The sequence below is a fragment of the Coffea arabica genome, chromosome 10e, assembly GCF_036785885.1.
Source record: "Coffea arabica cultivar ET-39 chromosome 10e, Coffea Arabica ET-39 HiFi, whole genome shotgun sequence".
In the NCBI taxonomy this organism is placed as follows: domain Eukaryota; kingdom Viridiplantae; phylum Streptophyta; class Magnoliopsida; order Gentianales; family Rubiaceae; genus Coffea; species Coffea arabica.
This window is the reverse complement of record NC_092328.1, coordinates 4,827,891-4,946,604: the sequence shown is the minus strand read 5'-3', so window position 1 is coordinate 4,946,604 and position 118,714 is coordinate 4,827,891. Positions and strand designations below refer to the sequence as shown.

The window sequence follows — 118,714 nt, the reverse complement described above, 5'->3', positions numbered from 1 at the left end:
TTTCACCTATATTTCTACCAGGGAAAAAAAAAGGCAGAGCCTAACTCAAAAATCAGATTACACATGGAAAATGCCTTGAAAAGCTGGCCCTCCATTACTACCTTCCAGTGATCGCTTCTAAGACGTTTCCCATCTTGTGGTAATCTACGAGCTCGATATGTTAATCTAAACTTTGAGTGATTGACATGACAGTGACAGAATAAGGCAAGCCAATGTCATATTTTTCTTCTTGACTTTGATTGATTAATTGTTCCAATGAACAATCCAGAATGCCGACTGCTAACTTTTGGAAATCTATGATGGTTTCTGCACTACACTTAGCTTATTGGAACATAAAAAGGAATAAACGACAGGGACAACAGGACAAGTATGGATCTATTGCACCTCAAAGTCCAACAATTCTGCAAATCTTGCATGCCTACCCTTATCTGTTTTAACTTCATGGCATCAATCAGTCCACAAACCAATACTGGATGACTTTCTTTGAAACATTAGTGTGAACGTGTTAGTTCCTGAAGTTCAAGCATTTATATTCTACCCCAACTTTTGCTTCAATGTACATTCTAGCCAAATTGTCATTTGAAGGATGGAAATGCACCATTGGTCATAATTTTGATAAAAAAATTTATCAGTTGACTATACATCTGCTTCCAGTTATTAATGGTTATGCTACATTGCTACCCATATTTGTAATTAAGGTAGTAAGGGGTTAGCGTTCTTAACTACTATATGTTAATATTTTTCCTGTTGTATCATATTCTTCCCACCACTTCTGTGGTTTAACTATAGTGTTGATCAAATGTAATTAGTTGAGTTAGCACAAAGCAAAGCATAAGATGTAGGTTTAATTGAAAGTTAGGGATTCAAACCTCTACACATGCAGTAACATTCAAACGGCATGCAGTAATGCACCCCTTTGATCAGAGAAGGATTCATCTCCCTCTTACTCGCCTTGGTCTGATTCTCCCAATAATTGTGAGTTGATTTTAATTCTACACAATTTATTAAGAAAAAAAAATTAGTTAGGGGTTTTTGTCGATCTATCAATAAGGTGCAACAAAGACAGCCTGCCTAACATTAAATTTACTGCTGACTCCCATCCACAGAAACTTAGCACCGTATCCATCAATATTCGTTCTTGGATTCTTTACCAGCTACATCACATAAAAATGTAATGCTTAACTCTTTGTTGCTAAACTATTGTGTGTTTCCACCTAAATTTGCCCGAGTCTAATGTGACCATTGGCCAAATTTCTTCCGTTATGCCAAACTTGTTCAATTTTTATACACACCAAAACCTGAAGATATGTCAAAATGTTTGCAAAAGATTTTTGCAATCCTAATACGAGAAGTCAATTCTTTGGAAGAAAGCAAGCACCAAACAATGCAAGAAAAATGTACGCTGGCATTTGCCTCCACATGTTTGGAGGTGAATTGCTTTCTTAAATCAGGCGGTACAAAAAATATATGGCATTAAGAAGGTGGTATCAATGGTCCCCTAAGAGTTAAGAGTGGAGGAGTGGGGAGGCGTGGTGGTTGTTGATTGAGGTTCATTAGCTTGCTTTTAGGTAATGGTCCTGCACAGAGAAGCAGTAGCTACGCCGGCCTTCTTTCAAATTCCACCCATTATTCCCACTACTGCCGATTCTGGATGAAGGAATGCAGTTATCTTATGACTCCTACCAAATTCCATGATATTGGCCTTGTCCGTCGTATTCATAAGTTGATAAAGAAGTTTTTCCTACATTGAACTACAAGTTTTGATAGTGCCAAATCTACCAGTTGGGCATCGTGTTCACAAGTTGATAAGAACTTTTTTCCTGGATTGACCTACAAGTTGTAATAGTGCCAACCCTACCAGTCGGATCACTTTTTATTTTGAGGGTGCAGAATCTTTTGTTAAGGATTTACTCCGGGGGAAAAGAACCAAAAAAAAAAAAAAAAACGATTGACCGATTTAAATTGTTGTCTAAAGTTTAGATTCTTTCTTACCAAAAAAAAAAAGAGGCTTATTTGCTAATTTACAAAAATCATATGCTAGCTAGCAAACTTCATTAGACAAATCAAATTTGTCCCTTGACTGCTGCTGCATTCAGAGTCCCTCTATCTAATCATACTAATATTACACAAGTATAACTTGAGTATAAATTTCAAGTAAGAAATCCTAAGGGTGAAAGATTTTGTGATCTTTAAGTCCAATTTAAGCTATATACTGCTGTTTCAACATCTTTTACTGTTTTTTTTTTTATTTTGAACTTTCATATTTCTGAAAGTAAAATTGATATAGAACAGGCTTGTGGTAAGTTAGTTTGCGTCATATCGATCATATTAAGCTATAAAAAAAAATTACTATGAAGTATAACCTGAAATTGTTCGATACGATTTTGGTAAAAGAATATGCTTCATTGGCATAACCCTCATAACCAAATCATTAGATATATTGAATGGCAAATAGCTACGATAATTCCGTAAGCAGAATCTTTGAAAAAGGTCTAGATAGACATGTCCATGGTGCCGCAAATTTTGATTTGTTTGGACACTGCGTTATTGATCCTTGCATGATCTTTACCTTTTTTTGGGATGTGGGAATGTCGCTCGGACGAATAAATATATAATGGGTTGGTGGGGTCTTTTTTCCTGCCATATCTTTTCTTACAGGTCTTCAAATTCCGCTCCTGCCAGTAATTTTATACGATAAACAATATATCCACGATCAATATGCTAAAGGGTTTTAATCTGTAGAAAAATGCACCAAACTTTCTTGAAGATGTTCTGTTTGATTCTCTGATTTGAAGGCATCCTCCTATCGGCTATAATGCTTGAGAGGATGCATCTTTTTGAGTGGGCGGCGGACTATTCAGTTTTCATTGAACTAAATCCATATCAAAATGTGGCACTTGTTATTCAGAAGAGTTTGTTTACTCCTATGTCAGGTTTAACCCAAAAGGTTTGAAAATAGAGTGTTAAAGAAGGGATTGACTAACTCGTAGTTGTTGTGGTTGGAGTTGGATCACTGGGCAGTGGAAGTAATCTTGGTGGGTCTTTGTAGCATTTAATTTTCATGATGGAAGTAATCTCCATAGGTTTTTGTAGCATTTAAATTTTCACAACAGAATTAATGGTCTTACTTTTTGGCAACGCCATTTAAGTGTTTCTTAATGTTACTTTAGCGACTACCAAACGAAATTAGAGCATTGGGCCCTGGACAAGGGCTACAAAATGAATCGAGCCGCTCACGAGCAATTCGAGCCCGAAATCGACTTGAGTTCGGATAACATAGAGTTTGACCTGATCAAGTCGAACTCGAATCCGAACTCGAGTTCAAAAATATTCAACTTGTTAGTTCGTGAGCCTGCTCGATTATATATATATATTATTTTAATAGTAAAATTACATATATATATATATCCATAATATTTTATTATTTGTTAAGAATTTTTTTTTTAAATTTTGTTGAGCTCAAGCTCGATCTTTACATTTTGATCTGGTGCTCGAGTTTCATAAAACTAAGTTGAAGTTCGACTCTACTCATTTGCACCCTACCCTGGATCAACGCTTTGAAATGTTGATTTGCTGAAAGGGATAATTTCAAAAAATTTTCCTATAGGTTTTTTTTTGACAATTTCAGCCACTTCTTTAAAAGTTCAAAACATTACACTAACATCTTTTGATGTTACGAAAAGATTATATTAGTTTTTATAAATCTTGAACTACTAACAAAGAGATTTATAGAAGAGTAAAAACAAAAAAAAAAATTATCTCCTAAATACCTTTTTTCAGTCTGTTAAACAACTTTTTTTTAAAAAAAAAAAAAGCAAAAAGCCCTTAATCTCAATCACACACTCATCTTGTTAAATCTAACCAGCCTATTATTCTTTTGTCAAATCTCAAATCTCCAGGCCTGAATTTTATTCTAATAATCTAATCATAAAATCTGTATCAGTTTTTACTCCCTTAAAAAGGAATAATTTTCTTCCTATAAAACATTAAATATACAATTGTTTAAGAAATGAGATGGACTAGACTAGAAGCCTTTTCTAAACTTTGTCCAATTTTCTTTTCTAAATTTTCGCCAATTTTGATACTTTGCCCACTAAAAGTAAATATCTGTTCACAAAAATAGGAATAGCTTATTTGTTTTGGAATACCAAATTTTTTTAAATAATATTTTGTTTACATCATAAACACATCTCACAACTTATTTTTTTATATTTTCAATCACCTTTTTATTTCACATACATCACATCACAAAAAATATTACAATACTTATTTCAAATAATATTTTAAATAACACTCTATCCAAACAAACCTATTAATCTGGACTAAACTAAAGTATACAATCTTCTCATGAAAAATGCCCCTCAATTTTCAAAGGTAATCATTTATCCATCACATGATCAGAATAGTTATTAAAATCGGTCCGGTCCGTGCGGTCGAATCGATCAAACCGGTGAACCGATCATTAGACCAGACCGAGTTTCAAATCAGATCGTTTGAGCAAAGGGACCGTTGACTCATCAACAACCTGACGGTCCAATCGGATTAAACTAGAAACCTGAACGGTTTTGTCTTTGAACCTGGTTTTGTGGAAAAATTTTATTGCCTTTGTTGAAGTTCAAACCTTGGACCTATGCTCAACACTACAACATACTTACCACCCGTCTACTTCGAAATATGTTAATAAACTAGCTTTATTATAATATATAAATATTTTTTCAATTCTATCTTTTTTTTTTCTCTAAAACAAATACATTGGAATCTTTTAATAAAAATTTATTACCCTTCAAACTCTATAAGTTATATAATGGATTTAAAAAATAACATATTACATAATTCATTTTAAAGACAAATATTATTTTTAATAATTTTTTACACTTAAAATTCATAAATAAGTTAGATAATTACACTAAATATAGATAAAATTTTACACTTGAAGTTTGGTGTATTACTAAATAACTTTATATTTGATTGATTCTTATATGAATTAATTATTTTATAGCAAATTAAATTAAATGAATTTTTGCTATGGCATATTGGCATTATTTATTACAATTTATATCATATATCATATATAAAAAAATGTGAAATATAATATTTAAATATATTTAGTGACCTACCGATTCAACTACCCACTCATCGATTGAACCAACAATCCTTTGACCCACCTCCTTCGCCGGGTCCTTTCTGGATTTTTTTTTTTTTGTCAGCAACGATATATTTGTATAACCTACTCTATCCTAATCTAGGAGGAGTGGGAGCCTAAGAAAGCTGTTGTAAGGACTAGTAGGTATACAGACCCAACTAGACCAAGGGAGTGCTATGGCACAATCCTTAGATTTTTTTCGCTGCTGGTGAGGTTTGAACCCTCACTAACAGCCCAAGGCCACTAAGCCATAGCCCAGTGGGTTTAATAACTTTTTATCAGAAGTGTATAAACAAACACTAATAGAGTCAAAAGACACCAGAACCAAATTCTACAAATCAATGGACCCCACCCCGGCATGGAAACGGGATCGAATATTCAAAGTACTTTTTCCCCAGTAGTCCCTCCCTCCTCCGGCGGAGACTTTCCACCTCTAGCTTTAACATGAACCAACCACATTTTCCACCTAATGAACCTAGACGACAAAACGGCTCCATACACTTCTTTATTATTAAACTAAATCGACGAAACAAATACTACTACTATTTATTATTTATGAACGATTGACCACTGTGGGGCCCACATCCAAACAAGGGCCTGTTGACTAAAAGGCCCCAAAAGTGGTGAGATGCCTAACTTTGCTCGGAGACTCGAAGGTCCAGGACGGACGGGGTCGTGTTTCCAATTTCTTCCCTTCCCATTGACTTTACCAACGTCACGTGGAGTTTTCGCTGTCAAATATTTGTCTTCCTCGTATTTCTTTAATGAATTTAGACATCATTTTTTTAATCCTAAAATTCTCGACGAATTCAATCATCTTTAGACGGCACGGTACGATTACAAATGTTCTCCTGGGACACTGCTATGCATGACCTATGTGCACGTAATATTGGACCTTTTTTTTCTCCCTTTTTTCTGAATGTGGTATCTATAGTTCTGTCGGCATTCCTCATTCTCTTTGATGAGAGCTTCAGGATGTTCTCTCTTCCTCGATCTTCACAGATTTTCTTAAGAACCCATTAAAGAGAATCACAAAATTTCGCAACCCTTTTTGGGAAAAACACCTCGAGGCATCAGATTCATTGAACTTGGACGTTTTTTTTATCTTGAAGGGATCATGTATTCTCCCATCTGGAATTGGATTTCTTGGAGTTTCGTTCTCTTTTTTCTGGGTTCAAAATAAGTGCACCGGATACCAGTAGTAGGAGGACCGTCGAGTGTGGGAAGAAAAAGGCACGGTGGTTAAAGTTCCTGCACGTATCTTCAAAAGTTTCTTAATATGTCTTTTTACTTTTTCTGAAGCTTTTACTCTAATCGTTACGAGTTTTTATAGTTTGGCTTTGCAGATTTTGTGACTTTTCAGAAGGTAGGGCCCTTCTCTCGAGCTGCCCCATTGTGATCTCTCCACTATCAGTGGCATCAATAGAAAGTTAGAAACTCCCGAAGAGGTTAGTCAAATGCTTCCATTTTTTTTTTTTTTTAAGTGGTGGCTTTATTCTCTGAACAAACTTTTTACTTGTACCATGAAATTTGGAATAGGTTTCTACCCGTTATTTTTGCATGGCATGGATGGAATATATTCTTTTAAGAGTTACTGTTACTACCATATAGGCATTGCATTTTGGATTTTAGGTACATTTTTGGCGGTGAATTTCGTCCCGATGTGTTTTGTTATCTTGTAGCCAATTGCTAAGGAATGTTGTTTCGTGGAAACTGATGTGAATTTGGTTTTTTTTTTTTTTTTTCTGGGTTTTGCTACTAGAGTTTGGCAATTTTACAGTTTAGTATAGGTAACGCAAGAAATTCAGTGTGTCTGAATTAATTTCCTCACCATCCCCTGTAACTGCCAGATTAAATACGCGTGTATATGGAAATCTGGAATCAACCCTAAGGATAAAACATAAATGATAAAGATAAACGAACGGGAGAAGTTAAAACCTTGGCACTTTGGAGCAGATACGGAAGCAAATTAATCTAATTATGCAATTCACAAGTCCTAAAAGATGGCACGCTTGAACTGCTACTGTTCAATAGAATGTTTGTTGCTAATGTTTGGACCTTTGGAAGTGAGCATTTTGTTGGTTTTTAAAACATGGAAAGTGATCAGTTCAGGATTAAATTAATGTCAAGGGATCTTCAGCAAGGCTCTCGTCATTGTTGTAGTGACATTCATAATGTCAGGCGTTTCAAAGGATCTGATCATTAGTTGCTGAAATTAACGATCCAATTTTTGCCTTTTCGTGACAAGGAATTGCTTCAACTCTTCTTTATTCAGGCTTAAGTTTGTGAGCAAAATGCTCCACTTCAGAATGCAGATTTATTTAAGTAATTTTTATTGCTCTTGCAAATAATAGACGCCAGTCTAAAGTCAAATATCTAAGGAAGAGAGGGAAAAGGATTATGAATCTAGGCATGAATATGCTCATTGGGAAAACTCCCTTTGCTGTTTGAGATCATTAAAAAATCAGCGGTTCTTAGGATATCCATCTGTCAATTGGGTCAAAAATTTTGAGCTGTCTGATCGTGCTTCTCTTTCTTAAGAAGCATCTGACAAGAAAGAGATCCAGGTTCATGGCTACTGCTGTTGTTAATGCTCTATTTTAGCTTGGAAGGTTTGACCTGCAATTTCCCGAGATTTTTATATAAGTTGGACTTCTTAAGCTCCTTCCATCTTGAACAAGGCTTGGAACTTGAATTGTTAGTTGTCTCTCTTTGCTGCTACATGTTATTTATTGTTCATTTTCCCAGTGTTAGTTTGATTTACAAAAGTTTCTTGGTGGTTGTAATTTCTTCCTTGGTTCAATGTGGTGTTACTGTCTTCTTCTTCCTTGTAAAGTAAACATCAGCTGCTTTTATAAAATATGTCTGCAATGAAATTTTCGATGTTGAATGTTACAATTGACAGATAAAGTGGTCATGTGAGATTAACAAAATCCAAGTAAACTGATCAGGAGGGTTTTAGCAAAAGCTTAACAGGATTTTGAACTGTTGACTTCTTTGATGGGCTTGCACTTGTAAGTTGGAATTGTCTTTTTGTTGTTGCTGATCTAATAATATATGTTTCCTCTATGCTACAGGTAAATTGGTCCAGAGAACAGAATAGTCCTCATCTCTAATGGGCCATTTTGGTGACGGGGGAACTGAAACAAAAGAGATGGACATCAGAAGTTTGTCATCCTCGCACCATCAGCATTTACCATACATTCACAAGGTTGGTGTTCCGCCAAAACAAAATCTTGTGAAGGAATTCACATCCACTGTGAAGGAAACGTTCTTTGCAGATGATCCTTTACGACCATTTAAAGATCAGCCAAAGTCTCGGCAGTTCATACTTGGTGTGCAGGCCATCTTCCCTATTCTTGAATGGGGTAGAAGTTATAATCTTGCTAAGTTTAAAGGAGATCTGATTGCTGGGCTCACCATTGCAAGTCTCTGCATTCCTCAGGTACCATTCATGTGAGATGAAAAGCCAACTTTGTACTGCAACACTTAATGGATCATAACAAATTGTTTACTTGTACAACAGGATATTGGATACTCAAAGCTTGCAAATTTAGATCCTCAATATGGACTGTGTAAGTATCTAACCTGAATAACTTAATAACAGAATTTAGAATGCAAGCTCTGACAAGTTGAAAGTGTCTACCAGACTCCAGCTTTGTTCCCCCTTTGATCTACGCCTTCATGGGCAGTTCAAGAGATATAGCCATTGGACCAGTAGCTGTAGTTTCTCTCTTGCTGGGGACCCTACTGCAGAATGAGATTGATCCGACCAAAAATAAAGTTGATTACCGGCGACTGGCATTTACAGCTACTTTTTTTGCTGGGATCACTCAAGCTACCCTTGGGATCCTCAGGTGCTTGATCACTTACTTTCCTATGAGTGCTACAAATTTGAAGCTAGAGTTCTATAAGCCTAGCTTAGTAAATCGCTTAATTCATGTGCCAGTGCTTCTTCAATCAGATTTATGGCATGTTTCGCTGGTGCCTAGGCTGCAGATGTAATCTTACTCCTTTATTGTGTTCAGGTTGGGCTTTTTAATCGATTTCCTATCTCATGCTGCTATTGTTGGTTTTATGGGTGGTGCTGCTATAACAATTGCCCTCCAACAACTTAAGGGATTTTTAGGCATTAAAAGTTTTACAAAGAAAGCAGATATCATTTCTGTAATGCGCTCAGTTTTTGGTTCTATCCACCATGGGGTAAGTACAGTATCTCCCTCTCCCAGAGCCCCAGGCAGACCGTAACATCTCTAACATGATTAGAAGCAGAAGCAATGGTTTTTGCACTGTAAAAACAAAAAGAAGCTAACATATTTTCTGTCCATATCAATTTGCAGTGGAACTGGCAGACCATTGTGATTGGATCAAGCTTTTTAGCCTTCCTTCTTGTTGCAAAGTACATTGTGAGTGTGTCTAACTCTTACCATTCTATTCATCTATAACAAGTTTAAAAAACCTCCTTATCTTCTTAACTGTTTACTGATTGGTGAAATAGGGAAAGAAGAACAAGAAACTCTTTTGGGTACCTGCAATTGCACCATTGATTTCTGTCATGCTGTCCACCTTTTTTGTGTATATCACCCATGCTGACAAGAAGGGGGTCCAAATTGTAAGATCCTGTTTCATACAGTTCCAATCAATGATTATGTCAACCATATCAATGCATTTAAACTGCTTCTATGCTGATATTACCAGGTGAAACACATAGAGAAAGGAATTAATCCTTCTTCTGTGGGTCAAATATACTTTACTGGCGATTATCTTCTAAAAGGAATTAGGATAGGAGTTGTAGCAGGCATGATTGCATTGACAGTAAGCAAGTCTTTTGAAAGAAGTACTGCTCAATTTTTGTATATTTTGCTTGATATTCTGCCTTAATACTGCTACTTGGTGTTTAATTATGTCAGGAAGCTGCTGCAATTGGAAGAACATTTGCGGCGATGAAGGACTATCAACTGGATGGGAACAAAGAAATGATGGCTCTTGGAGCAATGAATGTTGTTGGCTCAATGACATCCTGCTACGTAGCCACAGGTGAAATGGAAATGCAAACAGATATTTTGTTGCGATGTCATGGTTGAGTTTTAGAATCATCTGAATGCAAACTACCTACAGAGAATGCTTCTTCGTAACCAGAAACATTTCTTCTCAACTCAAAGAGTATGAGGATGAAGGAAAATGCTTTCCGCATTCACAATCCTAGACTTCTATATGTCATAGACACAATTTTCTATCAACTAGTATTTTGTCATCTACAACAGAATTGTATGCTCCAATGCAGTTATTTTGCTGTTAACATGATCTATTCGTCGCTTGCAGGTTCCTTCTCGAGGTCTGCAGTTAATTACATGGCCGGATGCCAAACTGCAGTTTCTAACATTGTTATGTCCATTGTTGTGTTCCTAACATTGATGTTCTTAACACCTCTATTTGAGTACACGCCAAATGCCATCCTTTCAGCCATCATTATCTCTGCCGTCATTGGATTAATAGATTATGATGCGGCAATTTTGATCTGGAAGATCGATAAATTTGATTTTGTTGCTTGCATGGGAGCCTTTTTTGGAGTGGTTTTTGCCTCTGTTGAGATAGGTCTTCTGATTGCTGTAAGGATGGACAGTGTTCACATTTCTCTTTGTTTTCATTTTTTTTTTCCTTTAAATGTCAGTCAGGAGTCAAAAGTGATTTAACTGAGAGTTATGTTACTCTTTATTGTGGTAGGTTACAATATCATTTGCTAAAATTCTCCTGCAAGTCACGAGGCCACGAACTGCAACTCTTGGAAGGATTCCTAGGACCAATGTCTACCGGAGTATCCAACAATACCCAGAAGCGAATAAAGTTCCAGGGCTCCTAATAGTGAGGATTGATTCTGCAATTTACTTCTCAAACTCTAACTATATTCGGGAGAGGTGAGATGTTTGGTCTTTCTTTTCTCCTCTTATTGATATGCATATCATTCTGTTCCACTTAACTACTGAATGAACCTGAAAACAAAGCTATGCAACTAATTTGCAATATTAAGTCGAAATGTTGGTGCTCCATGATGAATATATTAGGACATCCTAAATTGGTCTAGAGTGTCAGCTTCAAAAGTTGTAGTTCAGAATTTTGTGAAGCCTGCCTAGCTGGAAACTACTTGTGGAATTATGTAAACTGGTATCATAAACAAAGAGACCTACTAATTCAACTTTGTCTAGATTTTCATCAAAAGTTTTTTTGACTTCCAAACAATCTTCTCCACAGAATATTGAGATGGCTGACCGATGAGGAAGAGCAACTAAAAGCAGCTGGGCATCCTCAAATTCAGTTTTTAATAGTTGAAATGTCGCGTAAGTATTATGTGGCTTATATAGAATTTGATGCACATTACCTTGTCCTGCCCTTATAACTGATGCACTCTTGAAATACTCATCGTTTCTGCAGCTGTCACAGACATTGGCACCAGCGGCATCCATGCCTTGGAAGAACTGCACGGCAGTCTCCAGAAAAGACAAGTTCAGGTAATCAACTCAAAATTGCTCTTCATTCATTCCTCGTTTTGAACTTAGAGAACAGATTATCGTATTGTCTCAAAGACAACTACGGCAAACAAGCGCGCATAAATCATGAATTTTCTCTGATATTATTAAATTAAAGATCTCATCGAAAACTTACAGTAGCTTGCCAAACGAAAGAGAAAAAAGAAGAAGACAGGTATGACTGGCATCCAAGGGTCACAAACCAACCATAGAGCCCGATTCAATAAGTGGAACACATTAGCTGTCTGCATTGGGCAGTAAGAGTTAATATGAGCTTGAAAATCTTACTTGAGAAAATTTGCTGCTTGTGTTAACAGCTCATCCTGGCAAATCCCGGCCGAGTCGTACTTGACAAGTTACATGCTTCTAATTTTGCAAATTTAATTGGCCAAGATAAGATCTTTCTCACGGTAGCAGATGCAGTTCATACTTGCTCACCAAAACTAGCTGAAGAAGTCTGAGTTCTTAGTGGAAATATGGTGCACATACAGGGCTGGAGAAAAAAGATCAGCATTGTAGTGCCAATCTTCAGCCATCAGGCTGATTCGACTGCTGTATAATTTCTGATATCATGATTCCATTGAAACAAGACCAATTTTATAGAATGATGGCAATTATGCTGTAGATATAAGTTATTTAATAATATGTTTTCATGGTTATGAGTTCTCGCACCGATAACTAACTAGGGGTAAAAGTTTAGATGATACTAACAATTGTTTGAAAGTAGTCACCCGTGTCATGTAACGTGACAAAAGCAAAAGCTGTCACAATTCAATGATTCAAATCACTAATAAAGTTGTCACACAACATCTAAAATATTATTATTATTATTAAACAAGAAAAAGTTGTCACACAAAACCAATTTAACCGTAGACCAAATTATAAAAACCTAATACTCATTCACCTAACCTGTCTGCATTAAAAGCTATACTGACATTCCACCTCATCCTTGGATATAATCCTAACTCAAATTACGAAAATCTAAACACTCATTTACTGAACCTTTATTATCCCTCCATTAGAAAGCCATATCTCTCACTGCATCGTTCAATACCTTGTCCTTTTTTTTTTTTTTTCAAAAACGGTAAAAACTTTCATTAATACTCAAACTACATAGGGTGAGCAACTGCTCGTACATCTTTCTTGGCTAGGTTTACTAACCAAATTGGGAAAGACTCTTCCCACTCAATATCACTTGTCACTTGCATGGCAAATTTTGCCAAATGATGACACACACAGTTTCCTTCTCTTTTGGCAAAGGAAAAGTAACATTTCTCAAACTGGTTCCTCAACCTAAGAATATCTTCTACAATTACTCCCACCTTCGGATCCTTGCTGCAGCTTGATCTGATACTCTCCACTACTCCTTTGCAATCAGATTGGACCTCAACCTTCCTCCACCCCATCCTTCCAACTTTGACAAGTGCTGTTCGAATGGCATTAGCTTCCTCCACCACAGCTTCAATATGTCTTTTGCCCCTCCCAGCCCAGGCTTTCAGCATTCCTCCATACTCTTGCCTTGCAACCACCCCCCACCTTATTAGCCCCTTTGTTGTGCTCAGCGCTGCATCCACATTCAACTTAACAAAACCTTCTACTGGTGGCAACCATTCTGTTGGGACTTTCTGCTTAATCTTTTCCTCCCATACCTCCCTCCCATCTATGCGCTGGGCTGCTTCATTCCTGCTATTCCTGGACACCTAACCTCTCTATCAAACTGAACTCTATTCCTAAACTTCCAGATTTGCCAAAGTAAGTTCACTGTGAGACAAATGTGTTCCTTTCCCGCATCCCTTGCCATTGCCTCCATTAAACTATTCCACCATAGCCAAAAACTCTTCCTGAACTCCAGTAAACCATCCCACTGTATTAGTGAAGCTTTCCATATCAACTTTGCGTGTTTACAAAAGAAGAACATATGTTCCAGGGTTTCAAGTTGCTCCCCACTGCAGGCGCACAACTCAGATCCTCTTCCAACCCTTCTTTTGATCACCTCATTAACTGGCAAAATATTTTGCAGCCCCCTCCATATAAAATGCTTAAGTTTATGTTTCATATTAAGACCCTATAGGAACTTCCACACCTCAGTTCCTTGCTCATTTCTACTACTCCTCTCCTGCTGCACTCCTACCCCTGTTCTTTCTTGTTGCAACTCCTTAGCCACCATATATCCTGTCCTGACAGATTACTCCCCATTCTTACTATACGGCCATATAAGTCTATCCTTCCCTCCATATAAGCTCAATGGTATAGCCAGGATCCTTTTACAATCTGCCTTGTTAAACAATCCTTTCACCAGTGCTCGATTCCATTCCCCATTTTGTATTAACTCCTTCACCAACTGAATTTGACACCCTGGGGGCCTTGTAGTTGTTATCTTACCATGACCCCCATCTGAGAGTCATGTATCCCTCCATATATTAACAGTACCTCCATCTCCTATCCGTTTCCTAGCCCCCCTTTCCAGCACCTCCCTCGCACTAACCGCACTCCTCCACATCCATGAGTCAGAATTTCTAGGCTTCATCCTCCATATCGACTCTCCCTTAAAGTACCTCCCTCTTAGTACCTTGCTTACCATCAAATTTGGGTTGGTTATCACCCTTCACAACTGTTTTGCTAATATGGTTTTGTTAAACTCTTGCAAATCCCTAAAACCCAACCCTCCCTTCCCCTTGACTTGGGTCAACTTCTGTCATCCTATCCAGTGTATTCATTTCTCCTCTTTCTTACTTTCCCACCAGAATTTAGCCATATCCTTGCTGATGTCTTTACATAGTCCAACAGGGAGCCTGCAGCAGTTCATAGCATAATTTGGAATTGCCATAACCACTGCCTTTAGCAAAACCTCCTTACCTGCCTGGCTTAGCAACTTCTTCTTCCATCCCTTTATTCTGCTACTTACCTTGTCCCTTATATAGTTAAACACTTGTGCCTTAGACCTCCCAATTAATATAGGGAGCCCCAAATATCTACTCTGCCTTACATGTTGCATTCCTCCCAGCTCCTGCAGAATCCCCTTAATACTACTCTCCTCAGTATTCTTACTAAAAAATACAAAAGACTTCTCCATATTGATACACTGCCCAGATGCTTTCCCATATATCTCCACCAACTGCCGCACTCTATCTGCTTCCTCCTGTGTTGCCCTGCAGAAAATTAAAGTATCATCTGCAGACAAATGTGTGAGAGAGCAGGGCTTGCAGCAGCAATTTTTAGTCTTGAGATTCCGTGTTCCCTCATGGCTGTGTTGAGCAATCTAGACAGCTCCTCAGAGACCAAAAGGAACAAATAAGGGGACAGTGGATCCCCTTGCCTAATTCCTCTAGAAGGCCTGACAAAACCCCTTTTCTCCCCATTAATATTGAAACTATAAGTCACAGATGATACACACTTTAAAATCTAATTGATCCAGGTAGAACAAAATCCCATTTTAGCCATGACCTTTTCAAGGAAACCCCATTCCACCCTATCATAGGTTTTAGCCATATCTAGTTTAATAGTTATAAAAACATTCGTACCACTCTTCCTATTGTTCAAATAGTGAATGAATTCATGTGCAATCATAATATTATTAGTAATATGCCTTCCTGGGATAAAAACACATTGATTAGCACTAATACAACAGTTCAAGAAAGGTTTGACCCTATTAACAAGGATTTTAGAAATGACTCTATATACCATATTACACAAGCTAATAGGCCTGAACTGAGAAACTGAGATAGGAGAATCAATTTTTCGAATCAGAGTGATACTTGTTTCATTTATAGCTTTGAGCAGATTGCCAGAATGGAAGAAACTAGATATAGCAACAATCAAATCTAGCTTGACAATATTCCAAAACTTTTGAAAAAAGACAGAACTCATACGATCAGGACCTGGAGCTTTGTTAGGATGTAAGGAGAAGACTGCTTTTTTTACCTCCATTTCTGTTTTGGCTTGGTCAGTAGTGAGTTCATTTAAGCAGTAATGATCTGTGGGATACACTGAATAACTGGAGCAAATTCCTTAGGACTGGAAGAGATAAAGAGACTGTCAAAGTAACAGTAATCTCCTCCACTACTTCCTCCTCATTTTCACACCAATCTCCCCCAGCCTTCTGCAATGTTGTAATAGTATTCCTCTTCTTTCTCCCTGCAACAATTGCATGAAAATAACCAGTGTTCTTATCCCCTTCTCGCAGCTAGTTTATTCTAGCTTTTTGCCCCCAGAATACTTCCTCTTTCTTATATGCATCAGCTAGCCTTCTCTTCAGCTCACAGATCTTTTGTTTCCTGTCCTTGGCCTTACTCTCATGCATCTCTTGGATCTCCTTCTTGATCATATCTATATCACTCCTAGCATTATTCTTCAAGCTCCTATTCCAACTCAACAAAGCTATCCTACACTCCTTTATCCTATTTTTAACCTGAAATAGCCTTGACCCCACCTGCACTTTTCCCCAAGCCCTCTTCACCACCCCATTCACCTCCTGATACTGCAATCACCTCCTATCAAAACAAAATCTTCTTTTCCACTTTTTTTCCTTTGGTTCAGTATGTAGTAGGAGCATACAGTGATCAAAAGCCTCATTGTGTATATGACAGCATTTTGCTTTCTCAAACTTCCTCCTCCACACCCTACTACCAAGCATTCTATCCAACCTCTCTCTTACTTCTCCCTCATTGTCCCAATTATTACTCCAAGTCCAAGGTTTCCCTTCGAATCCAATATCTATCAGCTCGTTTGAACTAATAAAGTCTCTAAACTGTTTAAAGCTCCTTTCAGGCCTCTGTACCCCTCCCCACTTTTCACCATTACTCACTATGTCATTCATATCCCCAGCTATCAACCATCTATTACCCCATAAAACCTTCCTATTCCCAATAATTTGCCACTGCTGCTCCCTAGTAGCATCATCTGTACTGGCATATATGCAAACCAACCACCAGAAAATCCTTTTTCTCAGGTCCTCAATGCATAATTCTATAGTAAAGTTCATGTATAACATTTTTTTGACCTGAACCTCTTTTTTCCACATTACAGCCAAGCTCCCAAACCTTCCTACTGGATCTATTACAAACAAGTTATCAAACTTAAGTTTCACCTTCAGTTTATTCATATAACACTTCTTATTTTTAGTCTCAGCTAAGAACACAATTTCTGGGAAGTGGAGTCTATTGACTTCCTCTATTTGGGAAACTGTTAAGGGTCTTCCCACACCTCGATAATTCCACACCAGGACCCTCATAGACACTGTGGGGCCCCATTAAGGTTGGGTTCCCCCACCTTCACTAGCTCATTCCCCTTACCTTCCAATTCCAGTTTCCTGCATGTCTTATTTCCACCTTTACCATCTTCCCTATAGTCTCCCTCCCTATCCACATATTTCTTCTTCCCAGTATCCACATCCATTTCGATGATCCCATTGCTATCAGTGAGTGGCTTTCTCTTCCCCACCTCCTGTACCAGTCTTTTCCATGCCTTACTCCTTCTATATTTGCCAACTGTATTTTCCTTTCCTCTACCTACTCCTGTATGATTACCCTCAGTCTCAATACTATCATAGTGTCCTTCCTATTTTTGTGATTTCTCAGTTTTCATGCATCCATCAATCCACATTATATCCTGCTCATTACTATTTTTATGCTGTATAACTACTTCTCCAGGCTGGTCCCTAATCATCTCATTCCTCCCTTTCTCCCTCCCAGGTTCCACACCTCCTCCATATTCCCAACACTATCTATTTGTTGTTCTGACCTATCCTTTGTGCCCCCTACCCCTTTGTCCATTTGTTCTTTCTGTACTGGTTTTCCTACTTCTCCCTCCTTGTCCCCAGATATATCCTTAACTCCTGCTATGTCATCACCCCACTCCTCCACCCCTCCTGCCCTGTAGCTGTCCTCTATTGATCCCCAAGTCAACAAGTACTGTCCCTGTCCCCTATTTCAAGCCTGACCAGACCTATTCTCCTCCATCATTTTTGATGTCTATTCTGCAGTCGATTGTCTCTTATGGGGACTTTTAGGCCCACTGGCCTTGAGCCAAACTCCATATTGAGTCTCCTTGTTGAGGTACAGGCCTTTATCCTTGCAGTTCCTCTCATTATGCCCCATACGCCCACAACAATAACAGAAGTCTGGGCACTTTTCGTATTTAAAATCAATCCATCTTCCCACTCCATTCATTTTGACTGTTGTTCTCCTTAGTAGAGGCTGAGTCAGATCAATTTCTACAAGCACTTTTAAATGTTTACCTTCTCTCCCCCCCATTAGGTACTATAATTTCCTTAATAGCTCCACAAATACTTCCAATCTTCTTCCCTGCTTCCTTAGATATCCAGTGCATAGGTAAATTCCAAATCTGTAACCATATCCATGTTTTAGTAAAGACTTCCTCCTTAGTTTCTATTCCATCCCTCTACGGCACTAAAATTAGAGGCTGATTATCATATGTCCATGGTCTCCCTCCCAAGACCTTCTCCCTATCATGCATATTATCGAATATAAATTGAAACTTATTAATACCAATTTCCACCACCCTCAGATTTTTCGCAAAAATCCACATATTATTAGCAAAACTTCTAACTCCAGCTATATGAGCCACATTATCCCCAAAAACCTTCCCAATAACACTTCGTTTACATTCATCCAGACTCTGAAGGACGTCCTCACCTTCAATCTGTATTCCTCCTGCCTCCTTTTCAGACAACACAAACTTCCTCAGCACCTCTTCCAGATCCTCAGCCATTCGCTCGAAACTCAAGTTCCGACAGAATCACTCCACTACTAACCAGACCAGCACAACATAGACTTGGACAGAACTAGATCCGATCGATGTGAAAACAAGCAATCGAGCAAAGATTCAGCAAGAACAAAGAGAACACAAACGAGCTAGGACACAACAAAAATAAAACGAAGAAGACAAACACCACTCGAGATCAAACAAACAAACTCAAAGATTAACACGGAAACACAACCAAAACACAGCACAGAAACAAACCGAAGGAACTACTGGTCGATAGATCACCAAACTCAACCGAAAATGAAAGAAAACAAAAAAGGAACAACCAGAGGCAGAAAGGACGAAGAGAGCTCAACCTACAGCTCCAGCAAAACGATGTAACCGCAGCTACTACGGAATGGACGACACTTACTCAAACGATCTAGACCGAGCCAAGATGAGCTGAGAGAGCCCTCCGAGCTCAACTAACTCAGTCAAAACCATCCTGGAGAACTTTTATTCTTCGTAATGGAAGGCATTATTATGATATAGGATTATGATTGGCACGCACTTTCACCCAAGTTTGAAACAATCGAGGATGATCAAAGATAGGCAATGAATATTAGGTTTTTTGAAGTTTGGGAAATTTTGAACTTCCACGCGAGAAGAAATAGCTCTTAGTTTAGAGAGAGAAAGCTGCTCTCACTAGAGGAGAGAATTTTTGGGTAATTGCATGGACTCTCGCTGTTGCTGTTTCCATCATTCAATGCCTTATCACCACCAGCCAATTTATAACATAAGTTCTACAAAGAAATTTTTGAATTTTATTTTGTCAATGTTTATCGAACATACATCATATACTTAATAACCAACGTCCGATGGTTCCAAAACTATTTTTCCTACTGATAGCTTTTATAAACAATACATGAATTGGATAGGTCTTTTAGCAAAACCAAACATGAAGGTCGCTTCTTGCCTCCGACTCCTTTCTCCGACCCGTTCTTTTTCGACGCCATCAATTTCAAGTTTAATTTTAAAAAATGTTACTGATGCTAGTGAGGCTAAAATTGAAAATTAAAGTCTAGATCACTAAAATTATGGCCAATCAAAGACAATGACGTGGATTGGATTTTTAGCGATTTAGAAAGGGATCCAATGGTTTGTGTCTAAAATATTGGGTAGGTGAGATCTAAACCGTTAATGAGCATATTTATTTGGTTAACTAGGAGGCTGATGAGGATATAAAGTGAAACGCCCAAGTCTATTTATGAGGATAGCTAGCTAAAATTGTGGCCAATCAAAGGCAATGACGCGGATCAAGGTTTGTAGCGATTTAAAAAGGGATTCCATAGTCAATGTTGGGTGGGTGGGTGAGATCTAAACCTTTGCAAAAAAAAAAAAAAAAAAAAAACAAATGAACAACTTTAATTAGGCTAAAAGAAGTTTATGTGGTTTTTGTGGGTGGCCTCCTGTCCCTTTTACGCTAAAACCTACTAATTTTGCATATACATTATAAAATTTGTTTTAGGTTGTTTCTTTTATCTGGAATTCCATACCAACATTTGATTCGCATATGCATTATAAAAATAGTAGGCTGCTTCTTCTGTCTCAAATTCTATAATAGCAACCTTTGATTTGATTCGCATATGCATTATAAAAATGGTAGGCTGCTTCTTCTGTCTCAAATTCCACACCAATTTTTTAAATTTATTTCAATAGGTACGAATTAGTGTAAATGTTATTTAAGTTTTCTCAACATTTAAACCTATCAAAATTGAACTCCCCTTTATAGAGTCTTGCATGATGACAATAGAACCAACATTATTATCAATCAATAATCCATGATTCGAATTATTATATCTAGAATAAATATATTAACACCAATATCAATTAAAGTATAATTCACACAAATATTTCAACATTATACGGTAATGGTAGTGAAAAAAATTGTCAATTAAATTAACAACATTTTCTTAGTGTAGGTCAAATGTTTCGAATTCAGGATCTCTTACTTACGTTCCCTTCCTACGTGCCATCTAACACATCCTTCCCTCAATTAAATTAAGAATTTAAATTTGGTTGTGAAAAAAATTGTGACCTATAAAAATGAAAACTTAACAAGGATGTAAACCAATTGAATTAACCTAAAATGGTATAGCAATCTTAAGAAAAATCTTCAAATGGAAAAGTTGCCTCAGGGTAAGTAATCCATTACTAAACCCTTCAACTTTTCTAAATCTCCATTTTGAGCCAAAATAATTAATTGATTAAGTTAAACCAAAATTAGGCCTCTAGCTCCTACCCAAATAAAAAAAAAAGGTTAATTACATCTACCTCTCCTGAGATTTGGCCAAACTACAAATTAGTCCCTAACATTTGGCCAAATTACAAAACAGGCCTTCAAACTCACAAATCTATAACAGCTACCTCCTTGCCGTTAGTCAGAAGACGTTTGACCATTCATTTGTATGACCACAACAAATAGTATGTAGGGAATGTACCAAAGCACCCACCATTAAAACTTATATTTTCTTTTGTTGTTTTATTTTCTGTCTTCTACTACCTTTGTATTGTCGAGGAAAAAAAATTTCAACCATAACAGGGGTAGTGTAAATGGTCGCCGACAACCATGGCGGCCTGCCTCCACCACTTTTAATAACTAAGATCAGTGACATTGCCCATCTAACTCGTATTTTGTCTAGAAAGCTGTTTTCATCATGAAAATTGGCAAAAAATGATCAAAGAACAACCACATAGAATGAAAACTATGGCTGTTCCACTCTTCGTCTCACTGAATAACAACTAAAAATTACAAAATTCATACCAAAATGATCATGAAAAAATATGGGTATTAGAGAAAAATCATTGAATAGTTACACCAATTTTTATTTATCATCTTAAACTCAAACCTCAGGAAAAATCTAATTAACAAGTTTTATGCTCTTCAACATTTTTCTCGAGAACTTGAATTTGAAGGCATCTTAATCTTTCATGTTATGGTTTGGTAGAGGAATCAAAGATGGGAAGATGATATCAATGGAGAGGACTGGGTTATAGAAAATTTGAATTGGGTTGTTGACAAAGATAGAGGAGAGCTAAGGAAGCAAAGAGGAAAAAAGAACATCACTGGATGAAAAGGACTAATTGGAGAGCACAGTTCAGGGACGAGAAGAGGAGACATGTGGAAAAGAAGGTAGAGGATAGTGGTAAAAGGATTCTGGCATATTTGGGTTTTCTTTTCTTTTTTCTTTGTTAATACAAATTGGTAACTAAACTAATTGCATATTGGTTTTCCCCTAATTTTTTTTCCTTTATATTGTACTTTTTAAATTTTTTATTATTTTCATTGTTCAAAATTTTTAATCCTATTTTTTCTTTTCTGTTTTTAATCATTTTGGACCCTTTAATAAAGAGGGCATTCCTATCATTTCATTACTGCTGTTGGTGAGATTCTAACGCTGTCAGTGATAAGGAGGTTATTCTAATTTGGTCAAATCTTGGGGATTGATTCGTAGTTTGGACAAACCTCAAGGGATGTAAATGTAATTAATCTTAAAAAAAAGCGTGGGGTGCTTTTAGCGGAAGCAACTGCTCATCTCTTCTTCAGCACAAAATATACCGAGGCAGAATCTGAAACACCCCGATGGCTCTAGTTCTAGCACTGCGCTATCTCCTCGTACACTTGCACCCAACTTCCTCAACCCGCAAGATTATTGCTTCCTCTTCCTTCCCGAAGCTCTCAATCCCGCTTTCCAAAAAGTTGTCTTCTTTCTTCTCTTCCTACTCTACTCCCTTCCCCTGCCTCCATGCTTCTCATAGAGGTAAAGCCCCTCCAGCTCCCCAAAATTATACTTATTTTTTTAAAAAATATTTCTCATGTGGGTTCTGAAGTTTTGATCTTTTTGTCGCAGAAAACACGTTTGTTTTGAATAAAGATGAGAGATTGGTAGGAGATGGAGTTGTGGGCTCTTATGAGCAGCAGCAGCAGCATTTTGGGAACTCAACCACCATTGCAGCCATTGTTACCTCCTTGGGTGGTCCTCCTGCCGCTGTCGGGATTGTTAGGTTATCAGGGCCGTCCTCTGTGGCTGTCGTTGGGCGTTTGTTTCGTCCAATGTCCAAAAAGAAAGGGAGAACTTCAATTTGGAGGCCTAAGAGCCATTTCGTGGAGTATGGTGAGGTCTTGGATCTTCAAGGGAATTTGATTGACGAGGTATAAGTTACTAATTGTCGATTTTAATGTCCATGTGATTGCTGCATTTCTTATAGTGATTGTAGTCTTTTGTGGAGTAGGGAAGCAATTGTTGCTCCTTTTTCTATTAACATGAAACATTCCTGCCATTTTTTGTTTTTGTTTTTAAATTTTCTGCAAATTTCTATGTTTGCTTTTCTGGAAGATTCACTCTTTCTATGATTTTGTTTCCTGGATATGGATTATAGCGTATTGATCAAATCAAAAGTGGTATAATTAGGTAGTTTGAATTTGTATATCAGCTGTTCGTTTAGTTGTGGAATAAAAAGGAAAAAAAAATGTTTGACTGATTTCATGTTTTTCAGCCATGGTCGCTATATTCTTAGGGCAAATTGCTTGTGTTGGTGACGTAGATTTTGTTGGCTGTGCTTTTACTTGATGGGAAGAGTGATTTTTTCATGCATAAATGGACATTCGTAACTTGGTGTAGGTTTTAGTGCTGCCAATGCTGGCCCCAAATTCATACACTCGGGAAGATGTGATTGAACTCCAATGTCATGGAAGTGAAGTTTGTCTGCGCCGTGTATTGAGGACTTGTGTAGAAGCTGGAGCAAAGCTTGCAGAACCTGGTTTGTCCTTACTTGTCACTGAATTTTTTGAGTTAATTATTTCTGTAGAATTAGTCTTGTAGAAATAGGGCTAAAATGGACTGATTACAAATTAAAGCTCTAGGTTGTAACATTTAAGGTGTAATTTATTTACTACAGGCACCTGAAGTACTTTTTGACTTCTTCTAGACTTTCTGAAATGTAGCTTATCTGTTGCAACTGGCTTTAACAATTTAGGCAAATTTTATTTCTCAAAGTTGCACTTGTCTGATTGAAGTTTATCTAATGATGGCAAGTTGAATTCCCTAACGGGTAGGCATTGATGTTTAACTTCACTAATTTATGCCTTGAAAACTATATTTTCTTGAAGGAATTTGAATCTGTGCTTAGTGTAGATGGTCAAGGAAGTAGTTATATGTCAATACTTATGATGTCAAGAGCAGTGAAGCTGTGTTTGGGTTGATCTATTGTCTACTCTGGATCGTATGGTCCTTGAGACCATGAATATTAGTTCTTAGTCAAGCTTCTAAAACGTTTTAGGTTATCCATTTGGTTCTTCAAAGGGTAGCATCTCATTGGTTCCTAAGTCATGTCATTGGTTCTTCAATAGCATATCAATTGGTGCTATTGAAATTGATTTTTTCTCCTGGAAGTATGGATCTCAACTGACGTGGAACTCATTATACTCTGTAGCCCGTCTGCAATAATTGTGCTAGTTGAACTGTTTAGGTTAAATCAGTACATGTTCAAGTGCCTCGTGCATTTTAAAAGAAGCTGTTGATCTATAAGTGGAATAGAGACAGTGCTCTAAGCTGATGCAATTATTGTCTTGACTTTATCAGGGGAGTTCACACTTCGAGCTTTTTTAAATGGTCGCTTAGATCTCTCTCAAGCAGAAAATGTGGAAAAACTTATCTCAGCAAAATCGGTGGCAGCTGCAGACTCTGCACTGGCTGGAATACAAGTAAATTCCATTAATTTCTGGTTTAATTGATAATTGATATTTTATTGGTTAGTAAATAGAAGATTCTTTTTTGACCAGAAATGCAATTTTAGATATTTCTTCCATTTTTTAAGCTAGCTGTAGATTATATGCATCATATGTGGTATGTCCAATAGTAGGCTCTCTGTGAAAATAAAATCCTTGTTTTTTAACAGGGAGGTTTCTCTGCGATGGTCCGAACACTAAGAATGAACTGCATTGAGTTGCTTACGGAAATTGAAGCTCGTCTAGATTTTGAGGATGAGATGCCACCCCTAGACTTAAAATCTATTGCAAGCAAAATACACATGATGTTGCAAGATGTGGAGAATGCATTAGAAACTGCCAATTATGACAAACTTCTGCAATCTGGGTTACAGGTATTGCAAGGATTTTGGGGTTTTTAACAAATCCTTTCTTGTTTGAGTAATAGAGCTGGGGAGAAAAAGTTCTTTTACTAAAATGTACATGAAAGCTTATCATCCTTTGTATGCATGGTACACATCTTTTCCATTTCTGTATCTTTCTTTCTTTTCCCCCCTTTTGATTGCTAAGCAATTCCCTGTCCTTCCTACAGTAATCAATCCTTTTTTTTTTGTGAAATATAGAAGAAATGTATTCTTGTGTTCCATCATCTATAATTGTTACTGTTCTGCTTTTGCATGATGGAATAAAAGTTGTCTACTTGACTTTAGATTCCTAATCCATACTTGAAAATAGACTTTTTAATTGTTGGGAATTCAACCTTTTTAAGGTGGGGAACTTATGCAATCTGCCCGTTCAACTCACGGCTTTTCTTGATGCTTCTATTTAAATTTGAACAACATCTTCATACTTTATTTATCAGAAAGTTAAGCTATTTCCTGTAAATCTTCTTTCAGATAGCAATTATTGGTCGACCAAATGTTGGAAAGTCTAGCCTTCTTAATGCTTGGAGCAGAGTATGTTCGAAATTCTCTTATTTGTTTCAAACTTTTGGTTTATCACTGAAGTACTTCTTAAAAATAACTACCGCATGATTTAACTTAAGGAATTGTTTGTGTCCATGCACAAAGGCTGAAAGCCATCTTTGACGCATGTACCTTAAATGTATTACAAATCACTCAGTTGTGCGTAATTGCTTTCAAGTTTTTACTGTGAAATTTTATGTAGAATTTTTTTTGTCAATGAACTTAAGAAATCTCTTTTCATTATCTTTCAACTCTTTTTCTTTTCTGCTTCTTTTTTTTTTGGTGGTTGGGGGGGGGGGAATCAACTTTCTAAGCTACATAGGTGGCATTCTCATGTAAGAATTTCAGTGCAGCTAATTCTTGACCAAGTTGAATTGATGCTGTATGCTTATTTAGTGAGAGAAGTTTTAGTGAGAAAATTAAGGAGTCAATGAAAGGAATAACCAAGAATGGAGATATCAGAAGACCAAGAGAATGACAAGAAAGAACAGAAATGTGTGGAAACTTGGAGAAGAGAGAGAGATAGTTACTAGTTAAGGGCAAGACTTTTTTAACTGCATAATTTGTCATTTGCATAGAATCACACATTTTTTCCACTATTAGCTGACTAATAATTGCCAAGATATCTTAAAATGATATCATCCCAAGCTATTGGCTTAACTTAAGAAAGAAAAGACAAAACGGTCAGAGCTTCTTGGTATATGACTAATCCCTGACATCTTATGAGCTCTAAGCTGCTTATCTTGAAGTGCTGGAGACTTTTGTCAGACAAAAAATCTGAAATAGTTAGAAGAATGCCATATTGTGTAGATCTGGGGAGAGGATGTGAGTTGCATTGCTGTATGTGAATAATGATCATTTTAGCATCTTGTTGTGATGCTCTGTCAACTGCTGATTGTGTATCTTGTTTACCTTTTAGCATGCAGAGTGAGAGAGCTATTGTTACAGGCATTGCTGGTACAACACGTGATGTTGTAGAAGCCAGTATATCAGTTCATGGAATTCCTGTAACGCTTCTTGATACAGCAGGTATCAGGGAAACTGATGACATAGTGGAGAAAATTGGTAAGTCCTGACAATCTTCCTTGCTAAGTTGTAATGTTAATGTTGCCACTAATACATCTCCTTTTGTACTTATACATTAGATTATTCAGCGTGGCTAACTTAGATTTCTGTCGTTCTTCTCTATCATAGTACTCGGAGATTTGCTTATGAATAGTTTTAATTCTGTGTCAAATTACGTGACAGAATGGCAATGATTAGACTCCTGATTTTATCTTTCTTGTGCAATTTCTTTAAAACTCAAAAACATGCTTGTTTACTTTTAAGATTTCATATTTTTCATTTGCTTGTCAGAAAGATAGTGAAACAAGTAAAAAATTGCTGGTTTTTTCATGCTGACTTGACTCGTCTGTCATCTAAGAACAAAGTATGAGTTACAAGCACTAGTCAAAGCCGATGAAAATTGAATTCCTGGGCAAATTGAGTGTTCTTGTCTATTGGCTTGTTTTATATAACCAGCAAGAGAATACCAAGTCACAGCGTCAACCGATGTTTTTACTCAAAGAAGCTATGCTAAAACAAGATTGCAACCTGCATTTGATTCACTTATTTTGTTCCTTGTGTGTGAAGACCTTTAGCCATATCAAGTGCCCATATGCTTCTTAATTTTTCAAACCAGAAAATAATGTTTATTTTAAGTTGGAAATGCTGATATTGTCATTCTTGAATTTGACTGTGTAACAGGTGTGGAAAGATCAGAAGCAGTTGCTACAAGTGCTGATGTTATTATCATGACCGTAAGTGCAGCCGATGGGTGGACTATGGAGGACACCGTACTTCTAGAAAGGATTCAAAGTAACAAGGTATTGTTTTCTTCATACTGCCTTGAATTGCACATGAGAGACTTGCAGAGACCTTTTTATTTCTTCATATTGTGAAAATTTCTGGCCAAATTGTGCTCCCTGGAAATTGATCATAATACTGTGGATGTGTGTTTTATGCGTTTGCACTGCTATGAAGTGATAAATATCTCCGTTAAGCTGATTATTATGGAAAATAGGAATTATCTTCAGTTCTTGTTGCAACCTTAGACTGGCATGACTGGATTATTGCTGGTAGGTACTTCGAGAGGAGAAGAGCTGGTCCCCTTATTTAATCCCACCGCTGAGATGCTCAGTTAGTGGAATACTTGTTTTTCAAACTATCACAAATCAGTTCCAGTTTATTGTCATGTTTTTGCTTCTCTTGAGTCTGCATCTGAATGATGAGTTGCATGTCAAGATTTGGAATTTGGTAACCTTTCACATAGAATGCTTGCTACTTGCTTGGCTTGCATGATAAGTAGTTTTAAATTTGTTATCATGAAGCTCAGATTTAGGAATATGTATTATTCGTTAATCCATGGCCGTCAAAATTTAGTTTGGCATTCAATACTTAAACCAGAACCACTGTGCTCAGGTGCATGCCTATGATTCTGCTTTTGCTCAGCTGCAGCTTAGTGTTGTGCCCTATATGCACTTCTGGCTAATAAACCATGCTAGCGTAGCTTCCGAAATGATTGAGCAGAAATGATGTTTCTGGCCTTCTGTCATGGTGCTATCCTAGATTGTTTAGGTTGCCAGAATAGTCTGTACAGAAAATATAGCTGAAATGATTAACCAACAAATTAGTTGGCAATAGTATTTATGAGATCCCATATGGATAAGCCAACAGCAATTAATGCCGAGATTCCTGCTTCTGAGATTAAACGTCGGATTCTCATCGTCTGTTGTGTAATTCCAGGATGCATCAGGATCTACCTCTCCAATAATCCTTGTTGTTAATAAAATTGATTGTGCCCCAACTACCTCCTACAAATGGGACACTACAGCTACCTCTTTCAATAAACTTATTTTTACATGTGCTGTCACTGGACAAGGGATTACTGATCTAGAGGCTGCCGTTCTAGAGATTGTTGGTCTTAACACAATTCCTGCAGGAGGTTGCAGATGGGCGGTGAACCAGGTTAGTTCCTGTAACTTTATATGCAAGTGAGATCATATCTACTTTCCTGTCTCTCATCTGCTCTGAGAAACTTGACTTATTGCCATCTTAATTTGTCTCTTCCAAAGTCTCTGGATGTTGGTTTCACAATGACCTATTATTTGTATTTGAGCTATATTTGTTAGTCCAGCGTGGAGAGAGAAGCCTTCCATTGCTTTCCATCACGAGCTTCTGGGGATCCGACTACGCATGATATAATTCAATAACCTATTTTTATCTTAGAATATTCACCTTCTTGTATGTCTGGGCATGTTATGCAATTTAGTGCTAAAGACTCGAGTTTGCCTTCTCAATGGTTTGAGACCCTCTTGGATGTCTGGCCACTGAGTTATGTACTTTGTTTCCTTTGGTTACACTGACTTGTGTACTTCCAATATGGATTTACATTTTACAGTGTCATAACTTTTCTAATTTGTATACCTTAAATGTTTGGTTCTGATTTTCAAAATGTTATTGATTGTTAGAGACAATGCGAGCAGCTTGTTCGGACTAGGGATGCTCTTGTCAGATTAAAGTCGTCAATAGAGGAGGAAATTCCGCTGGACTTTTGGACAATAGATTTGAGGGAAGCTGCTCTGGCCCTTGGGCAGATAAGCGGTGAAGATATTTCCGAAGAAGTTTTGTCCAACATATTTGGAAAATTCTGCATTGGTAAATAGTTACTTTAGTCAAAAGTTAAAACGACAGATTTGTCTCTTCAAACGTTGAAGCTTTCGACATAAACTTTGCGATGATAAAAAAAAAAACTAGGTCACATTTTTTTTTATTTAAAATTTTTACTGCGTATTCAGTTTGTTGAATTATTCCATCACCAGAAAAATGACACTGATTAGCCAAAAACCAAAGCACAACAGCACAATTCTTCTTTTTTCTTTCAAGACTTTGTCGTTGAAAAGCATGCCAAGACTCAAGCCTTTGAGTTTCATACGTCCTTTTCTATTACAAATATCTAAGGATTGTTAAGGGTCTAAGAACCAGCAATCTTCCAATACCTTACAACCCAAGGCACTAGCACATATTTTACATGCAAAGGTTCATGAAAAGTAAAACAAAAGAATGAAGGTAAAACAATTAAAGAATTCAATCCAATATAGCTTTTCTACCCCTGAAAAACTATCTTATGGACCTAAAAAAAATTATAGTAAAAAGATGATGGAAGTATGGAGAAGAATGCTACAGTACATCACAAGTTCGCGGATGGATAAATCCAGCCCTCATTCTGCATCCCCAACTTCCATCTTTCCGGAGTCTTCGCATTTGAGATTGTTTGCTCAATTCAATGAGTTGGCTTTCCCACTTGCTTCTTGGATGCCTTTCTGGGCATTGCCTCTCTTCCAAGCCTACCCCAAAGCTGCAATCATTTTCCAAAGCTCCATCCATCAAACTCCTATAAACCTCCTGCAGCTCCACAAACATCTTGGTGGATTCTTCCTCCACGGAAGAATGACAAACGCCAGGATGATACTGAAGTGCCATTTTCCTGTATGCCTTCTTTATCTCACTGACACTTCCACTACCAGACAGAACTTCACGAAAGTTTATGGCCCTTTTCTGTCCACATTGCATGGTAGCTCTGCATGAAACAACGTTAAAATTCTGATGTACAGATAAGCTCATCATGATGCCGCTCCCTCTGTTTAATGTTGAGCTCAGGCAAGCATCCATTTTATCAATGAGACTAGCTGCTAGCCGGCTCTGAGAGGGTTTTTTCTTTTTTCATGTATACATACTAGTAGAAGTGGATAAAACTTGAAAACTTTGTCAAGGAATAATACAATAAAACTCACTGCTTCGATAATAACGTAACATTCTAGAATTGGTGTATACAGAGATTAGTAGCAATAAAGCCAAAAACTCAGCAATTTCGGTCTTCTTTCTCGGTCATAAGGATCAGTTGCAATAAAGCCAAACACTTATAAATGAATGTTGTCAAAATCAAATTGCCTGTTGAGTCCAAAAAAAAAAAAAAAAAATTGTCTGTTGAGTCTTACGCGGAATTGCCGTACTGAGAATTAGATAGCTAAATTAATGATGTTGAATTAACCATCGAACCGTGCAGTCCAAACAAAACGAAGAAATTAAGAGAAAAATGTTTTGGATATGGACCTTCTTTTGTAATTTTTTTTCTTTGTTTTTCTAATAACATAATCGAAGAATAATTGTCTTCTGTTATAAAACATATGATCATAGGATTAATCTTATAGACACTAAAATGTATAAACTGTCAGCCTGCTCGAATGAATGACAATTACATCAAATTTGAAATTGGATTGGTGATGATGTACGCAATGTCAGTGTTTTGAATTGAATGATAACTATACAAAATTTGAAATTAGATTAATGATAATATATATATATATATATATACACACACTGTCTGTCAGTGTATTTAAGAGAATTTTTCTAAAACATATGGGGATTGGAACAATTTCGAAGGATCCAACATGTAATATGGGCTTTCCACAGAGCCAGGATTCGGAAAGGATACGCGTTCCGCTGCATGGGCGGTAATTAGAGGCAAGTGTACTTGGCCTACTAGGTGCAGGCATTTCGAAAGATGCGATCTCTAAGGGGAACAAATGGGGAAATAAAATAATAGGCAAATTCTCGTGCCATTGGTTTTTTATGATTCGAAGTTTCAATAATTACAACACTAAAAGAAATGTTTTGGATGCTAGTCTTTTGTTTTGGGATCACAGAATTGTTTACTAACTAGTCCTATTTAGGGACGATTGTAGGCAAGGATGATCAATTCGTGAATTATGTAATTTTGCATATGTTTTGTATAATCTCTTAAATTTTACTTTCGGAGAAATTAAGATATCTACTCTTTTTTTTTTTTTCCCCAACCACAATGTTCAGAAATGCACCAGATTAAGCAGAAAGAATGGGCTCATGCATTGGGATTTAGTGCAAAATATCATTCTGAGAGTGGGAGATGGAAGTTTCAAGGCAATCAAATAGTAACTAACACTTTTAACTATGTAGCACATTACTAGGTTGTATTTTCTTTTTCTTTTTCTTTTTTTATCATCTTAGTCATCCAAATTTATGTGAGAAGGTGACATTTTAATTATCTATAGATCTATTATAAACTTTTTAACTGTTAAAGTTTCTTTACAACTAGTTTGTACGAGCTCTTGTTGCATAAGAGGAATTCTTACTTGGGCAAATCACATAGATCGATGCAAATAATTCTTTCTTTATAGAGTGCAAACAGTAGTGACGATGATGCATAGAAAGTGTTGCTCATTTAACCAATATTTGCGGTTTTCTTCTTGTAGCACTGTTTATTTACTGTGTAATGCGCATAGATTCTTGTTATTGTTATTACTGTAATAAACAAGAGCTTGCTGGACAACTTTTGTTTATTGGCGTGGAAACATTCTTGGTTTGATAAAAATGACGGTTCATTGCAATAAAAGTGCACATGCAACAAGACAAATGCCTGAATCAAAAGGATTGGACGGCAGCAAAATATTTGGCGGATTAGCCATGAGACAACGCAGATTAGGGACAGCCTAATCCCATGCAGCCAGCCTGTAAAGTATAAAGAACATGAGCAGAACAATTTGTTAGGGTGTTCTTTGATATATCATAGGAAAGAAGTAGAGTTCTGCAAATTTCATTCCAAAAGGAGCTGGCAAAATGTGTTTCAACTTGAAGAAGCAGCAAACAAAGGAGGAGTTGGAGGAGATGAAGAAGAAAAAGAAACAAAAGGAAAAAGAGAAGGAGAAGAAGGCAGAGGAGAGAAAAGCCAAGGAGAAGGAGAAGAAGAAAAAAGAAGAAGCTGAGAGGAAGGAAAAGGAAAAAAGAAAGAAGGAAGAGGCTGAGAGGAAGGAAAAAGAGGAGAAGAAAAGGAAGGAAGAGAAGAAGAAACAAGCCGAGGAGGAAAAGAAAAGGAAAGCCGAGAAAGAGAAGAAGAAAAAGGAAGAGCAGAAGAAGAAGGAAAAAGAAAAGAAAGAGAAAGAAAAGAAGCAACTGAAGAAGAAATGAATGTCATTTAATCATTCTTTTTTATGTGCAATCCATAAATTGTTTGCATTGCATCTGGTGTACAAGATTTTTAATAACTCGCTCTTCAAGATAGAAAGCAAAAAAATTGATAGGAAATTTAATCTAAATTTTCTCGTTTGAGGACCGCCAAGTTGTTATTTTCTTTGCTATGTAATCTTGACCAATTATTGCTTGCATAATGTAAAGCTCGTTTTCCCTTTATTAAATTGGACAAAATCATTTCGAGACTATTAAGTTGCTAACTGTCCCAACCTTGGGTTCCATTTATGCAATGGGTAATTAAAAATTATTTTTTTGAATGCAATTTAAAGTGGTTGAGCATCAGTGGACATTCAACACATATATTTGGACCATTTTATTCTTCTCTCTCTTAATGTAAGTAATAAGAGTCAATGTTAAAAACATTACATTTTTGCAGGAAGGTGCTTGTTGCAATTCAATTTTCCATGGCAAATAATGCAAGTACATTAAATCCGTTACTTGGCAAGGGGTGAGCAAATTCGGTTCATAACGAATTCGCCGAATTCTAATATGATATGAAATAGGTAATGAGATTATGAATTTGATAATAACCGATTTCGCATTCAAATTCGGTAATTGAAATAGAGTACCGCATTACCGCATTTGAATACCAAATTGGTATATAAAATTATATAATATATAGATAAATACGATTTAGTATTAGTACATACTACTAATATATTATTATATTATATAGGTAAATGCTATTAATAATAATTAGTATATGGTATTATCATCATATCATGTACTTATAATAATAATAATGATATATAATAATGTACAATATATTATTTTAATATCTGTTAATTGTTATATGACTATAATAATACAAATATATAGTAATACATAACAATATAAGATAACTACTTACTATTTTACACATGAGTAACATGACTAGAATTAGATAATAATTAATACATATATGTATAATACTAAATATTAAACAATAAACATAATTAGTAATTAGAATTTAGATATTGGTAATTTGATACATCATTGATCATTCATGTTTGAATTATTGAATATTTGAATGCGTAATCTGTAACTTGCAAGTATTAGTGTGCTCTAAATTTATATTACATATTTAACATAAAAATTCATATTATCTATTCACTAATCTTAAGGCTCTAAGTATAGACAAGACAACTACGCAGTGTAAGTGAATGCATGTGAATTGCAAATCAATGTATTAGTGTATTGACTTTCACAATAACATATGTAAGTAAATAAGTTTTATTTTGATTTGAAATAAATTATAAGTTTGTAACTAATATAACCTAACACTAATCATTTTAATTTATAAGTTTGTAACTAATATTACTTAGTATTAATCATTATAAATTATAAATTCATAAATTATCACTAATCATTGTACAGTCTAAGGTTTATTCTAGTTTAAATTAATCACTTTTTATGTGTTCCTTAAATCATTAATTAAGGATTCTAGGTATAAGTGATCAAATAAATGCCAATTAAATTAAACCACAAAATAATTAGAACATAAGTAATGTGTTAAATTATGAATAAATTAGGAGATCAAATCGGTAATAATTTTTAAAAAAATCAATTTTTTTAAATAGATGAATTCTATCTAACCGAATTCATTACCGTTTTTAAATTTGAAATCGATTGCGAAATGAATTCGATTATGGCCAATTCGTAATTAAAAACAGTTTAAATTTCGATAGATCGAATAACCGAATTCATTGCACCGAATTACCGCTTTTGCACCAAATGCACACCCCTGGCAATCTCTTTTGACGTCTCGCAAGAGACTACACTGTTTTACTGCGCAAATACTAGGAACGACCTTGTGCTTTGGACAGGCATCCAAAAACTACGGAAAGATTAAACTTTTTAACTACTTTGCATGTTACATTGATGACTCTGCTGCTTCTCAGGCTTTCTTAAAAGTACACCGCTTTGTAATAAGATGAAAGATGGTTTATGATCAGTTACATGTAATTTGTTCCACTAACAATGAAATGATGATAATGAAATTGAAAATTCACCGCCAATGGCTCTCTGTTTCTTCTCTGGTCAAAGAATGGAATACTACTAATATTTCTCTCAGACAAATTACACTATATACACTTTACTATACTCACTGCTTTGGAATCTTACCTTTCCCTTTCAATATTTTTTGGACGACCAAAACCTGTCAAGTTACATCTAATTAAGTAGACCGCTACTTGATCATTTTGCATCTTGCGCCAACCCATTTCAAGCCACCATCATGGGGCTTTTGACATTAAAGCACGGAATTCAGTAGACTAATGATCAGCAATGAACTCATCCAAGGAGCAAAATGAGCTTTACTTTGGTGTTCAAATTCGCCTATTGACTTGTTATGAATTGCTTGATCGATCAAACACTGCTCGTAGTTCGCCAACCAATTGTTCTCTAGCGGATGGCTCTACCTGCATTGCATTCCAAAGATCAGCCCTCTTCTCAAAACTGTAGCAGGACATGAGAAGTAGAAAGGGCAAGAATTTATGTCACGTTACCTTCTGTAGCAGGGCAAAAAGACCTTGAGGTAGAGCACGCAAATCCAGTGCTGAATCACCGATCTTTGTTAATTGAAGCAGCACTTTCTGCACACGCAACTCCTGCAACTTTTCTTCGTAATTGGTGAAATCATCCTTCCATGAGAAGAAAGCCTCATCATTCGTCCAAGCATCTGGTTTACCTCCTGAAAACTCAGAATCCATAAACCACTTCTTTACCATATCCATTGCAGAGTTGTAAGTCAGCAGGTCGCCTGCAGCATCTCTTACTGTCCTTATCAGTGAGTCCTCAACAACTCTCCGGTACAATCTTCTATAGAAGAAAAAACGGGAATCTGCCCAATCTACAACTTTTCTGACTACCCCTTTCGCAGCCATTCTAAATGACGTATCATGCAGTTCTGCAAATTTTGTAGCAATCTGTGTGTAAACTGGCAAAAGCTGTTTTTCTCGAGCCTTTATCTGTTGCTGCAGGCCATCTACAGCTTCTGTGCTCTTCACCTCCTGAAGTTTTGCTTTTAAACCAATCAGCTGCTGATCAAGCCTACCCATGCATTCCAGCAGCTCTTTTGTCCGGAACTTAATCTCAATTAGACCTTCTGGCTCAAGAACATTTCCCTTAGCAGTTCGTTCTGCATACATCTCGATATGGTCAGGGTTGATCTTACTATCCACAACAACCCATGCTCCACCACGGAGCTCACCCATCATAGGTATGTATATGAAAACAGGTTGTTTATATGTTCTAAGGTTCTCGACAATATTCGACCCAGCTTGAAGGATGCCTTCAAAAAGGTCCCTCTGTCCACCTGAAAAGCCTCTCCAGTTTGCAAGAATGAAAAGTGGCAGCTCTTCCCTGTTGAAATCAATTAATGCTTGAGCTGTTTTTGTGGCAGAATCAGGAAACCATACTTGGCCTGCTTGAGGGACAATCCTTTCATGGGAATCGAGCTGCCCAGGATCTGCAGGGATGACTTGCATCATCGTTTGAGTCTCAACAGCAACTATTCCTACGGGGATTCCTCCAAGCTTTGCCCTTCCAGTAACAACAGTTCTTGCCCAGCCTTCCAATGTTTCGACAAAGCTGTCCCTGTCGAATATCCCCCCCAACCAGTTTCCACTGCCATCTGAAGCACCACATATAGCAGCACGTGGATCGCATGAATTGTCTGGCAGATATTCAACAGGTCTCTCTGGAGGATCCAAGGGGGGCAACAGTGGAAGTGGACCCCCTGAGTAAGGAGGAATGAAACTCAACCATTTTAAAACAGCTGATACCCCTTCAAGATCATCTGAAACTGTCAGATGAACTACTCCATTGGTTGCCATAATTTTTGGTCCACCAAGTTGCATGTGGGAGCTATATACCTCCCGACCCAGAAGCTTATTTAATGCCGAAAAACCAGTCAGGATAATAGGTTGATCAAGCCTTTGTATGCACCGCATACCTAGCCGAGCAAGATAAGCACCTATGCCCACTGTTCTGCCTGTCACATATGTTAGGGTGAAGGTTTCCTTGTATGCTCGTGAGTATGCACTGGCAATGGCTCCACTGCCGCTTAAGTTCTCAACCCCTAAACCATCCTCTTTCCCCACAATGGAATCTATTACCCACCGTGATTCTCCATTTGTCATTTTTGTTTCGTGTGCTATTACAGATGATCCGATCCGAGCATAATCTTCAGGAGTTAAATATACATACTGGAAGCCGCGCTCAGGGATTGATTCATCAGACCACCCCACTCTGAAGCAAGATTTTACTTCTTCAGCGACACCAATACGAGCACCAGAATTGGCCGCCAAGTATATTAAAGGCAGTTTTAGACTGCAGGCGACCTCAGTCACTGCTTGGAAAAATGCATCCTCCCTCGGGCCAAAGGATCCATTTTTAAAGGTCACATCATTTGCTATAACAAGAATTGTCCGTCCAGAAGGAAACTCAGGTGTAGACATTTTCATGCTCCAGGCTACCATGCCAACATCATTGAGCCCAGGCTGCCGCTCCACAGAAACAAGAGGAGTACCCCAATTACCTCCAGTGTTAGCAAAAATTAACTCTGTCACTTCGAGGATAACTTTATCCTCAGGCCTTTTATGCCCTAAATGTTGGCATGACCAAGCCATCTCCAAGGCAGCTTTAAATGCCTGTTAAAGAAAAAGTTGTTTAGTGAGGACATAGTGATTTTTCTATCTTGAAACAAGAGTTATAATCTTTACCAGCGGGAAATCATAGCAGTAAGTGGTGTTGCTTTTCCTGGCTAAAAGGCGTTTCCGATCCAATACCCCCAAAGGCTGATATGATGCATTAACAGGGACACCGTGCAAAGGGCCCCTCTCAGTTATTGTATGGTAGACAACTTTGTGTTCAGTAGGGTCTTCCACTTCGCGGTATACCTGAGCATAGATATATAATATTAAGACCTTAATTTAATTTACGCAATATTCATCATCTAACACTAATTGCAACCACTGTTGCCCAAAATCAGATGCACATCGGTTTGCACAAGTAACAAAAAACATAATTATAACTTAATGTAAGGATATGCATGGACAAAGATGCCTCTAACTGCTCACACTGCAAAACCATATTTTTATAACTATATGCAAAAGTCTACCCGATTTACATGATTAAATTTACCATTATTAATAAATTCATTAAATTCAGACATTGCATCTCTTGTAAAGTTACGAACTTTTAGATGTTTGTACTCTGCCTGTAGGCTATGATAACTGTCATTTAAAAAAAAATCAAGTAGATCTCCAGACAATTGCTGATCACTTGCTAACAGCAATTGATGCACAGTAGCTAACTTACATGCACAATACAAGTGTGTCCTGTCACATTTGCAACAACCACCCTCCAAGCACCATTTGCTTCTCCTTCAGATGATATCCAAAGCTTCACCTCCCACTGACAAACACCTAAACGATGCATTCTCACACCAATAGATGTATTAATCTCACGTGCCAGCTCTTGCAAGATTTTCTCAACTATAGCTTCCTCACACCCATCGTTAATGTCCACCCTCCTGCAAACAATGTCTTGAAGTTAGATCTTCTTTGAATATATTTGATCTGCTTTCAGTTGTAAGAAACTTATCAAGAAGAAATGTGCCTACTTGTCGTAGGGTAACAGATCATCTATTTGTTGCTCCTGTAAAATATAAAGATACATATGAGCATGGTCAGATTTGACAGTAGTATTATGGACATGCAGTTCAAGTTCCTCCATTGCAGACACCAGTGACCGCAAAATGCTCCTTGACGTAAACGATATAGCCCACAGAGATTGACTCCTTTCCTTGTCTAATCCTTGATAAACTGTTAAACTATCACTTGATGTAGGTTGCCTGACAAGAGTTCTGAGATACATTCTCTGAACTGGAACAGGCTTATCCACAACTGTGTACAGATGCCACTGACGGTCACGGGATGGTGTATATTGTATTTTGTCATAACCCTTAAGTTTGTCCTGTTCAGATGGGAGTTAAGTCAAATTAATTGCAAACAAGCAATTAGTTCTGCAATTTCCTCATCGATTCTTAAAAACAAAAGGCAGAAAAAGAACAAAAATTTTGGAGGCAAAGACGATGACAAACCAGTTCAAGGTATGTGGATAGAGGAGGCTCCAGGTGGCGCAATAGAGGTTCTTCTTCATAATACTGTTTTTCTGCTGACCAGTGAAAAGAGTGCCTCATTGGGCCCCGACCTTCATCTCTTTGTATGATACAGCTGATTACGCCTACACCTGCGCTTCTCAGACTAAAGCTTACTTCTTGTTCTCTTAATTTTTTTGCCAACTTGTTTATTCTTTCTTGAGCCTGATCTTCATCACCACTGCAGATGAACCAAACGCACAATAAGAATAATCATTCACATCAAGCATGAATAAGTAGAATCTTAACCAAATTTAGAAAGGAGCATAAATAAATCATTCTTATCATGTCAGGTAACAAATGCAGACCAATAAAATGTTTAGGGAACTATTCAGGCAAAAAGAGGAATCAATTAAGTAGGATTTTTGCATTTGCCCATATGGAGAATAATTTTCTTCATATGTGTTGTAGAAAATGATCTTTCTGCATGTTGAGTTTGCCTACCTACAGTTAAGGACTAAAATGTTTTCTCAGATAGGTAAAAAAGCACCAATTTGAGGTCATCATTTGCCTATACCTCCTGATGAATCAAAAAACTTAATAGATTAATTAAGTTAGCTGAATCAACACCATTTGGCTGCACCATATGCTTGCAAGTCTTCCATTTCACATGTGCTCAAGTCAAGAAAATTTTAGCAAACTTGCATCCTCTCTTTTTTTCCCATTGTGTCACTGGCAACGCAGCAAGTAATGGAAAGGAGATGTTTGGTTACCTGTCCTGAAGCATACTCATCTGGTTGTTAATGCCCACCAATGCAATGTGCATCATGTTACCATGGCTAGCTGGTAGAATAGATCCCTTGGATGTTGTTGTCTGCGGACTGTGTGTTGTTTCCCTTAGTGCAGCAGTTAAAATTGTTGGCAGTAACTGGAAAGACTTGATGATAACCATGGCTCCCCATTTCCTATCGCTATGTTTCTCAAGTAATGGTTTCTCTAGTGTCTGATCTTGATACCAGTTCTTCCTCTCTATATGCTCTTCCAGGAACTCCCATGAAGCAATAAGTCCAGATCTGTGCCACTGCATTCTAACACTACCTTTTACAAGATAGGGCTGAAAAAGATGTTAATGTTAGAGAAAGCAAAGTGAAGAAAATTTATGTAGGGAAAAAACAAGAAGTTGAGCTATAGTACCTGGTACAACCTACGAACATAAGTTTCTACAACCCTCCTCTGAAGCGTGTGATCACTATGATCAAAAAGACCAACTAGAGCATCTTCAACTGCTAAAGGAGCACTTACAAGTGCCTCCATTCTTTCATTTATGGCACTTTTTCTCTTTGGAGTATCCATGTTTTCACCATCTTCAGTAAACATTTCTAACTCAGAAAGACTTCTGGCAATGTTAGAGCGAAGTTCACTCAACTTTGTTTGCTCAAGCAATTGACTTGCCTTTAAAGCTAACTGCAAAAGCACATTAAGGTTCAGATTCTTGAATCTTTCATGTCTTGCATATTAAGTGAGTTGAAGTCCAACCTCAGAGTAATTGGTATGATTGAGCGTTGAGAAACGAATTAGTTTATCCCTGTATGCAGCAGGATTTGGATATACAAGTTGTTCCATGAGACGCAATATCAACTTGTTCTTGCTCTTGATACCCTGTAAGGTTGCATGGTTTAGGAACAATCCTTTACAATGACAGACCGCCAGAAACAAGCACAGTATAATTCAGTATTTCCGATATACCTGATGAGAAAGAACAATGTCCACAACCTTCAACAGATCTTTCTTATGCTGAAGGCGAAGCCGCTCAATTACATCAGCCTGCAAAGGAAAATGCATTGGAACTTGATACTGACTAAGGGTGAAAATAGAAGGGTGGATATCTGACATTTCAAGCAAGCTTCTCATGATTTATTCTTTCAGCTTTGGATCACAAAGACAATCAGAGACCAGAAAAGCATAGATTGCCAAAAATGATGCATACTGGAAAGGTGGCAACCAAACTGTTTTTCATATAATTTTCAATTTTCCCTATTCTTCTGATGGGGTTGTGTTTTGGGGGCAGGAAGAACTGAAGCAGAGCTGAAAGAAAGCTTGATTATATCAGTTTCCCGTATATAATATATGAAAGGCTAACCAATATATAACTGAAAGACTGTATTTTTCATGCAAGTCTCACATTGCCAATGCATGCTTGTCTTTATGGGAGAAAGCAGGATATTAATGTTAATCTTAAATAAACTTCTGTTCCAAAAGAACAAACCTGGATGTTGTCACTAAATAGTTCTTCAACAGATAAATATTCTTCAAACAGAGATTGAACTATAACACGGGCATGACTTTCTCTTCCACCTTCATAAGATTTGACAAGAATGAGTAATGGTTCAACTAGTCTATCCTGAGCTCCTTTCTCTTTGTCAGGGCAGGACATTTGGTGGGCCTAGATTGAAAACAATAAATGAACAAATGAATGACAGACAAAATATAAGCCGTTGAAGGATGTCAAGTTTCTGATAAAGGACCAACCTCAATTACACTTCGGAGAATTTTTGCAGGAAAGTCAACATTCTGCAAGTTCGAGATACCTTCATGCTCCTTGTATTTTGCTTCCAACTAAAAAAGTTTGTAATTTAGAAGCAAATAAGATCCAGAAGAGCAACCAGGTACTAACATTTGGGAAAACATGATTACAGAAGAATAGGGCATTTACTTCATGTCTAAGCTCCTTGGGAAGTCGATTTGCCAGAACAGCAAAGCATTCTTGCCATTGAAGGAAAGGCAACTCAGGATTGTCCAGGCAGCTTAACAAGTTCTGAACCACCTGTAATGTGCATGAATATGATTAGGAAAACCATACATTTTAGCAAACCTATATAAAATATTTCTTCTCCATATAGCCCAGAAGATGGATCTATTAGATGAAGGCCTAGCAAATACTAGTCATAATATAACTAAAATATTCCTTTTCCATAAAGCCAAAAGACTTCTTACTTCACCGAAGTTATGCTCGTATCCTGCAAGAATCATCCGAGCTGCATTCAAACTTGCAGCACACCTTTGATGAACTTTTCCCGAGATAGCAGTTGGTGGTCCAAGAACTGGGAAACTCCCATGGAAGGGCTCTGCTTTTCTTACAGCAGAAGGATCATCCAGGTCAAGTCTTGCTATGAGTTCACCAGCCTACCCATAAAATAGAGTTTTAATGACAAGGGGAAGTAAATAAAAGAGACTTCTATGTACAATTGGTTTACCTGCATAGCTTGACCATCCGACATCTTGAAATGGATAATTCCAGAGGCAGGTGAGAGAAGGGGCATACACATCTTCATGACCTCAACCTCTGCATAAGGCGTGTCAGCATCAACACGGCTGCCATCAGCAACCAAATACCTTAGCAACTTGCATGGTGTCTCTGCTACCAACTTTGATGGATCATGATCATTCTGGAGACAACCGGAAAATAGACCTCCACTATCAAGTCTTGAGAAATCAAACATTTGTAAGAAAGTAGAATTAGATTTTGGTACCTGAAGCAAGCAAGTCCTCCCATCAATTAGAAGGCGAGTCCCAGCTGCTTCCTCCTCCGCATATATAACATGACTGTTCCCATCCAGCTGAGACATTTCAAAATGCAATACATTAAGTATCATGCCAAGTAAAAACCATTTGCAACATCCAACTCATATATCCATGCACTAGGTAATAAGTCAGTGCTAATATGGTGGGTAGCGAATGCAAGGGTCGTATTAAAGCACTATGTTTAACAAGAATCCTTGCCTGCATTAATAAACCTCCGTCCCGCAAAGTATGTATTTCTGCTTCAATCTCTGATTCATTCATCCTCAATTTGTAACTTCCTGGTCCACCTCTAACCATACTTATCTGAGAAACAACCAGAGATTACAAGAAGGTGGCAAAAATAAAAATAAAACCTTGAGTCAAAAATAAAAGAGAAATTGGCAGGAAGAAATATCACATTCTTTTCTCCTGAACTATTTAAAAAGATCAAATGTAAGCCTATCCACCCTTTTTGCATCACTCTTATCAGATAACTCAAGGTCGATGTTAATGACCTAGCAATTTTATCATGCTGTAACTCAATACTCACCATGTACTTGCTTCCTTCAATGTTCAATGAAACTTGGGAGTTGACAAGTGAAATATGCTGCAAGTAGGAAATAGCCATCAATGATGAAACAAAGAAGATGTACATGCTCGAACTAAAAAAGTGGGATAGGCAGGTACCTTTGGAGGAATTTGTCCTTTTTCAAGATAACCAATATATTCTGAAACCACAGCTGCACTACTAGCAGAAGCTTTCTGAATTTGAACAAGGTAAAAATATAATAATAAATAAATAAAATACAGAGGAATGATGAAGATGTTGTTCAGAAAATATATTCTCCAAATAAACCTTCAACATCTTTATACTAAGCATTTGAAAGGAACACTTACATAAAGAGCACCTCCAACCACAGACAGATACCAAGGTGGCCTTTCTGCTCTAACCCTCATTGCGATTCTACTGTCCAACCAGCCAGTGTGGATTCTATTCTCTCTATAATCTGAAGCCTACAAAATCACTAAAATATTCACTACCATCTATTCAGTTGACTTAAAAGAAAAACAGATAATTCCATTTCAAAAAGACTTACATGTAATAGATCAACTGTATAATCGACATTTGTACGAATCTCTCCTCGAATTTGTATTTCCTTCAACCCAAGAACCATGTTTGCAATAGCCAGGGCTCTTGACTCTCCAAATGCAAAAACATGTCCTGGAAGATAATGAAACAACTTAATTTATATTCAAAAGTACAAAAAAATGCCCTTCGTTTCAGATGGATAATATGTGAAAGAAAAAATTTGAGGTAAAAATTTCCATTACGATCCTACAGCTTTAGACAAGTTATATACATTCGATAAAACAAGCACTAAACAGAATAAACAGATTACAGGGCCTTCAGAAAATCTAAGGGATGGACAGTTCTCTCATTGTACCATATGGACTTAAAAACAAAAGACTGAAAGACCTGAATCAGGTCAGCCAGAAAGAGCCCATACAAAAATTGAAAGTTCGCAAGTTCTCTTGATAAATGCTCTCCTGTTTGAACATCAACTCTACAAGGCTTTGGTGAGTTAGACAGAACCATCGGCCACTGGTTTATTCATACCAGCTAACATGGTGACCTTTTCTGTGTTCTCATATAGTTCAACGTGATATCCATAGAAATAACTGATAGAGTCAGGCTTGTAATCAAACATTAAATTCTTACAAAGACTCCGGCTTTTATAGGCATGAAATGATCTCATCCTCCTCAAAGACATAATTGAAAATTGGGATTTTATTTACTTTGGGTTAAATTATGAGCATTATGACTCTTGACAGCATTCAAAATCAGTCTAATAATTTCGACACACATTACAATGCAGGCAAAACATATTCACCCACTAGGGTGCATGTGCAGTTCTGTTACACTAGACAGCCTCAGAAGGCTTTGACTTACCAAATTGAGAATCAGAAAATTCATGGATACCTCCTCCAGACTGCAAGAATTATGTTGTTAGTCAGTCAACCATTGATACATATAAGAAAAATCTTCAGTGTCTTAAATTTCTAAGAAGTACCTTGACAGAAAAGTATGCCCACACGTTTGGTTTGCTTTTAAAACTCAACTCCTGCAGAAAATTTAATTTAATATTACTGTTATCCCAAATCAGATTATATATGTATGTATGTATGTATGTAACTACCGAAAATCTATCACTTCCAACCTGTACTTTCCCACTGGTAGGCTTAAAACCATCATCAGGATCCTCACTTGTGACACGAACAGCAATACAATGACCTTTCGGCCTTGTAGACACTGCCTGGTCAAAATCAAATGGAGTAGCAACAACTGATGTTCTCCTCCAAGCATCGTATCCAGCACCATGCTCCATCCCATAGAAACGCCTTATTTCTGGTAAAATTAATATAAGGAATCCAATTGAGAAAGATAAATGACATGAAGACCTTTTATAAACTTAGGTAATTTTGTACTGAACCTGGAATTTGCCATAGAGGAATACCCATCCCAACAGCGACTTGAGCTGCAGGAAGATTTACTTCAGCTATCCACTCAGTCACAGGGTGCTCCACCTAAATATCAAGAATACAGTAACATTCAGGAAACCTAACTGCCAAAGCCCCAATATGCTACATTTGAAATCTAAGATCTTATCAGATTTAAGCCACAGTTGACATTTAAGAATAAACAAGAAAATTAAATCTTTGAAGAGAAACTCTGGAAATAATGATACATGAAAGTATGTCAAACCTGTAACCGTGGATTGAGCTCCAAGAAGTAGTACTCCCCAGTTTCCATACTGTAGAGATACTCAACAGTTGCTGCTCCTATATAATTAACACATTTGGCTAATCTTCTAGCAGCCTGCTCAAGTTTTTTCACAGTCTCTAAAGGAGCTACAGTTATTGGGCCTTCCTCAATAATCTGACAACAGGAAAAAGTAATAGTTAGTTTTCATATTCCAAATGACTCCCAGTGTTTCAGACAATTAGCTATTAACCTAAAATGTTTTCCTTACGTCAAATGCAAATGAAGTACTCAAAATTCTTTTTTCAATACTTTACAGGTGGACCTGAATATTACAAAGTTGAGTTTCAAATGTATAACACAGACCTGATGTTATCATGCTGCTTTAAAGACTGATTACTCTTTGTTTGAATAGACAAAGAAAGACATGTTCAATTAACTCACATATACACTTGTAAACTACTAGGAAAGTTAGAGAACCTAAGTCACAAAAAACAAAGAGATACAGATCAGAAGTCAAGAAAAGTACAAGCGCACCTTCTGGTGTCTCCTTTGAACACTACAATCACGGCTGTGAAGAGCTGCAACATTGCCATACTGATCACAGAGCAATTGGACCTCTAAATGCCGGCTCTAATAGCATGAAACAGCCTCTGGTGTTAGAATAACTTCTAAAGATTAAAACTTAAGCATCAAGATCACATTATGTGGAAGAAAATATTACCTGGGAAGCAACCTTCATAATAAATATTGGGGATCCTGGAACTTCACCCTGTACTTGCTTGAACAGTGCCTTAACTTCATCATCATTATGGACCTACAAGTCAAAATGGTAATTTACTATTGATTAATGATGTTAGAAGAAGAGATGGCAATAGAGTGTCAACCTTGTTGCTTTCAGATAGAAATCCACTAATCTTTTCACCATAATTTCAAAAATCACTAGAAAGGAAGTGGTACTTATGACCCAAATTAGCTACACAAAATAACTATTCAAGACCTAAAACTCAAAAAAAGGGATCACTGCATCATTTGTATATTAAGTAACAAACCTTTCTAATGCCTTTACCACCACCACCCCAAGATGCCTTAATCATTGCAGGGTATCCCACAACTTGACAACTAGCAATTGCTTCTTCTGTGGTGTAAACACAAGCTTCACTATATATATCTTCGGGAATAGAAACCAAGCAGCTTTCTGGAGGAATTTTCACCTAAAAGGCAGATACCATTTATTATACACAATACCATGTCAGACATTAGAAGAGCAGAGCTTATGAGGCAGAGTACAAAAGACTTTACATGAGAACCACTCCATGGAAGGGTAGGTACTTCAGCAGCTTGTGCAATCAGTGATGAACCAATTTTATCTCCCAAAGCACCCATAGATGTGGCAGGAGGCCCAAGGAATATTATGCCTTTTGCACCCAAAGCATCTGGCAGTTCGGGACTCTCAGATGCATGACCCCATCCAGGCCAAACTGCATCTACATGTGTAATCTCTGCCATCTAGAAACAAAGAAGTTAAATTGCTCATCAGAAATTTAGATGTTTTTGATATTTATAACAAAAAAAAATCTCTAAATCACCTGACATTTACCAAAAATCCATTTCATCTCAAAAGACATCAAGATCATCTAGGTACTCCCCTGATTCTATTTCCTCATTCCTCCACCTTGAGAACCCCAGAGTTCAAAAACTCTGAAGAAAGAAACACTTTTAAAACCATAATTTTGCAAATGATGGGACACCATTAAGCTCATTTAGCTATCAGACGAACCATTCAGCAGTTCTTGAAGTGTCTCAACGTAGATAGGTTGCATATAAACACATTTATCATGCGTCCCTCGATTTGTATGATAAACTATTTTCAGCTAAGAAACAAAAAGATAGGTACAAACCTCAACTATAAGCTGAACATTGGCATAGTTATTATTGTTGGTTCCACCAGGTACTTCTACAAATTGATCAGCTATCCGTATATGCTCTGCATTTATTTTCATGTCCTCCGGTGTAGCCATTGCAACTAGCAAAATTGCCTTCTCTGTGCCAAATGTCTCATAAGCCCATGTTCTGATACTCCTTATAAACTTAACAGCAGCCATTCCATTGTTTGCAATTAAGATACTATGGATTGGTCTCTTTCCACTAAGTGCACGACAGAATTCATCAACAATAGACACAGTACTGGGAGACCTAAATGATATTGCACCATTCATGTACCCATTACTGCGATTAGTACCACCCACCAAAGGCTGCCTTTGGGCTTCTGACATGCTGCACCACCTGAAATGGGACCAAAAAAAAAAAAAAAAGCTTTTGCAAGGTTAAATATCATTACAAGGCACACAATTAGCCTTCATCAACTTCATTCAGATCATTAATGACATTGTATTAAACCACCAACACTTGGTTAATAAAAACACACAATCTATATTCACGTGACAAGTTGGTATAGGACTTGTTTATAACTAGGAAGGTATTACACATTTTAGAAGTTACGAACTAAAATTTATGATTCAAATGCATAGAAGCTACTCTCCAATTTCTTAAGGAAGTATGGAAAGTACGATCCTAGCCTTCACCCTATTCTTTGATAGTGCCTGTGTGTGGTGGATGGATGAAAATAAATTTGAGTTACTTGTCTGCTTGCATCCACCTCTCTCTCTACATCAAAAGGAAAATAATAATCCATAACTTGTTCAAATGCAGCAAAGCAATACGAAGCTCATGAAAAAGCAACTTTAAATATGACAAAAAACATGTCAAGCAAATTTTATTACTTTCTGACTTTATATTACAAATTATTGCTCCAATTGAAAAGAACAGCCATGCTGAAATGGAGAAGAGTCATCAACAGAATCCATTCTTTACGTTCAGCAGCATCATACCAGAACTGCCACTTTATAACGTCAAAACTCATTGATTAAATGCAGCTATTCGATAGCACACAAGCAAATGATCCACGTATAAACACTACAGCAGAAAATTCAAACAAACATAAGTATCATATTGAGCTAATTGGGTATTCATATCACGTATTCAAATACACAGGAGCAATACCATCCCGTAAATGCAACTAACAACGACAAAGTTGAGAACTCTCTTTATTCCCCAATACTCGGAGACAATTTGAGCTAAGTTTCCAGCAAAACAGTAGAACCCAAATCAGAACAAGACACTTGCTGCATATGAATTTTATAGAAATACATAAGTTCTCAGCCTAAAATCTGCCAAAAGAAAGATTTGAATTGAGGAGACTGACCTTAAAAACCCGCCCAAAAAGCTCCAAACTTTGAGAAACGGACAGTCAAACAATTCAATCTAATTGGCTTCTGGGTAGCATTATCTTCAAGAATTGGAGTTGAAATGCACTGAAAACTTCTACAGACACCAGAAGGCGAAAGCACAATTCTGGGATGGAGTCAAATTCTACGTAGTTGAATTAAAATTTAAAAATTTGTGATGCTTCAAGAGAGAGGAGGGACAGATGGGGTGGTGATGACAATGCACTGGTACTAAAAGGTTCTTGGTCTTGGGTTGGTTTAGGTTGGTTGAGTGTCTTAAATACTCATGTCTGTATGATGATGATGATCGTGATGATGATGGGTTCATTCACAAAAAGGTCCTTAAATGAGAGAAAAATTGAAACCCTCTTTGCACGTGGTACTTGGCTACCTGCCTCTTCCGCCTGCAAACAAAAGGGTTCCCTTCCCCTCCTCCAATCTTTGTAGTAGCTCCCACCTAACCCCCCATTCCCACCCCATTAGTCCTGCACTCCTCTATCATTTTCTGTCAATTTTCTACATTTTTATGAATCAATGGAAAAATTTTAGTACTTGTCTTTCAAGGTGTGCAAAGTCAAAATCTTTATGTACCAGTTTGAGTAACAGACGATCCTAAAGGCCCATCTGTAAAAATAATTTTGTTACACGACGGTGGTTGTAGGATTCGAGGTTGATACTTCTTATGACAAAGTCTTTTCTTTTTTTTTTTTTCTTTTTCTTAGTAAAAATTTCAAACCAATTTTTTTGAGTAAATTTTATATACGTTGACAGTGTATACACTATCACAGTTCAATGCATTATATATGAGCAATATATGAATTTTAAATTTAAATTCAGATGAATTATCATATACTTCCTCCGTCCCACTTTGATAGTTCTGTTTTCCTTTTTCGTCTGTTTCAAATTATAGTCCACTTTTCAATTGAAAAATGTAATTGTCTTTTAATTTCTCTAAAATACCCTTATTTAATGTAAGTTGTTATTACTATAAACTATTTTATTTAATATAGATTGTTAGTATTGAATATAACCTACCTCATTTAATGCATTTAGATTTTCCAAAATATATTGATATATGAAAAACCAACTTTATTTAATAAAAATAGCAATCTAAATTTATTTTTTCAACAAAGTTAACTATTTTTTCTTAAACCGTGTGAAAAAAAAAAACTAGAACTATCAAAATGAAACAAGAGGAGTATTCAATAGTGACAGTGCATATATTGTTAGTATATAAAAAATTAATTATTTTCTTTATTAATTAAACAAAGGTGGCTAACTTAAAATATACAAATATCGTGAAATAGAGGTGCAGGCAGGGGGTGGCGGCGTTTTGAATTTTCCAGGGGTTTTTGATCGTTTGGATTGTTGACCGACAGTTGGGTGCCGTAGTCGACCAACCATTCTTGTTTTATTTTATGTATAGAAAAAAAAAAAAAAAAAAAAGAAGAACTTAGTGTTTGTCCAATTATTCGTTTATCCTGCCCCGTATTTGTGATTGTGGTATAAAAGGGGAAGTTGTCGTACTTGTTTTTACCTATCTTAGTAGATATCCAACCATTCATTCTGATCACAAAATAGAATACCTGCCTTTCTTGATATAACAAGAAATGTAGTAATAAAAACACAGAGATGATGAATGTGTGTAGGTGACTGAATGTGCGTTGTATGATCACCAATAAAAAACGGGTGGGTATTAAATTTGTTGCATTGGGTGTTCGGTTATGGTTGGGGGTTGGGTACAGGCATGCATTCCTCACCTATTTTTGCATCAGTCATATTATTGATTGTCATTTTCTGTTGTTGGATTAAACTACGTGGATATTTCAATTCTTCAAGTCATGAAAACTGGATGGCACACGGCACGGTGCAACAGTCTCTCGAAGTTACATCCTCATTTAACAAGCCATGGTTAGTTCATAGGTAAAACCTAGGTCAATAAACATGTGTGTTCATATTTCGCCGGGGAAATGTACCGGCAGACGACTTATAAGAATTTCATAGGCATCTGTCTCGTTAATTTGAGGGTGGGGACAATTGTCCCGTCTCCCTCCCCGTCGCCCTCAAGTTCATGAATTATCCTTAAAAAAAAAAAATTAGGTAATACTTCGCATAAGTTTTAGTAGTTGCCTCCTCCCTCTCCCTCTCCCTCTCCCTCACAATAAAAGAAATGGGGGACAAATATGTAAAGCATAATCATAACTTGCTACTTTTAGGAGGATTGGCGTATCATTTAGAGGTGTCAAAATAGGTGACTTGGGCGGATTTGGGTTGGGTAAAATGGGTAATAGGTATAAGTGAGTCAACTCATTTATACCCCATTTTATTAGATGGGTATAAATGAGTAAGTCAAAAAATGAATTGGGTAATCCAATTACTCATTTATTTTAACTTTTTACAAACTCATTTAAATTCATTTTTGCAAACTAAGTTATCAATTTATACCACTCTTTGTACCCATCATTAGTTTTAAATATTTACTTATAATGTTCAATAAACTTAATTACCAATTTTTTTCATTTATACTCTATGTCACAAAATTACCTATTATTTAATAATTGAATAATACAAATATAAAAATTTGAATTAAGTACTATAAAAATTAATATAAAAACTTAATCCAAAAATTTTGAACCCCTAACATTTTTTCATATATAAATTTAAAATTTCATTTTATAAAGATAAGAAAATAGGCTAAAATTTATCATAAATTGGTAATGCTAAAAAATGAGCAAGTTAACAAACTAAGAAAAAATAAAATAATAAGATAAAATCAACAAATAATAATAATAATGTTAACATCATGACAAAATGAAAAATTTGAAAAAAAAAAGGTAGGGGAAAAGAAGAGATTTGGGAGGAAGAGAATTTTAAATGGGTTAATTGGGTTTGATGGGTTACCCAATAATACCCATTTAATAAATGGATATTATTGGGTAACTCATTTATACCCATATGCAAAAATTTAAGATACCCATACCCATCTATTCATGGGCGGGTATGGGTAAATCTAGTTAAGTGAGTTGATTTGCCACCTCTAGTATCATTGAACTTTTTTCCAGGAGAAAATCAAGGAATAATTAAAAAAACAAAGGCAATGTCTTCTTGATCTTCTAATTCAAACATTAACTCTAAACTACCAAGAATAGATAAAGTTACAATAATTCAAACTCAAACCAAAGACTTTTCTGTCGGAAAAAAAAGATTTAATGGAAATTTAGGATGGATCTTGAACAGATATATATATATATATATATATATATATATTTGATCAAGTTAAATCATTCATATCATTTTTTTTTCTAATTTTCCTTTAAAAAAGAATTAAGTTTATTATAGTAGGTAAACTTTGCTAGTATTAGTACATCATGTTAACAACTAGTATAATTTTTGAGCTAAAGAAACTATTATTTTTAGTTAAATTGCATTTTCTACCTCCCTTTACTTATTTTTATGAACTATTGGCTGAAAACAGACTAGTGCCAATAGATTGCATTTATTGATCATATATAAACCATCCTACGATCTTGATAAGAACGAATTTTGCATATTCCAAGACAAGTTAACATATGATTCCCTAATTTTTGAAAACCTTGACAAGACAGTAGTGTGATATCATTATCTCAAGGTCCTACAATACTATTAATGATCTAATCTTACTTTCTTTGATGCACATAATTATTCATTATCTCATCCGATGTTGTGTTTTTCAAAATGATTTTTTTTTTTTTTTGGTTTTCTAGAAAAATCGGGATTTTTTGTTTTCTAGGAAAATAGGGACCTGATACTTTTTATATGGTGTATAACAAAATTAGAGTAAATTATTTTGATTTTTCAAAACTAAATCAAGAGGATAACATTGGCCTTTTTCATTTGCTGCTATGTTAGGTGGCCTTTCTATTTATTTGCTGTCCAACAGATTTGTATATTTTGCTGTGATATAAACAAGAAGTAAAGAAATAGACAAGACGAACTAGAAAATAAAAGATTAGACATTACGGTCTTGACTTGCATGCATGACTACTAATCTCAACTAAACTAGGAAAAAAAAATAGCTAAACTACACTAAAAATAGATAAAAATGAGTTGCAACAATGCTCATTCTAAGAAATCACTGCTAAAAAAGAAAAGGAACCAACAACCGTGATGGCAGAAAACATAAAAATTGACATGCTGCTAATGGTTGTTCCTGAACTAGAACTGGGGGAAGAAGACGGTGCAATAGCCGCGGCATCTGGAGAATTTGCCCCGGGAGAAGTGCCCGATGGTGGTGATGCTGTTGGAGCTGATGTCGGAGGATTATTTGTCGGTGGGTTAGTCGTCGGCGGCGAAGTTTTCGGGGGACTAGCGGTGGGTGGTGGTATGGCTGCACAAGCAAAAGAAAAAAAAAATGTTAAATTACAACACTACGCACTGATACTCTAGCAGAGAATGACGAAAGAAAACCATGCAATTATATAAATATATAATTAATAAATTCAGCCAATATTTCACCGCACAAGTGATGCTGAGTCTTATTTTTGTTCCACTCCAAATGAAAAAAACTAAATCAATAAATTAAGCTCACTCCAAATGAAAGAATTAAATCAATAAAGATTAACTTCAAAAAAAAAAAAAAAAATCATCCCTGATTGCACTAATATAATTAATAAATTTAACAAATATGTTAAAAGAAGAGCAATGAGTCTTATTCCTCTTTTCACCCTCTAATCTAAATCATCCTCTCGCATGCAGCTAAATTACCAACTAAATCACTAGTAATATTTCTTGAGAGATGAGAGTTTTGATACACAAGCAATTGAAAGGATTGATACAAATATGGACAAGTGATAGACAGTACATCAAATATTTATGCCTAGACAGAAGAATCACTGCTATATTTAAATGTCACCAAGAAGAAAAAATTACTTCTGTGCCAGGGAAAAAACACTACTTATATATTTTACATCATGCCAGGAATTACAGGAGATGGTGTAAAACATACCAGGAGATGGTGTAGAAGGTGATGGTATAGGATTAGATGGTGTAGGAGCAATCGACACTGCAATTAAAAACATAGCTTATCAAGAATTAGCAAAAACAATAAATTTAAAAAAAAAAAACTCACATTGAATCACATGAACAATTTAGATATGAAAAAAAAAAAAAACTCACTATTGCAAGTGCTTATGGATGGAGCAGAAACATGGCAAAGTGAGGGTAATATTGCAGCTTTTGTAATATTGACACTAAGACCCATACTAGCAGCATTTTTCAAACCTTCGCACACACATTCAGCATCAGCATCTATCACGGTTTCAAACCCCGTGCAACATGAAGGGGAAGGTTTCGGATCAGCTGGACCGTTGTTCAGGAAAGACATGCAATCCAACATGTCAAATATTAATTCACTGCAGTCCACAGCGGCCGGAGATGGTGCACTCGACTCAGGTTTTGCTGTAGTCCACACAGCATTGCCCATGCCTAGTGATAAAATAACTAGAATATATGTGATGCCCCAAAAGCGTATGTTTTTCTCCATGGTGAAGAAGATACGATGGTTGATGGTCGATGAAGAAGAAGATGTGTAGGTGTTTTGAGTGAAAAGATCGTAAGATTTTAATCAAGTCGATTCTTTCTAATATAGCGGTTTGGTTTGATATAGTGAGATGAAAAGACATCCTAAAATATCTCGTATAGTTGAGATTCAAATGGATATTGTTGTGATACACTTGAAATAACCATATCTATCTCTTCAAAACTTGAAACAAGAGTGATTTTTATCCTATCTCAACAACCCTCTTAAAAAATTATCTTCCAAACATAAAAATTTAAAATTTAGAAGTGTTTTTTTAATTATTTTTTTATACAACTGTATTGAAATAAATTATTTTCTTATGAAGAAATGCGATGATTTGAATAAGTTGTTTGTAAGGCTTAAAAAAGAGGACAATTCTAAGGAAACATTATTTGATATACTTTTATAATAGGTTACACCTGGGAGAGATTTTGATGGTTTTAGCAGATTTTGAGGGACGAGAAAAGCATGTAAATTAATTCTTTCTACTATTACTCAACCGGGAGTTTTAGGGAGAGGAGCTATTGAGATGGTGGCTGCTTCATAATCACGATAAATTGGGCCATTGTTAGGGGCGGGTAAAAAGATTCACGTGATGGTCAAGGACTACAGTAGACCTTTACACCTTGGATCACGTTAATTGGGCTGTGGAAACTTGAGCCCTGCAGATGCGCAGCTCAAGTGTATTGGACAGGCATTTGAGATTTTGTTATTATAGTTGAAGCCCAGTGTCATCATATTCATGTGAGAGGACACTGGACTGACATATTAGCTAAATTAGAGAGGGTATAGATTCAGCCAGTGAAACGTACTAATAGTACTTGTTAAATTGCGCTTGGGCAAAATGTTTTACCAATTCCTCGTAGACAAGTGTGCTAAAAGACTCTTGAATGCTTTTGAATTTGATGGAACTCGAGAACATTGAACCAATCGGCCCTGCATTGCCACCTAAATCTTAACACTTACTCCAAGTTTCTTGTGCTACGGGTACCTCTAGGTTACTATTTTGCTTTGATGCTATAATGCAATAGTCATTTTATTGTATTGGCTCTTGATGGTTTTCAGTGAAAATCGGGAATAAAAGTTTTCCTTTTTTATTCACATTTTTTCTTTTTGGTTTTGAAATACTACTCTTTTATTATCCAAGAAAATAGAAAATAAAAAAAAAGAGTTTTTTTTTTTTAATTTTTTTGTAAGTGGGAAATTTTTAATCCAGCATCTCCTACTTACAATCCCTCTCTCTTTACCAGCCAACCCTCCAACCAAAAAAAAAAAAAATGAAGAGAAAAAGAGGTTGAATACTCACCTAAGTCATTCTTCCTCCCCATTTTTTTTCTATTAAAAAAAAAAAAGAAAGAATTCTTTCGAGGGCTAAACTTGGGTAACGGCTATACATGTGTCTTAGGGATGGCCTCTCTTTGTTTCTGGATATTGATTGAAGGGTCCAACTTCAGACAGTGCAACTCAGTGGCTATTGCAATGTGAAGCTTATAATGTTGTAAAAAGCTTCACAAATCATGTCATGTCAATTTTGTCCCATAAAAAATGAAGATATTTTAAAAACAAAGTATTGTTTAGTGGTTCGAATGCATTATGTAGGCCCTGTTTGGCAAGCCTATGTTGACATATCAGCATTCAAGAACAAAAAAAAAAATGAGGATAGAAATTTAGGAAGGTATTCTCCTACCTTGGTTTAATAATTGAGGAAAATTGAAAATAACAAATATATTAGAAGTTGATGATGCGAAGAAAGCTCTTCCAATTTGGAAAGGTCACAAAAAAATGGCCAAAATAGCGGGCCGTGATGCATCCCAAACAGGTAGGAAGCCGAGAGTACGTACAGGATGGCAATAAAGCCAGTGGTCGACATTGATGGCTAGCCATGCAATTGAGGCTGCTGCTCGGGTGTAAAGATTGAAACAGTTGTGAGTTTTTGTGACTTGTGGGGCTCCAGATGACGCTACCCATTTTCTTGTGTCCTTTTCCAATCAATTTTGCGAGATCAACAATTGAAAAAACCACTGGGTGGAAAACACCAAGGACTGAAGATGAAAGTTTTTCTCATCATTTACAGAAAAAGGACAGCCAAAAAATAGGATTCTCTCAATTGCAGTGCGGCCATGCCGCATTGGAATTTTTAATTGTGTTTGTTGTGATGCTAACCATATTCTAGAGGGGCCTTTCGTTTTTTTTTTTTTTTTTGAAATTTATAGAGAAGAAAAATAAAGGGCGAAAGATATAATTCCAGGGCCTTGGTTAAGGAATCACAAATATAATCAAATGATTGAACAGATTTATCCACGCCATGCTGTATTATTCATGGCTTAGGAGGGTTAATAGCCTTTTCTTTCCTGTTTATTGTGTTGCTACATTTCGTCCAATCATTGATTGGAGATTTCATGGTGAAGGTTTGACAAGTACGAATAACGTTTACTATATCAGAGAGAGTGGGGTGGTTTCATTAGCGGGTTTAGTAGCAACCTTCCTGTTTCTCCGTCTCGCATTCCACATCGATCTGTTGGAGTTTGCGGATTTAGGATTTAAGTTTCATAGGAGACTCTAAAAATGAGCATCTTTTAAGGTTCTCCTGTGAGATTAGTTTAGATGTTAAGTTTGTCGAGATTTCAGTGGAAAGAATAACGTTTACTATATGCAAGAAAAAAGAAAAGGCCTCTTTGTTATATAGGAGTTCTTTTTGTTTGTACTTTCCATGGTTGTGTTGATTTTCCTGCTTGTTATGCTCCTAGAATCACTTTTTTCCTTTTTGCGTGTCTCATTTTGATTCGTTTAGGTTTTTTTTTCCCATCGCAGAATATTCGTCTCATCTTCAATCATATTGTTTGATCTGTTCAGCTCTTTAATGATTAAATTCGAGACACACAGGATATTATTTGTTGCAAATTGCTTGTCTGAAAATAAAATACTACTGATTCATTCAACCCAGACTATTGAACGCAATTATCATGATATGACCTTGTAACTCCTCTGTGTTGCCTCTCACATATATAAACTTCATTAATTATTGCTAGAGGACAAAGCGAAAAAAATTTTCAATTTTTTTTTTAAGAAGCAGTCACATTGACAGGCAAAGAAAACATTATTATTGTCACTTTCAGACTGCACTTGGTCATACTTGTTCGTTGGTGTACGATGTGAATTAGTAGAGATTAAACAGATGAAGGCTAAAAAAAAAAATTGGCGAAATGAAGATACACCATTAAAGAGTGTAGATAAACAACACAGATCATTTAGCTTGAAGAATGTAGACGGTTGATGTGTCCAATATGAGAGCACTGCCTCAAAGTCACCCATGTTTACAGTTCATAATGCTGTTCAAGATTGTTTAATTTTCTTTGGTATTTTTCGGTTGTTTAATTTTCTCCGTCTGAATTGCTACTTTTAAAAGTTGTTATAGAAAAATGTACCGTAACGTTTCGATGTATATGAAATAAAAAAGATGATTAGAAAATATGTTCACAAAAAATCACAATTCAAACAAGACCTAAGTAGGAAATTACATTCGGGATTAATCTTGCAAATAGCATTGTAATACCAAAACACGGGTATATAATCACTTATTACGATCTCTACCAATATGTGTACGTGAACTAAACAATGTTGAGTAAAATATTAACATGTTCGTTCGTGGTGTATTTATACACTCAAGTTTTGACACATTGGACACCTTACCAGCCCTAAAAGGCACTTTATAAATAATTGGTATTAATGCTATTCTTGTATCTTTATAAATAATTGAAGAGGCATCACATCAAACTGTTGACTATTAATAATGGGGGTTGAATAATAAAATCTTTATTGCATAATAAATCAAAGCTCCTGATTGGTCAAGAAGCTTTTGAGTTTAGTATGTAAACAGTACGGCAATGTGCAAGTGCCTCCATAACACGGAGACAGAAACAATAGCACACCGAATATTCAATACTGGGGCAGGATTAAGTCTACAGTATAGGTTAAACTGTAAAATCTTTTACAATGACTTCTTTCTTCAATTTGTTGTGGTTGCAGTAAAAAGATTTTAATATTATACTCTTACAATTCCATATTGGTTGATTAACTCAAGAACTTGGATTGCTCGGAGTCCATTTGGGCATATGATTGCAAACCCTTGAACCTCTTACTTGAAGATTCGTATCAAGCAGTAGCCTTATACGTACGTGGCAAATATGCCTTTTCACTTTATTGCAATTTCACTATTCTAGATATGGGTATGCTTTACTTGAGATAAACATAACAAGTTATAATCATTATTTGGTGACACATGTATTATCAACCAGATTTGGGATCTATGGAGTTGCTGCTAAACCGATATTATCTGATTTTTTATTTTAGTTTTTGATTAGGGGACGATTAATTACTTGATTAATTAATGAGTTTTTCTAATGGGTGTCATATGGGCACTCGTTAACACACATATATTATCTAACCTTTCACATATATATATATATATATATATATATATATATATATATACACGCGCACACACTAACAATTATTATTATTTTCTATATTTACACACTTTTCTTAGGGAAAAATCGTTCAAAACGTCCCTCACGTTTTACAAAATGACTTTTTTCATTCCTTACTTTTAAAGTGTAATTTTACGTCCCTTACAAATTCACATTGGTCAAATTGGGTCTCTATCTAAGTTTCCGACTAGTTTTTGGCCGGAATCTATAACTTGCCTTGCACGTGATCAATTTTTAAGGGCAAAATTACCAAATCAAATTTTACATAATTCGATTTATAGTTCTTCATATTTCACAAAATGAATTTTTTTATCCTTCACATTTTTTCAAATGAATTTTTTCATCCCTTATTGATCATGTGTGCGAATAGTTTTTTTTTAAAAATCCATGTATATATCTATTTAATTTCACCTGAGTAGTACGAATAACATGTAATATATTTTTATTTGATTTATAATATATCTCTATTTGATATATATTACATGCTATTCGTACGGCTCAAGTAAAATCAAATAAATATATACATAAGTTTAAAAAAATTGTTTGTTTTCACTCATATTCATTTTTTTTACTCGAAAATTGAAAACAAAGAAGACATTTAGTCCTAAATATTATCAAGTATTTATATTGAATTAAATTTGGACTAAAAAAAGGAAAAGTATGATAAAAAGAAATAAGTGATTGACACTTTCAAATTTTAAAATAATCACAAGATAAGTAATTCAACTGTAAATCTTAAAAGTAGCGGGTAAAAATTTCAAATTTAAACTGCAATTTGTTAGTACGACTATAGAATACGAATTAGAATCCATTAATTAGATGACCTTATTATACAACTCAATAAATAAATTATTACCAAAAGAAAAAGGCCACAAATATTGAATAAGTTCACATGGTGAAATTATAAACATATATACATGAGTTTAAAACAAAATTGTTAGTTTTAAACCCTTGCATATCTCTATGAATAGCATGTGTATAACTACGATTAGTCTGTTTAGGTAAAATCAAATAGAGATATATTACATGCTATTCGTATTCTCAGGTGAAATCAAATAGATATATACATGGGTTTAAAGAGAAAAAAAACTATCCGTACATATAATTAATGAAGGATGAGAAAATTTATTTTGAAAAATGTGAGGGATGAAAATTTTTCATTTTGTGAAATGAGAGGAACGAAACAATTCATTTTGTAATGTAAAATTTGATTTGACAATTTTACCCTTAAAAATTAATCACGTGCAAGGCACATAATGAATTCCCATGGAAAACTAGTTAAAAACCTAAATAGGGATCAAATTTGACCAATGTGAATTTATAAGGGACATAAAATTATACTTTTAAAAATGAGGGACGAAAAAAGTCATTTTGCAAAATGTGAGGGACGTTTTAAACGATTTTTCCTTTTCTTAATTAATCCCCTAACATTTATACAATTTTTCTAATTAATCTTATATTTTCAAAAATCTAACATCTGGACATGTGCCTTAGGAGCACCCGTTAAACAGATCGTTAATTAATTAATTTTTGAAGCACTGATTCAGGTGAGCGCGTTGGAAATAGTCAGATGCCAACTTGCACGATGGGTTTTAGTTAATGGCATTTTCTTAAGTAAATTTAACCTAAGAAGTTGTGTAGAAAGCAACTTCAACCAAACGTAAGAGGGATTTATGATGTACTCCAACTCTATACAAAAGTACAAGGTATCTCATAATTTATTGCTACATTTGTTTCCTCATCCACGGTAATGGTTAAGTTGCGTTTGCTTACTTCCTAAACCAGTCAGGCCTTGTAAGCAAACCCAAAAGGAAATAGTTTTTTTTTTTTTTTTTGTCAAATCTTTTAACTATTCTTGTTATTCTTTCGGTCGATATCATGATGTTATTCAACTCTAAAGCAAGATATCAATTGATACACCTTTTCTGATCATGTCGTCATGAACCACCAAAACCTACAATTAAATCTATCTTTTGCTGTTTCGGGTGGGAAAGAAAATAAAAAAGAACCAAGTATAACTTTGATAGATGGCGATGGGGCTATGTGAAATATATTTTCACCCCGGTGACATACACGATTCACCTGTCAGATGCAGTATTGTAAGCAAATTCATGCTAGTTCTGAAGAAAAGGAATATTTACATGCATGCATGGGAAAGCGATTACCCTTTATAATCTTTAACGCTTTTATAGGTGTGTAGGCTTTCTACCACATCCTGGTCCGTAAAAAAGAGTGTTGAAATTTGAAACTTCGGAGGAAAAAGATGTATGGCCGTATCTGTTAAAGGAACACTCTAAATTTGGACTCCGAACTCTTATTGCTCATGCATCTCTGGCATTCGGAGTGATTCAGACCAAAACGGCTCAGTAGGGATAAATTTTTGTGTGAATTAATTTCACTTTGAACCCTTAAATTATAGTAGTTGCGTTCTCACTTTAATCTTTAAATTTAAATTTTAAATATTTTATACTTTAAAATATAATATTCATTTGACTTCAATATAATTGTTAATTAACGAACTCGATCATCAATACAACTATAGGATTCAAAGCAGAGTCTAGCGGCGAGAAAAACTTTAAAAACCCTTCCCTTACCACTTGGGAGAATATAGGGACGTATTAGTTAAATCACACCCTAAATTGTTGACAATAAACTCTTACTAAATAGCATCTTGTGCTTGGCGCGATCCACACAAAATGGCCTTTTATGGAATAATTCTTCCAAGTCTTAGACGATAGGTGCTTACTACAAATTGTAACAGCTTTTATAATTAAGAACAAGTGCAGAACCCAAAATATTCTACCAAAAAAATGTAGGAGATAAATTTCATAAAACCAACGTACGTGAAATTCTACCAAAAAGGCATAGGAGATAAATTTCATAAATCAATGTGTATGGAGAGGCAATTTACACATATAAAAGTATTTATATATAGGAAAAAAGTGATAATACCAATAATAATATATTAATCACATATCATAAATATAGGGCTATCAAACTTTCACTTTTCTTAAGTGACAACAATAGTAAAACTCTCCATTTATAGACTATGTGACTTGATAAACAAGCCTTACAATTACAGGAAAATTTCTATTAAAATACTAATTCGTACGAAATAAAACTATCATAATTTGATTCAAATAAAATTACTAAAACATTAACTTAACTAAAATATTATTAAATAATAGCATAAAATTTTCTATTTTTTAGGTTTGACTTAATATGCCAAGAAGTAGCAAAGAGGGCAGTACCCAATTCCCAACTCCCAATTCGTTCTGCATCAATCTCATTAATTAATCCATTCTTCACTTTTTTTTTTGGGGTAGAGACATCTAAGCAGGATCGAAGACATGAGCTATGCAGTCGATCAATTATATGCTTCATTAACAAGTACACTGTATACAAGTGTATGGTCGAAGAAATTAATGCAAAAAACAAATATTTCTTCAATGTTTACGAGGTAAGGGAGAATCATGAGCTGGTTTCGGAGGAAGCGTCCACCAATCCATATTAATGGAATCCCACAAAATTCTTTTTCCAACTTGCCAATTTGCAGTCATTAATTTGGCCACTCATTCAAGATGCGAATGCTGCACTTAACTGGTATTCTTTGAACATTGTCACTTGCATCAAGGCAAATCTCAAATAATTTATACTATGACGTCCCCATGATGAATGAAGGTTTTAACATGTATGTCGTTCTTTGATCAATTGCATGCATGTACCACAGTTATACAGATTCAAGACGGTGGATAACAGCGCAATCAAATAGTTCCATGTGATCCTAATCTTCAATTTTAATTTAAGTGAACTAAAATGGTGATCCCATGTTGTTGTTTACCTTTTTACTTTCACATGTAAACTTCCGTATCCCTAACATATTAAGTTTGGCAATTGTAATCCAGTAAAACTGAGGAGAAAAAAAAAATGTTTGAGGCAATTCTTGTCAAGACAACGAGATTAAAATTTTAATATCAAAGTTTGACTAAGCAATAAGAAAGTAGCCCATATCAAATTATTAATATGGGGCTCCTGTCAAGCATAGAGAATTTAACTAGGAAGGTCGAGAATTTTTCTCACCCTTTCCTTCATTTAAATCGTTACTATTTTTTTTTCACTTCCCTTAATTTGTTAAATGATGCCTTGTAGCTTCAGATAAACACATTGTTGGTTAATCTTAATTTACAGCTCGAAAAAAGTTGAACTGCATTATTGAATGTGACAATGCTATGCTCGAATGCTAGCCAAAATATATGTCTGTCTTAAATTAAACTAATTTCCAGAAGCTGAATAAACTTAAATGCTAATAATGTAACTTCAAGAGACCGAATTACTCAAATAATTCCTCAAATTGCAAAAAAAAAAAAAATATCCCATAAATTATCTCAGCATTTTTTTTGAGCATGTATCGTATTCATATATCTTCCATTGCTTTTTTGCCGGCCACATTGTTGTTGAATTTCACCTTTACTTTTAGTGGAGTAAAATTTGGCTGGGAAAACATTCGACAGCGATTACACCACTCCGGCTCCGGTGGGCAGCAGAACCGCCCAAAGTGGAACCAGTAATTGTGTGTCCCTCTGTCTGCATATTGATATAGGGCACTAACGGACATCAGAAAAAGGGACTTGGGCTCCGGCTGACAAATTTGTGGGGGCAACCGAATTTATTTGGGTAGGACCATTATTACCAGATGCCCTCTTCCCCAAAGTGCAATTTCTTGAGGAAAAAATTATGGAATTCCCAGGTCCCATTCATTCCAATGGCCACAGCTAGTTGACAAGGAAATAGATTACAAGTGGGATCTGAGACAGTAATTTAGTTCTAATCCAGAATTACTTTCTTGAAAACAAAAGGCAGCCAAAAGGTTTAGTCGGAGAGTATATGAAACTACGGTTACACTTGTTGTGATTCTCAGAATGTTGGGGTGAGTGAAAAAGAGAAGGCAGCTGACCCAACTGGAAAGTGAGGACAAAATATTTGAAAATTCTGTTTACTGATCATCAGCAGGGAGAGTGAAATATTCAGAAATTAAATCAAAGAAATAATTATTTCAACCGAGTAATTCTAGCTTTGAAACCATTGGGCCAATGACTCAGTGGCCACTAGGGAGGGACTTAAGTCCCCCCTTGGACGGTTGGTGAGGGTTCAAACCTCATCAGCAGCGAGAAAAATTTAAGGATTGTGTCATAGCACTCCCTTGGTCTAGTTGGGTCTGTATACCTACTAGCCCCTACAACAGCCTCCTTAGGCTCCCCCTCCCCCTCCCCCTAGATTAGGATAGAGTAGGTTATACAAATGTATCGTTACTGACAAAAAAAAAAAAGAGTAATTCTAGCTTTGATTCTCTCTCCTTTTTTTTTTTTTTTTGGCATGCCAGTGAATTGCTACACTTTTTGCTTGAAAGATTATTTAGAGGGATGGGTTAATTTTGAGAATGACTACATAACATATATAACAGTTCCTTTTCTTCCTTTGTTTTCCTTCACTTCAATGATTAATATTGAAGGGTTTGATTTGCACAATGAATTTATTGTCATATATCTTGTATAAAGTGCCATTTTTTTTCCTTCCCTTCAATGATTAATACTGAAGGGTTTGATTTGCACAATGAATTTATTCTCGTATGTATCATCTATAAAGTGCCATAGCAGTCAAAATTACGTATGGACCTTGTTATATAGTACGTGTGATATCTATTCACTATTATTAACGTCTTGGCTTCCTTTAATTGGTGTCTTATGATGTCATGCATCAGCTTCCAGGAGACAAAAGATATTGCAATATGACGATAGGAATCTTTAACATAATGTCGCCATTCCGCACTTAGAGGTAGAAGAAGAAGAAGAAGAGACTAGTAGGTTAGAGAGAATGAGAAGAAAGTAAAACAAGTAAGATACATGTCAAACTCAAATCAGTTTTGGATGAAGGAGAATCTCAATTTGTGAATGTTTAAATCTCAAGTGAATGTTTAATCCAATGTTGAGACCATGAATGTCAAAACATGTACGATGACTTAAAAGATATGAGGGACCAAAAAGTGTTGAATTCGAAAATGAGAATATGAAATAAAATTAGTACTATAAAAACATAATGGACCACAACTAAAGAAGGAAAATCCGGGATTTATATATAATGCCTTGCACATTAAAACTCTCATATGGCCACTTTCCATGTGTGGGGTATATACACAAATATGGAGAGACCAAAAGTGATTGTGATAAAAAAAAAAAAAAAAAAAACCCTGGATATTTTCCACCCTACAAATTAACATGGCCATCTGCATTTTGATTGAACACAATTAAAAGAGAACTAAAATACACTACTCGGAAGACCAAAGCCTGCACTGACTGAAAACCCTGCAATTTTCTTTCCATTAATGGCCTTGAGGCTATGGATACATTGGAATAACAAAGGCAATCACCAACCAACTAGGGTTAATAGCTAGAGAATCAACCAAGAAGATTCCATCAGGTTGTGTATGTTGGAACTTAGATCCACAAGAAATCATAGTGCAAAAATTGCCCACCAGCATAGGAGAGTGCACATACAAGTGCAGCCCCACATGAACATAATACATTCATTCATTCATTCATAGATATAAATATATATATTTATATATGCAGATATAGATATATGGAAAAGTGCCATATATTACATGCTAGTGGGCACATATGAATGGAGTATGGGGTCTAATTCCACTCTACACGGCAGCGACAGTCTCGCCTTTGGTGGAGACTTTGGATCCTGTGGCTACGTTTGTAGCATCCTTCTTGGATGCCACAAATGAGCACTTCTCTTTTCTTTCATCTTGATTCATCTGCTGCTGTCTACACTCTAGACTGCAAAATGCACTATCGCCTCTGGAAAAGAAACAAAATTAACAAGGCCAGGAATTCATTTGTCAACGTAGTTAAAAAGATTAATAGGGTTCGAGAAACATATTATTAGTATGCCTGCCAGCTATATTTTACTTTCACTATGCAGGGATTAATTCTATTTATGACTGCTGTTAGAGAAATGGAAAAAAAGGTAAAACAAGTTCGTAGAATGTGTACACAGGAAATTGAAATTGAAGGATGTGACCAGCTAATAAAGTTGTGAAATGGTGGTTTTCATCCAAACATGGTAAACAATAATTGGACCTGACTTTCTTGATAGATAAATATAGGTTTATGAATTCTTTATTCTTCAGTCTATCAAAGTAAACGGTGATAAATTTTACGTGTAGATGGAACAATCAAATTTGCAGGTACACAGCCTCTACTTGTCGCCGGTTGAAGCCGCTCTCCCTCCTGCTCTATAAATAGACATAACATACTTTTATTTCGATGAATTTTATTTCAGATTCTGTCATATACTTCCCAATAAAGCCCAGGAACCTAATCATGGCATTCTACCCAACGGCAACCTCAAGAAAGGCAAGAAAACAAGAAAAATCTAAACTTTGCCAGGAAAACCACCGTCAAATTCTAACTCTCTGCCTCTATCAAAACAAAGATCCCTAGGCAAAGCAGATTAAAGGTGGAAAAAACGAAAAAAAGGAAGCAAATATAATCCAGTGATTGAAAAAAAATATATAGAACTCAGTTTCTTCCTTCCCATCCTTCACTTCTATAATTAAAAAAAAAAAAAAGGAAAAATTATATAAGGATGAAACAGCAAAGTAAGGCTTAAAGTTAAATCGCTGTTAAATTCTGATTCTTGAGGTGGTAATGTATCCCTGAGATCAAAGACAAATACACTAGTCGTAAGGAACTCCCATGAGACACTTATTTCTTAAAAAGGCAAATAAAAGGGCCAAAGAAAATAATATATATACCTATACATGTAGATATCACGGCCAGGAATCAGACGGCGTTTGCAAAGAGAGCAAGCCCTCAAGAAATGAGCAGTTTCAGTAGTAAAATCTACCGAATTCCGCCTAAGGTTTCTTGGCCTTGGTGAGGGTGATGGTGAGACTGCAGCAGCTGCCATGAACCTTTGATCCAAGCCCTTACATGGATTGTTAGGATCAAACTGCTGAGAGACGTTAACACCACCATTTACACCACCACCACCGCCCTCCACGGTGGCGATGCTAAGATCCAGACTAAATTCTGTCATACTTGTAGTCCTCTTCATTGGTGGACGTTGCCTCTTTCCTAACAACATTTTTTTTAACCTCCCCTCTCCTTTCTTTTCCTCTACGCAGGAAAACTCCGATAACTATTTATTGGATTGTATTTACTTTTCTATTTTCATCTTTTGTATTGCTACAAAAGCACTAGAGCTTGAGGAAGCATAAAACAGAAGAGCTTGTAGAGGAAAGGAGAAATGGAGGAGGGAAGAAGGGAAGAAGGGAAGAAGGGGGGGGGGGGGCGGGGGAGGGGAGTGACAGTGGGGTATTGTTGGGAAGATAAACTGAGAGCCAGAAACAGAGGAGAGAATATGGACCGTTGGATTTGATCTACGTCGTTTGTTGTACTATTATTTACTCTTTATTATTGGATGGCCATGTCAACAATCACTTTTTTCTATAAATTAAATAATTAATTTTTGCAAGATACCAAGCAGCTAGAGCTAGTTGAGGAAAAATTACACATTCGGGGTTTTGATTTGGCAAGGGTTGTATAATTGCGATCTAATCAACCTTGAACAGCTGTATTAATGTGGTGATTTGGTATTAGTATAATGGGGTCTCTAGTCTAGATGAGATACATTATACATTAAGCTCTCTAGTCTTCATATTATTGGTTGTAACTGCCATTTGTTATTACATAATATTAAGGCAACTAGTCTCCACAGCAAGATTTCAAATTTATCACTTAAATCCTATAGATATAATTTGGCCAAAAATTTTTTTAAAAAAAAATTCTGAGATAAGATAAATTCATACCCTTCTGTTTTAAATCTACAACATAATTTCAGTACATTTACAATTGGTACCATCAATCTTACGATTTGTTAAAAGGTGTAACCATAGGATGGAGCTGCAGATTAACTCCTCCCGTGAATTTACAAATTTTTAAAATTTAAATGATACCTATGTCAGTTTTTTATCTTGTAGCCTAGGCATAAAATAAAATAATCCTTTCTAATTTTCTAAGTGATTAGCTGTTGAGAATCGGTGCATCTTCGGTCAGAAACCTCAGATTAATACTACAGGACAAGTCGTTAGATCTGCTCGTGCGGTAACTGGTAAGGTAACCGGAAAAGTTAGCTCAGGTCCAGTCCAGTCCGGGAGTTGGATGACACAGCCTTCATCATTCATTGGTCCCACCGGCCCAGTTTTTGTCCCCCAGTCTATTATGTTGGGTGGAGCTGCCTCCCATTAACCCTTGCTTCTTTTTTAGTTTTTTTTTTTTTTTAAATTTCGTCAACACTATCAAGTGTTTTTGTTGATTGGTTGGTGGTACATAATTGTCATTTTTCGAAAAATACAAAATTATTTTCTTGGAGAATTACGTTCAATTTCTTTAATTATTTTTTTTTATCTATTTTTACTAATATTGGGAATAGTAGCTTTCTATTTCTTTTTTTTTTTTTTTGAATAGAGTTATTTGCATCTCTTTGTCAATTATTATTGCTATTTTTTTGGGCCAAGCTTTTAATTTATGGTGATTGAGAGAAAATTATCTTGTAAAACTGTTCTCTTGAGTTTTGTTTGATAACTTAATTTAGCATTTCAATTTAATGAATTGAGGTCTTAACATGTCTAGACGCGTTTGATAATAAAAAATAGAACATATGAATTAATTAAGTGGCACTGAATTTTCTAGACAATATTTATTCCAAAATATAAGGCCCTATTTAATAATTCAATTCAGCACTTAATGTGATGGATTCAAATTTTAATATGCTTAGATGCAATTGATAACCAAAAATATAAAATTTGAATTAATTAAGTGACACTGAATTTTTAAAAAAAAACTTAATCAAAAGATTAATAATAAGCTATTCACTAATGATATACACTCAAATATATTCAATGTAGTACTTAATAATTTAATTATTTAAAAAATTTAGATTTCAGTTTTCAATTTTTAAACTTCAATTTTGTGAAATGCATTTTTAGCCTTGAATCATTCCAAAAATGTTATGGTCGGATTTCAAATTTCAATACTGTGGCCTCGTCAAAGACATCATTTACCCTATTTTCAAAAAAAAGACATCATTTACCCTTAACCTGTGGAATCATTCCAAAAATGTTAATCATACCTATGGGACAATACTGTGGCCTCGTCAAAGACATCACAACATGAATTGTATATTTTATTGTGCGATACGTTTTCTAGAACTATGCTAAAATTATTGGGTTCTTTCTAATGATTACTGGGTACATCTCAAGAGATCGTTAAACCCTTTTTCTAAAACTAGCAAAGCGCCACACCCTATCTTCTACATATCATTTAACAGTAGTGCAACTTTCTCGGATTCTTGCACTTAGAAATTCTCAAACGTCGAACAATCGAAGGTAAAAGATGTATCACTATTATTTCAAAAAATTGCAATAGCACGTTAGCTTTCTAGGTTTGAGCTAATTTATTCAAAAATTGCTGTTTCAGATGTTAAGATTTATTTGTTGCTGCTTTCTAGGTTTGAGCTAATTTATTCTAAAATCTTGTTTGAATTGTCATTTTTCTTAAAAAAAAATTTTTTTACATGTCTTGTGAACTCATTTTTTAATCTTTTTTTCTACTTTATATACATCAAATCGAGATAGTATATTTTGTTACAAAGATTTCAAAAAATAGCAATTCATACGGGCTCAAAATTACTGTTTCAGATTTTAAGATTTATTCGTTGCTCCTTATCTACGGCTGGAGCTATCTTTAATATTTTTTTTAATCGATATGATAACTTCCTACATTATGGGGAGGGAGAGGGTCTGAAGAGGTTTTGAGATAACTCGGAGAGGACTAAATCACCACCGCTTGGATTTTTTGAGTAAGACCACATTTAATTGTGGCAAATTGGTGGGAGGCAAGGTTTGATATCTTGCCTCCCACCCCACCAAACCTTAATACATTGGTGGTGGTCACCAGCCCAAAGGACATGCTTAAGAAAATCTGACGTGCGTTCTCTAAACAGCTTGTCAGATTATATAATTCATTATCATATATTCATCCTTAGAAATAATTTATTGAAGCTTATTCCATCATTGTTGAGAAGCCTTTCCTCCAGCCAGCTGGATTGTTTGGAATTTGAAATTATGCTAGATTTTTCATAATTATGAGCTCTCACATGAGGAGTGGTGTTATTATATTCTAATTTAATTTGATTCAAAAATGATTGTAGGATGCTAATTTACTTTTACGAAAGAAAAATAGCATTTGTGATTGTACAGCTCATATTGTGCAATGTAAATTTAATCTACAAATTGTAAAAATCTTTCAATGTTCATAATTTTTTTGATAAAAAAATCATTTCATTAAATCTGCACTAATAGTAAAAATTACATCATTCATATGCAGATACAAATAGACTCGAAGAACAACATTATCGATGGGACAATATGCGTACACTCAATAGCTTTAACCACACATATTGCAAAAAAAAAATTTGGTCTTAACTGTTATATCTTGCAATCATTCATCCCCTCCACCCCAATAACTGTGGCATGTGCTGGAGGCACTTATGACTAACCATATGATACCTTACATCCTTTCACCATCCTGCCATAAAGAAAGATGATTTCCAAATTTGAATCAATGGATTATAGTTAACATTCGATCGATACAGGGTAAAAGCAAAATAGGAAGAAATTTTGGACTAGGGTTTATTAGGAAATGAGAAGACGGAGGAACTGGTTTGATAAAAATGTCTCCGTAGGTATTGGTAATGTTTCATGATCATAACCATAATTGGGGAAAAAGGTGAGCAGAAATTGGGAATGCTCAAGACGTACTCAAGGATCAAAAACACTAATACTGAAATAAATTGTGCGCCCCTAAAATTTTAGGAATTCTTCTGTATCTCATTAAAAAATGAATTTACTATTATAGAAATTAGACTTTGCTCTCCTCCCAATTTTAGAAATCCTTTTTAATTTATATTAAAATGTTATAGATTTTCTCTTATACCCTCATAGCTATTAGACTTTACTCCCCAAGCTTTTTTACAAAATGTGAGGATGCCCCTTCAAGTGTACGTCTTTTTAGCCTTGCCCTCCAAATCCCAACCTCTGGTTTTATTGGTTTCATTCAAGCCACATCCGGTTCATAAATGAGAAAACTTAAGTTTCACGTCAATAACTTAGTATTTCCCGTTATAGTTTCGATTGTTTTAAAGTATCTTATACGCACTGGGTACTGATGAAATTTCCATACCTGAAGTTGATGTATAACCATGCATAATGATCTCATATACTATCAAGGGCACAAACAATGATTGGTCTGGCTGCATAAAAAAAATTAATAGTTTAGCTCATCAATTCGTTTTTGGGTGAATTATTCGAGAAAATTGGTAGCCAGAAAAAAGAAAATTGTCTCTTGGAGACATTGAATTTGTCCCGCATGGGTTCATATATAGGCACTGGTTAAAATTAAGAAAGTTCTTTAACAAGGAAATGAAATCCATTCCCCCGAATCAAACGCCATCTCTATCAACGGTCCAATCGAACAGCACCTAACCACCACCAGTCATAATTCCTGTGGATTCTAAGCTCTCTTGTTTTCCGTTCTATTACCTCAATGCATTCACAACTATATTGATTGCCTTGTCTATGTGCACGTCCACGCATGGAGAAAAACACAAACGTACTACGTACAGAAACTCTCTGCCTCCCTCTTTCATTTATTGTTTTTCTTTTCTTGCTTTTGAGTTTCAAAGATTCAACTGTCATGTGAGCAAGTATTTGTCATGAAACCTTTCTATATATTACCTCAATTATATATATATATATATATATATACTCCTTGTAGTAAAATGCTTTTTTTTTTTTTTTGGGGTAAAATGGATGTACAAACTCTAATTCCACCTGTTCGATCAGTAGCTACATCGCTTACATATATTGGAAGAAAAAAATTTGTCGCTTCCATTTTACTTAGATATATAATTCTCCAATTAATAAGCCCCATTTTGACAACTACTAGTACTAAGTAACAAGCCGTCATGTTAACTAAAAGAACAAATATTTCCTAAATATTTTGGACTCATTAACAAAGTTCTCAAGTATTAACATTTTAAGAAATTTAATTTAAATATAAAAATTATTTTCAAATACAACGGGAGAGAATAGTCACTGTTAATGTGCACATTTTCGCACGGTAATTTTTGTATGACAAGTGCCTGTTAAAGAACCCTTTTACAAATAGTACCAACTGACTGAATCGGCCGTTTAACGTTTCGTTCACCACAAATTTTGAAATGAATTGGAATTGTCCCCATTTATCCGCAATATGTGATCCGAGTTTCGAGATTCTCGAAAATCACAATGTTTGGATTCTAAGAATTATTTTCCAGTCTTGTACTATGAGATTTCGATTGAAATGAAGAGCTGATAGATCAATTCCTGGGGAATAAATTACTTCTGTTTTCCACCGAATCAACTTGTTAAGGAATTGTTCTTGCATGCTCTTTCCCAAAAACAGAAGACAACGACCATTGTTTGAAAGGTAACGAGGTTTTCAGTTCCCTCGTAACCCCGATGATTACGCTGTTATCATCCACCAAATATAAAAGAGGTGATATAAGAGGATGTTCCCCCAGTTTGAAGCAGATGACAACTTAATTCCTCCTCATTACTCATTAGTCATTATGCAGAAAATATGCATTTTTTTTTAAAAAAAAATAACATTTCTAATAACATTTAACCACACAAACACTATGAATGCAGAATGTAATTGCAATAACCGGTGGAAACTGTAGCTTCGGAGTCTGTCTGAAATTTTCTGTCCGAAAAGAGAGGCAAATTGACTAGCCCAAGTGGTGTGCTTAGAAAAACAACAATAGGTGAATGGGATTGGAGCATCTGTTTCGAATGTTGTAACATAAAAAAGGAAGCCACAAAATGGTATTGGAAAATTGCGTAAGCATTGGAATATAGCAATCTAGCCTCCAGATTGGCATTCCTAAAGTTTAAAAAGAAAATGGATTCCTTTCGTCATGGGTACATATATGCTGCGAATGGAAAAACAGCATAGAACGTCATCAAGCATTTTGCTCTTCCATCAACTTACTTTTAGAAAGCTGGTGATGATAGATGCTCGTAACTACTCGCATTTACGCTTATGGATGCAAAGAAAATGTTACTATGGTGGGAAAATTTTGACAAAAATAAATGAATTTTTTTAGGCCTTTAAATTTGAAGTGAAAAATGAACATGAACGTGCAACGATTTTGGGAAGTTCTGACGATTAGAAATAGGTAATATAAATGGTTTAGCTCTACCAATACGAGGAATTGCATTTGTTTGTCCTTTTGATTCTTCGGTTGAGCACTTTCCTTTTTAAGCATCTATGAAAAAAGAAGAACATAAAGTGGTTCGCTTCTATACCACACCATGCATGGTATTGTTTTCCGTCCCCCCACCAATTTTAAGTCGACACATGAATAGGAAAAAAAGGAGGTCAAAAGTAGGAGTTTTTCTTTTGATTATACCAAAATCAAGAAGGGAAGGTTATATAGATTTTGGGAAAACAAAATAATTAAGAAGATGGATATTTGGAGAATCAGCACTATAAGTAGTTTATTGCGCCGATGCAATGGATCGGCCTCGAAATGAGATCAACCTCCCGTCTTTTCAAAATTTTCTATCTTGCAAAAACAAAACAAGAAACAAAAAAAAAATAAAGCCAAATTTTCTATCTTGAAATAAAGTCCACTATATGCCCCTTCAATCAAAAAGAGAAAATAAGGGACAAAAAAAAAGAAAAAGGATTAATTTTTTTAATATAAACAGTGTATACACTATCATCCAACAGCGTTGGATGTACGATAATTACATAAAATTTAATTTTTACACTATATTATGAATCTAACGGTGAGTGTTATCGGTCAGTGTATATAGGGGTGGTTGACTTTGACGTGTCCCATCTTACGAACGGATCATTGTTGCCAAATGGGCCTCATAACGAGTGGTCCATCTTTGATTATTTCGAGCAGCTCAGCTGATGGCGAAATTGTGTAAGGTCCATGGAACCCGACTTTTCCCGAAGAAAGAAACTAAGACAAGAAAAAGTAGCTAATGATGGTGCAAGGAGCCTAAAAATGACCGAAAGTACGCCGTTGCTTTGCAGTTACGACATAAATTCCCATGAAGCAAATTCAAGGAACTTGGGCGAGAGTGTTGGCTTAAGTGATAAGATGAAATGGATCGTAAAAAAGAGTCAATGATGATGATCAAACAAATTTGTCTCACCGATCCAGATTTGTAGCGCGGTTCAACTTGATGTAGTAAATTTTCTCGTAGAAGTACTAATTAATGACCGCTGAGGAACCTTCTATGCCATGAATCAGCATCTCGACATGAAAGTCTCAAACCAATTAAGGGCTAAATGCCTGGAAATTAGTGAGGCATTTTGATTGACATTAAAATTTGCCTTTCCCACGGATGGGTAGAGGCTTTAAGACTCTTTTAAGTTACAAAACCAAAATCTTGATGGAGAAGATAAGAATTTGGTCTTATATATATATATATAAGAATCGATGATTATGATCAAAAGTAGGGCACTCATGGTTAGAGAGTGACGACATTAGCCAAAAAAAATGATTCAAACAGCTGTTCCACACATAATATCTACTTTTCACCTTGTAATTGACGTTTTGTTTTGGCACTTTGCAATGATCAACTTGAGTAAACCAGTGAGATTGGCCCAATAGCCAGAGAAGAACGTTAAAACTTCTTCTTCTGATCGTTCATAATTCGAATTCTGAACTTGACAAATGAGAGTAATAAGAGTGTTAAAGGAGGGGAGCGAAGATTAAAAAAAAAAGAAAAGAAAAGAAAAGACAAGGTACCAATCCTTCTACAATTAGCCAATTGCTCACCCATCATCAATGAAAAGTAGAGAAAAGATGTATTTATGCCCCATGCACTTCGCACCGGTACACGATAGTTTACTACTTGTATTTTATGTTGGGACGCTCCTTAAGACATAATTTAGGTGTTTAACTTTTGAAAAATATCAAGTTAATTAAGAAAAATGTATAAATGCAAGAAAATGTAATAATTATTAGTCTATACATACGGTAGATTAAATATATTTTAACAGCCTTAACGAGTGCCCATTAAGTATTAATTAGAAAAATCCTTTTCCCAATGCAGCTGTTTATGTGTGCAGGATGTCATTAGCAACGTGTGAATCATGGGGCAACTTGCGATGACTTAGTAGCGCTAGAGTACAAAGCATCTTGCAAAAAAAGTCTTGACTGAAATCCATCACAAATTATAATTGCAAAGTGGCACATCGTTCTTACGTAAACCATTTCTGCCTCTGCTATTAATCCCCAAAAAAAAAAAAAAAAAAAAAGGAGGAAGAAGACATGAAAAACCGGTTCGAAATGAATACCAAATAGACAAGTATGACTAAAACTGAAAGGAAAATTTTCAAATATGTAATTGAGATCCCCGGACTCAAATTCTGAGTGTCTAGCACGAATTCTCGGTTAAGCATTCTTCTGCTCAAAATGGAGATGAGATAAGAACAACAAAAAAAAAAAAAAAAAAAACACTACGCATCCAAGCTGGAGGGAAATTACAGGGACAGAGCAGTCCATGAAGAGTTTGCATGAATATCCATGGAGACTAGCTACAAGGGTTCGTTTAGTAAACTCCCACAACACCATTTCTTTTTTCAACCAAACCCCAAAAAGGAAAAAAAAAAAAAAAGGAAAAATGAAGAAAGAAACAAAATGCCTTTTAGTTGCTTTAGAAAAATTTTAGAGCAGCATTTTATTTGAGACAAAGAAAAAGGTCAAAAAAGGTATTCAGGATTTTTCAGAAAATTCTACCATTCCTGTTACTACCAAAACTTACAAAAAAATTTGGCATGGAGCCCTTGTTTTGTAGCACACATCTGGTATGTATCCAATTACCATATTTCGGTGACCAGTGGTTACAGTTTTTCTCACAAAGGGTAAACATATATATATATATATATATAGACTGAATCCTGCAGACACTAAATTGATGTAACAAGAAAATGTTGAACATTAGAAACCCAAGATGAAAACAAACCCTACCAAAGCAAATACCAATCTAGGAAAAATCCTAAATCGAACTCTCCTCTATGCAAAGCCTAAACAATTATTTAAAGAATCTACAAAACAACCAAAGCTAAGAGTTGTAATTAAAAAACAACTCTTAAAATATCATGTTTGGAAGTTGATAGGGACTTGGAATGATCCATCGTTACTACCCACAATGATTTTGTGTACTCCAGATGCCAAAAGCTTATAACCTTTGTAGTCGACCAGCTCCAAGCTCTTGCAAACATTGAAAGCGAAGTGAGTGCTTGTGCTCTCCCCAGCTGCAACAAAAACTTTGCTAAATGCGATGATTTGTTTGATAGGAGCATCAACAATGCTTCTTGGCGGAGACCAGTAAACGAATACAACCTCACTGCCGTCCTTTTCCCCAACATTTGCTACCTCGACATCGAAACCAACAGTCAAACTGTCGCACTGGTGACCAAGATCGTCAATCAAAACTCCAGGGCACGAGGGCTTGGAAGCACCCTCCGTGTAATTGAGATCACGACATTTCTGAAACTTATTCAGGGGGATATCGAATGCTATGTTTGGAGCTGTCAAGCTGAGCCCAAACGTTGTATAACTTAATCCATATCCAAATGGATACACAGTAGAGCCATTGAAAAACTTGTAAGTTCTGCCAGGATAGTATAAACTGTCCAGGGGCCTCAATTGTAATGATGTCATCGGTATCAAATCCACATAATCCTTCTCATACCATGTTAGGGGCAGCCTTCCACCTATTAAAAGAGATTTTAATCGCATTAAAAAAAAAATTATGCAAATCAGTATTGAATTACCAAAACAACGACCAAGTGTAGTAGTGAGTGTAATGGACTTGGTATATATATACCGGGGTTATATTTTCCAAGGATGACATCTGCAATGCCATGGCCACCTTGCTCTCCGGGATAACCAGTCCAAAGAATTGCTTTGATGTTTGGATTCGCTTTGGCAAAGGAAATATCAACACCACCCGCTGATATGATCACGAGGACGACCGGACCTTTGGATGCCGACGCAACTTGATTTATAAATTGAGTTTGATTACCAGGTAGGAGAAGATCTTCCCTATCCAGTTGCTCTGCCTCAACTGTTAAATCCAGTCCTGCAACGATGACAGTAGCATCCGCGTCTCTAGCCGCTTGTATTGCTGGAGAAAATGAACTGCCATTGTCGCAAGCAACATCGGCGCAGTCGATTGCATACAACACATTCCCAATACTTTGTTTAAACGCATCCAGTGGACTGGTATATCCACATGGAATACCTGCAAAACATGAAGAATTTCATGCAGATATATCAGACATGCAAAATTTTTTTTTTAAAAAAAAACTAAAAGTCTTAAATTAAATAAAATTTATAAATTTTTTCATTTTAACTTCTTTTCATACGTACCATGATAATTGCCGATCATAGTTGTAGTAACATTAGCATGTGGCCCAACCAATGCAATGCTTTTAATGTCTTGTCCATTCAATGGCAGAACTGCATCGTCATTTTTAAGTAGAACCATTCCTTGCCTAGCAGCCTCAATGGCTAAATTGCGGTGGCCTTCGGAACAAATGTCAGCCTTGCCAAGACTTTCAAATTGTGGACTACCATCAAAGAAGCCAACTCTCATAAGGACAACGTAGAGGTTCTTCAGAGCTTTATCAACATCTGCTTCCCTAACTTTCCCTTGCACTACTGCATTGCCTCCATATTTTGTATAGTACGCTCCACAGTCCAAATCCAAACCTTAAGTAAAAATAAATAAATAAATAAAATGCCCAATAAGAGGCAACAAAAATCAACAGGGAAAAAGGGTTTCATTTAAAGATTCCTTTTTTTTTTTTTGGAAACATGAAATAAAAAGCCTAGAAAGTTATCGTACATATATAGGAGAGAAAACATATTTCCGCTGCTATAATTTGTGTTCGGGTAGATTCTAATCAAGTATAGAACGTTAATTTATCGGAACTGTTGTTCAATATTTTGAAATCTATTATTAACAAAAGAAAAACCAGCCAATCAATAGCAACGTTATTCTTTTTCTTTTTCCTCTTTTTTTTTTTGTTCCCTTTTTTCAGTTTTGATAATCATAGACGGAACCGGTGTACTGCAAAAAGTGTACTATTATCAAGAAAATGGGTCATTCCTGTTTGGTTTCTTTTTCAGGAGATAAATTCTTCTTCGCCAAACTACACAGATTTCTTGCAAAAACTGAAAAAGCAGTTGCTATTTTTTTATTTTTATTTTTTGTTCTTAAAAAAAAACAGTTACTGTTTTCATCCTTGATGAATTTAATAAATATAGCCCACTAATCTTCTTTACCTGAATTTCAATGTTCAAACTTCTAAACTGCTAACCTTCACATTTTACCTTGCGGGACTGTCTTCTTTACCATATTGAATTGATGATGACTTTTTTCACATCACTTGATTTATTTCTCTGCATCATTTTTTCCTTGCTTCCTTGTCGACAGCTGTAAGCTGCTTTAGGATACGTTGGTTACTGATTTCTACTTGTTTCCAAAATAACACATCAACCCCTACTTATTTTCAAATTTGAAAGAGTAAATGAACAAACAGTTGAAATACGGTTAAAATAACAAAAGTATAAATTAGGCTACAACTGCCAACCTGCTTTCAAAGCCTGAGCAACAGCCGCCTCAGGAGTATCATTGAGCCATTTGTGATTCTTGTACATCACCTCAATAGAATCACAATCAGAAACGATGTACCTAAATTTTTTTTTTTTTTGAAGGAAAAGAAGTAAATTATGATTGTCCTAATTGAAGATAATATAAACCCATGGTCACAAAAATTCAATTTCCAGGTCTTATGATGGTCAATACCCGTGAAGATTCCACTCCTTTCTTATGGTGTCAAGGAGAAGTCTCCGATCTGCACATGCAGGGATGCCGTTGATGCGATTATAAGAGCACATAACACTAGAAACATCACCGTCATTGATGCACATCTCAAATGGCTTCACAAATGTTTCCAGCATGTCTTGCTCCCTCACCTTCGGAAGAGATAAAGCACAAAATTAAAATAAGCAACATGATGCCCAAAAATCTGATGGATTTTAGCTGAAGAATTTTAAGTTGTTATAAAACTTACTGATACATCAATGCCTTCGCGCTTAAGTCCAAACCAGTTATCAACATCATATGCTGCATAATGTTTACAACATGCTGCAACCTTGAGGGGTCTAGAGTTCAAATCTGTGGTGTTTTCAGTCCCCTCAACATCTTGCAACCCTCTCACGTATGTAGAAGCGTATGTTCCGACTACAAATGGATCTTCTCCGGGTGTCTCCAGGGCTCTTCCCCATCGAGGATCTCTCACAACATTCATATTTGGACTCCAATATGTTAGTCCAGCTTGACCTAAGTTATTCATTGCTCTTGCTTCGGTAGAAACAACCTTCAAATGCAATTTTTAACCTCATTACTTACTAGTGAAAAATGGTCCAAATCGAAAAAGGGGAAAAAAAAAAATTTTTTATGCCCTCTTTACCTGGCCAATTGTTTTCCAAAGAGTGACGTTGAAGGACGAAACCATGGAAATAGGTGTGGGAAAACTTGTTGCACCGGGGATGGTAGCATTGAAAAAGGTTGCCGTATCACCGAAGTCTGATACACCATGTAATGCCTCGGACCACCAATAGTATTTTGGTAGACCAATCCTTGGCACCCCATTGGCCTGGTCTCCAAGTTGCCCCACCTTCTCAGTCAAACTCAATCTATCTACCAAATCTTTGGCTCTAACCTCAAATGGAAGTGATTTATTGCAGTAGCCAAAATATTCCATATTTAAGCCAAGGCCGTTAAATCTTGATGGATGGCAAACGTAGGTGTAGGTCTGGGTTACATGGGAAGACTGAGAATCATCCATTCTCGGTGTGGACAAAAGAATTTTCTTGGCAGTCGCAACATAGCAGAGAACTGACAAAAAGAGAACGGAGTGAAGTCTTGCCATTGTAAGTGATAATTGAAGGCCACTGCAAATAGCCTATAATGATCAGTATCATGCCCCTTGATATAGACATGCAAGATAGAGCTGGAGGATATTATGCAAATGTCGTTAGCTTAATCTGGATATTAGATCCATATGCATATCTTAGTTCTCGTTAGATACTGTGAATAATAAGATTTATGTGCATATCTAAATATATCTATCTGTCTAACCGCAGAATAATTAATTATCTCATTATAGATTACTCTTCACATTATTAATCTACTTGGGAGATTTATCACCCAAATGATTAGCCTAATACTAGTGTGACACTGGTTTAATTCTATAGATACTTTGACGTAAACTACAAAATCCTGAAGTTGGGATATCCAAATCAGGCTGTTATTATATGACAAAGAGCCGTTACCATTTCCCACTCATGTCTGTTGAGTTATTTAGCATATTAACTCGTGTACAAAAAATTTCCAAATTAATATAATTTCAGTTGATAGTCATTTCTAATGCTGCTGTAATTTTAAAGCTCAGTCCATTTACGTCTTTTATTTTTGTTCTTTTTGGTGTCACAAAGACTTCTAATCTGTTTTTTTTTTTCTTTTTTTTTTGACACCCCATCTGGATACATTCACTTAGCGGCTGATTTTCCTGACAAAAAGTGCATGCACAACTTAGTTTTGTGCTAGCTTTATTTCTTTTTAACTTGAGTTTATGTCCTCTTTGTTGATTGCAACACGAGGATTGCTATTTTTTTTTTTTCATGTATATCGGAAAGATATAATAACGTCGTTGATATAGCAAGGAATGAGCCCAGGAAGATGGTTGCTAATTGCCATGCACCTCTGAAGTTTCGTTGCATTATCTTTCTCTGCATTTTACCGTCTGTTAGTGATAGCACTAGTACCTCACTTGGCATTTCAGCGTTTAGTTAAGACTGGATTGTCTCTTTTGTAGTTTTAATTTCGTTTGATCCTCCGATCCGACATGAATTTTGATTTTGTAGATGTCATTTTTTTCCGCATTATTATCTGGTGCCACATTTGATGGATGCCCAAAATGTTCTAGGATATAATTAAAAGGTCAATCCCAAGATATCCCATGATCGATCAATCAGGAGGGAATCTGTTGGCTCTCATAGAAATACTGAGTTATGCTTTTAATCTCAGGAGGGAACAAGGCCAACGGTATAAATTCTTTTAATTACAAACTATTGATACTAATTATCCAATAAACTCTTCATACTAATTATTCACTCGTGAGAATTGAGAATTCTGCATATCAATTCATTACTAGTGTTTGAAGGGTGGTAAAGATAGAGGGATTATAAAACACTTAATTGAAAACCCGGTGGCTGCAGCACTTACTTGAGAACTCAATTTATGCCAGGCAAAAAAACTACCAAAGATTTCATTCATGCATCTATGGTTAAACTCGGAGCTTGTAAGTATATACGTTATTGTACAACTACAGGAGTTTGTGTGGTAATTTTTTGTGTCACGAGTTCAAAAATTTTAGAACATTAATTGGAATATCAAAAGTTTATAAACTCAAATACGAATCAGCATCTATGTTATTTGTATCAATGGAAAAAGGAATACCAATTAATACCACCCTAAGCAATCAATTCCAAAGTAGTAGCCTCACTAAAAAATAATTGCAATACAGCAATGGCTACCCAAACATCTCTAATAAGCTGCTAACAACAACAACAAAAAAAAAAAAAAAAAATTAAACTCCTAATCCTCCTGGTTGAACGCATATTCTTCGATCTCGATGTGAAGAGGAAATGAAGCATCGTTCTCTCCAATCACAATGGTATGCTCTCCAGAACCCAAAATATTATAACCTTTGTAATCTATCAGTCCCAAATTCTTGCCGGCGTTCAAGTTGAATTTAGCCTTTACGCTTTCTCCGGCAGGTACAAAAACTTTGTCGAATGCAACCAACTGTTTGATGGGAGCATCAACAATGGCTTGCGGAGGAACCCAATAAATCAAGAGGGACTCACTACTATCCCTTTCCCCAACATTTGCTACCTTAACCTCAAACTCAATATTTAGATTGTCAGAGTTAATATCATCAATCAAAACTCCGGGGCATGCGGGCACTTTAGCACCATCAGTGTAATTGAGGTCACGGCAAAATTGAAGCTTGTTCAGCTTGATGGACAATGATCTCGTTGTTGTTACCACGGAATGCTTAAATGTGGTATAACTCAGCCCATGCCCGAATGGATACACAGTTGAGCCACTGTAAAACTTGTAGGTTCTACCCGGATAATTCAATTCCTTTACTGGCCTCAATGGCATTGATGTCATTGGTATCTGGTTGACATAATCGTTCTCAAACCATGTAAGAGGCAATCTTCCAGCTACAAATAAAAATTGCAAATTGTATTTGTAAGATAAGATTCGACTTTTGGCTTAATGATGTTTCATATCATGATAAACAAAAAAAAAAAAGTATTAGCATTTTACAAGGGAAAAAAAAAACAGGCGTTACGTACCAGCATTGTATTTCCCAAGTATAACATCTGCAATGCCCTGGCCACCTTTTTCTCCAGGATATCCAGCCCAAAGGATGGCACTAACTCTTGAATCATTTTTGGCGATAGAAATGTCAACACCACCGGCAGATAGGATTACCAGAATAATAGGAGTGGTGGATTGCCTTGAAATTTGATCTATTAATTCATATTGATAACCAGGTAGCAGAAGATTTTCCCTATCAAGGCTCTCAGCCTCAACTGAGGTATCTATTCCTGCAACAATGATGACAGCATCCGCCTTTTTAGATGCTTGGACTGCTGGGAAAACCAAACTATAATCTCTACAAGCAACATCTAGACAGCCTGGTGCATAGTACACATTATCATTCCCATAAGCTTGTCTGAATGCATCCAGTGGGCTGGTATATTTGCATGGTATACCTACACACAAACACAAATCAACCAAATTATGCAAATTAAGAAAGCATTTGTAGGAAAAAATAATAATAAATTTCTATGCAAATTAAGAAAATTAAAAAATAGCAATGCTTGATTTTGTTTGTATTTCAACAATTACCAGCATAATTGCCAATCATAACTTTAGTGGCGTTGGCGTGTGGCCCAACCACGGCAACCTTTTTAACTTTCTGAGCATCCAATGGCAAAGTATTGTTATCATTCTTGAGTAGAACCACTCCTTCGCTGGCAGCTTCAATGGCTAAATCAATGTGGCTTTGAGAGCAAATGTCATCCTTGCCCAGCTTTTCAAACTGTGGACTGCCATCAAAGTGTCCAAGCCTGAAAAGGACGATGTAGAGGTTTTTCAAGACTTTGTCTATGTCTGCTTCCCTAACTTTTCCTTGGTTTACTGCATTGGCACCATACTTGGTATAATATTCTCCACAATCCAAATCCAAACCTGAAATGACAACAAAAACAGAAAGAAAAATGATAATTACTCACAAAAAAAGCCAAAAAAATAAAACGGAACTTGAAATTATTAAAACAAGAATATTAGATGGCACTGAAAAATGTGAATAGAACAATCTTAGATAGGACTTACAATTCTTCCCACAACACTATTACAACGTTTCAAAATTGGAGCTGTACACAATGTTAATACAATTTTTAGGCATATTTACAAAGTATCAAGAAAAGAGCAATATAATAAACAAAATCTTTTGTGGATGTTAATGAAACATGTCTATGTCAATCTAGATCTCATCCTACATTCTTTACATTTTTAATCATGAGAACTAAGTTATGTACATACATTTAATTATGTATGTCAATCCATTTTGCAATTAGTAGTAGTTTCTGCCTTATTTATATCTTAACTAAAATGCGATGAAAGGATAATTAGATGGGAGATAATTAAACAAGAAGGTAGAATAATGGAGTAAATGGTAATAAAAGAGCACAAAAGTAAAGCAACACTCGACCAACCAGCTTTTAGAACTTGAGCCATGGCGTCCTCTGGCGCATCATTGAGAAAATGGTGCCTGTTGACCATTACATCAATAGAATCACAATCGGAAACAATATACCTGAAAAATAAAGAGAAAAATCAGTAGTCAGTCTTGATAATTGTCATTGCGGATATCATAAAAACCAAAATCATGTTTGTTAAGGCTGAAACACAAAGTTTGTGATGTTGAATTAATACCCATGAAGATCCCACTCTCCTCTAATGGTGTCATGTAGAAGTCTGTGATCTGCACAAGCAGGAATGCCATTGATTCGATTGTAAGAGCACATAACACTAGAAACATCGCCGTCTTTAACACACATTTCAAATGGCCTCACAAACGTTTCAATCATATCCTGCTCTCTCACCTTGCAAGTCAAAATAACACATCAACAAACAAACAATAAGCAACTAGTTACGTTCTATAAAGTACATATACATGGAGTATATATCGATGTCCAAAATTTCTACAATTTACCTCTGCATCAAATGTTTCACGTACAACTCCATACCAATTGTCAACATCATATGCTGCGTAGTGTTTACAGCACGACGCAACTTTGAGGGGTCTAGAATTCAAATCTGTAGTGTTTTCAGTGCCCTCAACATCTTGCAATCCTCTCACGTAGTTGGAGGCATATGTCCCAACCACAAAAGGATCTTCCCCAGGTGTCTCCAAAGCTCTTCCCCAACGAGGATCCCTCACAACATTGATATTTGGACTCCAGAATGATTTCCCTGCCTGACCAAAATTGTTCATGGCTCTTGCTTCCGTAGAGGCAGCCTGTAATGCAACTTAATGTAGTACATCATTAAGTAAAATTTCAGGACCATGTTTATGAAATTTTCGAAAGAAAGAAAATCTGCAAAATGAATTACTGTGCTTTTATAGTGAACTACAATTATTCATTAGTTATCTATTGATTTCTTCATGACGAAAATGCACCTGGCCAACAGCTTTCCAAAGTGACTTGTTGAAAGATGCAGCCAAGGTAATCGGGGTGGGGAAACTCGTTGCACCAGGGATATTATCATTGAAGAAGGTCGTATTGGTGCCAACGTCGGAGACACCATGCAATGCCTCGGACCACCAATCGTAGGCCGGTAGCCCGATTCTGGGGACTCCAGAAGCTCTATTACCAAGCTGCTTCACTTTCTCCTCCAAAGACAACCTATCTATGATGTCTTTCGCCCTTACTTCATAAGAAAGTGATTTATCACAGTAGGTGAAATGCTCGATATTCAAGCCAAGGTCTTTAAACCTTTGTGGATGACAAGCATACTTGTATACCTGGGTTACTGGCATCCCCGTATCATTGACATATAACATTCTAGCTGTAGCAGCAACAGGAGCAACAGAGCATAAAGTGAATAGAGTGAATATTGAAAGAATGATTAAGCAAAGCTTTTCCATTTTTTCACTGTATCAGATGAACTCAGGCTACCTATCTATGATGACATAGACGATGCTCCTTTAAATGCAAGTGGATGGGAGGGTTAAACTAATTCTCGTCTAGCTAGGATATCCAAAAATGGATGGGAGGGTTAAACTAATTCTGGTATAGGATATCTCACGTATTTTTTACCAGTGTCTAGAATAACATCACTATTTTTACCAGTATCTATAATAATATCACGATGAATATAATAATTAAATCAAGAAACTTGTGGTTAACAAAACCAATTCAAAATATTAGGTTATATTAGATTACGTAAGTAGGATTCTTGGAGGAATTTCCTATGCTAATCGGTTAAGTGTTGTGCTGATCAATAGGTGTGATAACAGGATATCCTTTGCATGCATGATTGTGTACCTAAATTCTGAAAAATATTGATAATCAATCTGGTGTAAATCAGATAGTGTTGTTGACGGTTAGTATGTCCCTGAAGCAAACGATGGGATTCTCAACGATATGTTATCTCAAATCTTGTAGACTCAGTCAACGGGGAAAAACCTAGTACTAATTATTTGGATTGAGAATGTGACACATCTTCAATCTTAGTTAATAAGATTAGCAGTCTGCATAATTCCTTTATCCAAGTTTAAACTGATAATATTACTGTCCGTTTTTTCCTGCATCGGGTTCGTTGGAACAAGGACCCTGCAAAAATTTTCACGGCTAACTCAATAGCAATGGAAATGCTTTACTGATTAGTCCTTCTCTGCTGTACATATGAAACAACGAACTTCAAGAAAAAGCTTTCTTTTTTCAATGGAAAATTCTCTAAAGTTGAAATATCCTCTTCCTGCTGAGTTTAAATTGCAATTTTTTCCGCTCAAACAACAACTCGCAATATTTATGACCTCTGACATTTTTATTGCAAAAGACGAACGAATATCTTGGACAAACACGAGCCATTTTGTGTTCAAGTGAATTATGAGCAGCAGCTGTGACTTGCGATGAAACCATGACAGAAACCATTTTGTGGGTGATGATTATTTGCAATTAGCGTTCATGAGAATAAAAGACTAGATGAGCAGATTAACATAGAAAGTTAATTAGCATCCAAAGTCAAGAATATGTAATTCTAGATGGGAATGAAGGGGCTAACAATTGGATGCTCATAATTTGAGTTGTTATCGATTACTGGTGTAGATATTAACATTCATAAATGATTAGAAGTACACACTGATTATAGCATTGTACGAGCGCAACAACAATTAGCCTAGCCTTTGCTAAGTGCTTAAGATTCAAGTACCATTTTCTCCTAGTCAAGGACTGCCACCTAAGTGGGCAAGTACTACTACTGGCTTTTTTTTTTTTTTTTTTTTTTTTTTTTTTGTTGATGAAATCCCTACTCACGTCGAATCCCCTCCCCCTTCCCCTAAATTAAGTTAGATTATATTATAGAAATTCTATTATTGCGACAAAAAAAAAAAAAAAAATACTGCCACCTAATTAAGCCCAACTGATGTGAATACTAAGCTTACCGTTTTTATACCCCTATTCTGCAAGGATAATACAATTGCACTTGTGTTTATATCCACATCTTCTGCTAAGGATAATACGACTGTGCATGTGTTGAAGCTAATTCAGTGGCATTTCAAAAGGAAAGAAAAGAAAACAATGGTCTAAATACCTCATGGAATCAACCCTTAGCAATATGAAATTAGGAGAAAACTCGATACCTCACATTGCCAATCTACTGTCCAAATCTGAATCAATATTATACAAGATGCCTAAATACAAAGCATCAACATGCGATGCTAAAAATAGATAACGTCTTTGAAATGATCGATTGACTTCTGATCTTCAGCACATTGTTTTTCACTCCGGAATATACAATATGTCAATTGGTTGTCGAGTAACTACAATAAAAGCTTCATAATGGTCTCTCCAAAGTCCGTTTTTCAACTCGGAGTATTAATTGGTTTTGCTTCCAGACTTCATCGATGAACCTGATTACAAGGAAGGTGGTTAGTCAGAGATGCAAAACATGGAAATTCCTTGTATAATCAGACCCAACCGAAAACACTATTTAGCATGGAATTCCAAATATGTAACAGTTCAAAAAGATTATTAACTCCCATGGATGAGCATTAGACCTTACGCTTTATTGAAAGATAACAAAGTGAGAGGCATCCCCCACTGGATGATGCAGTCAAGCATATCCAAAAAATATGGCCCTGTTTCCGGGATGCAATGAGGTAGACACAGGACAAGTCTGGCTAAACTGGATACACCAGCTCTGTACTAAGCTGACATTTCTTGGGGTATCTTTGGCATTTGAAGCAGTTATCGGATCACCAAAATAAAGGCAAATATTACTTATGACTGCAGGATCACTCGGAACAAGGTTACAAGATAACATGTGCTAAAAAGACTAGGCAAGCCATGGTGAATTCCAACCACGGTTACAATCTAACAGAACTTCCAGATGAACTTTGTAAGGTATCCAGATAAATAGATCAAGCAAGAACAGGCTTATGGTCAAAACGGAAAATTAGATAGGATATTGAAACAAGAATGTAGGACAACGTTCTCCCCTGTTTTACTTTCTCCTGAGGCACTCACTGACTCGTAACATGAACCAACAATAGCATCTATAGACTATATGCATGTGTAAAGGAATGAAATTCAGCTTGAACTACTACCACATCAATAAGATACCGCAAAGACCTTGTTAAAGTTAAAATTTCTAATATCTCTAGCACGATTAGTGGCCCATTATTTCAATTGAATTTCTCCCAAATCTCTATCCTCATCAAGGCCATGCAATCTAAACTTAAAAGATGAAAAACACAAGTAATCCAGCATGAAAAACCCAAACAGGAAATCACCTGAGTTGTCCCATTTGAGCTGCATAGCTTTCCATAGGTTCCCCCTTTTGGCATCCACACAAGACCACCATCTCTTGACTCTCTACATCTCCCCGACCGCCCACCGCGTAGCCATTTGGTTGCTGTCAAGTTTCCCTCTCTGTTGTCATTTAGTGACAAAGCCTTAAAGTCTCTTCTAATATTTGGCCTCAAATTATTTGAAACCCTCTCCTTATATGCACATCCTTCTTGAATCCCTCTTCTAGTCCTCCCCCTCTGAATCTGGTCACCATTCCATTCGCTTTTACCACTCAAAGCTTTCTCCTCTACCTCCTTATCTTTTCCCTGTCCCAATTGTACCTTACTACCCTCCTCAGAAACTCCTTCTTTCCTATTATGATGGAAATTTCCCCGATAATGACCTCTAAACCTCCCTAGACCGTGTTTGCTCCCATTACCAACTAAAACACCCTCCTGTACCACATTTTCTGGCAGCACCTCCACCATACTCACATTTGCTGCTTGGGGGATTCCTGGAGCTTGATCATCAGCATTTAACAAATGTACAGGAACTTCCTCCTTATGCTCATCATTTTCCGGCGGCATTTCCACCATACACCCACTTACACTTCCTCCCACTCCCCAATAGTCATCACCATTTCTCCTCCAAACTCCTCCCCCAAACCCCTCGTGATCAACGCATTTCTCGCCACCTATACTGACGACATTCACTTGTTTTCCCCTGTTTTCCTCATCCACTGCCTCTAGGGGGCGCACACCCAAGTTTTCCTCAACCCTTCTATCATCCCCGGTGGTATCATTTCTCTGCAATTCTCCCCAATTAGACCCCTCATCTTTCCATCGACCATTTTCTCCGCCGGAATTTCTCATATTTTCGTGTTCTCTTCCAGTTAGGGCCCCAGCCATCATCCTCATCTTGGACTTACCCCGGTTGTAGTACGTCTTTTGCTTCCCCTTAATTCTGTTCTCCATTACTCTGCTATCAGCTCTTTCAACCCTCAAAAAAGCTCCCCGTTTCGACTCCCTATCCTCGGCCCCAATTCCTCCCGGACGATTTCCATCCCCTAATACCCGCCTCCGAGGCACATAAATCTCCCTTTTACCCTCAATTCTTCGCTCTCCATTTTTGCTCCTCTGTCCATCAAACTCTTCCTTCTTCGGCTTTTCCGGTCGTTGTTGATTCTGGGATGATGATGTTGTTGTTGTTTTCCCTTGTTGATGCTCTTTCTTTTCCTGTTCTTGCTTTTGCTGCTGCTGCTGCTGAAGCCATCGCTCTTGGAGCTGGGTCAGGGAGACGTAGTTAGAAGGCAATGATGGGTACTTTTTCCTCCTGATCTCCTCTTCTTCTTCAGTGGTGGAGGCAATGGACCTGGTGGCGGCACCGACTACCTCCATCTGGGAATTCTCAATCATCCAAAAATCGCACAAACAACACAAAGAACTCCATGGCTGCCGGCGACGAATCCAGTATATTTAATTCAATATCCTTTGAACTGAGTAGAAAAACAAACATTGATTTGTTGCAGAAGAGCCCTAGTAATACGGTAGAACTACTACGTACCTCAGCTGGGATATTGCTCTGAGTTGAGAGGAAAAAGAGGAAAAGCGAAAACAGCAATAAAGATGACAATCAACAGCAAAAAGACGGTTTTCCTTTGGAAATAAACGACCCGAGTTGACTCGAATTCCAGCGATGACTATGCGAGTTCTCAAGAGTTGGGCTTGAGAGAACTCACAATTAAATTTTGGGTTCTCAGGACTTTTGGGTTCAATTAAACTTTTGGGTTGGCCAATTCAACTTTTGGGTTCAATGTAGTTTCTCTACACTGAAAATCAAGCGTGCCTCTAATAAAAGCCTTTGAATTGCGATTTTTTGCCGGAAAATTTTTATATTTTTGGTGAACATATTTTTCGATCATATTTTTATCTTACATATAATAAATCATCGTTACAATACATTTTTAACTAAAACTCTTAAAAATAGCAATCCAAACGAGAGTGTTTTTGGAACTTCCAATATGGAGCTGGAACTGCAATAAAACTTAAGTAAATTCACCTTCTGCATTTGTTGGTGTTTAATGCTGATCCTTTCCACTTTCTGCAATTGTTGGTGTTTGTGATTGGCCCCTTGGCAATGCTTGCAACAGCTAACTCGTCAGGTATAAGGTCCAACGGACATTTTCTGATTGTACATCCTTCGCAATGATACATTGATCAACCAACTCATCCCTGTAATACCCTTCTTGGACTGTTTAATACACCCTCTAAAATTAGTTCTTTGACTCATCAAGTAGCTTCACCAATTTTTTTTTTTGGGTAGAAACCACCTTTTTTTTTAGCAGGCAACTTATGGTAGAAAGCAACGTCAAGACAGATTGAATTCCATCTCTAAAAAATGGTAATAATATAACAGAGAATTTTAGGATGACTTTTTAATGTATCCAGATAGGTAGATCAAGTGCGAAGCGCTTATTGACAAAAAAAAAAAAAGGAACATTAGTTAGGGGTATTACAAGAAGAATGCGAAGTTGAACCTGCAATATTCTCTCTTTGGTTTACATCCTCTGAGGCACTAACCGAATTGCACTATTCAAGAATTGCATTTACATGCATGTTAAGAAAGGTAATTCAGCTTGATCTACTACAATACTGCAATGACCTTGTTAACATTTCTGATTTCTCTAGCACTGTCAATAGCACCTTTTTTTGTTTCCATTTAATTTCTCTATCAGATGTATAAATGTTTCTTCATTTTACCAATCCGGCCTAACTGGGTACGTTGAATCTATTTCTTGATTGTAAGAGAAAATTGCCTGTAATATTCTTAAAATGCTAAACTGGCATTGGTTATCAGAGCGAGGCTCACTTCAGATTGGCCTTCTGATCAGCGCTCTTAGTCACGTTCCACGCGTAGCTCTTGTTTGCAATGTTCAATCATTTTTCCTCCAATCGAATGCATGCAGTAGAATCCCAACCCCATTGCCATTAGCCCTGCCCATTTTCCATCATCCTTCCCAAGGTAAAGCCATTACAGGAGTTACAGAAATGGCTGCGTCAATGGCTTCATCCCACAGTCCAAATTTTGTTTCTACAACGAGGTTTGCAAAACATGTCAATTTCTTTCTAAGTCCACATGCAATTCAGACTTAAAAAGTGATAATCTCGCAAAAATTAAACAACAGTTGCTGTAGAAACAAACTATGTGCGCTGTGGCAGGATGATTTGGATTAACCTTGTATGCATTAACAGCGTATAAATTAGTACTTTTGAATGTATATTATTTAAATTTAAATTTCGTTTTCTTATATACGTATAAGGGTGCTAAATGATACATTGTTCAATGCACACAAAATTAATCCATATAATTTTGTACAAATTACGTATAACCTTTCCATGGTTTTGCATAATACCAAACTGACTCCCCTAGGATTTAAAAATAGCCGCATAATCCCCTTATAATGTAAGTGAAAAATGGACGGAATGCATAATCAGCTACGAGCAATTAGACCACGCACACTCTAAAGGTGTTGCATCTGATTAAATCATAATAACCACTTAATTCCCCTATAATTTGCATAAATATCCATTTTACCTCCTGTGATTTTTACAATTATCTACGTAATCCCCTTATGATTTTGTAGAAGGTGCTAGGTCAAGATTTGATTAATCATTTAAGTAAGAGCACTATTGGTATTTCAACTAATAACGTTACATAGACCATTTCATTAAATTTCCAGTTTACATGAAACCATAGAAAGGTGAAGTGGATATTTTGAAACATTATGAGGGTTTTATGACAACAAATGAAACTACAGGGGGTTATTAGTACTTTACCCCTATAATTTACCTTCAAAAATGAATTTTTGGGGGATAATAAAAGGTGAACGCTACAGGTCAAAATCCTATTTACAATCCAATTTGTGTTAAAATTATAGAATTACCCCTTTCAAGTGTAAACTGCATTAGGCCCAGAGAAAATCAAACATTATACCCAAAAATTAGCGTGTGAATAAGATCCAGGCCGTCGTAACATTAACGCCAGATATTTGAGAAGGATAAAATTGTAAACTTGGAAGGCCCGCTCAAAACAAGTCACTGCTGGCCGATAGGTGTACACCATGCACGGCATCCAACAGCACACGCGTTACGGTAACAAAGGAGCTTTTCCTTCGGTGCGATGAGACAAAAGGCCACCGCTGGACAATTGGTAACAGCCTCCTCAACGCTTTTTCTCGGCCTCTTTTTATCTCATCACATCACTTGTGCGTGTCAAAACAAATATTTATTGTTGTGTAAACAAACTGGTGAACTTGTGACAGATAGACAGAAACCGGTAGCCATCTTCAAGACCCAAAAAGCAGGGCAGTGAAAAAGAACAAGAAAATTTGGAACATGAGATTAGCTCATCCAAGATTTTAAGGCTTGTTTGGTTTGTGAGATCGTGAAGAATTGGGTTTACAGAGTTTCTGTTATCCACATTTAGTTGATTTTTCTTTTTTGGTGCAAGTTATTATGAAATTAATAAAATGATAAATGTGGATGTTCATTCATCTTCTCAAAATATACATTGGAATATTCATCCCCCTACAAGATTCTGATACTGACATATTAAGGCTTACGGTACTTATGTCTTTGGAATATCCAAACATTCCCTCCCTCCCTCGTATTATTGCCAAACAAGCGATGAAAACCATTCTTGGCAGGGATGCTAATCCAACATAATTTCTTTTGTGAAACAAACGAGCCATTAGTGGATAAGTGGACTAAACAGCAATGTCCTATCCCATCCACAACCTGTATTAATTTTTTTTTTTTTTCGACACAGGGGTGTCTGGGTCAATTCTTACGGGACCTGACTAATCTCCTGCGATCCGGATCCGGCGCCCCAATCCGATCCGAATACGTTAAGTGCACGGAAGAATCCAGCGGAGCGACAACCTGTATTAATTGGTCGATGAATTTGTTAGCTAAGTTCGTGTATGGCTTCTTGCAAGGTTTGAATGTGTAGAACCAAATTTACCATCGATCCACCACAAAAGGACAAGAAGAAGGAAAAAAATACTAGTTATCATGGTACATGAACAATATACCTACAGTCACCCTTCCCCTCTCCATCTTCTCTCTTGGAGTTTTTGAATGTGTAACCGATGCAGCCTCTTAAGTGTAAGCATGCATGTAAGTTTAAACCTCCTCGAAATCCCACATGTCCCTATCTCTAAGTATTCTCAAACACGTACCCACCGTACACTTCCAAGTGTCTCCTAATACTTTATGTTGCCCAATTCTCATTGGTTACCTTCACTCTTAAATCAAGCTCCTCTCTCCTCCACTCACGTCCAAGTTTCCACCCAGACCCACTTCACTGCTTTCACCGAGAGCAGCAGCACAGCACTAGGTCATCCTCCTCTTCCCCTTCTCTCCTCCCTTTCTCTTCTCATCTTGAAATTTTGGGTCAAAGTCAGATTCAACATCAAAATTTTTGTCAAGATGATGCAAACCCTGAACCCTTATAACACAGGAAAAACTGCCGAGATAATGGCCAGGTATAGGCCTATTGCTCCAAAGCCTGAATCCTCAGCAGCCACCAATAATGGGGCAGATAGCAATTCTTCCTTCCCTGAGGGCATCAGGAGGTCTCCTTACCTGATGAATGTTTGGGCTCATTTGCAGGCGAGGCCTACAAGGACAAGAAAGAGAGGGAGAACTGCCTTTGCACCACCTTTCATGAAAAGAACGAGGACTTGTCTTCAGGTCCTTTCTCCTTCTTATCAGGCATCACCTTCCCCTGCCAAAACCTTAGCTTTACAAGGTTTTATCCGTAACCCATGTGGGCTTCCCCAGCTTCCCCTGATTCCAAACCTTGTCCCCCTCAAATGCGGGTTGGACACTCCTGTGACCACCCCATCCAACGCTGTCTCGCTCCCGCTTTTGCCATGCACCGCACCACTTTCTCTCCCAGCCAGGGTTGTTGGTGGTGATAATCAAGGGGTGATAGATTTGAACAAGGCGGCTGATTCCCCTGAAGAGGTGGATTTCATGCCCCAGTTGGGTGCTTCTGGTGCCTCCACCACCAAATTTGCTGTTATTGCACCTCAGGCCATCAGGCCTGTCGCCTCCAGCATTAGTGTGGGACGCATCTCTGAAGATCCTTTGGCTCCAAATGCAGGTAAACAAATTGTTAAGAGGGCGGAAGAAGTGGAGAAAGAAGTGGAATCTGAGGTTTTGCCTGCGATCGTTTCGGACTCGAAGAATAGAGTCCGGCTGACAAATGCGGCCTATAATGAAATGGTGGGGCAACCGGAGTGTCCTTGGCTTGATTTCACGCCATCTGGCGGTGGCGGAGGAGGTGCATGCAGGAGGATTGGTGGGGAGGTGGTGCTTGATTTTGTGAATTCTGGCTTACCAAAGACGTTAAATGGTTTCACTTCTTGGGTGAGGATTGAGTGGGGGAAAGATGGCAAGAAAAAAGTGGCGAATGCTTTCGGTGAAGCTACAAGGTTGGCTTGTGAGTCTAAGGACTACCTGTTCGTGTGGAGGTTTCACCTACGAGTGGGCATCTGAATCCGGTTCAAGTGTTTGAGTTGCATTCTGTAAACAATCTAAATGTTTGAAGCTGATCATCAAACTAATCTAAACATATGTAGTGCTGTGAGGTAGTATCAGATAATATAGCATGTATAAAAATGCAAATATTGCCATACAAAATCAGCTTTGTCGACCTTTGAGATGGAAGGTCATCTTTGGGATGCTATACAAGTGTATAACATGTGAAGTCTACTAAAATGCTTGTTTTTCGAATTCTTTCCCCTTTTCCATTCTTTTTACCCTTCTCTTTCTTCAATTTCCCAGAGAATATTTTGGTCTTTTTTTTTTCTTATTTGGTTTTGATTCCTTTTTCCTTTTTGTCTATGTATGTATTTTTGGGCTTGGGAGTTGTTTTCGAGGAGATCAAGAATGTCCGCAAAAAAGTTTATTTAAGCACCGAAAAGCCTTTGCTAGATAATCAAGATTTGTTATTAATCTTTCTCTCTTAATGTGGCTAAAAGTCATAAGCTTGCGACTAGAGTTGTCAAAATCGGTGAATAGAAGTGTCAAAATGGGTGATTTGGATGATCCATTTGGGCGGTTTTGTATCGGTTAAAATGGGTAATGGATATAAATAAGTAATTCATTTATATCCATTTAATTAGATGAGTATAAATGGGTAAATCAAAAAATAAATTGAGTAATTCAGTTACTTATTTACAACCCATTTATTTTAATTTTTATAAATTCATTTAAATTCAATTTTGCAAACTAAGTTATCAATTTATATCATCCTTTGCACCCATCATTAGTTTTAAATATTTACTTATAATACTGAATAAGCCTAATTATCAACTTTTTTTCCATCTGTATTTTATGTCGTAAAATTACATACTATCTAATAATTGAATAATAAAAATATAAAAATTTGAACTAAGTACTATAAAAGTTAACATAAAAACTTAATCCAAAAATTTTGAACCCCTGACATATTTGTCGTGTGTATATTTAAATTTGCATTTTAAATAAGTAGGAAAAGAGGCTAAAGCTTATCATAAATTGATAATACTGAAAAAATGAGCAAGTTAACAAACTAAGAGAAAATAATGGATAAATTTAGTTAAATGGGTTTGTTTGCCACCTATATTTGCCACCTACATTGATGCATTTTGCAAATCAAAAGCACAATTTTCAAATACTAGAATTTTTTTTTTTTTTTTTTTTTGCCGGGCAAAGTATTATTCTCTTGAAATAAATCATCCAGTAGCATGAATTTCTGTGAATTCATCAAGTGCATACATATCCAACGTGATCACCTCGAACACGTTTGTACCAAAATTGATGACTTATTAACTGTTCAAGGAAGTTCAAAAAACAGAACAAAAACCTTTTAATGACTTCTTCGCTGGCAACAGAAGGCCAACAATGTGAATAAGCCGGCGAGACAGCCAAGGCGATAAAATCAGGTGAGAATGAAAATGAATCTCTAAATAATAGCCCGCGATTGGTTCAACGGGAATGTGTCGTTTGATTAACGGTATTTTCATAATTTTTGGCGAGGAAGTAGCACATTTATATGTACTTAGTTCGAAAATTTCAAATTAATACATTGTTTGACCAATACTTCAAACAATTTGGAGTTTATTATCAAAGTAACATTAGTTGAAAAAAATAATTGCCAAAGTAATGCTCTTTCCAAAAATTGTTCTCATAGTAACAGTTGCACTAGAGCATTAGTTATAACTTTTTTTCTATCTTAAATATTATTTTGTGGCTCCTGCATTTTCTTATTTTTCATATTTCCAAGTTTTCAATAACTATTCAAGAGTAAATCTTATGTATACTGACAGTATGTATACGATCACCGTTGGATCCATAATATATGTACAAAAGTAGAATTTTGAATTTAAATTTTACATAGCTGTCATTCATTCAACAATGACAGTGTGTACGCTATCAGTGTGCAAAAAATTAATCCATTGTTCAATATGATAGACAATAATTTTAGAGGTAAAACATGTAAACCCTACAATATTGCTTATTAGTTGATGAATTGCAATAAAAAAGCCTAGCTGATTCTCAATTCTCAGCCATATACATCTACGAATTTCTTTTATGGATTTCGGTTTAGTTTCAAAGTAAAAGATCCGGAAATTTTCAGATCATGCACTTGATTTTTTTTTTCTTTCTAAGGTTAGGATGTTTTGGCTTTCTTAAACCTTGCAGCTATAATATGACCGAAATCTATATCTCTATTACCAACTTGAAGCCAAAGCTCTTTTTTCATGTGTTTCAAAAGAAGTTGCTTTTGCTATCTCTTCAGAAAATTTTGTAAGAATTCTTTCATGAAGATTCTACATATTGTTACTAGGCAGATGAATTTTCTTATATTTGTTCACTCCAATGAATTATAGAAATTATACGATATCTATTGCCTCAATTATGTGATTCTTATTTTTTTTTTGTAGTTAAAAATTTTTTATGAGAATACTGGAAATTGAAAGATCAAGAGGGTGAACAAAAAGGAAAAATGCGCACATCATAAATCAAAGGGTGAGAAGAAGTAAAATTAATCACCTGTGTCATTTTCCTAAGTGAAAAATCCAGGCGTTATGTAGCATTAAATAGATAAAAATCCGTAGGGAGAAAGGTGAGGTGGTAAAATAGGAGTAATCGTAAATAGGACGTCATAGGTTTGAAATCTCCTGCTTAAAAAAAATTAAAAATTGTATAATATCTGCACGAACACTAGTTGGAAGATATTTTTTAAAGACGATGTTATTTTAGAAACAAAACAATTTGTCGTTTGGCAAATTATAAATTAATTTAACGAGTAGATAATTTTTGGTGTGTCCTTTTTGAAGCGGGGGTGACGAAGAACTATACAGCCTTTACAGTCAAGTCCAGTGCGGGTAGTGTGGCCCCAATTCGTCACTCTCTGTGGACGGTTTTGCTTAAAATTTTTGGGTTAATTACAATTAAACCCTTAAGGTATGCCATATTTTTTCACTTTATCCCCTAACCTTTAATTGTACTCACTTAACCCCCTATAAGACAAAATTACCCTTCCATTATTTTGACTTTTCATTTACCTTTTTTCCTCTCTTTTATTTCTTTGTCTCTTTCTTCTTTCTTTCATCATTCCCAATAAAAAACTCCATCTCAACGGAAATTTTTATTTTGAGTTTGTAATTGCATTTTTAGGTGAAGGTTTAAAAGGTATTAAAAACTAATTTTGATTTTTTGTATGATGCCACGTGTCACAAATTTCAATTGATGATTATTAATCAGGTCACAATTTCATCTTATAATATTTTCTTGAGAATAAAATGAGAAACAAGAAAGGAAAGAGAAAAAACTGAAATTAAAAAAATTGAAAGGCTAAAAAATTGTATTTTAGGAAAGTGATTTGAATATTTTTTAATCATTTAAGGAGAAGGTAGATCTCTACGATTCCTCTTTTTTAATTTCAATCATTAAGATGAAAATTTTTGTGGAAAAGAGGAAGAATTAAAGAAAGAAAAAAGAGACAAAGAAAATAAAAGAGCACAAAAGGGGAAAGAAAAAATAAAAGAGAAAAATAAGAGTTTGGAATAATAGAGGGATAATTTTGTCCAATGGGGGATAAAGTGAGACAAAAAAAAATGGTTAGGAGATAAAGTGAAAAATGAGATATACTTCAAGGGGATTAATTGTGATTAACCCAAAATTTTTGCATCAAAATCTTTTATTGAAGCTTTTATAGGATAGATCGAAAGTGGAGCAGGGAAAAATTTCTTTAGTAGTATCAATATCCAACTCCTTATTTGTCTGGTAACCTGGATAAACCAGTGAATTTACTTGAGTTGTGGAAGTAATTTTATCATATATCTTTCAATTATGTATTAATCTTTTCTACGCTAACAGTATACATATTATCAGCATTAGATGAATGACAACTATATACAATTTAATTATTGCACATATGCCATGAATCTAATGATAATGGTATATAAACTGTCAATGGATATAAAATTTACTCATCAATTATTGTGCTTACTTTTTTTTTTTGTTTAGACAAGCGACACTTAACATCCAGATATTGATTTCGATCATTTGTCTTCTTAATTATGATAGATTAGCACTCTATTAAGCTCAGCTCTGGAGAGAAAAGCTGCAATCGGCAATGGACGCAAATTATAACAATTCTCGACAACTGTTTAATCTAAGCTAATCAGGATGTACGAGCAATTATTAAGTTTGTCCAATTGAAAGAACACTGATTGAAGTTCAAAGAACATGGCACTGAAGTTTGAAATTCAGTAGAGGCAATCCTTGGGTTGTGGTGCATTAATTAATGAACAAATGCTAAAATTCAAGCTTCAAAAGTGACTTCCGCTAATAATAATGCTATGTGGCTATGTGCTAAAGCCTAAACAGGAGGGGACTTTTTCTACCCACGGACGGCTTAGTGAGCGGTTGTCAACAATATGCATCTTCTAATCCTTTTTTCACAGGAAAAAGGGAAAGGGGAAAAAAAGAAAAGAAAAGAAAAGAAAAGAAAAGAAAATAGCACAACACTATAGTACTATATTTTAAGCAGAACTAAAAAAAAAATTTTTTTTTTTTTTTTAAAAAGAACGACTAAAATCACTAAGACAATAAGCCGCCAGCCGTCATAGGCCACTTCTTTCAACCCTCCTTAATTTCTTGCTTGCGTTTCCTAATTGGATCAGCGAAGGAGGGAGCGTCATGGCTGATAAATCTACGCCAATATTTGTTATTCTGCATTTCGAATATCAAATTTATAAACAATTCACTCACTAACCAAGAATATAAAATTACTGTAATCCATTACCAACATTGTGGTGCATCATTAATTGCTTGGTTATAAGATAAATTTGAACTTATAATTGACGGCTGAAATATTTAACCACAATCAATGTTTGGTTAATTAGATAATGTGATGATCTCATACATGATTAGAGACTGGACCATTTCAAAACCCTCTTCTCCAAGAATGCTACTGTGCTGAGTACAAGATTCAAGCCTGTGAAGGAAAGTACGCAGCAGCGTGGAATAAATTTCAAGTCTGTGTTCTCATTATTGATTATTTACCGAACGACTGGTCAACAAGGAATACATTGAATGGGGTGTTAAAACTTAAAAAATTAATGGTTTCTTTTTCTTTTTTTTTTTGTCATTGTTGGAAATTTGTTAAGTCTGATGGTGTTTAGGAGTATTTAAACCCTTTTTTCTAGAAGTCAAACAACACCAAAATGCGTACAGGGACTTCCATTGCAAGCATTTCTCAGAACTTCAATTCAATTCATTTGACATTTCGCTCAGTCCTAAATCTAATCTTCTAGAGAGGCCACGATGAGCGCTGGACACTTTCTGTCTCGATCTTTTTAAATCCCATCAAAATCAAAGTCAATCCTAGCTACAAACAATCCTACAGACCAAATCCCAAAGTATCATTTCCCTCTCTCTCCAGATGTGCAGTCCCTTCAGTTGTGGCAGCTTCAAGAATCAAGAACGAGATGATTTCGATGAATTTTTAAGCCCACGCGGAAGTCCCAACAGATCAAAAAGTGCTATTCATGATCATCGTGGTAAAAGAAGAGATAGCAAAAACCCTTATGCAAACCAAGGTCTTGACAAGTTCCATGCACTCCTAGCTGAACTTGAAGACAAGAAGAAGAAGATTTACACACAAAAAGGCTCAAATGACATCTCATTCGTCTACTTCACCGATTCGAATTCCAACAATTCAAAATCCGACGAATGGAAGCCCATAATAGTAAAGGTAAAGAGGCAAGAAAACACAGCTATCAAAAATGCCAAAGATAAGCAAATGATGACGAGCTCGGAGGCAGGAGACAAGCATAGCATCGAGGCCTCAAGAGCTGTTGGTCCTGAAGTTCGACAACCAAAAGAAGAGCCGATCCAAAGACCGAAAGCCAAGAGCTGGAATTGGAGCTTAGTTTTTGAAAATTGGAGGCACACGTTAGGCTTCTTGCCCGTGACAGTAGTCCTGATCCTGCTGTTCCTACTTATTTATGGAAAATCGTTTGCCATACTATGCACAACTCTTGGGTGGTACTTAGCACCTCTGATGAAGGGCAAGAGCTCAAGTTCCGAGAGACCGAAGAAGAAGAATGAGCACTTAGCACCCGTGATGCAGGAGAAGAGCTCAAGTTCTGACATTCCAAAGAAGAAGAATCGTCACGTAAGAAGATATTTAAGCGAAAAGAACATGGCAAATGATGGATCACCATCATCTTCTTCAGCTCCTTCTTCTCCAGATAGTGTGCTAAGTGGACCAGCGGAAAAGACACCCACGCTGCATGGTCACAGGAAGAGCTGGTCATGAATCTGCATCTTGATCAAAATATTTTTTTTCCTTCGTGAATTCCTCTCGCTACGGTAACCTTTTTTTTTCTTTTGTAAATTATTTTGTTGTTGTACCATGTAGTTTGTTTATGTTTGGATTGGAAAGCAATCATCTTTGAAGATTTCCTGAGTGTAAATTATTCACTGGACATGAATGGAAAGCAAACCATTTGTATTCCATGTTCAAAGATAGATATGTCATCACTGATTTCATGATTACAAAATTGTCACTAAACCCCTTTTTCTTTGAATTCATTAAAGTATGAATTAGCACTAACCACCACATTTAACATATTTCTGAGGTTACCAGAAATTTCAATCATGGGAACGGATGTTATGTTCAACACATATATATTTTTTTTTTACTTTCTTGACAAGTTCTTGGCGGTGCGAAGCAGTACTCGGTCATTAGATGGTGTGCATAGATTCACTTTTCATGTAGCGTAGTCCATCGAAATAGGCATTATTGATATCTTCGCAAGCAATATACTACTCTACTAAACCACTATTGATAACTTAGAAAAGCAAATTGAACAGTTCTCAGTCTGGAGAACTTTTGAGTCATTGAAGGCAAATACTAAAGCACATATTGCCGCAATTCACAGATTGCTTGCATAAATCATTTGATTTGAAATTGTGTTGTCATTTCTAGGAGGAATTGTGGGAAATAAAAATATTATTGTGTTTGGATTGCATTTTTCATGATTTTTCATGGAAAAATTACTTTATCGATTTGATGTATGTGAGGGAAAAAAGTAATAAAAAAATGTAATTACGAAAAACAACGTAATTTTTCAACGAAAAACAACAATACAAACAAGACACAAAAGAAACATTTTCTATTTCCGAGAATGTTCATTGCCAAACCTACATGGATAAATGTCATCGTTATCTAGATCTTCCGTCTATTTCTATTTTTCTTCAACCTAAATTATAGGTCTTCTGTCCATTTATTCTGAGCTTCTTTTAGGATAATTATATATAAGTTGGTTTCTTTTGACCAAGCAAATGAGTGACGATTACGCTTAAATTTCAATTGTCTCATTTTCAGAATCGGCATTTATACGCCAAGGAGTTACATCGCTGGATATTAGACCCCATTTTGACATCACTACTTCTAGATTAATGTAGAAGCAGCCCATGTGCTGTTTTGGAGCTCTGAATCCAACATCAATCGTGTAAATTCAAGGTCATTTGAATGCGCACACAACATTCCACGATTGGTAAGAGAAAATATCTATAATTGTCTTAAACTACAAATTAACAAGCGCCTAAGTTAAAGAAGCTTCTATCATTCAAGGAGCAATTTCTGCCCTTAGTTAGAAATTTTCTGGAAAAGAGAAACAGATTTGAATGATTTCGGACAAGGGTCACAAACGGTTGCAGGTTGTATTTATTTTTCACTACGCGTAACTTTCATTGCACACAATGTAACTTACTTTACACACGACGTAATTTTACAACACTTTTTTGTGTGCCCCACACATGACGTGAAAATCGAATTACATGCTGTAATCTGAGCCGCACAAATTTTTGAAACCACATCATGACCGTGAATCTACTGACAACCGTTCCTGCCCCATTTCCAATGATTTCGAAAGAGCCATGTACAGGCAAGGATTGTTGATGAAAGTTCAACCCAAAAGTGTATCAGTCGTAATTCGACAAAAATTTCATGCCAATTGATTGATTTTTTTAGGGTGGTTTGTCGCAGACATCACAGGCTCATCTTTGACACCCATGCCCGTAATTTCCCGCATTTCACACGGTCAATGTGCAATAATGAAGTCGAAAGGAAGAAGGGCATTTTTTTTTCCTTTTCACACTTCCGTGAATACACACAGCAATTGCCAAAGTCTTCCTTTTATAATATATAAATTTGGTCAAGCAATTGTAATAATCTTCCTTTACTGTTACACCAAATGGTAGATACGAATTGGACCAGACAATTTAGCGGAGCAGAAACGGCAAGTGAAACCCTTGTCCCAACGGAAGCCAGATGAATAGTATGATATGTGACCTTTATACCCACTAAAAAAGCCTTCAAAACAACCATGAGAACGTCAAGGCGTTTGTCCCAAGACTTTCACCAATCCCCTCATTCCTGCAGTGGAAAAAAAGATGTGAGTCAGAACTTGCTAATGTACTTGATCCTTCAATTTGATTAGTAATTGAAGCGAAGAGGGGTGGGGACTGATAACAGCAAGAGATTCCAATCCAGAGAAACATCATGATAAAATATAGTTGCTTCTACGTACAAACTCCATTTTAGTTATTCTATTTTGCTGCTAATAAGGTTTGCAACACTAACCCTGAACCGTTTTGGACGTGCTTCATCCGGGCTAAACCGAGTCCCATGATAGTTACGGCGAGGAGCTTCACCTCTATAATTTCCCAACCCAGTCCCCCTAGCAGGCTCCCATCTGCTTCTTTCTTCTGTTTGTGTTCTTGAGTTCCGGAAGAATCCATCCTTATCCCATGTAACCTCATAATCAGCCCTCAAACGTGATCCTTGCTGCATGCAGCAGGTGAAGTTGCATACATTACATTACTCAGCAAATGTGAGACAGAATAAGCTTACTGTGGCACATAAATCTTCCAAACGTAGTCACCGTTATCTTTCAGAAAATTACTTACCCAAGCTATTGACATTATCAAGAAGTTTGTCAGTTAATATGATGGTTTTATGACTAATCACAACAAAAGGAATAGCACAAAAACAGAACGTATAACATTATCATATTTCTGTTTCAAAAGTATTCAGCTTGCATACATTTAATCACCTTCATAAAATGGTTACTCTTCAAAAACATCCAATGAAGATGAACATAAAGTGATTACTGCACTTGAGCATTTTATCAAGATCTATAAAACTGGAGTATCATTTGATACTCAAAGTCCCAAGTAGAAATTTTTTACTTCTTCCCCTATTCTCCGATTCCTATTCTCTTTAATCTTTTGGAAGAAGGTTTAGAAGTGGAGACGTAAAGCATCAACGATCAGAAGAGAAATCATATATCTACCTTTTGGAATGAACGTCCACATAAGAATTTCAAAGCACTGTAAAAGTCCTTGTACTTTTCGAACCTCACAACAATCTTACACTGCAGACCTGGAACTATTTCTGGTCCATCCTCATCTGCATCCCCACCATAACCATTGTCCTCAGCAACATCAAGATTCCTACCCACAGCACAGAATTATGTTATCAGGTTATGAAATATGAACAATAAAATTTTGAGAAATGCATTCATGTTATAGCACCAAATAAATTCATGGACTAACCACTTGTCCCAGGAATAGGAACACCATGTCTTGGTTCATTATTATTAAGAGTTAATATCACATTCTTAGACCTAATTTGATGATTAAAGAAAAATAAATACTCTAAGCCTACCTAATCTAGTTCACGGAGAAAGCTATAATGATGACGCAAAGTTAGCAGTGAGAAAACATTTTAGTAACTGAATTTCTATTAAGAGGCAGCAAGGCAAAATGTGAAGGCCAGACAACAGGTCCACAATCATAAACATTAAACACCACTTGCTCAGAGCAGAAATCAACAGACAAGTAATTTTCAGTATATGGTCAATGACTGATCCTTCTATTATTTTAAGAAACTGTCAGAAACTAGCAAACAGTGGAGACCATCCACGAACTCTGAAGCATTTCGTAGAAAGATGAACAGAAACAAGTGTCAAACAAGATATTGCACACCCTGTATTATGTGTATTTTAGGGCAAACAAATAATCAAACATCATGCCCCAAAATTTCATCAATGCCTTTAATACAGTCTCCTAAATCCAAGTGAAGGCATACACACTGCAAGCATGTTTCCCAGTTCAAGCAATTGCAGCATAACTGATATATAATTCTCAACAACGAATTACTAGCACAAACATGATAATCTTTACAGATTAAGCAAGAAAACCATGATTCGGACACATTAAGAAGTCCGCTAAAAGCCCAATCTGATGATTTAATGATGCACTACACAAATATATTGACCAAAAAATGCTTTCAGAAATCTGCATAAGCTATTCCCATCACCTAAATCAGCCATACACCTGTAAGACTGAAGTATCAAGTATTCAAAGATAGTCCGCATGACATTTATATGTGGGAGTCCAACATTGTTTCTGATGACAATTACTAATTCCTTTACCCAAATTGCTCAAGTTCTTTATGTACACACCTTATTTGTCCAAAAGCAGAGATTATTGAATGTGTCACCAGCATGGAGGGCTTAGATGACACCCGTGGCTCAGCAAACCACCGAGAGGGTACACCTCTTAAAATAATCGTGTCAGGCTGCTGCCTGCTACTTCTACTGTATCCTACAATAATCTCCAAAATTTAGTAGAATAAAAAGCAAGAAGAAGAGAACGAAAAATAAAGTCATCCCTCAGAGGTTTTCTCAGATCCAAATATTGCGCCAAAAAGAAATTCTCTCAAAGCTTGAATACCTAAATTATCATGTAAGATATGAAGCACCAAGCTTGGAGGAGAAAGAAAGTAGGCGTTGCCTATATAATTAACTAATACACGAGCAATATTTCTTTTAGCAACAGAAACCAAGGCATTACTCAGTCCAAATCCACCCAACAAAGTTAATTGCCACACCCAATCAGATTAAGTAAAACAAGGCTCAATTAAGCAATTCTAAGCTCAGGTAACCTTGGCAATATACCTCTTGAACTCAAATTAAAAACTACTTTAAATCTTAATTAGCTCCAACATTCTCGAGCTCGGTTTTACTAAGCCAATTTGCATCCGGCAACAAATTCGACACACTATACCACCAAGATTTATTTCTGAAATCCCTTTTTCCTAGTTTCCTTGAGAGAAATGATTTCAACTCTAAATACTTTTGCTTCTCTTTAACTCTCAAATAATCACTTTTTCTTTCCCTTTATTGATCAAACAGCATCCCAGTTCACCATATACCCAACTGTTGCAAATTGCAATTAACCAGAAGCATGCATAGCAACAACCCAAAAAAAAAAAAAGGAAAAAGAATTTTTTTTTTTTGGGGCCCTGTTTTGGGGGGGGGGGGGAGACTTGACTAACCTCGAGTACCGAAAGCTACCATTTCCTCCCAATCCTTCCTCATCGCCTCAAAATCATCAGACGCCGGCAATGCCACACTCAATTTAAACTTAGTCCCTTCCAAATTCAACTCCATTCCATCCATTTTCTCCACCAAGCCTCTCCTCCACTCAGCATACTTCTTCTCCAACTCCTCATTTCTCTCATTCTCCTCCTCCTTCTTGACCCCTAAAGTCTTCCACAAAAACCCTAGCTCCCGAATCACTAAGCTGCCGCGAGCGACGGGGTCCTCGCGTTTCCGCTTCTTTAAGTCCTTGAATTTTCGAATCTGGAGGTCGTCATTATCTTCAGGGATAGTGATTGAGTGGGAATTTTTCAAGTAGTCGATTATTGAACGCTTGACTTTCCAGTCGTCGATTGGGGAAACGGATTTGTCGGAGCGGAAAACGGTTAAGAGGAGCTTGATTCGGGGGACTAGAGAGAGCCCGCTTTCGAGATGAAGAGAATCCAATGGACCTAATGAATCTAAGGCCGGACCGCTGCTCATCACTCCGCTGACCTTTGATACGCGTCTGCTGGATGGCTGGCTGGCTGGCTGAAGAAGTTGGAGGGAACCGGGAAGAAGAAAAATGTTGCAAATCTGTGCTGTGCGGCTGTGCCTCACATAAACGATGTCGCTTGGTTTCGTCAAATTGTCTAGTTCCTGTCTCGTCAAGGTCGGGTGATGAAGGCGGGACTCTGGTACGGCATTGTTATCCACGTTTTTAAAGGCCTTTATGATAGGCGTTGTCTTTAAGGTAAACTTTAAATACAATTTCAAAATTATTAAAATAAAAAAAATTTTGAAAACTAGATACTAGAGTCATTATTGATTCTATTAGAATCCTGATTATACCCAAATAATGCCATTGATTTCTTGGATTTATCTAATTGTCAAGCCCCTTTATATGATTGCAAATATCTAATTAAGATCCTACAAGCTTATTAGTAGAAAATAGCACATATTGTCCCTCATATTATTTATTTATAGCTTCTTAGTACTTCGTATATGAAATGATGTATTTTTATTCCTCACAAATATAGAATGCACATTTTTAGTCCCTCGTTCTAATTTTACTCATCTAAAAAAAAAATTACAAGCACCTCCTCACGAGTCAAGAATTTTATAGACATGCTTGAGGCAAGAGGGAGGCAAAGATTTTGGTTTTGCCTCCAATGCTTGTAATTAGTGAGATACAGTGACTTTTTCAAGCATGAATATGATCAAAACTTGAGCTAAATGACTGAAAATGCATACTTATTTTGCATTTGTGAGGGATGAAAATGTAACATTTTATATCTGATGGGCTAAAAAGATACAAATCTCAAATGTGAGAGACTAATTTGTGCAATTTTTACTACTTATTTCACTCTCTTGTATTTATAGCAACAGCATAACTGAAGGCGTGATATGTATGCTCCTAAAGTATTGCGTCTTCACTTTGTTACAGAAGATGTTTACATCTAAATGGAAAGCCACGTGGGTTTGTCTTCTTCTGCTCTTCAGACGCGTCAAAACATTAATACAAAGTTTTCGTCAAAAGAGAGAAAAGATTAAAGATAAACTCAACATCTAATCTAGAAAAGGTGAAGTCTAAAGCAAATTGACTGAAATAGAGAAACAATCATGGCCATGGGTTGCTTTGCCTGCTTCGATGGAGGAGCAAGCAAACAACGACGGAACGAAAAGGATCAAGAAGCCAAAGCTAAAGCTGCCGAAGCCGCCCTGAAAAGGCAAGCCAATACTACTCTTCGCTCCTGTTGATTTTTAATCAATGCTAATTTCATTGCTGATGTTAGTTTATCATCTGGGTTTTCTTTTGGTTGTAATGTTTTGTGGTTTAAGTTACTTTGAAGGGCCTTGAATAGAGTGAATTGACTCAAAGTCGTGATAATTAAGAAGAATGGATTTGAATTGCTTTAGGATTTTGTCGCATGTTCTGATGTTTTCAACAGATTTCTCATTCGTGCTCAAATATGAAGGGAAATCAGGAAATGGAAGACTATTACGTATAAAGTCTTCCTTTTTTTTTTTGAATTTGAAATCAGGAAAAGGAAGTACCTTTATGTAAAAGGAAAAAAACTTTACTTTTCTAACGTTAAGAGGATAAAGGGTCGTTGAAAAATGAGAAGTTTGTGTCTTGACAAAAACAATGTTGTATAGCTTTTCAATTGGTTTTGATGAAAATGGATATGCCGCCTGATCTTTTGTATATGTGATTGCAATCCAATTAGTAAGGTAGCTTTGCTTGACTGTTGTCCTTTTCTGCTGATATAAATAGGCTGCCGACATTTTATTCTAATTGTCTACTCTGAAATTAAACTGCCACACCTTCACAAGAGGTCTGGATTCTTTCAGTAGACTGGCTTTGATTAACATGCACTGACCTGTGCAGGCAAGAGCAATTTGAGCAATCTCCTGCTGGAAGAGCTGCTCGTGCTCAACAAGCAGCCATTGCTAAGCAATCTGCTAACACAAATAAGGGCGAACCCGTTTTAAAGGTACTTTTTTTTTTGGTTTTTTCAAGGCAATTACTTCCGATTATATCATGATTTGTTTGGCTTCTGGCCTCATCTTACAACATGTGTCTGTTTACGATGCTTGTCTTTTTCTCTTTCCATTGTGGGTCATTTTCCATTATTTCCCCCTTGTGGAAATAGTTCTTTAGCTTATACTATTCAGGCGTACTACTTTGATCTGGATAAGTTAATTTGGTAATTTGCAAATGGTATATTGGACTTGGACTGGCTGCTTATACTTGTTTTGTCTGGATAAGTTTATTTAGTAACACGTAAATGGCATATCAGACTTAAACCGGCTGCTAATACATTTTTGTGGATGCAGTGGCAGATGGGATAAGGTTTTGCTTTGTCAGTTTGTCTTCCACCCAACACAGTGAGTATGGATCAACTGATTAAGATTTGTAAACTGATTCAGTTGATAATTTTGTTCTTATTTCCCTCCAAGTTGATGTATTTGCAGTTTACTGCTATTGTTGATGTATTGTGAGTAACTACGAGCTTCCTTTATCAAATCACAGACATTTTATCATTTATTTGAACATATTGTTAATTTATAGCGCAAAGCTTACATTTAGTATGATACTTGAGTGATGCTGTGAAATGTGTACTTTTTAAAAAAAAAATTTTGGGGTTTTGTCTAGAGTTGTTTCTTATAGATGATGCATAGCTGTAGGTGGTTTACAATTTACTAATGAATTTTCTTCACCAGTTTATTGAGTTTTGTTGTTTGAGTGAGGCCCATTGTAGGGCAGGTATCACAGTATACATGATGTATTTGTTTTAGGATAATGTACTTGATCTTCTTTTCGAAGTGCAGCTAAGTGGTGGGGAATGAGCTACACTGTTGTGAGGATACAGCATAGAAAAGTTCTATACTTTGCTTATTGATGTCACTTGTGTTAATGGTGCCTACTCAAGTAAAACATGCACAAAGGAATAGAAGAAAGTAACCTGGCTGACTGTTTGATCTTTATGTTTTAGGAAGAATGCTATTACATATTCATCAATCTTCTTTAGATAAACATGATTAGAAATTGGGGACATTTTTGGAGATTGGTTGACCTATCGCACTTTCTTAACATTTTTCTACTGGAGTTTTATCTGAGTATTCATAGGGATCCTTCTGTACTTTTCTGCCAATTTTACTACATCTTTTGCAGCATTTAAATGCACTTATGTGTTCCTTAAAAATAAAAAATAGAAAAACTGTCGTGTATTAGAGGAGGTATCAAGGACATCAGAAGCAATAAAATATCTCTTTCAAATTTTATCAGTCCATTACAACTCATTAGATTCCTACTAAGCTTTACATTATTAAAAATGTGTTTGGGCTTCATGTTGATGATGCTAGTGAATGATGATGCACCATACTGTATCAAAATAAATGATTGCAACTAAAAACTTGTAATCTTTTTAGATTCTGCAACTATGCAATTATGTTACTAAAGATAATTATTGGTTTCTGAAATGCATGTGATGTCAGTTTCCATCCCACAGCTATATTACTACATAGTTTTTAAATCTGTAGATGTAGTTTATGATTTATTGATAATTTTCCCTGAAAGGATCAGATATTAGTCAGAACTAGTGAATGCAAACATGCAAGTGGTGCTAGTGAAGGAGGAGTGCTCTACTGACAGTTGCAATAATGACTTTTTTTTTATTTATTTGCAGTTTTCATGGCAATAAAACAGCAAGAGGAGAAAGGGATGTTAATACAAGCTCCTGGCAGGACATGGACTAGTCTCTTTGCTTACGGTTTCCTCTCAATAAGCTGTAGATAGACTGGAATCAAAGAGAAGTTGTGAAAATTACCTTATTTAAACATACTCCTATGAATAAAAAAATAAAAATCTCTCGCATTTGAATGTGAAGTTCGTGTGTAGTCTGTACAGTAGCTGTAGCTTATGTTAGAACTGAGTTGTTGAACTTCATGTTTCTTTTATTCTACATTTGTCAGGAAGCAGGAACTATGCTTAACTTGTACCACGGAATCACTTTTTATTGACTTTGTGGTTGATTACCCTGCGCTTTGCCTTATTTGTAGATTTATCACTTTTTAGCTGATGCTGAATTTAATTTCGTGGGCTGATTTCTTTTCCTAGTTATATGGTACATAAACTTTGTATGTCATTGCCTGCCTTGTACCAATGATGGCAACCTGGTGGTTCTCGTTGACAACACAACGGTTGGCTAATGTGCCTCTGCAATATTTGTGAAGAGAAAGAAGCTTGGGCATCCAAGTGCCTGGAAAATCAGGAAGGTCACCTATGATTCTTAGAGTACGCAATACCATGATTCTAAATAATGACTGTAACATGGAGGCTATGTATCAGACTTTCCCATTCAATTCGCAAAGGGTCTATTTGTTCACTTTTTCTGACTATTCAAAATGCTAGTTGATAGTTGAAATCTTTGTACACTGATTCTGGTAATGTGAGCTGATCTTTCATGTTCGCTCTAGAGCAAATACTGTATAAATTGTTTATATACTGACAGTGTAGAATTTAGTAATAACATCCAAAAATGGTATCGGTGGTTAAATGACAGAATTTACACCAGCTAATGTAACTAATTGTCTACACTGTCAGTATATAAAAGCCAAAACCAACATTTAAGGTCCCAATAGAAGTTCCTTTATCTCTGGAACCTTGATGCTCGATGCGTTGTTAAGCAAAGTCTTGAACAGGAGCAGAAAGCTTTAGTTCATGTGCAGCTTGGAAGTAATCTGCGGCTGCTTGTTTCAAGCCTTCAGACTTGGATAGCACTCCCAGAAGGAACCAGGCATCGTGGTTTGTCGGCTCTAGTCGGAGAGCAGTCATCAGCAAGCTTCTTGCAATAGGAAGATTCTGTCTACCCAATTTTATCAGCACTCCAGCGCTTGAGACAATGCTTGGTACATAATCTGGCTCTATGGAGAGTGAAACTGAGAATGCAACAAGAGCTTCCTTGTATTGTTCTTGAGCTTCAAATGATGTACCTGCAGATATATACCAAAAATGTCTCCCTGGTCACTTTAAAACCAGAATTTACTGAAGTTTCTATCACTTAATATGGAAATTGCCTTTCAGACCTTTTGTATGCCAACCCCGAGAGTTGAAAATTTTAGTTGCCTTTGTTTTGTCGATGCATATGTCTGCATCAGGCCATGTCTCGAGGTCTGAGTAGATTCTAGCCAAATCTAGCCAAGCTTCTCCTTCCAATTTTCTAATTGATACTACCTGCAAATTCCGCAAAAACAAACTTTGAGGCAGAAGTTTATCTTCCACAATTTACCTCTAGAGCAAGAGAATGTTATTATGCATTAGTTCTTGCTGAACAACAAAGGGATTTTTAGACTTCCAACTTCATATTTCCATGCCCTTCAACTCAACAGCAGCTTTATCTGGTAGTAGTATCATACAACAAGAACTAAGGACGTGCTAGATTTCAGGCTCTAATATTTGTACATAGGGAGTCTCGAAGAGATATTTCAACAATTTGTTAACCTTATTTCATTTAATTCTATTTTTCTCTAAGAAAAAAAGGCACGTGAACCTACCTCTTCGCTGCTGTTTGGAGCTTGAAGTTCAGTTTGTGATTGAACCAAAGCTAGCAAAATCCTGTAGGTCTCTATGGCTTGCTTGGGCTGCTCTTGAGCTATTTGAAGAATGGCTTTCAACCGTAGAAGTTCTAGCTGTTCAATCCTTTCAGTCTCATCTAGAGCAAGGTCAACTATGGACTCAGCATCTTGAAGTCTCTGCTGGGCAGATACAATTAGAGCCAATAATTTCCAACCTTTTGCGCAGCTCCCGCTCAACATGTTTGAATACGAAATTGCATTATCAAAAGCTGAAACCAAATTTCTTTGGAAGGCATTCTCCAAACCAAGATTTAACATGACCTCAGGGTCCTCCTTGTCAATGTGAGCTGCATGATTCAGAGAGTTCAGTGATTCTCTTTGGAAAAATAGTCTTTCAGTGTCTGAACTGCAAATTCTTGCTGCGTTACCATAGCAGATACCAAGAAATTTACGTGCCTGTCCCAATAAATGCTCATTTTGATTGATAGCTGCATCAATCACTTTACAGGCGAAAGTTATTCCTTCACGAGCTTCTTTTGGATCTTTACTACACAATTTTGCTCCCAGCATAAGCGAAGACAAGTGAGGTTTGTGTTTAGCCTCTGAACATCCAGAAACCTTCTTTAGAAGTTCAATTGCAGTCTGATTCTGACCTGCAGCACTGTAACAGAGAGCAAGAAAATACCACCTCTCAGCTCGGTTATAGGTACCAGGAAGAACTTGCTCCACGTGGTCAGCCAAACACTCATATTCCCCACAAATTGTTAGTGCAAAAGTTAAATGATCCATAAACTCTGGATCCCAGCTTATATCACCGTGTAAAACCTTTCTCATCAGTATAAACAACAGAAGGAGAGCTTCCTCCGTATTATTTTTTGGTGCTGTCTGACCCTGTAATTGTGGACAAGGTGATAGGCTTGCTTCAAAACCTCCGTAGAGAAGTGTGGCAGCTAAATCTTTTTGCACAATTGCCAATCTTTGGGGGTCCAAATTCCACTGCTTGGAAAGAGCCCTTCGGTATCCAGTAATAGCCTCATCCAGACATCCTACCTGCATCCACAATTTTGGGAGCAACTCCAGTGCCTTGTGAAACATCTCCTGCAACTTGCAATCTTCACCAATTCCCTCTGGCATTCCATTTGGTAGTGCTGATTCAACCACGTCAAGAATAACTTTGCACTCTCTTGCAGCGTCTGATACATACAGAATCCCCAGACCAGAAACATTAATAACCAGTAGAATAACAGATACTAAACTCAAGTGCCCTGCTGAGTGAGATTTCATCAAGTGATACAGATAGCAGAATGACATAGTGAAGCTTGATAATCCAAGTCGGGTGAAAAAACCACAACTTGTAAATACAACCCGAAAGATTCGACTAAGATAAATTCAATGCGATTCAATGTCAACTCTAATGCTGTAGAAATGATCTCCTATCAAGTTTCAAGAGAAATGACTGTAGCGTCATCATTAACCAACTGTTTACCTTTAATTCTCCCAAGTTCCCATAAGGATTTTGCTTTAAGTAAAACTGCTTCAAGAAGTAGGCTCACTGAGTGCAGTGACATTACTCCGACGAGTGAACTTTCGCCTTTCTGGCGTGGCTTTCGGGGCCGAGTTCTTTCAGCAATGGCCTTAGACATCCTCGGCGACAAGGTTTTGATATCAATTCCCTGAAATACTTGGAGGGCAGCATCAAAATTCCCTCTTTGGTACTCAAGCCTCCCCAACAAAGCTCTAGCTTCCTGCAATTTCAGATTTACATTTAGGAATAAAACCAAATAGCAATCTACAAAATTAAATTGAATTGTATCTCTTACTGGCGCACCTCATAATTTAAGGAAAGTGCCTCCTTCAAGGTAGACTCAACTTCATCAACTTGAGCATCTTCTAATTTTGATTCCCAGCCCCCTGTTCCATTCCTTGATGAAAGGCCACTGGCTGAGAAATCTCTTGTGGCCAACGACTCCGGAGACTGCGGAGCAGGCTCTTCAAACTTAAATTGTTCCCCTGAACAAGCACACAACATCTTCTCCTAATGGAACTTCCAAAACAAATTTATCCTAAAGTTGTCACCTTTCACAAAGTTTCCTTCTTTTTCATTTTGGTCACCTGAAAAAAACAATTAACGAAAAAGCTCATTTCTCAAGATTTAAGGCCTTTCTAACGTCTTTCAAGAAAAATTCCATTGACCATTCAAGAATGTTGTTCAATTTTCCCACAAAATACTTACAAAAGGAACAAGTTTAGAGGATTGAAGTTAAAAAGAAAAAACAGTGGATCTGATCAGAGTGAACTATCAAGGATTTCAGAGGTAGAGAGACCAACCATAGAAAGACCAAAACTTAAAACCAAAACATTAAAAATAATGGGACAAATGGCCAAAACCCAAGTCACAGAATCTCAAGTGAAACCATGAAATTCAAGAAAGAACAGAAAGAATAATGCAACTCGAAATCTATGGCTAGGAGCAGCATAGGGACAATAATTCTTGAAACCAAGGAAACCAGGCAAAGAAATGGTGACAGGGGCGAGACAAGCAAGAGAGCAGAGCATTGGGCTTACCGCAAGACTGAGGCTTGACATACGTAATTCATAGCAACGTGACGTGTGACGATGGCCACGAAAGCAACTTCTTTCTGAGGAGTCACTGTTTCAATGGTTCATGGCTTCGTGCAATGTGAAAATGAAGATGATCAAATGAGATTAGGGATCTGGTTTTTGGTGGAGTTTCAAGGGTCAGTTTTTCAAATTTGTTTTACTGTAGCTTATGTAAGCAGCTGACCTTCATAAAGTACAAAAGGGGCTTTCAATTTTTCCTCCTTGGTCATTGTTGCAGTTTGGACAAGTCAGGCATGGGCAGTAGTTGGCAGAATCAGCAGCTGTTGGTAGATTCTCTCTGTTTACGTGCACTGTTTCTTTTGGTTTAAGTTATGGTTGTTTATGCATTTTTTTTTTTCTTTTTTATGACTTTGAGAAGCATGGTCATATTTTTTAGCATCCCATTGTATGGCTGATCACCAAACTTTCCCTTTGCATCATTTCCATCTTCACATTTTTTTTTTCACTTTACTTGAAAGTAAAAGAAAAGCTATCATACAAATACATATACTTTAAAAGAAAAAATCACTTTATTATAGGTGCCAACCTACCTTGAATCATTAAATTTGCAGGATTTCTATTTAAACTAGAAAATAAAAGAACTGTGGCTTCTGAATCCAAAGTTGTAACACCTGATATTGAAGTCAAAAGTGCTGTAAACTCATGAAAGAAAAATCAATTAACCTTTTTTTTTAACTTTGTTTTTAGAAATGATTGAGAAAAACAAGCATAGAAAGAGCACCCCCAGTGAACATCCAAAAGATGCTTGTTGCCTTTAGAAGCAATATACGAAAGGGAATATGAATTGATGTACAGAGGACCAACTGCAATGCAGAAGGGAATACAGCTGTCTGCAAATAGCCAAATGCTGGTCTATCATTGCAGCCTCCTATACAGCAAAATTCATGGGTAGACAATAAACTATGGAGTACGACTGTCACTATCCTAAAAATATTTTCTACATCCCACTTTCATTTTCAGGTGGATTATTTATGTATAAAACCCAATTTAAAATTGTAAATCTTGGTTTCAACTTTGAAATGTTCAGGGGGCCAGTAGCCAGTAGTTTTTATTTTGGATATTTTGAAAGCTAGTTGAGCTCATGAGCTTGATGTCGCTCAATTGAGCAGATGGTTAATTGGTTAATATACGAGTATATGACAATGATAGTCGAAAATTGATCTTTGTTCTGATTTTCGGCTAATCTGTTCAAGAATAATACATTTTTCTAACTTGATATAAGATAAACAGTGATTGAAAAATATATTTGAGAAAAATAAAAAAAATTAAAGAAAAATTACTTTCCGAACAAGGCCGTTAACACATACGCTGTTAGATGAACGATGAACAATGCAGAATACTGGTGAATTTTCTTGAGGCTTGACTGAGTTGTATCTGTTCGACATAAAGGCATGTTGAAAAATTTTTGAATTGAAGATTATTTTTTAAAAAATTAAAATAACATCTAACATTCTACATAATGTGATATCTGTGAGATTTTAAAAAATATTTAAAATATAAGAATTTGTGATGTAAAAAAAAAATTGTTTCCTATTATCTATTAAAAAAAAGGTTTAATCACATTTAATCCCCCTTAAGGTATACCCATTTCTCAATTTACCCCCTAACCTTTAATTTTGCTCACTTAACCCCCTATAGGACAAAATTGTTCTTGCATTATTTTGACTTTTCATTTACCTTGTTTTTATTTCTTTTTCTCTTTCTTCTTTATTTAATTCTTCCTCTTTCCCACAAAAATCTTCACCTTAATGATTGAAATTAAAAAAGAAGAATTGCAGAGGTCTATTTTCTTCTTAAATGATTAAAAAAATATTCAAATCACTTTCCTAAAATACAATTTTTTTAGCCTTTCAATTCTTTTAAGTTTGGGTTTTCCTCTTTCATTTCTAGTTTCTCATTTTATTCTCAATAAAATATCATAAGATGAAATTGTTTTCCTTTCTTTTATTCCTTTTTCTTTTTCTTCTCTCTTTCATTCTTCCCAATAGAAAATTCCATTTCAACGAAAATTTTTATTTTGAGTTTGTAATTGCATATTTCTGGATGAAGGTTTAAAAGATATCAAAAACTAATTTTTATTTTTTGTATGATGCCACGTGTCACAAATTTCAATTGATGACCATTAATCATATCACAATTTCATCTTAAGATATTTTCTTGGGAATAAAATGTGAAACTAGAAAAGAAAGAGAAAAATCTAAAATTAAAAGAATTAAAAGGATAAAAAAATTTGTATTTTAGGAAAGTGATTTGAATATTTTTTTAATCATTTTAGGAGAAGATAGATCTCTGCAATTCATTTTTTTTAATTTCAATCATTAAGGTGAAGATTTTTGTGGGAAAGAGGAAGAATTAAATAAAGAAGAAAGAGAAAAAGAAATAAAAACAAGGTAAATGAAAAGTCAAAATTATATAATGGTAATTTTGTTCTATAGGAGGTTAAGTGAGCAAAATTAAAGGTTAGGGATAAATTGAAAAATGGGATATACCTTAAGAGAATTAAATGTGATTAACCCAAAAAAAAAAAAAAAAAAGGAAGGACGTCTAATCTTTGGTCATCCATGTGAAATTACCGATGAACACGTAATTCAATAAACTTTTGAGTGAGACGAAATTCAAAGATGCTAGTAGTGTAACGTTCAACCGAAAGAAATTTAGGACTGACCAACCATATGTTGTCCACGGTTGGAGGCGAAAACATCTTTTAAGGTTTTTATATCATGGGAGCATCATTGCATTGCAGATGACCATTTACCTCATGATCTGTTCTGGCAAGTTTTATTACTAATAATGAGAACCTCGTGGCCAGTTGCACGGTGCTCTAGAAGATTGGTCGGATGGTCAAGCAAAGATCTTTGGCCAGGCTGGTTCATGACTGATGCATCCCTCTCTTGACAAAATTTGGTTAGCAGGAGTCATAATTCCCCGGAAAGGAGATGGAGTTTGGAGATTCAAAATCACACGGGTTCTATTTATTGTAGTCACATATAGTATATAATATAATAAGTCTATCCCATGGCCAAGTTTTCGGGTCTGGTTCAAAACATTAAAAAAATATATTTTTTTTGCTCAATAAAACTATTATTAATTTGGACCCTCTAACTCATCTTTAGGCTTAGTTTGGGATAGAAAAGAGAAGAAGGGAGCACTTAAGTTACGAGAGAAGATAAGAGAATAAAAGGGATTGTTATATTATTGTTTGGGAGTTTTGAGAATTAGTAAAATGATTTTGGATATGAAAGTCATTAAATATTTATTCAAGTGGTCCGTTTGGATTGAGTGTTTTTGCACCTGTTTTTGAAAACTGTTTTTCACATTCTAAATGCTACAGTAAATGTGTATTTCAAAAATAACTTCAAAAACACCATATCCAAATAATATATAAAAAACAACTCCAAATATATTTCAATTATGTATATTTAATTTGTATATTTTAATAAGTATATTTCAATTTGTATATTTTAATTATGTATTTTAATATGTATATTTCAATTATATTTTATTATATTTTAATATATATATTTCGATTATGTATTTTAATATGTATATTTCAATTATGTATATTATATATATTATATTAACATAAATATATTTATTTCAATTATGTATAATATTATATATATTATATCAATTGAAATAAACATTATATATTTATATAAATACATTTATTTATATATAAATTTATAAATATATTTATTCAATTTTTTTATAATATATATTAATATGTATATTTCAATTATGTATATTATACATAAATTATATTAATAACAATGTATATTATATATATTATACATTTCTAATATTATATATTTATACATACATATTATAAATATTTTATTTCATTTATAATATATTTTTATATATTTATAATATATTTACATAAATATGATATGTTATATAAATTATATATAATGTAATATATAATATATTATACATTTATATAAATGTACATTTATACATAATATATAAATATTTATGTATATTTATAATATACATTTATATTATGTATAATATATAATATAATACATTTATACATTTATATTAATATACATAATATTAATTTTACATTTATACATAATATTAATACATGTATACATTTATATTAATTATATTAATACATTTCTACATAATATTAATATATATTTATAATATATTAATTTATACATTTATAATAATATACACTTATAATTTATAATATATTTATAATTTATACATTTATAATAATATACACTTATACATTTATAAATATATTTATATTATGAATTATATATAATATAATACATTTATATATTTTTATATGAATATATAAATATATAAATATATGTATTTATAAATATCTATAAATGTATTATAAATGCATAAATGCATATTTATATAAAAATATAAAAATTATAATTTATAATTTATACATTGATATAATATTCATTTATAATTTATACATTTATAATAATATATATTTATACATTTGTAAATATAAATGTATTATAAATGCATAAATGTATATTTATATAAAAATATAAAAATTATAATATTCTAAAAATACTAAAAAATATGTTTCAAAAATACCTCTAAAAATAATCCAAAAAAAATCTACAGTAAAATTTTTTCATATAGTTTTTGAAAAATAACCCCAAAAACAATTAATCCAAACGGACTTGTTTTTCAAATTCAAAATGCTACAGTGGTGTTTTTGAAAAACAAACCCA

At 35.9% G+C, this 118,714-nt stretch overlaps 12 protein-coding genes and 1 long non-coding RNA gene across 25 annotated transcripts; 4 read left to right on the top strand and 9 right to left on the bottom strand.

The window, feature by feature from the left end:
- Positions 1–5,828: 5,828 nt before the first annotated feature.
- Positions 5,829–12,326, top strand: LOC140003788 (sulfate transporter 1.3-like). Of its 9 annotated transcripts, none has more exons than XM_072066687.1 (15): positions 5,829–6,376; positions 6,490–6,591; positions 8,221–8,588; positions 8,670–8,718; positions 8,793–9,000; positions 9,172–9,346; positions 9,484–9,549; positions 9,642–9,755; positions 9,842–9,958; positions 10,054–10,180; positions 10,466–10,752; positions 10,868–11,058; positions 11,393–11,478; positions 11,573–11,649; positions 11,985–12,326. In XM_072066687.1, exons 3-15 carry the CDS (start codon positions 8,259–8,261, stop codon positions 12,126–12,128), a joined length of 1,971 nt encoding a protein of 656 aa, XP_071922788.1. In that variant the 5' UTR covers positions 5,829–6,376; positions 6,490–6,591; positions 8,221–8,258; the 3' UTR covers positions 12,129–12,326. The 9 variants fall into 9 exon arrangements, with proteins under 9 accessions (XP_071922788.1, XP_071922793.1, XP_071922791.1 ...); XM_072066692.1 differs by having other exon boundaries at positions 6,477–6,591; XM_072066690.1 differs by having other exon boundaries at positions 5,829–6,381.
- A 9,637-nt stretch (positions 12,327–21,963) lies between these two features.
- LOC113712618 (uncharacterized) lies at positions 21,964–28,932 on the top strand. Its single transcript, XM_072066698.1, has 10 exons — positions 21,964–22,190; positions 22,281–22,582; positions 23,052–23,190; positions 24,012–24,133; positions 24,328–24,531; positions 25,033–25,092; positions 26,028–26,166; positions 26,848–26,966; positions 27,886–28,107; positions 28,611–28,932. The coding sequence occupies exons 1-10, from the start codon at positions 22,013–22,015 to the stop codon at positions 28,803–28,805; spliced, it is 1,680 nt and encodes a 559-aa protein (XP_071922799.1). The 5' UTR covers positions 21,964–22,012; the 3' UTR covers positions 28,806–28,932.
- A 387-nt stretch (positions 28,933–29,319) lies between these two features.
- Positions 29,320–29,811, bottom strand: LOC140015457 (chaperone protein dnaJ 20, chloroplastic-like). The gene has a single exon (XM_072068053.1). It carries the CDS (start codon positions 29,809–29,811, stop codon positions 29,320–29,322), a length of 492 nt encoding a protein of 163 aa, XP_071924154.1.
- Positions 29,812–34,087: 4,276 nt separating this feature from the next.
- LOC113712871 (acetyl-CoA carboxylase 1) lies at positions 34,088–48,346 on the bottom strand. Of its 3 annotated transcripts, XM_072067756.1 has the most exons (33): positions 47,875–48,012; positions 47,673–47,794; positions 46,511–46,895; positions 45,912–46,118; positions 45,662–45,823; positions 45,334–45,426; positions 45,147–45,242; positions 44,613–44,786; positions 44,341–44,434; positions 44,068–44,255; positions 43,921–43,971; positions 43,800–43,839; positions 42,946–43,070; positions 42,746–42,862; positions 42,536–42,610; positions 42,399–42,455; positions 42,068–42,172; positions 41,818–41,904; positions 41,542–41,733; positions 41,282–41,470; positions 41,001–41,111; positions 40,817–40,903; positions 40,554–40,730; positions 40,034–40,111; positions 39,824–39,946; positions 39,482–39,751; positions 39,061–39,401; positions 38,291–38,528; positions 37,811–38,163; positions 37,507–37,720; positions 36,909–37,085; positions 34,692–36,836; positions 34,088–34,604 (listed from the first exon to the last, which is right to left on the bottom strand). In XM_072067756.1, exons 3-33 carry the CDS (start codon positions 46,883–46,885, stop codon positions 34,533–34,535), a joined length of 6,813 nt encoding a protein of 2,270 aa, XP_071923857.1. In that variant the 5' UTR covers positions 46,886–46,895; positions 47,673–47,794; positions 47,875–48,012; the 3' UTR covers positions 34,088–34,532. The 3 variants fall into 3 exon arrangements, with proteins under 3 accessions (XP_071923857.1, XP_027092280.2, XP_071923858.1); XM_027236479.2 differs by lacking the exon at positions 47,673–47,794 and having other exon boundaries at positions 47,875–48,346; XM_072067757.1 differs by lacking the exons at positions 47,673–47,794; positions 47,875–48,012 and adding an exon at positions 46,210–46,310 and having other exon boundaries at positions 46,511–46,649.
- A 3,524-nt stretch (positions 48,347–51,870) lies between these two features.
- LOC113715010 (uncharacterized) lies at positions 51,871–53,408 on the bottom strand. Its single transcript, XM_072066638.1, has 3 exons — positions 53,051–53,408; positions 52,881–52,937; positions 51,871–52,262 (listed from the first exon to the last, which is right to left on the bottom strand). Exons 1-3 carry the CDS (start codon positions 53,355–53,357, stop codon positions 52,000–52,002), a joined length of 627 nt encoding a protein of 208 aa, XP_071922739.1. The 5' UTR covers positions 53,358–53,408; the 3' UTR covers positions 51,871–51,999.
- A 10,879-nt stretch (positions 53,409–64,287) lies between these two features.
- On the bottom strand, positions 64,288–66,312 carry LOC140015357 (FCS-Like Zinc finger 5-like). The gene is made up of 2 exons (XM_072067750.1): positions 65,763–66,312; positions 64,288–64,803 (listed from the first exon to the last, which is right to left on the bottom strand). Exons 1-2 carry the CDS (start codon positions 66,092–66,094, stop codon positions 64,644–64,646), a joined length of 492 nt encoding a protein of 163 aa, XP_071923851.1. The 5' UTR covers positions 66,095–66,312; the 3' UTR covers positions 64,288–64,643.
- Positions 66,313–75,033: 8,721 nt separating this feature from the next.
- Positions 75,034–79,055, bottom strand: LOC113712617 (beta-xylosidase/alpha-L-arabinofuranosidase 2-like). Its single transcript, XM_072067945.1, has 7 exons — positions 78,622–79,055; positions 78,223–78,528; positions 77,955–78,124; positions 77,740–77,840; positions 76,514–76,855; positions 75,969–76,385; positions 75,034–75,855 (listed from the first exon to the last, which is right to left on the bottom strand). Exons 1-7 carry the CDS (start codon positions 78,997–78,999, stop codon positions 75,236–75,238), a joined length of 2,334 nt encoding a protein of 777 aa, XP_071924046.1. The 5' UTR covers positions 79,000–79,055; the 3' UTR covers positions 75,034–75,235.
- A 1,569-nt stretch (positions 79,056–80,624) lies between these two features.
- On the bottom strand, positions 80,625–84,412 carry LOC113712616 (probable beta-D-xylosidase 5). Its single transcript, XM_027236106.2, has 7 exons — positions 83,977–84,412; positions 83,509–83,814; positions 83,229–83,398; positions 83,009–83,109; positions 82,140–82,481; positions 81,581–82,003; positions 80,625–81,445 (listed from the first exon to the last, which is right to left on the bottom strand). The coding sequence occupies exons 1-7, from the start codon at positions 84,358–84,360 to the stop codon at positions 80,811–80,813; spliced, it is 2,361 nt and encodes a 786-aa protein (XP_027091907.2). The 5' UTR covers positions 84,361–84,412; the 3' UTR covers positions 80,625–80,810.
- A 1,729-nt stretch (positions 84,413–86,141) lies between these two features.
- On the bottom strand, positions 86,142–88,938 carry LOC113712828 (uncharacterized). Its single transcript, XM_027236428.2, has 2 exons — positions 87,313–88,938; positions 86,142–86,430 (listed from the first exon to the last, which is right to left on the bottom strand). The coding sequence occupies exons 1-2, from the start codon at positions 88,723–88,725 to the stop codon at positions 86,419–86,421; spliced, it is 1,425 nt and encodes a 474-aa protein (XP_027092229.1). The 5' UTR covers positions 88,726–88,938; the 3' UTR covers positions 86,142–86,418.
- A 3,909-nt stretch (positions 88,939–92,847) lies between these two features.
- LOC113712614 (uncharacterized) lies at positions 92,848–93,873 on the top strand. Its single transcript, XM_027236105.1, has one exon. The coding sequence runs from the start codon at positions 92,848–92,850 to the stop codon at positions 93,871–93,873; it is 1,026 nt and encodes a 341-aa protein (XP_027091906.1).
- Positions 93,874–102,059: 8,186 nt separating this feature from the next.
- LOC113710946 (uncharacterized) lies at positions 102,060–106,041 on the bottom strand. The gene is made up of 5 exons (XM_027234032.2): positions 105,284–106,041; positions 104,409–104,550; positions 103,236–103,395; positions 102,524–102,727; positions 102,060–102,316 (listed from the first exon to the last, which is right to left on the bottom strand). Exons 1-5 carry the CDS (start codon positions 105,807–105,809, stop codon positions 102,311–102,313), a joined length of 1,038 nt encoding a protein of 345 aa, XP_027089833.1. The 5' UTR covers positions 105,810–106,041; the 3' UTR covers positions 102,060–102,310.
- Positions 106,042–107,645: 1,604 nt separating this feature from the next.
- Positions 107,646–109,847, top strand: LOC113712442 (uncharacterized). Its single transcript, XR_011821908.1, has 3 exons — positions 107,646–107,803; positions 108,147–108,197; positions 109,499–109,847. It is a non-coding gene; the product is annotated as an uncharacterized lncRNA (long non-coding RNA).
- Positions 109,848–110,250: 403 nt separating this feature from the next.
- LOC113712441 (protein NPGR1) lies at positions 110,251–114,257 on the bottom strand. Of its 3 annotated transcripts, none has more exons than XM_027235869.2 (6): positions 113,952–114,257; positions 113,215–113,498; positions 112,873–113,131; positions 111,366–112,579; positions 110,898–111,045; positions 110,251–110,804 (listed from the first exon to the last, which is right to left on the bottom strand). In XM_027235869.2, the coding sequence occupies exons 2-6, from the start codon at positions 113,413–113,415 to the stop codon at positions 110,494–110,496; spliced, it is 2,133 nt and encodes a 710-aa protein (XP_027091670.2). In that variant the 5' UTR covers positions 113,416–113,498; positions 113,952–114,257; the 3' UTR covers positions 110,251–110,493. The 3 variants fall into 3 exon arrangements, with proteins under 3 accessions (XP_027091670.2, XP_027091669.2, XP_071923496.1); XM_027235868.2 differs by lacking the exon at positions 113,952–114,257 and adding an exon at positions 113,620–113,941; XM_072067395.1 differs by lacking the exon at positions 113,952–114,257 and adding an exon at positions 113,715–113,941.
- Between the last annotated feature and the right edge of the window lie 4,457 nt (positions 114,258–118,714).

What these genes read in the sequence shown, in the direction of transcription:
- LOC113712828 (XM_027236428.2), bottom strand. Translation starts at nt 88,725, where the DNA reads ATGATTGAGAATTCCCAGATGGAGGTAGTCGGTGCCGCCACCAGGTCC.
- LOC140015457 (XM_072068053.1), bottom strand. Translation starts at nt 29,811, where the DNA reads ATGGATGCTTGCCTGAGCTCAACATTAAACAGAGGGAGCGGCATCATG.
- LOC113715010 (XM_072066638.1), bottom strand. Translation starts at nt 53,357, where the DNA reads ATGGGCAATGCTGTGTGGACTACAGCAAAACCTGAGTCGAGTGCACCA. An exon ending in ATCCATAAGCACTTGCAATA is followed by an intron (nt 52,938 to 53,050) that starts GTGAGTTTTTTT and finishes TTTTAATTGCAG; the next exon opens with TGTCGATTGCTCCTACACCA. An exon ending in ACCTTCTACACCATCTCCTG is followed by an intron (nt 52,263 to 52,880) that starts GTATGTTTTACA and finishes TTGCTTGTGCAG; the next exon opens with CCATACCACCACCCACCGCT.
- LOC113712614 (XM_027236105.1), top strand. Translation starts at nt 92,848, where the DNA reads ATGGCCAGGTATAGGCCTATTGCTCCAAAGCCTGAATCCTCAGCAGCC.
- LOC140015357 (XM_072067750.1), bottom strand. Translation starts at nt 66,094, where the DNA reads ATGTTGTTAGGAAAGAGGCAACGTCCACCAATGAAGAGGACTACAAGT. An exon ending in CGTGATATCTACATGTATAG is followed by an intron (nt 64,804 to 65,762) that starts GTATATATATTA and finishes TTTCTTTTCCAG; the next exon opens with AGGCGATAGTGCATTTTGCA.
- LOC113712441 (XM_027235869.2), bottom strand. Translation starts at nt 113,415, where the DNA reads ATGTTGTGTGCTTGTTCAGGGGAACAATTTAAGTTTGAAGAGCCTGCT. An exon ending in CTCCAAACAGCAGCGAAGAG is followed by an intron (nt 111,046 to 111,365) that starts GTAGGTTCACGT and finishes CGGAATTTGCAG; the next exon opens with GTAGTATCAATTAGAAAATT. An exon ending in TCGGGGTTGGCATACAAAAG is followed by an intron (nt 110,805 to 110,897) that starts GTCTGAAAGGCA and finishes ATATATCTGCAG; the next exon opens with GTACATCATTTGAAGCTCAA.
- LOC140003788 (XM_072066687.1), top strand. Translation starts at nt 8,259, where the DNA reads ATGGGCCATTTTGGTGACGGGGGAACTGAAACAAAAGAGATGGACATC. An exon ending in CAAGTCTCTGCATTCCTCAG is followed by an intron (nt 8,589 to 8,669) that starts GTACCATTCATG and finishes CTTGTACAACAG; the next exon opens with GATATTGGATACTCAAAGCT. An exon ending in AGATAGGTCTTCTGATTGCT is followed by an intron (nt 10,753 to 10,867) that starts GTAAGGATGGAC and finishes TTATTGTGGTAG; the next exon opens with GTTACAATATCATTTGCTAA.
- LOC113712616 (XM_027236106.2), bottom strand. Translation starts at nt 84,360, where the DNA reads ATGTTATATGTCAATGATACGGGGATGCCAGTAACCCAGGTATACAAG. An exon ending in GGAGAGTGGGATCTTCATGG is followed by an intron (nt 83,110 to 83,228) that starts GTATTAATTCAA and finishes TTTATTTTTCAG; the next exon opens with GTATATTGTTTCCGATTGTG. An exon ending in GGCTCAAGTTCTAAAAGCTG is followed by an intron (nt 82,482 to 83,008) that starts GTTGGTCGAGTG and finishes TTGTCATTTCAG; the next exon opens with GTTTGGATTTGGATTGTGGA.
- LOC113712618 (XM_072066698.1), top strand. Translation starts at nt 22,013, where the DNA reads ATGGCTCTAGTTCTAGCACTGCGCTATCTCCTCGTACACTTGCACCCA. An exon ending in CTGCACTGGCTGGAATACAA is followed by an intron (nt 24,134 to 24,327) that starts GTAAATTCCATT and finishes GTTTTTTAACAG; the next exon opens with GGAGGTTTCTCTGCGATGGT. An exon ending in TTCTTAATGCTTGGAGCAGA is followed by an intron (nt 25,093 to 26,027) that starts GTATGTTCGAAA and finishes TTTAGCATGCAG; the next exon opens with AGTGAGAGAGCTATTGTTAC.
- LOC113710946 (XM_027234032.2), bottom strand. Translation starts at nt 105,809, where the DNA reads ATGAGCAGCGGTCCGGCCTTAGATTCATTAGGTCCATTGGATTCTCTT. An exon ending in TCTGCTTTTGGACAAATAAG is followed by an intron (nt 103,396 to 104,408) that starts GTGTGTACATAA and finishes TGCTGTGGGTAG; the next exon opens with GAATCTTGATGTTGCTGAGG. An exon ending in GTGGACGTTCATTCCAAAAG is followed by an intron (nt 102,728 to 103,235) that starts GTAGATATATGA and finishes TGCTGCATGCAG; the next exon opens with CAAGGATCACGTTTGAGGGC.
- LOC113712617 (XM_072067945.1), bottom strand. Translation starts at nt 78,999, where the DNA reads ATGGATGATTCTCAGTCTTCCCATGTAACCCAGACCTACACCTACGTT. An exon ending in TATGATCGGCAATTATCATG is followed by an intron (nt 76,386 to 76,513) that starts GTACGTATGAAA and finishes CATGTTTTGCAG; the next exon opens with GTATTCCATGTGGATATACC. An exon ending in CCTTGGAAAATATAACCCCG is followed by an intron (nt 75,856 to 75,968) that starts GTATATATATAC and finishes CTCTTTTAATAG; the next exon opens with GTGGAAGGCTGCCCCTAACA.
- LOC113712871 (XM_027236479.2), bottom strand. Translation starts at nt 46,885, where the DNA reads ATGTCAGAAGCCCAAAGGCAGCCTTTGGTGGGTGGTACTAATCGCAGT. An exon ending in TGGTTGGAGGTGCTCTTTAT is followed by an intron (nt 42,611 to 42,745) that starts GTAAGTGTTCCT and finishes GTTCAAATTCAG; the next exon opens with AAAGCTTCTGCTAGTAGTGC. An exon ending in ACATTGTTCTTTCTCATCAG is followed by an intron (nt 39,947 to 40,033) that starts GTATATCGGAAA and finishes GCAACCTTACAG; the next exon opens with GGTATCAAGAGCAAGAACAA.